General features: G+C 35.5%; 2 protein-coding genes across 13 annotated transcripts; one reads left to right on the forward strand and one right to left on the reverse strand.

The window, feature by feature from the left end:
- Positions 1–1,821: 1,821 nt before the first annotated feature.
- AP5M1 (adaptor related protein complex 5 subunit mu 1) lies at positions 1,822–53,901 on the reverse strand. Of its 12 annotated transcripts, none has more exons than XM_055304191.1 (11): positions 53,525–53,900; positions 46,777–47,422; positions 42,617–42,844; positions 41,841–41,980; positions 41,054–41,139; positions 40,844–40,962; positions 37,883–37,979; positions 33,324–35,395; positions 26,839–32,376; positions 23,993–24,141; positions 1,822–9,898 (listed from the first exon to the last, which is right to left on the reverse strand). In XM_055304191.1, the coding sequence occupies exons 1-8, from the start codon at positions 53,596–53,598 to the stop codon at positions 35,310–35,312; spliced, it is 1,476 nt and encodes a 491-aa protein (XP_055160166.1). In that variant the 5' UTR covers positions 53,599–53,900; the 3' UTR covers positions 1,822–9,898; positions 23,993–24,141; positions 26,839–32,376; positions 33,324–35,309. The 12 variants fall into 12 exon arrangements, with proteins under 12 accessions (XP_055160166.1, XP_055160162.1, XP_055160163.1 ...); XM_055304187.1 differs by having other exon boundaries at positions 1,822–3,379; positions 9,843–9,898; positions 26,839–35,395; XM_055304188.1 differs by having other exon boundaries at positions 1,822–2,765; positions 3,314–9,898; positions 26,839–35,395.
- A 159-nt stretch (positions 53,902–54,060) lies between these two features.
- On the forward strand, positions 54,061–118,599 carry EXOC5 (exocyst complex component 5). The gene is made up of 18 exons (XM_055304185.1): positions 54,061–54,300; positions 73,099–73,193; positions 73,838–73,985; positions 75,751–75,945; positions 80,571–80,635; positions 83,419–83,447; positions 84,609–84,718; positions 90,264–90,308; positions 90,416–90,556; positions 91,569–91,651; positions 92,676–92,885; positions 94,449–94,596; positions 102,638–102,746; positions 106,413–106,533; positions 107,508–107,594; positions 110,599–110,707; positions 110,906–111,121; positions 111,776–118,599. Exons 1-18 carry the CDS (start codon positions 54,274–54,276, stop codon positions 111,962–111,964), a joined length of 2,127 nt encoding a protein of 708 aa, XP_055160160.1. The 5' UTR covers positions 54,061–54,273; the 3' UTR covers positions 111,965–118,599.
- Positions 118,600–144,179: the final 25,580 nt, after the last annotated feature.

Genomic DNA, 144,179 nt, shown 5'->3' on the forward strand with positions numbered 1-144,179 from the left:
TGATACACCATGACAAGTGGCAGAAGACACTGAGAACAGTGGTCCGGGAGGATTAGTATTGCAGTAAAGGGTAAATGGATAATTGGAAGAGTGATTAGTTTGGGTTGTCAACGAGTAATGTGGGAAAACGACTAATATTAGAGGCATGTGGCTAATTCCATCTGCCTCTGGAAAAAGGGAACTGCACTGGGCTTCAGTTATTAATGAAGAAATTATTTTTAACAGTGCCTCATTTTATAGTTCATTTTTAAAAAGCTCAAGCTTAAAACTGGTGAAGCCCAAGCAGTATAATCTCCATTTGAAGGACACCTGGGTGACTCAGTGGTTGAGCGCCTGCCTTCAGCCCAGGGCCTGATCCTGGAGACCCGGGATTGAGTCCCACATCAGGCTTCCTGCATGGAGCCTGCTTCTCCCTCTGCCTGTGTCTCTGCCTTTCTCTCTTTCTGTGTCTCTCATGAATAAATAAAATCTTAAAAAAAAAACCTCCATCTGAATAAGCATTCAAACATATATAGAAACAAAGGGCTTCAATGACCAGAGTCCTGCCTTCTCAATGTGGAGAATTTTCCGGAGGTCCAGAGGAGGAGATGTGGCCACACTTCAATTGGACGCAGGTGCAGTTTCCTTCTACAGAGAAGGAAAAAATGTCTGGACTTAGCCAGCATTGGTTTGCCGTACCCCATGGCGACTGCCAGTCGTTTGCAGGCTTTTGTCTATGCTTTGTGTACTACTTGACTCAGCTTGAGCCAAAAGAATCAGCAGCTGAGGCTGGAGTCTACCTTTCTGCAGAGAGTGTAATGTTTGATGTTTCTGAACATTTTTGCAACACGTAACCCCTACCCCGAGCTCCTGCTGCCTTACAAGCTCTTCTCACATGAAAGTACAAGACTCTAAAATGGTCCCTTCCACACACTATACTCCCATTTAGGAGGCAAGCAGACAGTGTTTTCTGACAGCTGGTTGTCCATCTGGTGTTTGATGTGTGGCAGAAAAGCACGGTGGGGTAATAAGGGAGATGGATGTTTCTCTAGGTGACAACCTGGTGTTCCAGAGAGCAGACTCCCTTGGGCTCCCTGCCCTTCTGCCCTGAGTGCTGCCTCTCCCCACAGGACCACAGGCTCTGTCTTCTTGGTGCAGTGCAGCTAAGTTCTCTCTACGTACCTACCTGGCTTTTCATTGATTCGCAATATTCTGATCACAACAAACGTTTCTGTCACTTTGTTATGCTGCTGTCAGCATGAATGCATTGGTAAAGGTTTGTGACAACTTCCAGCTTTTCCCCATTTTTATTCATGCCTGAAATTCTCCTTTATTTTTATTCATTTGTGAATGTTATCTAGTCTCTGTTCTACAAAACTAGGACCAAATATAATGTTTTTAAACTTTGATAATCTTCAGTTTGCTGTGTTTGAAGTTTATAAACAGTTTGAATATCTGCATACACATTGCTATATTATGAATATCCAGTTTAAGAATTATTTGGACAGTTAAATTCTGAAACAATTACATTTTTCAAAATTATACTTGGTATCTACAAAAAATGGTTTGGACTTTTGACAGATAAATGCTTTACGAGCTATAAAATGTGAATGAAGCATGAATTATTTAAACATCAGAATCGTCTGAATTCCCTTAGTGATAGGACTATTTTGAAGACAACAAATACACACTTAGGAAAACCAATCATGTATACACTTAATTTTTTTATTTTTATTTTTTTCATGTATACACTTTAAAACATAGAAAATATTTAAATTTTATCCTCAGTCTTAGTGTTACCTTAAAATAAGCATTACTTGTAATTGATTAAAGAAAAGCATCTAAGGCTGTCACTTGAAGATTTTATTTACTTATTCATTAGAGACACAGATAGGGAGGCAGAGACACAGGCAGAGGGAGAAGCAGTCTCCATACAGGGAGTCCGATGCGGGTCTCAATCCCCAGTCTCCAGTATCGGGCCGTGGGCTGAAGGTGGCACTAAACCACTGAGCCACCCGTGCTGCCCTAAGGCTGCCACTTGAAAAGGAGCAACTCTTGTGAGCTATAATTATCAGAAAATGTACTCCACTAGGAAGAAGAGGAGCATCCCAAGGGCAGCCTTGCCTTCTCACTGGGTTTAAAGCCCCTCTTCAGGATTGATGAGCACTTTGCTGTAAAGATGATATCAACCTGCTTTTTCCCCCATCCAGCGTTATTTTCTCTGCTTTGATTCCTCCTTGTATTATTCTTTGTCCATTGGCAGTGAGAGTGAAGCCATGGTGATTAGCTGGGGCCTGGCATCTAGTCTCAGGAATCCTTTAGTTCAGCAGATGGGAGTAAACAGCCCAGGGATGGCCAGTGTCAGCCAGGCCCGCTCTGGGCCTTGCTCCCACCTCCTGTGTTGAAAAAATCAAGTCCTCCTTAATTTTTCAAGAAGACTTGAAGAAGTCTTCTGTCTCCTTGTCCTCCTCAAGGAGACAGAAGAAAACAATGGATTGAATTTTCTTGTTGGTTGTGAAGCCAAATTGGCCAGATGAGGAGTGTACCAAAAATGCAAATCTTTGCTGTGAAATTTATGGTTTCAAATAAGTGATTCAAGGAGTACTTCTGAGTGTTAGTACATAGCTGTTTGTCTTATTCAAAATGGAAGAGGAAATCTCCTGTTTTAAGCAGCACAGTTTTGGGCACCTGGGTGGCTCAGTGGTTGAGCATCTGCCTTTGGTTCAGGTCGTGATCCCGGGGTCCTTGTATCAAGTTCCGCATCAGGCTCCCTGCCTTTGACTTGACTGTAAGTGACAAAAAACCCAGAATGATGGTGGTTTAGGTGTGGCTTCTTTTATTGTTCTTCCATACATGGTGTCCATTCCCAAGGTCATTCATGGTCTCAAGTGGTTATTTTACCCCTAGCTATCACATCCACATTTCACATAGCAGAATAAAGGAAACAAGAAAGAGTAGGTAAAGGGCACGTGTCAGTTGTCTAATAAGAAAGATTCTCAGGAGTTGCCACATCACACTTCTGCTTTTATCTTATTGGTCAGAACTTATCAGGCCACAATGGGCTGCAAATGAGGGTCAGAAATGTATTCTTTAATCTGCATGTCCATGTGCCTAGCTAAACTTTTTACCACTATGGACTAAGTGAAGCATATATAGTGAGCAACAAGAACCAGTCACTGCCACATTCTTGTACCTCTCAGCCACCTCTCTTAGAAGCCACCAGCAGACTTCCCCTATGTTTTATTGGCCAGATAAGCATTGCATGCCCATGCCTAGGCCATTTTTGGCAAAGGAATGGTACCATCATAATTAGTTTGTATCAATCAAGACTCACCATCTAGATTTGGGCCTGGGATTATCCTCTCCCAACGGACATGGCTTCCAGAAAGACAGAGGACATCTGTAAGAAGTCAGAGCTCATAAGAGGCCTAGAGTGGATATGGTAGGCAAGATCACCTGCACACCTTCTGTATGGAATACAACAACATCCTGTATGGAATACAACAACTCTGATTTTAGGTGTAATTGAAATATCTATGGTGGTTCTTATTACAGTTTCATCTCTTCACAGCTCCCAAAATAAATAATGGATTTATTGTGTATTTGTATGTGGGGAAGGGTGGGAGAAGGTGAGAGGAACAGTCCAATCAGACCCAGCTCCCTCAGTATGTATTCTCTCTGTCTACTTAAGAGTTCATTTGAATAAAGTTCTGAATATTAAAATTGTTTGCATTCAGAAATTGGAATTAGACAAGCTTCCCAGGAAAAATATAACTGTTCCTTACTTAGGGTGAATGAGGAGGATCCCTGAAGAGTATAAGACAGAGAAAACAAATTGGCATTTAGAATTTAGGACATATTTTTAAAAAAGATTTTATTTATTCATGAGAGACACACACACACAGAGAGAGAGGCAGAGCCATAGGCAGAGAGAGAAGCAGGCTCCATGCAGGGAGCCTGATACGGAACTCGATCCTGGGACTCCAGGATCACACCCTGGGCTGAAGGCAGACGCTCAACAGCTGAGCCACGCAGGCATCCCAGAATTTAGGTCATATTGGTTAGTGGCATGTACTCATTTTTTTTTGCCACACATGAACTTTTTGGGGAGGAAGGAACAGACAGGTGAAAAAAGATGAAAAAAAAAAAAAAGGATGGAAGACAATGGCCATGAATGAAAGTAGATGAGAATGAAACAATAAGAGAGCACATATGTGAGGGGGAGGGATGGGGCTATGTGCTTTTGTCACTATTTTGTTGCTATGGTAACGAGGCAAAATTGGGTTGATGCTGCTCTATTGGTTTTATTTTGAATGGAGGACCAAATATGGGCAAGCAGAATGACAAATTAAGTCTTCAGTAAACCAAAGAGACAGTCTAACTGTATTTCCTCTAAAAATTCAATATAAGAATGCCTACATTCTTTTGAAACAATAAAATCTAAAGAAGATTCTGTATACTTATACAATAATATTGAAGTTTCTTCTTAGGAATTAATAGTGAATGAAAACTTCTAAATTATAAAATAGATGTTCACCATCGAAAAAAATTTAAATACATAAAAAACCAAAGAAGATTATAAAAAAAGACAGTTGATCTTATTTGTTAATGTTTCCATGCATACCTCTTCAGTGTTTTCACTTATATATTTTTGCCGATTGGGATCACATTTTATTATTGCCTGTTGAATATTTAATTCCAGTTCTTCACTGTCTTAGCTTGGGCTGCTATAACAAATTACCACAGACAGGATGGCTTAAACAAATATTTACTATTTCTTACCATGCCAGAGGTTAGAAAGTAGACAATCAAAATGTTGGCAAGATACAGTGTCTGGTGAGAGCCCTTTTCTTAAGAGCTCCATCCTCATGACCTAATCCCTCCCAAAGGCCCCACCTCCAAAAACCATTAGACTGTTTGTGGATTAGGGCTTCAACATTTGAATTTTGGAAAGACAAATATTCAGTGTGATTACAAATAAGCTTGTACACACTGTTACATATAAGATTTCAAAGAAGATGTTTTACATACCTTTTTTTTTTTTTGCCCCTCCATAAAGTACCTAGAGCAACTCTTGACACATTTTAGCCATTCAATAGATAGGAATTCCTATTTCCATTAATAACCACACATAAATTTAGTGTGGTCTAATATTATCTGTTGACTTATTAATTGGGGTTCCTCTTCAACCATTATAGAAGGTACCCTGCAGGAGTCCTGTTCAAGTGGATGGCTGGAGGGTTAGCAAGCCTCTGCCAGAGGGTCCCACAAGGTGGCCTTTACTTTCCTATGGTTCTCAAAGCTGAGATTTTGTACACATATGCAGTCAGACTTGGAGATGCCAACCCACATAACTAAACTCACAACAGAGATAGCCAAATTAATACAAAATCTCTAATTGGCAACAAGAAATATAACTGCTAGGAAGATGGTGTATTTTCATCTGCAAAACTAGTACATTGTCTTAGAGTCAAACAGCAACTACTAAAGTGAAACTCAGAGGTCACTAACACAGAATCAGGTAAAATACTAGTGTGTATGGAGCCTTGTCATTCAGAGAAGTCACTGTCTTTCCTAAACAGTCCATACACTCTATCTCTAGTACTAGTACCTTCTCCTCTCTCATCTGGAAGTCATCCTTAACATCTCCCTCTCCCTTACCCCCAAACACAAATAGTCACTAAAACTTGTTAATGCTACTTTATAAATATTTGCAAATTTCTTTTTTTTTTCTATTTCCACTGCTGCGGCCTTGGTACAATTCTTTATCACAAGCTCTTAACTGGTCTTCTTGCCACCAGTCTTAAAAACTTCCAATCTATTCCATTCTGTTCCTATGTTCACCCTCACCCTGGGGAGAATGAGCTTTTTCCTTCAGCACTTTAGAGTGTGCTCCTGCTCCCACTGCAGCAGCCCCTTCTCTGGACACCCTCCCTGCTCTCCAGCCACACTGAATAGCCTGCAGTTGCCTGAACTGTGTTCTCTTACTGTGCTAGGCTGCTCACTTTGCTTAAAATACCTTTTTTATTTCTGTCTTTCTTTTTAATGGCTAACTCCTTTTTGTGGTTTAAGGTGGGAATTGGGTGTTGCTGCTCCTTGCATCCTTTGGTGAGTTTTCATCTGTGCCTGCCTGGTTGGGATCTTCCAGACACACTCTCACAGCACCATGGTTTATGCTAGCAGAGTACTCACAGCCCTACACTGTGAAAACACATATATTTGTCTTTTTTCCCTACTAAACTTCAAATTCTTTGAGGAAAGAGATTGGATCTTGTTCAAGTTTGTATTCCATTCCCTGGTTTGGAGTCTGACACATAGTAGACCATGAATAAACACCTATTGAAGAATAAATAAATAAATAAATGGGTGAATCCAGGGAAGATGTCCCATTAACTTTAGTACTTTGGCTTTGTGAACCCACTCTCTTCTTGAACGATGATGGTTCACTGAAGCACTGCTAGATCAAGTCTTCTCTGAATACTATATTCTCATGAAAATGTATTTTGCTATCAAAGCTGGAAAATAGAGGTCATCTTTTTTCCAGATAAAGAAACTAAGGCACAGACAGATTATATGACACTCAAGGGCACACAGCAGAGCCAAGCTGGGTTAGGATCCTGGCCTCCTCTGTCCTCTCTTTATTTTTTCCCCTGCTACTAAGCTCTTTCCCTCAGGCATCTGTAATTTCAAATACTTCTGATCTTGTTTCTTTGAAGAATGTGTTGAATGCTTTTAGCCTTAGGAAATAAACACTCCCAACCTGCAGACAACTCCCAACAGATATTTAACTCCTTTCTGAAATGATTTTACTTCATATTTTAGGCAGGAGGGTTAAACAGAACACCTTCTAATTCAGCTGACCCTGGCCTCCTCCATTCACTTCAAAAATTCTGCAGAGGGAAAGTCACCTTCTCCTCTCATCTGGCTGGGAACATGAACATGGTCTCTGAGCTAGGATCCATTTGGTTGGATAATGCACTTCCCTGGTAGGTTTTTATAAAAATCATTCAAAATTTAGTCACGACACTAAAGCATTTGGTGCTGGAGGTGGTGAGGTAGGTGTTCAGAAAATAAAATGGAAAGCTGAGAGCTGTTTCCACGATCATTTTTCATAACAGTTCAGGCTTCTTTTCAAGCCAAACCTGGTTTTAGTGCCTACTTCTATTTCCTTTTCTCCCCTAGTCATTCTATGTATCTGGCCATTTCTGTTTAAATGATCTCTCTTGATTTGTCTTCAGTTTATTTCTCTGATTACTGTACTTACTGCTTATGGCATTTAAATATGTTTAGCAAGTCAGCTTGACTGAGGTGTCTTTTAGTTATACAACAAAATCCCCAGTTTAAATATTTGATTTATTAGAATTGTTAAATTCAAAAGACTGTTGGGAATTATATATTATTTTTAAAAAGAGGATGTCTTATAGATGGCTAGTCTATCAAATGATTGTTTTTATTATTTCTCAGGAGTTTTCATATTTCTTGTGATCATTACAGATGTTTACTCATCCAAAGAATAACCTTAGAAAAAAAGCCATAAACCCAAACTTAGGGGAAAGCTGATGGTGGAGGCTTACCATCCTACTGAGGCTTCTCTAGGGTTCACTTTGAGCCAGATTGCCCACAGTGTGTATATATATGCTGTGTGTATGTACATATGTACTCATATACAGATCTATTAAATATATCCACCATGCCTGCTTGTTGGAATATTAGGTCAAAGCACCCTAAGAAACACTCTCTACTAAGGACTCTCTACTAAGGAATAATTTTGAGCACTGTGGGTAAATTCCAAGGCAGATTAATTAAAATCATTGCATGAACAGCTATTTCTTTTTCATATCAAGCATTTATCAGAGTTTGACCTTTCTTTAAAAAAAAAAAGGCACTCTAAATGTTTACTAATAAAACCTTCAGAATCAAAGTCTTGCTAACTAGTAGTTGAGAAATAAAAATTCTAGGTGCTATGCCTAAGGTTCGTGATTACACAATAGAGAAGAAACAATTCTGGACTGATGATGCCCCTGAATTCCATGGCAGCCCCACCTGCTAGGTGGAGGTCTGAGCATCCTCACAGATTCCTTTCCCTGGGCCGGTCCTTCCCAGCAGCCTCCAAGAATAACTGTCCAGGCAGCCTCAAGCTTCCAGTAGGGGGTGCCGTTGTCTAATATAAGGCCTATTGTTCTCAATACAATTTGGTTATCTTTCAGATCATTTCTAACCTTTGCCCTTTCCCAGGATTAAATCTGTTTAAATTAATATGGGTTATTTGCTCTTGAGTTTAATGTGAATTTAATCTTATGTTACTGTCTAATACGTTACAGTGCTATTTTGGTGGCTGCTGCTGTACTGATTAGCATTAATTTCCCCAGAATATGTTCTGAATATCAGTGAGCCTGTTCAGTAGAATCAATGATAATTTTGTTTTAAAAACAGTGAAATATTTGATCACTTTATAAAAATGCATGGAAGTGAATTTTGAAGTGATCAGTTTGGGAATCAAATGAAGACTTTTGAGAGGAAATGAAATACTGGTCTTACTATACAGGTTCTGCCTTTAGAATTTTATTTTTCTGCTGGTGAGATGCATTATATTTGCATTTTTGAGCCTGAGTAATTTTAATTCCATTTTTATTGTACAAACCCAAGAGGAACATTTACTTTGTTTTCATTGATTAGTTATACAATTATTCTTTTCAGATACTACAAGAACCATGAACCATAATATTATATTCCTTGCTAATACATTTGGCAAAAGTATTTACATGAAAACACAATACATAAATGTAATGACTTTCTCAAATGAGTACATTGTTGCCAATCACCTTTATTTTAATACAAGTAAAATTCATTAAATTTTTCTCAATTAGCAAAGCGACTTTTCCAAATGAACTACTGAAGGAAAAACATTGCCTGTTTTATCCTAACCCAGCTGACTGGCCTTTTATTACTAGATGCATATTTAAGGAGGAGGGAAAAAAAAGGAAGGTTTTAATTTTAATACACTGGATGCAATGCTGACTTCTAGGAGATTAGGTATGCTTCTGATACACTTAGTTTCTTTTTGGTTAGTTTCAAAGTAGAAGTTAGAGTCAAAGGCAAAAGCCTGTCAAGCAAAGATTCTACCTTCAAGACTCTCATGTTGAAAGACAGAACTTGAAGGCCCAAATGAACAAATCCTCTGAATTGCAAAACTTAATTTAAACAAAAGAATATTGTATTTGTCCCCTTTCACTAAAATGCTTAAATCTCTCCATAAGTCTAATAACCAGATTAAGTCATTTGACACAGACAGTTGAGTTGAGCCTTGTATCTGTAAGTGCAAATGTAGCTTTTTGGAAAAAGAATACAATTAACTTTGAATTCACATTTATATAGTATAGATTTCAGATTAACTCTTTTTAAAGTAATTTTTTAATTCTAGTGTTGGTTATTCTTTTTATGTGTAGAGTGAAAACATCTTTTTTTCAAGTAAAGAAAAATGACACAGCTATGCACACACAATGAGTCAAGAGTATGGGATTTATAAAATCTGTTAGATATTCCTTTTTTTTTTCTGTTAGATATTCCTAATAAAAATGCAAAATACTAAGAAGTTAACTATCCTATGTATATATGGGGTTTCTGCTCTTAAAATACTTAATATCATTGAATTTAATTCTTGGAATACCTGTTTAGCATTCTTCAGATGGATTGTAAAATGTGAGTCAAATAATATTTCTAAGGATATAAGGTTAAGACTGAAAATTCCAATTTCTAATACTGTTGTTCTTCAAGGATAAGGGGCAACTAATACACTCTGTCTTGTAAGAAGCTAGAGAGTAAGGTGTTAAAATAAAGTCTACATTAGTCCCGAGGAAACTTACCGAAATCTCTTTCCTGATATTTCCAATAGCTCTTAAATTGACAGAGGGGTGGAGTCCTAAAAGAAAAAGAAAAAAGAATCACAGCATTAAATTAGGGGTATATGATATTCTCTAATAAAAAGAACCAGGCTCCTTGGGGAAATGGCTGATTATAGGGCTGAGGGAGAAAAATATTCAAGATGAACTCAGGGCATCCTGTAATGCCAGAAACTAGGGAAGTACTGAAAACACAAACAGGAAATGAGGCATAACAAAGGGAAATAGGAGCCAATCGAGAAGAGCTACCAATGGACAAACCTGGAAAATTTAAGCAACAAAATAAATAAGGTTGTAATAGCTTATAATCCAAAAATAATAAAGAACCATGAATACACAATTGAACAAATAAATTAAAAAAGGAGAAGGGAATAATTCCAAATGCTTTATATAGATACTCCCCACCCATCTTAATTCCTCACCCCTGTGTGTGGGCTAAGCTTAGTGATCTGCTTCTGAAGAATAGAGTGTGGAAAGGAGAAATAAGTAACTTTACATGGATAAATGTGGCAAATGCTATCTGGGCCAGGGCATCGTAGTTAACATCATCAGTGATGTCATTGACAATATGTACTCCAGATATGATGTGACAAAAATGACATTTCATCTCCCCGGTCTTCCTCCCAAATACCCATAATCCCTAGTTTAACCATGATAATAAACATCAGACAAACCCACACTTAGGGACATTCTACAAAATACTTTATCAACACTCTTAAATTGGCCAAAGTCATCAAAAACAAGAAAAGTCTGAAAACTGTCACAGACCAGATGAGGCTAAAGAGACATGTATGTAATATGATATCCTAGAGCATGACCCAGGAACAGGGAAAAATTAATGAAAGAACAAACTATGGAGTTTACTTTATAGTAAAGTACTGATGTTGATAATTAAAAACAAACAAAAGGTATTTAAGATCTTACTTCTGTTACATAGGTCTTGATAGGTTTGGAGGAAGTTGAGAATGGGGAAACAGGAAAATGTGACACAAGGACTAATCCTTCCTTTCAACAGCATAAATATTTTAAATTATCATATAGCAAAACTGACTTTTTTTTAAAGAAAATATGTGAAAAAAATGCTCCCATTCCACACCCCCAATGTTTCACCCTTCTGGATATTAGTGATCATAATGCAAATTGGATTTGAAGAAGGCTTACGTTTTGTATTAAGCTAATGGTTGACACAGTAGATGTGTCTGACTGGGTGAAATACAGGTTAGAATTGTGATTCTGACATAACCTACAGGAGCATTTGATAGCTTTTATCCCAAGAATCTATTTGCCTCTTGAATGTTTAGAATTCCCACTCTACTGGACTCCCAAGTTTTTAAAATTGTCTACCCTACCTTTCTTTGGGTGGAGGATCTCCTCCAGTAGTTACATGAAAAAGGATACACAGGAAACAGATTTTGAGGAACTTGAATCTCTGAATATGTCTCCTTTAAGTGATATTTTGAGCTGAGAATGCTAGAATGGAAATTATATTCCCTTATAATTTTGTAGGAAATATTCCATTTTCTTCTAACTTCTTGTGATCTCTAGAGGAGTCTTATTTGCTTCTCAATCTTGATTGTTTATATGTAATGTTTTCTTTCTCTAGAAACACTGTGAATCTTCTCATTGTCCTCTAAGTTTTGAAATCTCATATTTAGGAGCCTAGTATAAAGTCTATTTTTTATTAATTTATTGGACATTTTCAATGTGGAAATTCATGTTCTTCATTTATTTTTGGAAAATTTTTATGAACATTTTTGTTGGTGATTTCTACCTCTTCATCGTCCCTGTCACCCTATTATTCAGGTATTATATCTCCTTGTATGCCTCTAATTTTCTTAAGCCTACTCTTGTATTTTCTACTTGTATTTTAATCTGATTTCTGGGAGAGTTTCTCAATTTCTCTTCTAATCAATTTATTGAATTTCTCATTTCTGTTATCATACATTTAATTTTCAAGAACTTTTTTTCTTTTACATTTTCCTGAATGTTTCTTTTAATAGAATCTCCTGTTTTATGGATGCAATATCATCTTTTATTTCTTTTCTTTTCTTTTTTTTTTTTTTTAATTTACGATAGTCATACAGAGAGAGAGAGGCAGAGACACAGGCAGAGGGAGAAGCAGGCTCCATGCACCGGGAGCCTGACGTGGGATTCGATCCCGGGTCTCCAGGATCGCGCCCTGGGCCAAAGGCAGGCGCCAAACCGCTGCACCACCTAGGGATCCCTCATCTTTTATTTCTCTGAAGATTTTAATAATAGCTTTTTAAAAAAGTTTTCATCTCATCTCCCTCTATAGTCTTTGTTTCCTCCAAATTGCAACTTGTTTTTTTTCCTTTGGTTCATTTTGGACTTTATCTTTTATGATGGAAACTTCCTTTAGATATCTAAGAATCCTTAGCTGCTTGATAATAATTAAGAATTGATCACTTAAAAGCTCAATGAAGGTTCTCTGGTTAGCCTGAGAGGCTTGATGGCTATGGGTCTCACTAGAGAGTGATCAGGATGTTCTGTTTATGAGAACTCCCAGCCCACATCAGGTCATTTTTATTGGTGGGGTCAGATTTCCAAAGAAGAACTTTTATTAATCCTCCCTGAATTTATAAAGTGGTCTGCTTTCTGCAAGCCAAGTTGAGAGGCATGCTGGCAGTAGTTTTGACATTTAGTATGTATACGTATTTCACTTCATTCTTCTATTTTCAGTATCAGGCTAACATTATTAACTGCTTCTGGCCAACCCTCCTGCAAAGTCCAAAGACCTTTTTTCTCCTCCCTCTGTAGGAATCAGGAAGTGGTTCTCTGCCAGTAGAAGAAGGGATGGGATCTAGTTACATCCTTCTACCACTCTTCTCGTTCAGAGTTCATCTTCATATACATCTTCCTAAGGATCTGGGGCCATTAATTCCTGAGGCTTTAGAAATTTAATGTGCAAACCATGCTGGGTTTTTTTTTGTTTGTTTGTTTGTTTGTTTGTTTTTTTGCTTTTCCACCGTTGTCTTAAGACTCAACTTTCTCTGGGTTTACTAGGTGAGAAGCCTGTTGTCTTGCTTTCCAGCCTCTAACATACTGTTGCTATCATCTTCTTTCCTATTGTCTTTGAGTCTTTATAGCTTTTGAAAAAAAAAAAAAAAAACAACTCTCCTCAAAACCATCCTTATAGGGATCCCTGGGCGCGATCCTGGAGACCCCAGATCGAATCCCACGTCGGGCTCCCGGTGCATGGAGCCTGCTTCTCTCTCTGCCTGTGTCTCTGCCTCTCTCTCTCTCTCTCTCTCTCTCTCTTTCTCTCTGTGTGACTATCATAAATAAATAAAAAAAAATTAAAAAAAAAAAGAAAACCATCCTAATATAATACTTTCTGTGAGTTTTGGTAAGGGTGTCAGAGGAAATGTGTATGTTTAACCTGCTACCTTTAAATGCAAATCCTACATGTGTTTATTGGGCACCTACCTAGAACTTGGGACAGAACTTTAGTCTGTTGTTGCCTTGTGGAAATGAGCAGTTCAAGTTGTCCAGGGGGGATCCCTGGGTGGCGCAGCGGTTTGGCGCCTGCTTTTGGCCCAGGGCGCGATCCTGGAGACCCGGGATCAAATCCCACATCGGGCTCCCGGTGCATGGAGCCTGCTTCTCCCTCTGCCTGTGTCTCTGCCTCTCTCTCTCTCTGTGACTATCATAAATAAAAAAAAAAATCAAGTTGTCCAGGGAAACCAGAAATCTGTATTTAATATGAAATATTGAAATGATATATTATAAATACTAAAATGTTAATATGAAATAGCCCAATATAAAGTTTTTAAATATTACCAAGTAGTTAAAACTAAACACTGTGTGAAGAAAACATTTGTGAACCAAACTGAATTGTAGATTTCCAACCTATGCCACAGTTCTCTTTTTCCTGGGTTAATTTTTTGAGATTATTATTATTAGGGTCACTCATTCATAATTTTCATGGCACCCTAAATTTTGGTGTTAATTTCTGGGGAACAGTAAGCTTGTAAATATGTGAATAAAGATTTGGATCTACTAAGAAGGGAGCCTAGAAATTCTATATATTCTTTGCCATGAAGCAAAGAATATATAGAACATCAAAGAATATATAGAACATTATTTTCTCATATAGAGTTGACCCAACTCCTTAAAATCAACCTGATTTTCCAAGGTCCTTCTGATCAAAATGGATCCTGAAATATTAACTAGCTGCATGAAGTTTTCTATCTATTGTTAGGAAAAAGATTGAAAAGATATATTGTTAGGTAAAAAAAAAAAAAAGCAAGTTGGAGAACAATATGTCTAATATGATACTTTCTGTGGTAAAACAGAGAAAATATAGATGTATTTTTATAGTTGCTGGTACATGCATGAAGAAAACCTGTAAGGTTACATACAAAAATTAAGAATGACCATTATTAACCTGTGGGGTGGGAATGGGCAGATGAGACAATATGGAGAGGAGGCTTTTGCTTTATGCCATTTTCTTCAGGTATGATAATCACCTTTTTGGAAAAATTAAATTAAAAATCATATTTTAATGATAAGTTCATATCCATCTAACTTAAATTTGAAAAGAGTATTTTGTCAGCTTATGTACTGGGATTTCTGTCAATTCTCAGCTCCTGGATGTTGGCTGCTCTCTCTTGCAGCAAATGACTGCCTCAAATGTTCAGTAAAAATGGCCACAAGATGCATGATTATCATAGGCTTTTGTTACTCTGATAGCTTCCCAAAGAGGAAGAGAAAATTTTTTCCTTCTCTGGCAGTAAAGGCCCAAGAGCTCTGAGCCATCTTTCTTGATCCCTGAACCAATCACTGTGGTCAGGAGTTAACATACTGTATTCTGATTGGCCATGCCTAGGTCACATGGGGTTGCCCTCACTTGGACCACACAGAAAGGGGAAGAATATTCCCTCAGGCTAGGGAAGATGTGTAACAAACACTTATCTTCTATAGAGCTAAATGTGCTTAAAACAAGAACAAACTTACAGGCTCAGATCTCTATATCTAGACTTGCTGCAGAACCCAGGGAATCATGATGCTAGGGACATGGAAAATGACCACTGACTACCCAAATGTATGCTCTCCATTTATGCGAGCTGTGAAGTTGAAATGGGAATATGACATCTGTCTCTAAGACCGAACCTGGCTGAAGTTACTATTACAAACTGGGAAACACATTATGCCCCTTCTCCTCACAGACTTTATTCCCTCCTGGTATAAATAGTTTTTGAGTCTAAACTTAAATGGTGAGACAAAGGAAAATGTCTGCCAAAAGAGAGAGCAATATAAGCAGCTCTGGTTTCAGAAGTGCTGAGTTAATCTTCACCAAACTGTCAACGTTTTTAGAAAATAAAAAGCTCAGCTAGGCTCATTTAAAAAGTCATATAACCTGGGGGCACCTGGATGGTGCAGTTGGTTAGGCACCTGACTCTTGATTTCAGCTCAGGTCATGATCTCAGGGTCCTGGGACTGAGCCCTGTGTTGGGCTCTGTGCTCAACAGGGAGTTTGCTTGGGACTCTCTCTCCCTATGCCCCCACTGCTGTTCTCTCTCTCAAACAAATAAATAAATCTTAAAAAAAAAAAGTCATCTGGGGATCCCTGGGTGGCTCAGCGGTTTAGTGCCTGCCTTTGGCCCAGGGTGTGATCCTGGAGTCCCGGGATCGAGTCCCACGTCGGGTTCCCTGCATGGAGCCTGCTTCTCCCTCTGCTTGTGTCTCTGCCTCTTTCTCTCTGTGTCTCTCATGAATAAATAAATAAAATCTTTAAAAAAAAAAAAGTCCTCTAACCTGATGACTGAAGACAAAAGGGTGGATGTGCAGTTAGCGAGTTATCTAATGCATGCTATCTTGCAGCTTTTCCAGAACCTTGGGAAAACCCGTCTGCTTCAAGAGAAAACACAGTTCTACTCAAAACTAGCTATATCCCATGCATCGTGAGAGGAAGCAGGGTGAAGCCAAACCACTTGAATCTCTGCAATATCAGCTTCCTCATCTGTAAAATGGAGATGATGAGTCTGTTTTGTGAAACTGTGGAGAGTTATATAGTGTCCTATTGCTATTATAACAAATTACCACAGGTTTAGTGGTTTAAAACAACACAGACTTCTCATTTACAGTTCTGATGGTCAGAAGTCCTAAGTGGTTGTCAGGACTGCATTCTTTCTGGATCATGACCCTTAACTTAATCACACTTGCAAGGACTCTTTTGCCATAGAAGGTAAGAAAGAGACTTACAGGTTTCAGGGATTATGACACAGACATGTTTGGGAGCTATTATTCTGCACTACTATAGGAGTATAAAACTAAATCATTATCTGTGAAGATTTTTAGTATTGTGCTTGCCACATAACAGTTACCTGACCACATGCCAATTTGCAGATTTTAAGTTTTGACAGTGCTGATATTTGACTATGCATACAATCCACCACACAGTGCCCTGAATCATGGTGGTGGAGGGTAAATTTTAATGTTTTTCTCATGGCCCATTACACTCTAAGGACTTCAGTGGCCAACTAAGATTCCTCATTACTTTGAAGATGTACACTGGCCTTTGAGAGAGCCTCCCAAAAAGTTTCATGAAACTTTCTTAATAAATCTAAAGAAAAGTAAAGATGAAGAATTCATTAATTATAGTGAAAAAAGGAAACATTCTCATGATAACCAGAGGGGTCAATCTCTGCAGTGATGAAGTTTATATTTGGTATGATGGGCCATCCCTAGTACGTGTACCTTCTGGTTAATAATAGTCTTTGTTTGGTAGGCACTCTCCTAGGAGGGAATGCTAATGTAATACTCACTGAGTTTTCTGCTGCTGGCTGAGAATTATCAATAGGTCATAAATAAACTACCACCACATAGGAAAGACAATAAGATTATATATACTCCTACCACCTCCAATTACAGTAAGAGCAACAATTATAAGGTTGTACTCCTACAGCCACCCTAGGGAGAAAATGAAAGGAAAATGTTCCATTAGCTTAATGAAGAGAGCACAGCAGAGCTACAGTCAAATTTTCTCACTATTAGCACCTATGGTGTGCTCCAGCACACAAGGGAAGCTTGATACAGGGTAACAATTAAACTTTCTGACAATTAGCCCCTACAATGTACATTCCCTGAACCCAAAGGAGACATTTCAAAGAATTACATTTCTATTTTTCTCACCTCTTGATTATGAAATTTTAGTGAGTCGTTTGTGGAAAGGAGTCAGGACCAAAAGTGTATTTTATAGATGACTATGAAGTGTCACTGGCAGGCTTGCTGGAGGACACATAAACTGAATGGTAGAGTTTGTAAAAGGGAGGGTTATGAAAGATGAGAGCAGAGAAATGGTCATACCAACCTAATTTAGGGACTAGATGGACTGGATCAATGTTAGTAGTTTCAGTATTTAGAGTAACCTCACTCTTACCTGTCTAAGGAAGGAGAAAAATTGGTGGGGATGGTGCTGGAAACAGATGTAAGATCTCTTATTCCAACTGCCAAAGAATCGGGTTCACTTCCTGGAAGGCATTGTATAAAGAGAGCTCCTGACACTGGCTGCCCTGTGCCCAGATTCTGGTCTACCACTTCATCCCGCCAAACTCCAATTTCCCTCCTCTACAAAATGGAAATACCAAACTTCCATGGGTTGTTGGGAAAATTAAAAGAAAAGAAGGCCTAGGGATTAATCAACAGTAAGTGCTTAACAAATGTTAGTTATTATGATCTATGTTCAGAATTAGCCTAGAACATTATGCATTTGTATGGCATTAAGTAAATATTTGTGTGCAATGACTACTCTCAAAATTTCCTTCTAGAGACCAAGATTTAAACTTTACTTGGGTGATAGAATAAGCAGTTCACTTTGTTTCATCTCAGTTTAAGAAGTAAAAGATGTTTTTGCAATTTGGAGATGCAACCATCTGACCTCCTCTACGCATCATCCATAAATATAGGGATAAATATGGACAAATAATAGCTATGCCACCACAGGAGGCTTTTGTTTGGTTCAACTTCTTCACCCCACAAAGTGGAATACTGATACTTGATCATACCAATCCACTACTGCTATTGCCTCTTATTGCCACACGGAGTTGCTGTTGAAAAATGGGTGTTCCACTGCCCAGCAGGCCCCACCTATGGTGCAAGGAAATCTCTGCGCAGGACAGAGGAGTTCTTAGACGAAGGCCAACTCCTCTTCCCTGGAGCTAGCTTTGACCCAAGGTGCAACTCCAGTGTAAGCTTTTTCCTGTTTTATACCCCATGACCACCAGAACATCTGTTGGCCTCAGTAACTAGATCAAAACGCATTCAACCCAGAAACCTCTCTCATCACCCTTCCCTGGAGTTAACACCTCCAGGAATCAGGTAACTTCTCAGTTTAAATCTTATAATTACTGATAGAAAGCTAAAAAAGGAAAATGTAATTTCAAATAATAGATTCTATCTTACTGAGAAACAGCATTCCCTAGAATAGGATGTTTCTTTTCTTTTCTTTTTTTTTTTAGAATAGGATGTTTCAAGCATTATTATCCTTTGTGGATTTTGCTGGTATTTCAGAAGGTAGTTTGCAACTGTAGTTAGAATTTAGGTATTCTGTGAAATTGCCACAGTTGTTTTATTTTTTTTTAGGGAGGTTTTTATTTTTTATCTTATTGACTGATTGATGGAGTATGGTGGGGGGGAGGGAGGAAGGGAGAGGGAGAGAGGATCTTAAGCAGGCTCCATGGTTATTGTGGAGCCCAACGTGGGGCTTGATCTTACAACCCTGAGATCATGACCTGAGCCGAAGTTGAGTGGGATTCTTAATTGACTGAGTCACCCAGGCGCCCCACTACAGTTGTTTTAAAATCATTTAGTTTGTATGAAGATACTGATTTTAAAAAGTAAAAGTACTTCTCAATTACACCTTCACCTGTCCTTGGGACACCTGTTGTTTTCAACAAGCAAAGTCACTTCCTGAATGGTGTAGAAGCTGTTTTTCATAGCACTTGCTGTTGTCTTCCTGATTATCAGAAGGTCCACTCTTGCCCCCGCCACACTTGCCTTCAGTTTCTGTGACAATTGTACATTTAAAAATCGTACCCCACTTCCACTCCCCCAGAACTCATTCTTTTTTTTTAACTCTAATTTATCACTACTGACATACTATATATTTTTCTTAGTGATTTTGTTAACATTTGTTAAGAAGAGCCCCCGGGTGTGGGATGGTGGGCCATGGTTCAACAAAAACCACAAGGGAAAGTAAAAGGAAAGGGAGAGAGAAACCCAATCAAGAAACTTCCATAAGGGAAAGATTTTTATAACTCCACAATTTGCTTTCCTAACCATGAGTCCTGTGATCATTGTCACCACCATCACATTTTCCTATTATTAACAATTTGTCTCTTCTCTTTTCCCAAAATTATGTGCCCACAGATGATAAAATTTGGCTTATAACATTTGTTTTATATGTACAATGGAAATATAGAAGGTAATAGGGACTCTATAGATCATCTAGTCATCTTGCCTTATTCCCACATTTTTTGGATGAAGAAACTGACATAAGTGATATAGTCATGGGGTGCCTGGGTGGCTCAGTTGGTTAAGAGTCTGCCTTAGGCTCAGGTCATGATCTTGACCCAGTCTAACTCCCTGCTCAGCGAGGAGTCTGCTTCTCCCTCTGCCCCTCCCCTCTGCTAGAGCATGCTCTCTCTCTTAAGTATATAGGAAATCTTTAAAAAGAAAATAAGTGATATAGTCATGATTGTATAGTCACCAGCACTGCCTTTTGTTTTAGTTTTGGGATAGAAAAGTCTTGTGATTTTATAAAAAGATTTGAAAACTTGTCGTAATCAAGATACAAGCTCTCATAAGCTTTGAGTCCTAATGCTCCATTTGCAATCTTGAGGTAATGACATGGACTGTCTTTGTATCAGATGGACCATGTGAGTAAGATAAGCAGAGTGTGGTGGATATGGTGTGATCTGAAAGGTGGTATGAAGGCCCTAAACCCAAGATACAGAACACTCTGTCAGAAATTGCACCTTTGGTCTTTGTGCTAAGCTCTACTCACTCTGGATTCCTATTTGAAAAGCGAATCCTCTGAATGGTGGAACACACAAGGTTCCTAATACTTTAGACATATAAACTTTGGAAGCAATCCCAGAAATCTAGGATCACAGTAGCACTGAGATTCTAGGTTTGGGGAAGGAACAGAGTGGAAACCAGGAATGTGCTTAAAGATGGAGCAAACAAGCTGAGAGCCTGCTGCCAACTGAAGGCCAGCTCTGAGTTTCTTCTCCAGGTAATTGGGTTAGAAAAAAAAAAAAAAGACTTTATATAGTGTTAATGGTGGGATATGATGCAGAACTAATCATGTTGTACAATAGCCCTGGGAAGCAGTGACACACAATTATTTAACAATTGTTAATTTTACTAATTAACCCTTGGCTCTCCTCACTAAATGAATACTGATGAACATGTAAAGATTGGTGCAGAACATCTTTGCATGTTTTCTTCAGTTGATGTACCTGGCACAAAACAAAGCATGTTTTGTAGGTTGAGATGAAATGAAAGTATGCTGTCATGTGTTGAAGGCAGGGTCATCACTTCCTGATGTAGGTAGGCATTGTCTGTAAAGAAGCGTAAACACAATAATAAAACTGCCAAACATTGGACTGCTTTTTATTGCCATGTGCCAACAATCCTAAATAATGTTAGTGCAAAGCAATCCTCTCCAAAACTGTCTCTTTTTAGTCTAAATTCTAAATAATTACTGATTATTGAGTTGAAAAAAATGTAAATTTCAGATTAGTACATTTTGATAACTTATCCTTTAATAAACAATGCATCTTATATGTAAGTTAATTTGGAGGATTTCCGATTATACCATCGGCCCCCACACATGGACTTGGCTGTGTTCATTCCTTTCCACAGTAAGAGCAGTTGAGGATTGTTAAAGTCTGCTCTGAAAGCAATGTCTGCCTCCAAACTTTGTGGTACAACATAATCATGTGTTTAAAGAATATATTTGAAATTAATAATTTAGCATAGTGATTTTAAAGATTAAAAACAGAACTTGAGTCACTTTGATCCAGTCATTCTGGGAAGTTTTTATTACAACAGTGAGACAGCATGCTAAATCTGAAGTGTGAACTTTTTGTTTGAGCAGTGTAAATCTTATTTCAAACATCAAATCTTTTACTAAATTTGAATAATATTTTTTATTATTAATCATTTGTTTTAAACTAAAGAATAACTTCAGGAAATAGAATGCTACATCAGTGGTATGACTTAGCTGTTTAAATTGTACCTTTTGCAGATGTGTTGATTCTATTAAAATCATATCATTACCATAAAGCGATTATGCATTACTGTTACCACTATGTAAGTATAAATTCGCCCTTTTACAATACATTTATTTATAAGTATTAGTATTTTTTATGTGATATGTAATAAATATTTCATTTTATATATTTTTTCACTGGCATGATTATTAAGCCAGTAAAATAACTCCCAAAATATCCATAATTTTCACTATCTGCACTTCTTTTCTGGACATCATTCTCATTCCTTTCATGATTATCACTGAAAATAATTTTGTCACATGGAGGTGATAGGTATTAAAAATAATCCACTCTGGGTGTCAAATACTCTAGCATGCCACTAATATCTACACTGATTCTACACTGAGATCTTCAACCAGGATCTCTAGTAACTAGTTGCAGCTTTGCAAATAGGCTTTCCACCGTGGTTGATTTTTCCAGTGATTACTAAGCCAATGAGCCATATAAGTACAATTTGAGTTCCATTTTTAACTTCATCAGAAGAAAGGCATTCATATTATTACAATTACTTTGTCTTTACTGGTTAAATTAACATTCAACTATTGAGATTGCTGTGCAATAAACGATATTATTTTACCTACTGCGTGTTCAAAGTAGTCTTGTCACAGTAACAGCATGCTAGCTTGAAAAGCCTTATAACAAATAGGTAAATACATGTCTCTTGTGAATTAAAAGGGGGTAATTATGTCAGCCTTACTACATTTGTGGGTGAATAGCTAAAAATAATTGAAGTAAAAATGTCAGGTAATATTTAACATTAAATACAAATAATCACAAGATTGTTATAAGAATGACCGATAAAACGTAATTTTTAGTTTCTCTTGATAGCATATTCAAATTAAAATATGAAAACACATGCATAAATACTCTTTTATTTCCCCTTCATTTTAGACAGTCTCAGTCCTATACACTACAGGTTCAATTGCTGCAATTTTCCTGTCAAAATAGATCTTTGCTATAAAGACCCTCAATTATTATTTTTACTTAAAAAATTTATCTTTATGCCTTAATCAAACAAAACTCAAATACTGACATTGAAAATATTTTGGCTTCCTAGAAACATGTAAATTATGCTGTATAGGATGTGCTTATTACTGAGATGCTTTTAAAAACAAACACCCAAACTTGCAACAGAACTTCAAAGTAGTCTCTTTTGCTAACTACTTATTGCATTAAGTCTGTCATTGTACCAATCTTCCTAGAAATTCCTTTTTGTGAATGGCCTTCAAATCATGTGACATATCCTTCCAAATATTTGATTTCTTAAAAATTAAGTCCCATGAATATATAAGACAGTTGATTAAGCTAGATAAAGTGGGTTTTATTTAAAGAGAAGAGGTAATCATAAAGTTCATTTTTCTTCTGTTGCTTCTAAATTAGCTTTGAAGGCTTTTGCAAAGACAGGTCCCCTCATTATTTTTCTAGCTATGATGGATTCACTAGAATCATCTCTAGAGGAGACTAATTTGAAAGACAATACGTATTTGAATACATAAGCTGGTAGAGTTAGTGAAGTGAGTCTCATTTAAAAAAAATAGTCAAACAGATTCTAATGGCTTTTGATGTAAAGCAATGATTGGTGGCATAACTAAGTTCACTGTGTTTTAGCAAGAATGAACTGCTTAAAGTTAGAAGTCACCAGAGAACTGTAGATTAATGACACTATTTTGCATATATAATTATTCCTAACCTTATTCCAAAAATGATTTTAGGAAACCAACAATAAAGGATTTAATGACAATAAAGATCAGTTAATAAAGATCAATATAATAGGATAGGGTAGTATAACAAAATAAAAAATAGATACATAAAAACAAAGAGAAAATAGAGGATAGTAAAAGGAATACAAAGACAATAACAAAAATATATTTAAAAAGTTCTAAAAAAAGGTCAAATAAATGTCAACATTTCAGCTCTTAGTTTTTAATTACCAAAGCAGAGAGAGGAAAATTACTTGTTACAAGAATGTATGTGTGTGTGTCAGTTCATTTACTGTGTGCATATAAGGAGAAACAGTGAGGTTGGTTACCTTAACTAGATGAAAATCTACATCTGACTTTGACACTAACACAAACTTTTGATTTCTCTGTGCTGCAGTAAATGTGGGAATCTTTTTTTAATTATTTTTTTTAAATGTGGGAAATTCAATATGCTGCTTTTCTCTATTTTGCTAGTATATTACCAAAAAAAGATTGGAATAGAAATAATTGTGACCTACTTCCAGTTCAGAAGTCACGAAGAGAAACAGCTGACATTATTCAAGGGTGAGTCAAAAGGAATGAATGAACACCACTACTTTCTCTGTATATGTGCTATGTCATTTAATTCATATACCAATTTTATGAGGTTAAGACTCCTAGTTTACAAATGAGAATCTTGGGCCCAAGGTTGACTTACAGAGATGGCATTTGAACTGTGTCTGCCTAACCCAGAAGCCAGAGTATATGCTCCGCAGACTACACTGCTTATTAGCTACTCTGAGGACTTCATTGAAAAACTATCTTGAGTAGCATAATGAAGAGTTATTTCTAATTTTGATTCCCTGTCAAACTTTGATTTTCAAAATACCCCCAAATAATTTTTGTGCACTCATCTGCATTTCCACCTGTTTGCCATATACTACCTGAACTATTCTTTATTCAATCTTTCTTTATATACGTTCATTTTCAATTTATTTTTTAAATTTAATTTTAATTCCTTATAGTTAATACTGTTATATACTCATTAATTTAAATTTAAGGAGGAAACTTTATATCACTATTAAAAATGTAAAATCAGTACGTTTGGTAGAAATAGAAATATAAAGAGAAATACCTGTTAGTAGCCGTGGGTTCTTGCAGCCCCTAGGAAGCTCTCAGGCGCCACCAACTGGGCATCGCGATGGAACCCTCCTATGCAGGCCTGGGAAGTTAGCAAGGCCCTCCCTCCTTATGTGTAGGGGAGTGGTCTTCAGCAGGAGTTCCCTGAGGGCCACAAAAGCCTCGAGTTATCCTGCCATTCACTTTTCCACTTTTAGACAACAGAGAGGCTTGGCTGGCATTGTGGTTGAGACTCAGACCTGGGGAAGATGAAGGAGTATGCCCACCTGCTATTAGAACTCTGCAGCTGCAGCTTAGGGTACTTTATTCAAGAACTAATTTGGGCAAAAGGGCCAGTAAAACAAAACAAAATGTCCGTGTTTTGTAGGGGAAAGAACAAATGGGTTTCAACCCTTTTTAGCATTACTAAGATTTAAGCGCTATCGTTTTCTTTTCCAGGAAGCTAAATTTGACAACTCGGTGTTTTATCAAATCAATAAATCAAGCAATTAGACATTACAAAAATTATGTTATCAACTAACTCATTTTTTTATTATTTATAGGAAAAAGTGTTTCAAGAAAATCCCACAGATAACAGCTAGTACTTAAAGCATTTCTCTACCTTTTATATTCAAAATTCTAGGAAAGCAAGCACTTAATCTTTACATTTTTTCCTGTACTCAATGTCACATAGGTCACATTAATGTGTGTTTCAGAATATTCTGGATATATTCATTTCCTTACCAGACATCAGATTCAGGTTTAATCAGTGATTCATCTAATGAAGAAATGACTTTCACATGTAACAGTTATGAAAGGCACAGACTACATCTTGGATGACATACAGAAAAGCCTTCCAGAATTAAGCTCTATTAAAGGTTTGTGGGCTATTACTGTATTTGTTCAATGTTCCTGTGTATGGATTTTATTTTCATTCAATCTAGCTTTTGGCAGATGACTCATAATATGAATTTGAATGTCTTTCCATGAATGATGAATTATTAAACTTTAGTAACTTTTATAAACTTTACTAAAGTTTAATAATTCATCATGAATCGCTGAATTTTATTCTAGAAATCAATATTGCACTGTATGTTAACTAAAATTTAAATAAAAATAAATAACCCCCTACTCAATTCTACAGCCGTTTTAATTCCAAGGATTTAGTTAAGCAGTGGAATAGGCATTCCTGTATATGGTATAAGCTGAACATTCAAAACCCAGGCCAGTGACACCTAGCTGGCTCAGTCAGTAGAGCATGAGACTCTTAATTTTGAGGTTGTGAGCTCTAGCCCCATGTTGGGTATAGAGCTTACTTATAAAAACAAGAACAAAAAAAACTCCACCAAGGTCAAATGGACAACTCATAATTTTGATAATCTGAAGCTATAACCATCTAATTATAGGCAGAGAGAGTTGCATGAAAAGGCCATTCTTAACTTTTGATCCACAAGAGAAAGAACATTGATTGAAATACTTATGCAGGGAATTTGGTATCATTCAATACAATAATCCTATGGAGCTAGGAGGAAAGAGAAGATCACAGAAGTAATTTTTTCAGGACCACCCAGCTTATAAGTGGCAGGTTTTGAAATCAGCTGTGTAGGACTTTAAAGATTGTGTATTTCCTCTACACCACTCTGCCTTTATGGTTAATGGATATGTTCAAAATAACCACTTGGAATTCTTGGATACTAGTGACTATTTCATCAGTATATGGGAACCACTGAAAGCTATGGCTTTATGGGATGAGAGGTGTCATAGTCTATCAGGTCATATTATATTGAACAAAATCAGGATCAAATCTGGTGAATAGTGGGGAACTCACAAAGCTATCGTAGAATGAGTTCCAGAAAGGATTTCTAAGGGAGCGCCAAGTGCTTTAAGATTCACTGAAGCATAACTGCAAAGAATGTGTCCTATGATGGGCAGCAACTGCAGGCCTCAGCTGTTGCTGGTCTAACAGGCTGGGCCAAAGCTCCACATAGTAAGCTGAAGAAGTGTCACAAATAGGTGACAATTTCTCTGAATAGTGCTAAGATGGTAATCACAGGGCAGAAATCACCTGTGCTGAATGTGGACTGAACCACTGTTTGCACAATGAACATTTTATACACACATGCAAAACCATAATCACTCAAACATCATTGATTTGTTTCAGGTGGAAAGACAATCTGCTTTATTATGTATTTAACATTTTGCTACTTCACTGAATCAAGACTAAGCTTCTTTTGTTTCTGGTGGTACTGGGAATACAAAGATGGGAAGATAAATGTCATTATCCTCAAGAAGTTCAGAGTATTGACGTGGGAGGTAGGGGAAAGGTTTGTAAACTAATAGGTGAGACTAGTGCTTGAGAGCTTATATTTTTGTTTTACTTACTTATACCCGTTTATGTGTACATGTATATATACTCAAATGAAATAAGGCTAATAATATGTTCCAAAGGTAGAAGTTCTACTGTGGGTGAATTAGAGAAAACTTTAGTTCATCAACTATGTATAACATGTATTACCCCATCAAGTTACAGAAGTTCTTCACATATACTCTTTGTAATCCTACTTACACATCATTCTATTTTGTTCATTGGTCATACAGAAGCACATTTCATACTAGCACATGTGAATATGCATAAAAATTATCAAGGCAGGGGAGAAGGGGAGATAGAATGGAGGTAGATTTAGTATGCAGAAATGCTTTTATATTTGTAGGTTAGGGTGGAAGTTAAATATAGCAATAATTATTTTCCTTACAAATTTGTATTTATCTACCTATCCAAATCTCAAACATCTGGAACCAAAAAAACATTCCATGTATATACTATGTTAGATGTTCAGGTTTCTGGAATTTTGTCAGACACACCTGCACAGATATGATGTTGCCCTTGGGATGCCCTTCTGTCCTGTTTGCCTGGTGAACGTCAACCATCACTTCTTTAAACAATTTCTGTAATTAACAAATGTATAGAAGTAGTCTTCCATATTATAATGCTAATAAATTGGGTGCCTGTGTGGCTCAGTGTCTAACTTTGGCTCAGGTCATGATCCCAGCTGGGATCGAGTCCCACTTCAGGCTCCCTCCTCAGTGGGGAGCCTACTTCTTCCTCTCCTGCTTACCCTGCTTGTGCTCTCACTCCTTCTGTCAAATAAATAAATAAAGTCTTTTAAAAAACACAACAGCAATGCTAACACATTGTGAAAGTTATAAGGTACCACTTAAAATCAGATGCTACTTCTTTTTTGTCTTTGTGTCTAGTTCTAGAGTGACATATAATAAGAGTACAATACAATAAAGTTCAACATTGAGTTTTTATTGACTAAATTAAGGTCTCCATTTCAACTAGATTACTCAGCAGTTTTTATTTTCAAGTCATAACTTATGTTCAATTGTGTTTAGGCCTTTAATATAAAATAAAATGCCATGTTCTCTTGGGAATCCCTGGGTGGCTCAGTGGTTTGATGCCTGCCTTTGGCCCAGGGCGTGATCCGGAGTCCAGGATCAAGTCCCACATCGGGCTACCTGCATGGAGCCTACTTCTTCCTCTGCCTGTGTCTCTGCCTCTCTCTCCGTGTTTCTCATGAATAAATAAAACCTAAATAAATTAAAATAAATAAAACAATAAAATGGCAAGCGCTTTTACTAGGAGGAAATACATATTATGAATATGAAGCCACTGATATCTACATAAGTCAAAAAGTCCTCTTGCCACTATTAATTAAGCTATGCACATTACAAAACACTTTTCCTGGTTACTTCCTTAGCAAAAGCAGAGCTAGACATTTGGCATTTGCTGGCATTTGCTTTATTATAAAAAAAATTTTTTTTAAGATCAAAGACAAAGATAGTACTTCAGGAAAATCTTAAAATATTCACTTTAAATATAAACCTCTGTACAGTAATTCATAAGTTTTAAGTAGTTTTTATCAATTTTTCTGGACTTTAAAGTATCAAATATATAATACTCTGTAAATATATGTGTTACAGAAATGGTAAGTAATAAAATATCTAAAAGGTTCTCAACAGCCTACAGCATGGGCTAATATCCTTTGCTAATTGTGACAGATAAATTTTTAGTCTGAGATGTAGAAGACTGACAACCTACCCTTTTGGTGAAACCAAGAAAATAGTTCTTTAAAAATCAGTCCATCCGTAAGAGACTGAAGAATACTGAATTGCACTCATTAATACTTATTAAGAGACGAAGTAAAATATGGTACTTGAATCCCCGTTAAGTACTATACTTTCCCAACTTCTAAAACATAATAGTGATTAAATTGTTCATTTTAGGTGAAAACTAAAATTATTTCTGAACTTTTATTAATTTCCCATTTTACCAGTACATATAATGCTTCTTACATTTTTAAATGTCAGATTGACATGTTATCATTTGCTGTCTCAGCTGTTCTCAACTTGGTTTTATGAAGTAGTTCAAGACTGTAGCTCACACAAGTGCTCACACTGATGCTACTTCTCATGCACATATTATGTATTGTTACACACTAACTTCACAGCTATTTCATTTTTTGTTTGATTGTTTTGAGCCCATTATTCCCTACGCATTGTTGTTTCTGGGAGGAAAGTTTTATCAAGCATTTGGAAGTAATTGGAAGGTATATTCAAATAAATGAGTCTTTTCTAATGGGATATATTTCTTAGATGAAAATCTTCAAAAGAGAAAGTACTTAAGACTGATACTTAAATATTTTGAAGACAGTTCAGTTATTTTGAATATTTTGAAGATAACTGTCAGTTATCTTTCTAAAATGTACACGACTCATTTTTACTCTCATGCACTACACTAGTCCAGAGAATAGCAGGTTGAAGATGCAACAAATATTCTTTGAACACTTCAATAAACACTATGTAAACAGTCACTTTAATAATGTTGCCTTTGTTAATACAAAACTGGGTGCATTTTTTCCTTGTCTCTGGCTGAGCCATGACTAGCTGAGTAGCAACAGCAGAGTGCTGAAAGAATTTTTCAACAGCAATTTGCTTGTTCTAATTTACTTTTCAAGGTTGATGATCAGGATCATTATGTTGCTTGCAAAAAAATCTATTTCTATTAATTTGACCCAGTCATTCCCCTTGTTCTCATCATGTTTAGTTTCCCTGGCAGCTTTAAGTGAATCAGAGGTGCTACTGGCACTCCAGTTCTATAGTTTCTATACTAAATGAACTCCTATACCCTTTAGGAATAGAACTGTTGTACCTGTTGAGAAAGTATGAGTACACTGAAATGAAGGACTCAATAAAACCTCTGCTTTTTGCTCAACTAGAAATGCTATTTCTAGCTAGCAGACCTACATATCAATAACATAACCATTATCTGTTCAATTCTTTAAAGAAATTCTAAGCCTTGTTTTTTAACTTGAACACAGCATCACTTGTCAAGATCAATACATAGAACTTGTATATAAATTTAAAATTTTACATGATGCATACTGAAAAAGGCTTTATATCAAATGTATAATATCCTAAGAATGTAATGTAACTTGAAATAATCAAGTTATCTTCTATATCTCCAATATATTTCAAAATAGCTAAATGTTTTCCTGATTTCCTTTCTGTGAGAGAATATGAATTATTAGTTTCAATGTGTATAGTTCCAACATTTAAAGAGCCTGAACTAATAAGTGATTTGGAAATTTCAATGGTAATATTCTTCATACTAAACACAACTATAAAAAACTGACAAAAGGAACTCTTGCTTCAATCACTGACAAATTAACAAAGCTAACAATATAAGTAAAATAGATTACACTTAATGCAGACTATGCTTCTAAAAGGGAAAAACAACCACAGGGTTTAAATATAGTCATTAATTATCTCTTCATAGCCTGTAGAGGGCACTCAAGTCCTTTGAAAGAAAAAGTAAAAATTGTGAGAGGGATAATAATTTATTTTTCATTTTTATTATTAGTAGTATGTTAACTAAGCAGTATTGTTTTTATAGATACTATCATTTAAAAAGAAGACATGGATTTAATGTTTAATGGATTATTAAGATGTACAAATTTCCACATCTTGCTAGAAAAAACAATTCAGCAGGTGGTTTTCAACCCAGGGTACTTGTTAATCTGTAAATGCTGTGCATCATACATTAGCACCACACTGTAAACAATTACTCAGATTAGTCAGGGTCTAGAGAAATCAATCTGGACTTCAGAGTAAACTAGTAATATAAGGTATTGTCTGCTCCAAGCTATATATAGACAATAATACTATCAACTCCACTTTGAGTTGTTAATTTTCATTTTAATGAACCTCTCTACTGCTATTAATAAACATGTTTGAAGAGAAGATATTGGACTTTAAATATTCTTCCTTTGACATGATATACAAACATTTCATAGGGAAACCCAGAGATAAACATATACATTACACAAATACATGCGCATATATGTATACATACATTTTACGTAGATTCTCTGATAGCGTATTTCAAGATATATTGCAACAGTTATTAACTAAATATGGACTCCACAGAGTAATTATTAAAAATACTAGTTTCTTACCAACATTACCAAGGGAATCCTGCCCTTTTATCCTAAATCTTTTTCTGCTTCTCAGTTTTGCTTTGGTATATGTGCTACCCAAGGGAGCTCAGCACATCAATTTTGCTTTGTTTAAGTAACTTGCTATCAGAAGATATTGACAGATTGGTTACTAAATTGAAACTAGACTGGTTTGGCACCAACATGAATTAGATGTGTACAAGTCATTGTTTCAATTTAGAAATTGGATCACAGAATGTTTGAGACCCAAAAAAAGTGTGTAAATCATCCAAATATGAACTTGCATTCCAAACTGCTACTAGAAGAATGAATTATAAAGCAGTTAAAAAAACACCATCAGTAATAATAAAATTAATAATAATTTAATATTTTAAATCTTTTTTTGTTAAAAAATCATTGTTTCTTTTTTTAAGAGTCAGTCTTGAAATATATTTGAGAAATAAATCTCCAAATCTGCTATCTTGGAAGTGAATACTGATGCTGATGTTGATAGTAGTTTTAAAAAGTAAATTATTTGAGAAGCCTAGCATAACACAAATCTTAAAATTTTTTCCTTAAAATATTGTGCCAAATTCTGTAAAATATTTTGAAGTTTAAAGTTATGGAGAAGAGGTACTCAAGAAAAAGGCAGAAAAGATAGTAATCAGTACAGTGGGAAGTCATTATTTTGATAATTTAAATTGTATTATTTTTGTAATGACATCATTTATCTTTCTTTACGGAAATAAATGCCATTATCCTGAAAAAGAATGTGAGTATTCTTATGATGGCGATATAACAATCCCTTTTTCCTCAAGGAAGAACAAAGTTAACAAATAAAGCTTTGAAACCACAAATCTTAAGATGAATAATTATGTATTACAATATGTGTTCCCCGTTGGAATTCTTTACCACATAGCATGACATTTTTTAATGGGGGGAGGGCGGGGAGAAACCATGCAGTTTAATAAAATAGAAGCATTTTCTCAACCTAAGTTGTAGCCACTGCTTTGATTTTTTAGTTTATCTCAGGGCCAGTAAGTACACACTCCAGTACATGAAACAAAACGAGAAGATAAACTTAGAATGTAGTCTTTGTTTCTTCTTTCTTCAAAGCCTATGTTTCCTAAAATCATTGTTCGTCAAAGCAAAAAGAAATGTTTGTTCTATTACGTAAGAAATAAACTTCATTTGGTATTCAATTGACTTTCTAACTTAGCAGACAGGACTTTACATCTTCAAATACTGAAAATAAATTGCATTCTTGGCCCTTGCTTTAAAAGGTTAGAGAGAATAAACGCACACCCTGGTAGTGTTCTAGTGATCTCCCTAATCTCAGTTGCACTTTGTCAGAACGAGGTAACTGGTAGTTAAGTGAAATACCCTAGATCAAAGGGGGATTAATCACCAACTGAATCCTTGCTGAATAAACCTGTCATTCAAGAAAATTATTTCCACTGAACTTAGCAGAGGATTGAAGGTATTTGCATAACAGGGACCAACGTACTTCAGCCAGGTTAAAAGGTTCAGAATTCATCCCATGTTTAGCTTTTTGCCTCCTTTTCCTTTCAGCAGCCGGGTACAATGGTTTCTAATCTGATAATACAGCTAACTATCTAAATGATGTCAGAACAGGAAAGTATTGCAAAGTTTGGATGAGGGATGGATCAATTTCACTTTCAGTAACTCCTAAATCTGATTTGCTGGAATTTAAGATGTAATCCTAAAAAAGTCCCTTAAACCTGAGGACTGTTTATTAACATCCCTTTTCTGACCTTTGTCTTAGAAACAACCATTCTGCTATGGCAGCAGTCCCTGCAGAGGCTCTGGATGATAACTCGGCCTACCTACCTCTCACGGGTGGTACAGGAGTCTATGAATGTCTATAAAGCAGTATGACATACTATAATAAAAAAATAAAAGAAAAATATTAGTTGTTACTGCGTATAAAATTGTGCTTTGAAAGACCTTGAAAATCACACAATGTATAAAAACCATAATTTTAACTCAGAAATACTGAGTTCATGTGAAAAAATTGAAGTTTATGAGATAGACTATTGTTTAATGAAAGAAACTTTTTACACAAGTAATTTTCTTGAGAATTCCTGACAAGGCTATTTACTTCAAACCTGACATTCGAATCAATTATTCAAAAAGGAAAAATAAAAAGTGCCCACCACTGTAAGGGTATATTACATTATGCTATAAGAGTATTGTTAGCTTTAAAAAGTTTTAAAAATATTGTTTAGTAAAAAAATGAAGGATTTTATGAAAATCATGAACCACTTTTTTTATAGAGTACATTCTCAGAAATTTAACACTTTTTGTACCTTTTCGGTTTACTGGAGAATAATTACCCTCTATGATCGACATCAGATTTCATAATCATATTTTGGCACTAAAAGGGAATTTAGCAATTTTGCATCTAGAGTATGTCTGACACCATCCAAATCTTTAACTGGAAGTAGATGCTCATATTCACCACAAATGCAAAGCATCTTTCAAGTTAAAAAATGCAAAGAATAGTTATCAAAGAAAATGAATAAAATCCATAGTGAGATAATTTTTTAGAAAATGATTGAAGTTTTAACCCAAGAAAGGACTCTTAGAGTGTCTTATAGCTTAGAATAAGAACATGTCAATCACGATTAAGCTTCTGGAATCGGAATCCCTTTGAAATGCAGCTGTTTCTTCTTTAATTGTGGCAGCGGACTCTGAAGAAAAGAAAGGTCCAGCCTTAAAGATGAGTAAGGAATACAAAATAGCTCAGGATTAGTTGTGGAGTTCAAAGGTCGCTAATTACACTAAGGAGTTCCCAGACACAGGGAAAACATTAAACAGGTCACCTACCAAACGGGAAACAGACTTTGTCTTCAGAAATTATCCTGAAGTGACAGGTTTCTAGACAAAATCAAAAGCATCACAGTGTGACCAGCTGATCTCAACAGGATGAAAACATGAGTTGGTTTTAGTTCTGTAGCGTTATGTTAGAATGGAATGGCAACAGATGGCATCAGGTTCTCCTCCACCGTACACTTTTCCAGTACTCCCTAGATTTTCCTCAGGCTTCTAGAAATGTCAAATCAAAGATTCACTGGTTTTTCTGATTGCTTATAAAAAAAAAAAGTTTTCCCTAGGGGATTATTATACTGAGTATCTGTGTACTTATTAGATAAATGCCTCTTGCCTGCCTTCGTGTACTTTACTCAACATTTATATGATCAAGATGTCCAAATGGCTCCATTAATATTAACATAAGTTAAACGTTAAGCTTCCCTTGAATTTAAGAGAGATCAAATAACTTAAGCAAAATGGTTTTTTTCTTCTTTCAAAAGGAAAGCCTTTACTACTGATTATCTATGATTAAGCCAGAATAATAAGTTAAAGTCCTGGTCAGGCAGTTATTCTACTTTCTTTGTTACTTGGGATAATTTTGAACATAGAGCATTCTGCCATGATAATGCCTTGCAGAAAATGAGAATTTATAATGAGACTGACCTTAATTAAAAAATCATATTTCAAATCCTAAACTCATATGCAATATCCCTTCAAACTAGCATAGCTCTCTTTCAAGGAGTTAGAAGCTTTTTCTAAGCTTTTGCTTAGGAGACTCATTAAAAAATAGAAACCAAGAGATAATTTAATTGAATATTAATCTGCAATGCATATTTTTTATAACGCTTTTAATTCTGTTCTGTAAAAAGGAACCTGACATGGATGAAGTCTGGAGGATCTCAAGATTTCATCTTTTCTTGAATGGTCACTTAAAGTCCAACTGGACAAGGAACTGCTTTCAAACAGAATGACACATATAATTTGTAAAGACAGAATAAAAAATATGATTGGGTGGTTCCTAAAGAAATCAAGAGAATGCTAATAAGAAAGTAGGGGTGACAAATTTAAAGGAAATAGGCTATACAAAACTGAAAGAAGATTAAGCAATACTCTCTACCCAGAGAACAGCTTTGATATTTTTACCTGAATTCATTAAGAATTTTCATATGACAAACATGAAAATCAGTATTATACCTAAATTTATCTTTAAAAATTTGCGCTGCAGGCATTAAGTGATCAAAAAAAACTATGCTCATTTTCTGAAAGTATCCCATCCTTCTTAGTATGCTGACATCCTGAGCAAAATGTCACTGTGGCAGATTAATAAGCTTACCTGAAAAATAACTCTAGAACAGAGATAAACACCTTGAATAGAATTATGCAGATTCTTTATTAGTCAATAAGATAGTTCTGATTAAGAACAGGTTACTATTTAAACAATATTCTTTTGTTTTCATTGACTGTTTTTTTTCCTCCAAGAGATTTACAGTGGTTTCTGGTATTCCACAATAATCCATTGTACTAGGAACTTAACTACTCAGGTTTGAAAGAGCAAAGAGTTTTTATCTTGCACATCTATCTTTCTATCTACAATCTATCAGAAGTGGCTGTTTGCAGCTCCACATTGAGAAAAGAGCCTGAGCCCATATCCAGGAAGGCTCAGTGGAGAAAGAATGTTACAACTGATTAGCTATGTCTGCCGCAGGAGCAGGAAAGTTTGTATGGTAGGGTGACCCAGGACTAGTTTAAAATAAGCTTAAAGTGAATCACTACTGTTTTATGCTCTGAATCACATTTGAGTAAAATCAAAGGGTAACAAAATAGGAAACATAGTCTTTAAAATGTTCCTTCAAACTATGTCAGGCTAAAAACATTAAGCAAGAGTATTTTTATAATTAAATCAAAGACTTTTTTCATTCATAGGTTATATGCATATACATTAAAAATAAAAGACGAATGATTTAAGCACTATTATATAAATTCTATTTAAATATGAATTAATTACAGTAATAATGACCCATATGTTACTACTGGTGCAGGAGCTTTAGAATTCCAGATGTAATAGTCAGAAGAAATTAGTTTCCGGTCTATAAAAAAAAGGAAATAAATGGTAAGACTGTATTAGCTTAATAAAAATTCAATGAGTGAGCAGAGTCATATTTTAAAATGCGGAACACAATTATTTCAAGAAAGGCAATACTTTGAAATATTCATTTTAATTTCACGTCATCAAGGCATTATACTTTTTACAACTTTAAAAATATGGGTTTATTAAATATTTAAATCTATCCTTGAGCTTATTTATGCCAAACTTATGCAAATATCCCTCATTTATTCCACTTCTATCAAATTTTCTCATGGTTTCCTTTAAATTGTTTCATATGGACCATTACATCAACTAAAAAAACTTAAAAAATTTTTCATTGGTTTCCAATTCTGTGACTTCTCTTCACCATGGTCCTCATTCTGATCTTGCTGTTCTTTATCTATTCAAAGTTTTAGAGATAGAAATAAACATCCCACTTTCTGGTAATATTTTTTAAAAGTTGCTTCAATGGTTTCTTAAAGTTCTGATCAAAGTTAAGCCTTTTGTTTTAACAGCTTTGTAGCTTTGGACAAATGACAACTTCTTTGAACTAAAGTTTTCTGATATGTAAATTTGAGCTAATAATGCTCATTTGGAGCTAGACCCATGTAAATTCTGATTATTACACACATCTGTAAATACCTGTAAATATCTAATTCTGCCTTTTCTATCTTTCTTCTTCATGCTTTTCTTCATAATGAAAAAGAGGTAGGATGTATTACCTTGTTATTTATTTATTCAGTCTAAGAACCTAGTAACATTGAAAAGCAATACAGCATACTGGTTAAGTGGGCACACTCCAGAGCCAGACTGCTTGGTTTGATTCCCAGTCTTGCCATTTACTAGCTATGTGACCCTAATCCCTCTATTCCATCAGCATCCTCATCTGTAAAATGGAGATAACAATTCTCACACACGGTGCTGCGAGGATTAATAAGTTAATACACATAAAATATTTAGAATTGTGCCTGGCACAAGGTAAACAATAAATGTTACTTATTATTTAAATTAACATCAATATTGGCATTAATATTTTCAGAATTAAATTGTATATTATGAAAATAGATTGTATTGTCAAGATGATGGTAAAATAAAGATCTTAAATAGTTGCACAAAGTGGCAGTCACGTTCTGAAACTAACGGAGGAAGGAAATAAAAGACTGGCCATAATTATGCATTTAAAATGACCTCTTTTATTCAATATATTAATATTTTATATTAATTTACATTAAAATATAAACATTTTATATTTAAGAGGTAGATTACTGAAACATCCCATTCTGTATTATGCTGAGAACTGCTACAATTTGTTCAGTTAATAAGATACTCAAAATATTTTAGACATATCTAAAGAGACAATAGATCTCCCATAGACAATCTAAAATATTGGTCTGTTTGCATTCAGTATCCCATTGATAGAATCCAAAATTTTTGCATTTAGACAAAACCACTGGTTTGTCTAAATTGATATAACTATATCATGCCTTCATTAAAAAAAATGCATTATGAAGACTCTTCTATGTATATGCATTTCTTTAAAATATGACACAAAAAATGATGAAAAAAAGAAATCCTAAGGAAGAATATGACTTATTCTGATTATATTACATAGAAATTACTTTTGCCCTTCACAAGTAATTACTTAGAATTCTATAGTTCCGAGTTCTGTAATTCTTCTAAACTTTCAAGTACAAAGTCTTATCTTATTCTACCTATTCTGGGACTCTAATCCTTTTTTTTTTTATTTTTTTAGTTTTTTTTTAAAGATTTTGTTTATTTATTCATGAGAGACACACAGAGAGAGAGGCAGAGACACAGGCAGAGGGAGAAGCAGGCTCCATGCAGGGAGCCTGATGTGGGGCTTGATCCCAGGACTGCAGGATCACACCGTGGGCCTAAGGCAGGCGCTAAACCACTGAGCCACCCAGAGATCCCCCTGGGACTCTAATCCTTAAAGAAACATTTATCTAGGGGCGCCTGGGCCCCAGTCAGAAGAACATGTGACTCTTGACCTTGGGGTCATGGGTTTGAGCCCCATGTTAGGTGTAGGGATTACTTAAATCTTAAGAGTTCTGCTTATGTTTAACTAACTTAACCTCATTTTAGCTACTTTTCTGTTTTATGCTTCCATAAATATTTGATGTGAATTAAATAATTCTGAATTCATTTATAAATTGCTTTGTATCCCTGTGTTTTCATATACAGTATATATATGTTTACTTATAACCAACAAACTCACTGAAGGCTAAAAACCTTCTTTCTATTGCCCTATTTATAAAATGGAGAGAGTGCTAAATAATGCTCATTTACTGCAGCATTTGCTAAAAATATTCAAAATTTTAAATAATAATATTATGATCAGGTCAGAATTTTTATAAACTGGAATTATTCTCTGATTTCTTTCTGTTACATTTTAATTTTATCTTAGGTAATAACTGCAGAGCACCATTTTAACTACCTCAAGTTAGTTTGAATCTATACAACTTACATGTACTTATTTTTGGTTTTCCTGATGCAAAAACTTGAACTGAATGCTGATCCGCATAACAACCAGTGAGTGTATAATCTAAGATCTTAAAATGAAGCTAGAAAAAAGAAGAGAAACATACCAAATTAAGGTGATTATTTGATAAAAGTGATGGCCTAACAACCAGTGAGTGTAAAATCTAAGATCTTAAAATGAAGCTAGAAAAAAGAAGAGAAACATACCAAATTGAGGCGATTATTTGATAAGTGATGGCCACATTTTTTCCTTTGACACTTTAGGAATTTATTTCACATAGTTCACAAAATAAAAATGTCTCTATGTATACATACATACATACATACATACATACATAACACCTTTTCCCCTTTGCATTAGGACTATTTCTTTGTAGGGTTGTCATTATGAAATGCTTAACATCCACCAGATACTTCACTAATATGGACTCTAATGTATATTGCAAAGCATCCCTTATTTACAAAGGGCACTGAGGTTCAGAGATGGAACAATTAGCATCCTGAATGTAAGTAGCAGAGCTGGCATATGAACTCAAACTCAACTGACAAGAAAAGCTGGTGCCTCTTCCTCTAGGGTGTCTGGTATTCTGTATATTCTCGTCTATCTCTAAGGCTATATGATTGTGATCTATCTCAGATCATAATTCTTTTACAGTCAGAAATGTAGATACTTCCTAGCAAAACACAAGAATGCAATTATTAAAATTGAAACAGTTTGTTTCATGTTTGGGAGGAATGAGATGTTCTGCTTAATCTTCCAAAAACTGAAATTCAATTTTTATAGAACTAAGCTTAGAAATCATCCTTTGTCTCACCTGTAAAACCTTTCTAAAATGTTATTCATATTTGGGATTTAACTGATAATGTGGCATCATCAGTATAAATGCCGATTATTATATTGTGCTATTGTAGAAAGGGCCATTAGTACCTTCTCTGAAGGCAGAGTAGTGGGGTGCCTGAGTCACAATGAAATTCACATGAACAATCAAAGGTCTGTGTCTTATCGAGTGAGCTCAAGTCTCCTTTTGCTGTGGTTCTCATTTTTACTGCGAAAAGCTCCTGATTTTGCAATATCCTGCTATCTTTTCTATACTTCTTCCACTTCTCATCCCTTCAAATTTCTCCCATTTCCTAACTTTCTCCTTTTCATTGCCAAACTAACTGATCTACATACATAGGATGTAAATTTTCCAATCTTCTAAGCAATTTTTTTCCTATTGCAACTCATTTTATCTCTAATAGAAAAGGGCTTTTGCTTGCTTGTTTAGTAGAATTCTGGATTCTGGAAGTTATACCAAGATGGATTTCCACAAAACTAGATATTATAAAAAAAGTTATAATCCCTGTCTTTGTAAGACCTATGGTGTAGTAACATTTCACATTTTTTCTGAAAAAATATCTGGAAGTAGGAATCTTTATAATAATCCTTGAAAAAAAGTTTGTGGATATAGCTAAAGCCAAGATAGAAGAAATGAATATCACTAATCTACTTCTGACTTCACTACTATTTCCTCTAATTGTTTTTATATATAGATTTCAATGTCTCTGATTTCTCTACCATTCTACCTAAGTTTTCCTCCTCCTTTTCTGATCACTCCTTCAATTCCTCTCATTGGGTCTTCAAAATTATCCGCTTATTTTCACTTTTTCTGATGTTATTCATTTCTACTACCTCTACTATTTTTTCTCCACAGGTAACTTCTAAATTCTTATAAACTGTTGAATTTTCTCTTGAGAATCATGCTCTAGGTTTTTAGCTACCTACTAGACACTTACATTAGGATATGTTGCTATCACCAGCAACATCTATGATATGGAGCCCACTTCCTCCTAACTTTCTCCATATTAGTACTTTCCCTAAGTATATTCATCCATCAGCAAATATTTATGTGGTAGGTAATCAACTAGGTGTTGATGATAAAAATAATGAATGAATGACACTCATATGGTCTCTGCCCTCTTGAAACTTCAAGTCTGATTTAAGCTACTTTTTTTCCCTTAAATCTTGGACTTAAAACCATTTTTTATTTCTATATTTAATTAGTGACCAATGCTTTACTTTTATCACAACTTCTCCAACAGTCTTTCTTTTCTCTTTCTTTCTTTCTTTCTTTCTTTCTTTCTTTCTTTCTTTCTTTCTTTCTTCATCCTAAGCATCATTAACTTACTACCTTTCATTAGGAATCAAGGTTTTTGGTTTTTTTTCTACTCACTTTCTCACATTCATTCCAAATTGATCTTCATAAAGTACTATTTTCTGAAAGACCACTTCCATACTAAAAAAAACTATAACATTTTCTAACAAAGGAATATAAGTCAGAATGCAAACCCTCCAAAGCTACAATCTAGATCTAAATCACTTATCCAGTCTGATGTATTACTACTATTTCTAGCACTGGTTCCTAAGTGTGCCTGTTATCCTTCATTCTTTTAAGTCATTTATTTACCTATATAAATGTTGGTCAATCTTCAAAGTTTCATTTTCATGCTTATCTGGTCTCAGAGTTTTGCTTAAACTCCTACCTCTTACTGCAAAGGTTTCCTGGACCACATTGATCAGAAGTACTCACTATTTCCTTCAAATACCAAAAGCAACACTGATCAATTACTAACACTCATCAGTGGAAAATCTCTAGAGGGCAAGGGCTAATCTTATATTTTCTGTATACAAATCTTGAATGTAATAACTAAGAGCTGGGTAGGTAGAACTTGGTTAATTTGATGTGCTAAGGTTATAACTGTTTTATTTTAAAATTGTTAAAGTATTAAGTGAAATAGAAAGTGACTAATACTAAACAAAAAGAAATCTCACAAAAATCTAAAAAAAAGAGCACAGACAAAAAGTCCCCCCACAAAAAAACAGCTAGAAAACATCAAAAATCAATTAGATATAGGCCACTTAAAAACAAAAGATTTCTAATGTAGTGAGCCACATAAATGTATTTACCTTTAAATATGCTGTACCTCCAATGCAAATCTCATCAAATGGCTGCTTCTCATGACTCTTAGCTCCAAAAGTTACGGTTCCAGAAAGACTAATTTCCATGGATTTGGGGAACTTTTGTCCTAAAAACACAAAGGTACCAGGTAACTATTTTAAAGTAAGTAGATTTTACAACAGATGAATGAGAAAAAAAGTCAATAAATAAAAGCTCACCAATAATCCAGATCAATAAACTTTTCTCTCGAAATACTTCAAGCTGGCCAAAACTAACTTTGGATTCCACATGTGTGATGGGACCTCTTTAAAAAAGAAAAGGATACAACGGAGAGAAAAAGTGATCATAGAGGAGTTTTTAAGAGACCTAAGTTAAATCTAGCTAGTGTTATTTAATAGGACAGCATAAAAGCAAATCCGAATTCAAGTTTGCAGACTAAAGCAGAGCAAATAACGAATATTATATCTCTAAAAACACCAGAAACACACATATTTTTGGTGATATTATACATTTCATTAACTTTAAAGACAATTATAAAATCATATAGAACATATTAATTCAGTTATATGGATTGACACATTAAAATTATGATTTTACTCTATCTTTAAGCATCCTATGGAAAGAACTATGCTGCAGAACAAATTTAAAAGCACAACTGATAAGGAAGTAATCTTATGGTATCATTGGCTTAATTCACCAGGTAGCTGATAGTTGAGTTTGACTTGTATGTAGAGCACAGAGAAACTGCTAGAAATAAAGCAAACAATGAAATAATCCCTCAAAGAAGCTACATTGACTTAGGTTTATATTTACTAATAAGTTTAACTAGAAAAGGTAAAGAGAGCATTTTTATGGCTGATTTTTGGTTCAGAATCAGCATTCATTTGAATAAAACAAAATTTTTAGATCTTAAAAATAAAGTAAAAAAACAAATAATTTACTGTAGGGAGGTGGGAATGTACTAAGAAAGGGAGAAATCATGGCACCACATTATTTTATTCCTACCTATTATAGAAAGGTATATGAGCTTCACAGAATTCAAAATTATTTTTCACACTTTCATGAAGTTTTAAGTTAACTGTTATTTTTACTTTTATTTCTTCCTCTTTCATTTGATAAAAACCCAAAATTGGTGGGACTGGGACCTGGAAACAAACATAAACAAATTTTTGTACAATTCTCAGGTGATTGGGTGCAAAATACCAATAATGCTTGAGAAAAAGGCCCTGCAGTACTGTAGTCATTGTGTACAGATTACTCCACACTCTTTCGATAAAAGATGAGGGAGCCATTATCATTCTAAAGGCAAGGATTTTTCCTCCTGTTTCCAGAGATCAGAAAGATACCTGACATTTACCCTCATTTGCTCATTCAGGTTCCCCTCCTCTAGGTTGGGAGGAATGTCTGACACAGCACTTATTCAACAAACAATACCTATTAATAATATTATATAGTCGTAACCACAGTTGCCTGGGATTACGGGTATCTATGTTCATAATCCAAACCTGACTAAATTATACCAAGATCTATCCTGTGACCATGGAGTCCTTATTAGGCAACATTAAAAAATCCCATAACTTTGAAAACCATTCAATGCTGTTACTAACACCAGAGAGAAGAGGTATCCTTTTTAAGACCTAAATCTTCATCTTCATTCATTAATTATTATCTGGTAAATAATGAAAAGTTCTCATGTGGGCTAAAAGTGTGAATGATTTACTTACAATAGAATTCATAAGCATGAAGATTCACAAAGTCTCAACTTTTCCAAGGTTGTTTACCTGAGAGGTGTAGTAGCATAAGTTGAATGACTCTAAAGGAGGAGTGAATGGAAATTTGTAAGGTCCGCTAAATGCAGAATCATCCATTGCATCAATGCTACTAGAAGTCAAAATGGCAGAATCAAGAGAAGTCACACAAGGATGAACTAGAATATCCTGAAGTGGAGACCCATTGGTAGGGAGACTCAAGCTGATGGTAACATTTGGCATAATTCCTTCTAAATCACACTGCAATAGAAACAGAAACAGATATTACCAAGATCTTAGATGCAGCACTTTTCAGAAATTTCCATGGATTTCTGCTTTGAGGTTGTAACAGATAGATATGGTGATATCTCATACTTATCTGTGAATTCTGGCTTCTCCAGACTAAAAGCATTAGTGACTGTCTCTGGAAGGTGGCAGCTTAGATCAGAAACTTTGTTCTCTTAACTCCTTTTACAGTTGGTATGAGCTTCTCAGAATTCAAAATTATTTTTCACATCTTCATGAAGTTTTAAATTAACTGTTGTTTCTGGTAAGCCCTAAGTCCTATATTAAATATCTTTACTCTCTTAAACCCTGTAATGGCTTTTTCTGACCCAAATGGCTTTTCCTGACCCAACAAATTGACACTTGTCTGTTCATGGTAATCAGGTTCTTCCTTTCAACCTCAGCTCTAACCTGACATTTACCTCTATTAAAGCACCCAATTAAAACTAGCCCATTGGGCCATATAAGGCTTATTGACATATTTTGTTTGACAAAATTTGTTTGACAAATTGACACTTGTCTGTTCATGGTAATCAGGTTCTTCCTTTCTACCTCAACTCTAACTTGACCTTTACCTCTATTAAAGCACCCAATTAAAACTAGCCAATTGGGCCATATAAGGCTTATTGACATGTTTTGTTTTGTACACTTGAACAAATATTTTAAGAGTTAATAGAAACTCAGCAGGTAGGATTGGCTCCAGATGCAAGCAGCTATTTCCACTACCATGTACATGGCATGCATCACGTAATAACTGCTTACCTCCTCTATAGGTGTTTGTGCCCTGTTTGTTTCTCTCTTGAAGCTTTAAGTTCTTTGAAAGCAAGAATTGTTACATTTTTCTTATTATTTCTAGTACCTGGCACATTGCTATGCACAAGAGACATTCAAAGAAATGTTTACTGAATGGGTATCTTCTTCTTCTAATTGTGGATTCTACCTTTGTTTTCCATTCTAATGTGACGTTTTACTTTCTTATGTTTTATTTACTACTTGACATATGCGTGAATTCAAGAATATACGTTATACAACGTAAGCACTTAGAGAAAAGGCAGGCACTATGAACAATACCTGGTTTTAATACTTCATAAAGATTTTTGGGTAACAGTTACAATACTATCACATTTGAAAATATAAATGTCCTATTACCTTACCTCAAAACTTAAAAACAGCTTAGTGTTTTGAGTTTTAAACCATCACTCTCTATATGTGAACTAGCAAGAACAAAGAAACATTTTGTTTCTTGATATTTTAGGGAAATAATAAAATGAGCAAATCTTATTAGAAAATACTATTACAATGCTTATATATTCAGTTTATATTTATTAAATTAGCCTAATATTCTTAGAGGGATTGGAAAATTGCAACCAGTAAGGAAACCACCAATGAATTATCTGCTACCTAATCATTTAAAATAGCAGATCATCCGTCATTTACTATAGAATGCAGACTTTCTTTCTAGATGAGACCTGGGTACTACCCTTTAAGGCAATCTGACATATGTAAATCTGGACTTTTAACTAGAAATTATAAAAACAGAAAGGACCTAGGAACTTTCCTGATTTTAAAAATGAAAAAGACTAAAAATTTTGACTTTTCCAAAGACAAAGAATTAGCGGTAGAGTAAGGATTAGAACTTCAGTCCACTGAATTTTGGTTCACTAGGTTTTCTACTAGGAACATTAAATGAAAATAATTATTTCCATTTATAATAGGCTTTATAATAAAACTTTAAATAATAAGCCCCTGAATAAATTTTTTTAAAGATTTTATATATTTATTCATGAGAGGCACAGAGAGAGGGGCAGAGACATAGGCAGCAGGACTCGATCCTGACACTGGGATCACAACCTGAGCCAAAGGCAGACAACCAATGAGCCCCCTGAAGAACTTTTAAAAAAAATGTTTGGCTAAAAGATGTACTAGGTTTGGCTAAAAGATGTACTATTTACATGCAAGTTTAAAGAAACATTTAGGGGAACCTGGGTGGCTCAGTTGGTTAAGCATCTACCTTCAGTTCAGGTCATGATCCCAGGATCCTGGAATTGAGCCCCACTTTGAGCTCCCTGCTCAGTGAGGAGTCTGTTTCTTCCTCTCCCTCTTGCCCCACCCCACTTATGCTCTCTCAAAAATAAATAAAATCTTAAAAAAAAAATTTAGTGCATGGATTAAGGCATACTCCCCCTTTTTATTTTTAGAAGTTTTTTAAAGAAGATTCTCCATCATGATAATTTGTATAGAAACCAATCCAAAATTTCCATAAGTAATAAACTAGGGTCAGCCTATCAATGAGCTGAGATATTTAAATACCATATTAATTACTAGCAAATTATATATAACATATTCCCTATATATTGCCACAGAATAAGAAAACAAAAATGGTGAATTTTCCTTTTATTTTACAGAATTATGGGAAAGGATTCTCCTACTTTAAGATTTATAAATGACATAATCCACGTTTATGATGGATTTTAGAGCCATTTATAATAGTCCTTTTTTTTTTTTTTTTTAATTACAGAGAGGCAGAGGAGGGAGCGAGAGAATCTTAAGCAGGCTCCATGCCCAGTGTGGAGCCTGACATGGGCTTCAATCTTACAAACCTTAGATGGTGACCTAAGCCAAAATCAAGAGTCAGACGTTTAACTGATGGAGTCACCCAGTCACCCCATCATTTACAATAGTTATTTTTAATAAGTTAGTAACTGGAATGTATTTTTGATCATGATAGAAGTTAGTTTAAAACAGACACATAAACTCATAAGTTACTTTAAAGTTAAAGGGGGAAAGAAAGACCCAATTTGTCTGCCAGGACTGTTCTAATTTTCTGTTCTTAAAATCTACTTTTATCTATAGCATTTGCACACAGCCACTCAACACTACGTTTAAGAATTTTATATTCACAAGTGTAGAGAAAAAAGGATATCAGAAAAATAAAGACATCTAAGATTACTGATATAAACTTGTAGAAATTACACAGGGCTTTTTTGACTATTATTCAAAATGGCACTTATCACTTCTAATTATAGTTACTCCTATTGTCAGTTCCTATTTTCTAACCTTAAACCAGAGAAGCCTATATTGACCTACCAACTTGTTTAAATAATGTAAGAGCCCTTCAAAATAGTTTTAGATAATTAAGTCCAAGATTTGTCAATTTCACCGTTAGAGAAAATGGAAAAGGTATGACGGTTTTAAAATATTTTCACGAATTCTTGACATTACTCTTTTCATAAGGTGAAGCCTAATTCTAGTCCCCTTGAATGTGGACTGAACTTAGTGACCTGTTTCTAATGAACAAAAAGTGGTGAAAGTGATGCCATCTGATCTCAGCCAAAGTAATAAAAAGAATAATAGCTTCTACCTATACCTTCTCTTTCTCTCTCAACATTTGATCTAGAAGCTAGTCATCAAGTCGTGAGGATATTCTTGAAAAGCCTACTGAGAAGCCCACATGGAAAGGAACTGAGCCCTCCCACCAACAACCAGCACCAACTTGCTATCCATGTGAGTGAGCCACCTTGCCAGTAGATTTTCCAGCCCCAATAAAACCTTCAGGTGACTAGAACTCTAACTGTAATCTTGACTGTGATCTCATGATAGACTCTATACTAGAAGTTCCCAGTTAAACTGCTCTTGAATTCTTAACCCACAGAATACTGTAAGGATAATAAATGTTTACTTTGGGGATAGTGTAACAATTCATTATGCAGCTTTATACAACTAATACAAGTCATAAGGAATGCAAAACGGTAATGTTACAAAATTTCATATGAATCTAATGTTTAATGACTGCTGTTTATGATAAGAACCAAGAACGTCATATAACAATGTAAAATAAAGTTAGAAAATTCTACTTTTCTCCAAGGTGTTAAATGGTATGATAAAACAAGTACCAGAGAAAATCTCACCTTGCAAGTGACAGCTCCAACGACCTGCCATGTATCTGCTATATCCTGTTTATCATACTGCATGGATTTTACCTTTTCAGTGATAGAAATAGAAACTTGTGGTTTTCCTTTGTATGTTCCAACTTTCCAGGCTGGCTGTTTTTGTGGATGTGTCACAGAAGCAAAATTAATACTATCCAATGAATTCTGTAAGTTGGCATCTAACAAAGTTCCAAATGGACAAGCTTGTAGAAGCAAATCAGGCAGTTGGTTCAATTTTGTATTTATTTCAGTGTCATTTTTTTGACCCAAGTAAAGAAAATCCTGTATCCCAAAAAGAAGTTCAAAGCCTTGTGAAATTCCACTAATGCTAATTAATGGTGGGTGAGGGGATAAAGTTTGTTCAACTAGTGGAACACAAGCATATATCATGGTATTCTTCAGAAACGCAACAACTGGCCAGAGTTCTCCACCTCCTATGAGGAGTCCATAGACAGATGTTTTATTGATGTGTGAACAGCTATCACGGCTTTCTATGAAGTCCTTATCATCATCCAATAATCTAAGTTCAAAGAGTAGTGCTTTCATAAAGGGACCATCTTCAGGAATAGGCACATAACTTGCTCCATTGAAGACTTTGGCTCGTTTTTCAACAGTTGGATATCGTCTGAATTATGGAAACAAAAGTATTGTAAAGGTTCTTCCAAGGAAAATAAAAATAGAAAAATTAAAAAAAAAAAAAACAAACGAAACAAATCCAAAACACAAAGCTGACAATAACAAAACAACAAATACGTAACATACATCCACAAAAACCACAACCAAAAAAAAAATGTATTACATGTTAAATTTCTACTGTAGTAACTGTTATATACTTGGTATATTATCTCAAATTATGATGTTATTATTTATTACTGAAAATAACTAACTTTAAAAAAGTGTTTGATTTTATTTACTTGAGAAAGAGAGAAAGCACCAGGAGGGAGAATGGCAGAGGGAGAAGCAGGGAGGAAGAAGCAGGCTCCCTGCTGAGCAGGGAGCCCAATGCAGGGCTTGATCTCAGGACCCTGGGATAATGACCTGAGCAGAAGGCAGATGTTTAACCCACTAAGCCACCTAGGAGCCTGAAAATAACTCAATTTAGTTAATTTTTTAAATAAGTGGAGCACATCATTAAAATTCAAAATTCTAGTTTCTTGGCTGCTCAGGTTCCTGCTTGGTAAGCCAGGAATGTATATTTGGACACATTTTAGGCATCTAGAAGTACTTTTTTTCCCCCTGATTCCATCTTAGTAGAGCAGAATCAAAAGAAATGGTTCAATTTAACCTGCCATAATTTTGGATTCACTAGTTGAGATGATACAAATGTAAAAGAAATAATTTATTCTACTCAACTAATACTGAATAATAAATACTCTTGAGTCTTCTTGCCAACTCCCTAAAATGTAAGAACATTTTAATAATAAAACTATTTATCTCTATGGCCCTGATATTGCGAGGTTATAAAAATAATGTAATCTGAATAATCCTTTACATGTCCTAGACTGAACAGTAAATTACTAATATAACTTTTGAGAAAAAAGACTAGGAGATGCTTTTACTCAGGCACAAAATGTTAGTCACATTTTCTTAGTTTAAAATAACTTCTGTGTAAGTCATCTAACTTCCCAAGTCTGTTTTCTTACTGTAAAATAAAAGGGTATCTAAAGAATATATCAGAAATTGTCTTCAAGGATCAAAAAAACCACACCTGGCCAAAATAATTTTTTTTCATTACAACCCCTAATAAGATATTGATGTTTACTAATAATTTTTAAAAAGAAAAATAGGAATGTATTCAAAGTTATATTAGTGAACCTCACTCATATTCTGATGTACTTGCTCAGCTGAGAAAGGAAAAGAATCAGCTAGCCCTTTATTAATGACTTAGCAGCTGAATGCTATTTCTTTCTCTGGGTCTTTGGATAAAAAGAGTTAAGAACTTTGGACTAAACTCTAGCCCACTGTCTTATCCTTTGGTTATCTAGACGATAATTAAAGTCCCTCTAAAGTGTAAGAATAGGGGATCCTTGGATGGCTCAGCGGTTTGGTGCCTGCCTTTGGCCCAGGGCGCGATCCTGGAGTCCCGGGATCGAGTCCCACGTCGGGCTCCCGGCATGAAGCCTGCTTCTCCCTCTGCCTCTCTCTCTCTATCATAAATGAATAAATAAAAAATCTTTTAAAAAAATAAAGTGTAAGAATCTCAATGTTGGATGTAAGGATAAGAAGTTTACATGTGACTGTATATAATACCTTGATATATGCTCAATAAATATTGTTGGATGATTCAATGTATCATTTCAGATTTATTCTAGACCTTTTCTAAAACAGGACTCAAACCTTGGCCCTACAATTATGGGGTAAAATAACTTAAGTCATACTTCAGCTGATACTATTACTATATATCTAGACAGCAAACTTCTAAATTTTTTTTTAAATTTTTATTTATTTATGATAGTCACAGAGAGAGAGAGGCAGAGACACAGGCAGAGGGAGAAGCAGGCTCCATGCACCGGGAGCCCGATGTGGGACGCGATCCCAGGTCTCCAGGATTGTGTCCTGGGCCAAAGGCAGGCGCCAAACCGCTGCGCCACCCAGGGATCCCTAGACAGCAAACTTCTAAATCAAAATCTAGACAAAGTTTTGTTTTGGAAAATGTAGTTACATGCAGGAAAGATCATCTGCTTTTAAAAATCTTAAATGAGGGGATCCCTGGGTAGCTCAGACGTTTAGCGCCTGCCTTTGGCCCAAGGCGTGATGTGATCCTGCAGTCCCGGGATCGAGTCCCACGTCGGGCTCCCGGCATGGAGCCTGCTTCTCCCTCTGCCTGTGTCTCTGCCTATCTCTCTCTATCGCGAATAAATAAATAAAATCTTTAAAAAATAAAAATAAAATAAAAATCTTAAATGAGGGCCATTAGTCTTTGGCATATATGTGAATAATATGCCAGAGTATACATGTACTAAAGTATACTTTAGTACTTACACCAGGCCCAGGAGGTCAGAAAACGGAAAATAATAAAACATAACTAATTTCTTTAATGATTCAGAATCAGTAAGTGACAATAAGTTATCTGAACATAACTTGCTGCCTCCCAGAGATGCTGAAAAGCTCACCCAAACCTATCTGAATTCTTCTGAAATCTCCTGGGTACAATGAGAAAAAAAAAATCTGAAAACAACCCTTAGTTCTTCCAGGAACTTATTTTTTTATTTTATTTTATTAAATCTATTTATTCATGAGAGACACACAAGAGAGAGAGGCACAGACACAGGCAGAGGGAGGAGCAGGCTCCATGCAGGGAACCTGGGGACTTGATCCAGGGGCTCCAAGATCATACCCTGGGCTGAAGGCGGCGCTAAACCTCTGAGCCACCCGGGCTGCCCCCAGGAACTTATTATTATAAGTAGTAAAAGAAAATCTCATCTCCGAAAGATATTAAGGTAAGTTACAAAGCCACAGATACAAATACAGTATGGTACTGACCCAAGAACAGGCAAATAAAATCGAACTGAAACAGACCAGCATTTGTAAGAGAGACATAATCAACCATCAATAGTCCTCGAAGTCAATGAAAAAAATGCATATACTGAAAAAATGCATTAATCATACAGGAAAACTGGCCTATACTGATAACGGGAGAGCTTGGTTCTTATCTCACAGAGTAGAAGAATGAATTTCCAGACTACAGAGAGGAAGCAAAGACAAAGAAATTTATTAAGCAGAAATAACAGAGAAAGCACTCAAAAGGCAGAGGAGTCTACACAGTTGCCACTGCCCAGGGAACTTGGTAAATTTCTTGTCAATATCAGGGTGGATTTGTAAATATATATCTATATTTAGAACAAGTGTGGTGGACTTCTAACAAGATTTTTTTTGGGGGGTAAATATGAGTACAAATAAGGTGTTCCCTTCTTTCTGGTATTTCCTCCATATCTACTCTGAGATTTCTCTGATTACTTAGTAGCCATTAAAGGGGATACTCCCTAACATTTTAGAACTAGGGAGCCAGGTTTTTCTGTTTTTACTGTCTTATCTGTTTTCTTGGGATGGGTAGGAGCCACCCTGGGACCTTTCCCTTATCTTTCCTGGTCTAGTTCCAAGTGCCCCTAACTAGTTCCTACAACAATACTATAGAGAAAAATATAATGGCATGCCTTTTATGAGCACCACATCTGAAGATGGATTAAAGACCTAAACATGACAGATAAAATGATAAAGTTGGGATCCCTGGGTGGCGCAGCGGTTTGGCGCCTGCCTTTGGCCCAGGGCGCGATCCTGGAGACCCGGGATCGAATCCCACGTTGGGCTCCCGGGGCATGGAGCCTGCTTCTCCCTCTGCCTATGTCTCTGCCTCTCTCTCTCTATCTCTCTCTCTTTCTCTCTGTGACTATCATAAATAAATAAAAAAATTTAAAAAATTAAAAAAAAAGATAAAATGATAAAGTTAAAAGAAGATAAAGTAAGATAGCCTTGGGAAATAAGGGTAGAGTATGACTTCAACAAAAACCCCAAAGTACTAACTACTTTGTAGTAAAATCTGGTTTGTTTAACCAAGGTACATAAAGTTGAAAATGACAAAATAAGAGAAAATATCTGTAGTAGCTAAAAATGACAAAGGTCTAGTTTCAAGAATATACAATGAATACACAATACACAATGAATTAATTTTCAGGAGAAAATTAACATGAAAACAGACAAAAAGCAACTCTCAAAGATAAAATGGACAAGGATATGTACAAGCAATCCAAAGAGTTTACAATTATTGCTACCCAGAGAAATACAAAAGGCTAACAAGCATTGCCACAGAGAAATGCAAATGAAAATAAGATATCCTTTATAGCAATATTGACAAAAAATGGAATAAAGGTCAGGAAAGAATGGAGATATAGGAACCTTTGCTCACTGCTAAGGAGAAGAGTATCGACTGGAGAAACTATTCTCAAGAGCTAATTATTTGGCAATATTTAGTTAAAATCAGCATAGATAGGGTATCTGGTGCATCACTATTCTGAAGGCTGAGTTGGAGGCAACCTGGCGTATCATCACCAGGGTAAAAGGACAGGTAAAAACATGGAGAATGTAAACCATGGAGTACAACAGAGCAATGGCCTAGATCTGCACCGTCCAAAAAAGGAGCCACACGTGATTATTTAAACAAATTAAAATTAAACAAGATTTGAGTTCCTGTTATAATAGCCACATTTCAAAATCAAAATAGCTACATGTGGCTACTGGCTACAATTGTAAACAGCAAAGATTCGTAACATTTCTCATGTCCATCATTGCAGAAAATTCTATTGAACAGTGCTGCTCTGGATGAACACAAAGTAACATGGATGTTTCTTAAAAATAGTGCTGAGAAGTCTGGCAAATATAAGAAAAGAAAATGAAGTTTGTAGCTAGTACATACTTAATTGCATAATTCGAAAAATGCATAGACACACAAATAAAGGGACAGCAACAAAGAGTTACCTGTGAGGAGGAAAAGAAAGGCAAAAAGAAAAATACTCAAAGGACTCTATAAGTACCTTGGATAAACCAATGGGGCTCCTGAACCATACTAAAAGATAGTATTAAATTCCTTCCTTGAGCTACAATAATAACAAAGTAAGCCAGGTAAGCTGGGAGAAACGGTAAACTTTAATTCTGATAACCTCAGTAACAAAAAATGTTTAGGTTGTGAAGAGGAAATCTTCCATATCCACACTGTCAACCAGTTCCATTCAAAATCACACTCCTCTTTATCTGCCTTTATCTCAATACAGAGCTATCCCTCCTCCCTACAGAGCTTTAGTCAGGGAAGAATAAATATGTTGGCAAGAAAGAACTGTCAATAGCCACTAAGAATAAAAGGTGATACAGATTACAGAACTGCCACTTGCATTTTATAATGAGTTACCGTGTAATTCTCATCCCAGAACAATTTTGAAAGAATTTGCGGCAAATTCTAAGAGTGGAGCCAGATCAGCAGCTTACACCATTCTAAGAAAAAGTGAATACGATTTAATTTTTTGTACTTTTCTGATTTCCTTCAACAATTAGCAGTTTCAAAGTAACCCATCTGAAAGTTCCTAACAATGAAAACACAATACGAAAATGATGGGTCTTTCACTGCTCAGCAAAAATTTTCTGGAAGAATGAGCTAAAAAAGTCCTTGAATGATCTTTATTAACGAAAGTATAAAAATTTGAAGCATGTTTATTAGTGCGCAGTAAGTCTCCTTCTCTTCCTTTGGTCATCTCTACCTCAATTACTAAGCAGGTGGAGTTAATTAAAGGCACAGTAATACTGGGGCGCCTGGGTGGCTCAGTCCATTAAGGGTTTTGCCTTCCGCTCAGGTCATGATCCCAGGGTCCTGGGATCCAGACCCGCGACCTGGGGGCCTCTGCTCAGCAGAGCGCCTGATGCTCCCTCGCCCTCTGCCTGCCGCTTCCCCTGCTTGTGCTCGCGCTCTGTCAAATAAAGAAATAAAAAGCATATATTTTTTAAAAGATAGTAATACTAACACTGAAAAGCACAGGATGCTTACTTAGTATGTGTCAAACATCAACTCATTTAATTCTCACAACACTATTAAGTAGCAGTGCTAAGATCTCCGTTTAACAGATGAAAGAGGTTAGGTAACTTGCCCAAAGTGGCGGACAAAGAAAGACACCCCCCAAAACCACAGTACATCAAGCACCCATCCGCTCCATCCAATTCCCCTGAGAATTCAAACTGCATTTACCTGGAGAATCTGACGGTGCCGCCAAGTGGAGCTCCCGGCTCGTGGCTTATAAGCCACACTGCCCGCTGGGCCATGATAAGCCACTAAAGCATCAACTCCTCTCCAAGGTCGCCACGGATAAAAGGCGCAGGCCGGCTTTCTCAGACGGGCGCCTACCGGAGGATCCTGGGCTCACCCAACCTGTGCCACCTTCTGGCCCGCCACAGACAGGCTGGGCTCAGCAGAGACGCAGGCTCGTTCAGGGGAAGTGACTCAAACCTCCGAGGCCCTCCTGTCAACACATGCCACAAAAGCCCTGTGAACCCTCACCCAGAACCTCGAGAAGCATTCCTCCTCAGCAACTCCGAGCCTTTCTTCCTCTAAGGCCCACTTCCGGGACGGTGGCCCGCAAGGGTCAGGGTTCCTCGCCCGCCCCAGCCGCCAGTCTCTCTGCAGTTCGCCGGCTGCTGGATTCCCTCCGCGGCCCCTCCCGACAGCCAACAGGGCGCGCGCAGCTCCACTTCCGGCGTACGAGGCGGTGACAATGGGAGCGGCGCGGGCGGCGCCGGGAGGCAGCTGACAGGCGTCTGCGGCTTCGCTTCATGGCCGCCCTCCCGCCCCGCCTGGGCTCTGTGGGGAGTGGGGGAGCCCGCGGCGGCCCGGAGCCAGGGCTGACGAGCCGAGCGGGGACCTGTGCGCGGCGCCGCTGAGGCGCAGCATGTGAAGAGGAGACGGCTTCCAGCGCGAGGCGAGCTTCTCAGCCGGCCGGGATGGCTACGACGGCCGAGCTCTTCGAGGTGAGACCCTGCGGCTCTTCGGGGAGTGGCAGGCCGCGGGCGCGGGCAGCGAGGTGGGCGGGCGGCGGAGCGGCCGCGGCCCGGGGAGGAAAGGTGCGGCGGGCGGGGGGTGGGGTGGCGGCTCCGGTGGCGGCGCGGGCGGAGCGTGAAGTGGGGGAGGGGAGGGGAGGGGAGGGGAGGGGTGGCGGGGGGCCCTCGGGTGGGGAGGTGGGCAGGCGCCGAGGCTGGAGTCCGCAGGGAGGAGGGGGGGCCTCGGAGGTTTAGGGGTTGAAGGTGGACTCAGAATGAGAGGAGTGGGAAGGGCTGACTCAGGGCGCGGAGCGAGGAGCCGGCAGCCCCAGGTTGGGCGAGCCCCGTCTCGTCGCTTGGATCTTCGCGCAATATTCTGAGGGGGCCACCTGAGACTGGGACGACTATTGAGTAATTAAAATCATTTTCTTGGTAAACGTGACAAGTGGCACTCAGGTGCCTGCCAGTTTCCCCTTACATTCAAAAAAGCTGAAGTGGTTTTTTTTTTTTTTTAGGACAATAAAGGCCTACTTCAGTCTTCAGACTGAAGGGGGAGGTGAAACTGGTTAATTAACATTTTTGTTCGGGTCTCCGGGAATTTAAATGGATTTTAAGACCCACGTCACTGCAAGCTATAAAGAATCCTTAGCGCCTGAGACAATGAGCTTTCTAATGTGTTTTCCTTGAGCGTTTTTCACTCTCTCCAACTTAAAATTTAACTTAGCGAAATTCCATGTAAGACGAAGCTGTGGCGATTGAGATAAATAGAACAGGAAAATTCTGCTTGGACCACCAGACAATGAAATATGAAGGGTCTCTTTTTGTGAAAGAAATGAAAACAGAAAAGTGAAGAAAAAGAAAGCAAAGGCCCTTTTTGTGTGTGCTTGTGTTTCAAATTGAGTAACAAAAAGGCTAAGTAATAATTGAGAAGAGTACAGTTGACAACTGAGAATTTCTCCACGAGTGAAAATTGGGTTCTTTTTCTGCTTAAGAGTCAGCAGGTTTTTTCGCTTAAAATGTGAACGTCACAGTTTTTGCAACAATTGGGAACTTTTCATTTGTTACTGTTACTTAGATTTTGGGTTCCTGTCAGTTCTTGGGTAGATAATGCTTTTTTGGGGAGGAATTTCATATACTATCGCTATGACAACTAATACATAGTAATTTTTGAGTGAAGGATTATAATTACAAGAAAGAATTCGGAAATATTAATTGTATGTTCTCAGGTATGTTGGAGGTGTATTCTATTAACTTGCCTAATTCCAAAATTGTGCCATCTGTTTATTGATTGATGCAGGAGCAGGGAGACATTCTTTTGTTAAAAGCTGTGACTGTGTGTTCCTGAGCAAGATACTAAGTAGTTCTATAGTTCCTTGTTTTATCTTTCACATCTTATAAAGGTAGAAAACGGTTTATGAAGTTGCAATCTTTAATTTACTAAATGAAATGTGTGGCCAGCTATTAATAGAAAACTATCATTTTATTATATGGTTCCCAAGGCATTAACTTGTGACTTAATGAATCCTGCTTGACATTCCCACTTGTGTCTCCAAGAATATTATGTCTTTTTTTCTTTAATGTTTGGCCATGAGTCACCTAATTTTATTGAAAATATATATGATTTCTGCCCTCCTTACCCCTAGGATAAAAAGGAAGAGATAGAAAAATGCAAACAAATATATTTCTTGAGAAATATATATGTGTATATATATATATATATATTTGCTTTCTAGTGTTAACACTATTTAGTGAAGTAGGTGAACCATATTAGGGTTTAACCTGAGTGACTCGTTATGTATAGCTGGAAATACTCACTTAACTGATCAGTGATGGCATAGGCATACTAGTCCTGTGGCCAAAGGGTTCATAGGGCAGCCTTAAACATGCTTATAGATCCTAATTCATGTGACCTTTTTTGTAGCTTCATCAAAATTAAAAGCATATTACAATAAAAGTTACAATTAAATGTAAATAGTTACAATTAAGAAATGTAATTATCTTTTCAGCCTACAGGGGACTATTCTTGGATAAGTCTTCATCCCTAAGTGAAAAGTTGGTCTCTTTGCTTTAGAGTGAGGAGGAAAACAAAAAACATAACCTCATTCAGTCATCGCTGCCATTTCCTGTTGCTACTACCATAGGATCCAGATTGTAGGAGATGTCAGGAAGTGTCTTTTTCTCTTCCCTTTTTTAGTCACAGCTGGAGAACTGTAGGAAACAGAGGTCAGGATGTACTCAGGATATTTTGTGTTTATACATCCTGATTTTAATGCACTCCTAAGTTGAATTCTGCTTTCATTTCCACATGGAAGAAGAGGTTAACTTAATACAAAATTATGCTTTGAGTCCATGAAGTTTCATAACTGTTAAATCTGTTTCTTTAAAAATCTTATTGTTGAATCTATGAGACTTCCTTTTATAATGTAAACATCCTCATACAACAAAATCAAACTCCAAGATATTTCTTCATTTGGCAGAAATGATTTAATAACAGATGATGCAGTTATTTTAATCGTATAATATCCCGGAGATTGACCAGAATACCTTCAGAGTTTCAACCCTTGTTGGCAAATTTTCTGAAAGTTTCTATCTCCGGTGTTTCTAAATTATTATCTCAGGGTGGACATTGTAAACAGGCATTCCTGTGTGGTTTAGATTATGTTCCTTACATATAAAATTATGTTCTCTGCATATAAAAAGTGGCTGGGGTACTAAATTCTTCTGTTGTCACAGATATTTGTCTCTTTACTGCACGACTAGGGACATTATACTTCTCTTTCACTTGATATTTTTCTCTCCTGTCATTCTTGAAGTCTTCTTTTTGGGCAGGCTGCCTATATGGTAGAGTTCTTTGTTAACCAGGGTCAATTACCCATTCATTCAACAAATATTTGTTGAGTACCTATTAAGTTCAAAAGAAGGTGCCAAGATTAATGAGGCTGTGTGTCTCAAAGGCATGCCATAGAATAAGTAATCCTATGAGATGTGCTACAAAAAAACCAATATGGTTTAGAGGCTAAATAATTTTTGGAAGTGGGCATTGTTTTGTTAGAGAGTTAAAACATACTGTAGTATATTAAAGTTTCTGAAAAGTGTATTTCCCAAACTAGTTGACCATGAGTCTTCTATTTTCAACTGCTTAATTTAGTGAATTCCATGGAACATATTTTGGACAATGTTGAGTTACATATAGAACCTGCCCTTATTATTAAATATGGGGAGAGTAAAGATACATAACTGTGTACACTTGAAATAAAATTATAGCACTTTATCTTTGACACTTTATATGAGTTGAGAGGATGGAAAGATTGCGTCTAGAAGTGGGAAGGATTAGGAGGTGGTATTTGAATGATATATAAAGGATCTTAAGATTTGAGTTAGTGCAAGTGGGTGGAGGGACTTTCTAATAAAGCAGACATTAAAATCTAAGACATAAAAGGAGGGAAGTATAGATCCTTGAGGCAAGGGAAGAGTTCCACTTTGGCTGGAGTACAGCGTGCATGAAGAAGAGGAATGGCATGAAAGGTAAATTGGGGTTTAATTGTGGAGGTCCTAAATACCAGGATTAGGAATTTGAGTATTTTTTTTCCTGTAATTATAGGCACTTTGATAATTGTATTTGAGGTCAGATAATTTGACTATGGTAACAATGGGTGTTTGGCTTCCAGATTAGAATTTAAATAGCCAAGAACACATTTTTGCACACAAATATATTTATATTTCTTAGATTTTCAAACTAAGTTACGGAAGTATTTAAACAGTTACTGAAAAAAAGAGTGCTATTGTTCAATTAACTAGCTAAATATATATGAACAAAGATGAAATCTACAAGTAAGAACCATCCTTTTACTTTCTAATTGCTGAAAGGCTACGTGTTTTAGCCATATTAGCTGTTAGATAACTGTGTGTGGAACCTGGCTACCAATTAATTAATTATCATGTATTTGAGAAAATATGTTCATTCACCTAACATTTATTGAGTACTAGGATAGAAGTCACCTCGAGTACTGGAGTTAAAAGATGGATTAAGTTAAAAATCTAGTTGGAAGAACGAAAGGAAAAGAACTCTGTTCTCTCAGCACTCTACCACTAGTCTCAGTACTTCATTTCTGACACCAGGTGTGTGGGGATTTTACCTACAACATTTCAGTTAAGTTTTCCAGCAGACACTGAGTGTTCTACAATTCAATTCAATTCTGACACTGTCTATCTGGAGTTAGCATCAGATCCCACAAGTTAAGGGCTCAGTACAAGAAGTATACCCACACTTCAGATACCAGTTGCAGTCCAGGTTGTCACCTGTGCTTCTGACAAACTAGCTATAAGTTAGAGTTCTCATGATCCCTTCCTTAGGTTCAATAATTTGCTTGAACAGCTCACAAAACTCAGGCAAACAGTTTACTAATTAGATTACTGGTTTATTATAGTGGATATGACTCAGGAGCAACCAGATGGAAGAGATGTCAAGGGCAAAGTATGAGGGGAAAGAGTGTAGCACTTACAAGCCTTTCCTCAGTGCATCACCCTCCCAGCATCTTGATCTATTCAGCAACCTGGAAGCTTTCTGAACCCCATGGGGTTCAGGGAATGTTTTTTTTTTTTTAATGGAGGCTTCATCAGATAGAAATAATCAGTTATTAACTGAGTTAATCCAGGAGTAGAGGGACTTCTGATTATGCTTGATCTTTCTGGTGACCAGCCCCCATCCAGGAGCCTTGTTGCTTTAGTAGAACAAAGGACACTTTTGATACCCAGGAAATTACGATATAGGAGCTCCATGTAAAATGTTCTATCAAACCACATCACTTAGGAAATTACAAGGGTTTTAGGAGCTCTGTGTCAGGAACCAGTGTCAAAGACCAAATAGTAGAATAAAAGATGTTCCTAGTACATTTATCACTTAGGAAAAAACAAAGGTTTTAGGAGTTGAGTACAAAGACTAAAATATATTTTTCTTAAAATATACATTTCTTACTATGGTTTCATAAGGAGATATATGTCAACAGATGATACAGTGTAATACGAGTACAGAAGCTCTTCGTGGGATAATTAGGAAAGTTTTCATAAAGTAATGATGTATAAATTGATTATTGATGGATGAGTAGAAACTTTTCAAGCAGAAGGGTGTGCCAAGACAGAGACAGAAGTGACTAATTTTTAAGGTGAGGTGGTCAGGAAATACTGAGAAGAGATAGGGCCTATGTAAACATGTTGTAGGCATGTGGAGTGGTGGCTGAAAGCAAGGCATTGGGACCACAGAGGTCGTCTGGGAGAATCTTTGAGAGACTTACAGTAATGCTTATGGGGGCTGACATGACTTTTTTGGGGGGGGGAGGGAGGAGTGGAGAGGCAAATAATTTTAATGTTGCTATGATCTTCAGTGAGAGATTGTTAGTTGGGAAAATATGGGCATACCCTACCTGGCATAGTTCTTGTCATTTGGTAGGTAGTACAGAATTGTCTATTGATTGATTAATCTAGGCAGGTAAAATTCTGACCTAATTCAGTGGGAACAGAAAAGACAGGAAATTTGGGAAGACATTTTTAAGAAGGATCTAAAGAATTTGGTTACTGAGGAGTTTATTCCAAATTTATAAAGTTGGGAAAGTAGGTGGTGATTCAGTAACTATGAGAGAAAATAGGAAGGACCCTTTCAGGGGAAAGGAATAATGTTTTCACGTTTTAAAAACTATATTTTAAATTTTTAGTAAGACATCCTGGTGAGAAAGTTGAGAAGGCAGTTGGAAATATGAATTAGTAACTCAGGAAAAGACCACAGCTAAAGATAGAAATTATCATGGGAATTGTCATCCTTTGTGGGTGCAGTTTAAGACTGGGAATATGGATGACATCTCTTAAACTTTGTCCCTTACTATTTTGTAATCTTTGAGAAGTTACCTAACATTTTTGTACCTACTTTTTATCTGTAAAATGGGGATAGTAACTACCTACTTTAAAGGGTTGCTTTGAAGATTAAATGAGTGGATAAAATTAAAACTGCTTAGGAGAATGCTGTTAGAAGAGTAGTAGCTTTTTAAAGTTAATATTCATAAGTGGATTGAGAAGAGGACTAGATTGAGAATAGGTCAGGGAGAAAAAGCCTTCCAAGGAGACTAATAGGAAATAATCCTGGAGGGAGGAGAGATTACAATTGGAGAGAATTACAAAAAGGCGCTATGGAAGGTTGTGTTTTTCCAGGATGACCACAGATCTAGTATCCTCTAATGTGATACTGACACTCTTCCCATAAAGAGATAGGGTCCACGCTCCCTTCTTAAATTTAGGACTATAAATACTAAAAGTACAGCTTATGTGATTTCCAAGGTTAGGTCATAAAAGCAACATGCTTCACCTTTTGGTTCCCCCTCTTAGAATCCAGCACTATGCTCCATAGCCCATTGGAAGAATCAAGGCTTTCTGCTGACTGAACTCCCAGCCTAAGTTAACATCAACTTGTTAGCTTGAAAGTAGGTCTTTTTTGTCCAAGTTGAACTGTTTCAGCAGATGTGACATGGAACAGAGAGGAGATTTCTACACATCCAAATAGCAGATTTGTAAACAAAGTAATCATCATTGTTATTTTAATCCACTAATGTATTGGAGTGGTTGTTATATAGCAGTAGATGATTGCAACAGGGGCTGATCAACTCCTTATCTACACCAATATTTAGTTGGCTTCTACCACTCTCAGAGTGGTGCAGGTAGAGCAAGATGCTTAAAGAGTAATGGGTTTACATTTAAGTATTTTGTATTCTGAATTCTCTGGTCAAACCAACCTGGTAGTGAACTTTTGAAATGAACAAATCTTTAAGTTGAAGATTATTGACTGTGCGTGTATAATTAGTGTAAAATACTGAGTCCCTGGTGTGCTCAGGAGTTGAGTGGTATGTAGTTTAAAAGTTTATGTATATTTTAAAAATGTGTGCTAACTTTTCTGATGCTACTTTCTTTCCTTACAATTGAAATATGAAAATAGTGATAACAGAATGTAGCTAATTATATCATATATATACATCTTTGGTTATTAAGGATATAATGAATCAAAAAAGTGAATGATTCTGGGGCGCCTAGGTGGCTCTGTCAATTGAGTATCCAACTCTTGATTTCAACTTGGGGGTGGCAGGCTATGTGCTCAGCAGGGAGTCTGCTTGGGATTCTTGCCCCCCCTCCCCAAACTCATGTTCTTTCTAACATGAATAAATTTTTAATAAAAATTTTTTTAAAGTAAACGATTCCTTGGATCCATTTGCTTAATTTTATCCCAGAGGTATTTATTAGATGTGTGTAAAAAAATTTTAATGTGTAAATTTGTAAATATATTTAATTTGATTTGAAATGCTAATGTAAGATTTTGTTAGATACTTTAGGTGATAATTTTCATGATCTTTTGTATAATTTTAAGAAAGAAAAATTTCTGATTAGAATACTGGTTTAATATTTTGACAAGACTTAAATGTCATTGCTTTAGTTACGTATAAAAATGAGATGAAGGGACTAGAGTAAGTTGTTATTTAATGACCATTCTAGCTGTAAAATTTTTTTTAAGATTTTATTTTATTTATTTATTTATTTATTTATCTATCTATCTATCTATTTATTTATTTATTTATTTTTTAATTTATGATAGTCACACAGAGAGGCAGAGACACAAGGCAGAGGGATAAGCAGGCTCCATGCATCGGGAGCCCAACGTGGGATTCGATCCCGGGTCTCCAGGATCGCGCCCTGGGCCAAAGGCAGGCGCCAAACCACTTGACACCCAGGGATCCCAGATTTTATTTATTTTAGAGCGGGAAAGAGAGTGTGAGTAGGTGGAGGAGCAGAGGGAGAGGAACAAGCCGACTCTGCCAGGCTGAGCACAGAGCCTGAAGTAGAGCTTGATCCCAAGACCCTGAGATGAGTCAGACGCTTAACCTACTGAGCCACCAAGGCACCCTAGTTGCCCCTGGGCAACTTTCAAACTAATTCTGTGATTCTCTTGACTGGTATAAATATCCAGTATTTTACTGTCAAATACTACTTTACTGTCAGAAGTGAGATGTTCTAAAGAGATTTTTGCATGAGAGAATCTAAAATACTTGATAAAATTCTAAAATACCACCATTTAATCATCTTCAAAACAATCCTAATATGATTAATTGGCTAATTTTATGACAGTTTAAAGAGCTGGCATCCCCTTCAAGATTGAATGTTAAAATCGACTTTAAAAAAGTAAAACTATTCATCTCATAGTGTTGCAGGTAATTTTCAAACTTACTTTTGCAAAGTTTACCTTAGTTGTATTTAAATGTCCTAATGTGCTTTATCTTCTTACCTTTCCACTTTGCCAGCCTGACACAAAATGAATTTAAATACTCAGTAAATGTAATTCGTGTATTTAATCCCCCTTAAAACACATAGTTTCATGAAAACCAAATCAAATGAGGTTTAAAAAGGAGAGGCTAAATGTAATAAAACTCACTTAATTCCAGTGCCAAAATTGCATAAGTTTCATATTTGGTTTTCATTAAAATTTTGAATTTTCCAGAATTGAGAATGCCAGGTCTTTATTTTTGGAGACGGGGTGGTGGTGGTAGTACTCCCTTTTTGGTTTTGGATATATGGATCAAGGCTTGATTTTCAAGATCCTCTGCAGGGGATTTGGTCATGGCCCCAACTAGCAAGTGTTTGACTTCTTATTGTGGTGCTCAACATTATTTTGCTGACCACAGTTGGAAAGCAAGGGAAATGTATGACAGACACTGCCTTTGGTTTCAATTTAAGTGTGGAAAAGAGTAAAACTTAACAAAAGTTATTATAAGACAATAAATGACAATAATATATTCTGTGTTGAGATTTGAATTTTTAAGCTTTGTAGGGGATTTGTAGGGGCTTAAGAGTGAAGAAATCAGTATAGGTCATGTAGGGAAGAAACTCATCAAAGAGAAAATAGGAATTGAGCTGGGCTTTGAGTAAATATATAAAGGTGCTCAGATTGTTAAAAGAGAAAGAGTATCCTTGTGGGATGAGTTACCTGGCTATAGGTAAAGAACCAGAAGTAGCATAGATGTGAAGAGAAGAGTAGGATAGGCTGATGGTAGTGTGGCTAATCATTTTGGGAGTAAAAAAAAAAAAAAAAAAAAAAAGGGATAGGTAGTGTAAGATAAGAACCTTAAAGGATAGATGTAAGGTTATGAACTTGATAGTTTAGGAATTGCATAAGGAAGTTTCTGACTAAAGAGCAGTGTTTTAAAGATGAGTTTGGCAGTGGTATGCACAGTAAATTTAAGAAAAATACTTTAGGTAGTATTTGAACCTATGGGTTAGTTGGTTTAATAAGACACAAATACTTCTTTCTGAAATCCTCTGAGCCTTATTTTATTTTATTTTATTTTATTTTATTTTATTTTATTTTATTTATTTTATGTAGGCTAGGGGAAAGTACTAGTTTTATTGAGCTTATGGATGGTTGTAACACATTTCATTGGATCTATTTTTGGGAAAGATGCCATAAGAAAATATAAAGGTTTAGTTTTCTCAAACAGTGTTAAGTTAGGGATGTATGTTTCTGGTCAAGGGCTTAATGTCTTAACTTTTAATAGAAATGACCACAAACCCCATGTTTTCCTTACAATCAGTAGCATTTGTAAAAAAAACAAAACAAAAAACCCAAAACGAAATCAGTTTAACAGACCAATACAATAATCAATTATGTAAAATTGAACTTAATATGGTATTTTAGTCTATAGTGCGTGCATATTTCTGAGGTTTTTGTTTTGTTGGAGCAATTTTTGCTTCTGATTACTATAGTAAAATAGAAGGTTAAGGATATAACTTTGTCAGGTTTGTGAAATTCTAAGATTTGGAGTAGAATTGTTCACAGGTATCTTTGAGAATCCTTTGGGGTGGCTTGGTCATTTGGAAGTCTTAAAATCTGTTAATTTGGCTATTTTTCTTATTGTAAATGCTTTTGCAGCAAGGGTAAGTTTTAGCAAATTATTGGGATTTATTTAGTTTTATAAGCAGAAAGAGTTTTGTTTTGCTTTTTTGGAACTTTCATTCCACTGAGAGCAGTAGCTGATGCATCTTAAACTCTTTTGATAATTTGATTACCTTTGAGGGTAAAACCTGCACTTTGCTTCCAGGACACTGTTCTCTTCTGATTTTTCCTCCTCCTTCTACTGGTCCCTCCTGCTTTGCCTCTTTTGTTCAGTCCTTTTCCTCTATCTGAATGTTATTGATGTGCTCTTCTTCCTAGATGTCCTCTAGTTCTCAGATTTTAAATAACTATAAAATTATATCTAGCTCTAGTTTCTTCCCTGTAATACAAACTTATTTTTCTGATTTTATACTCTACATTTTCAGTTAACTGTGCATCTAATCTAATAGGTATTCACAACACATCATATGCAAAACAGAAATTGTTTCCTCACTCCCTCTTTCCATTTCTTTCTAGTCTTGGTAAATAACACCTCCCACCATTCACACAGTTGTTCAGGCTGCAATCTTCCATGAGTAATCATGATTTCCTTTTTAAATTTCTTCCCACATCCAATCCAGCAATTTGTGTGAATACATCCTTTAAAATGTGATGACCCTGATCATTCCTTAGCACCTCCATCAGTATCATTTTTGTCTGAGCCATTAGCATTATCTCTTGACTATTGCAGTGTTGCAGGTTGAGTTCTCTGAAAAGCAGACTTTAAGACTGAGTTTATTGTGGAGAATATTTACTAGGAGGGACCCTTGGAATGAGTATCTGTGAAGGGGCATGGTAAGGATGCATGATTGAGCCTATGGAGGAAAAGAGTTACAGTGCTGATCCATTGACAGTGTTGTTGGCCCCAGTAGGGAGTTCTGGAACAAAAATGAACTGTCAGAGTTGTCCTGCTTTGGACCAAAAATGGTTAGGTCTTTATATCCCTGTCTTAAGTATTGCTAGACCACACTGGGAAAGGTATAACATTGAGTGAGTTGGTTCTCTGCAGCTGAGATGATCCCAGAGAATACTGCCAGCTGAAGGCTCTCTGATAGGACAGCACTGCTGGGGGCTAGAACAAATCCCTTCTTGAAGGGAGGTCTGGATAATATATCACTGTGTCCACCCCAGACTACCCATGTGCCACTAGACTCCACTTTTTTCATATACATTTGGAGCAGCTCCTCTGGCATTCCAGTTGGGAGAAAAATTAGAAGGTTGGTAGGATAAACTATGGCTCCCACTGTTGTGGCTGGTTTCAGGTTACAACTGATACTATTCTATGTTTCCCTTCTCTGCTCTCCATTCCAATACCCCCTTACCTTCAGCTAATGCCTCTGCTACTCTTGGTGGCTTAACTGGTTACCATACCCTTCTTAGGCCAGGATTGCTATGCTTGTCTGTGTACTTTCAGAATTGTCAAAGGAATAGCAAGAGATCTCCATGAAGAGATCTATGTGTCACAAATATTATTCCTGCACCTATTATATAATAGCAGCCCTGCCTCCTGATGAGAATCAGTTGCCCTCTGCCAAAGATGGTCATCCTGTTCTTGCCTTTATCTGCTGGATATAAGCAGCCAAAGTGCCCAGGCAGCATTTGTAGCTATAGTTTAATAGGGCTCTTATTATATTCCCAAGTGAAGTGATTTTTTGCCTTTGGAGACCAAGACCTCTAACTCTAGACCCCAGAATTGTAGGAATAGCAAGCACAAATTGAGAGTCCTTATAAGCAGGACCACTTAGGCTTTTATGCTTTGTTCTCGGACTCATGTTTTTCTTGTGGGAATACAGCATCATATAAAGGTTTTAAATTCTGAATATATACTGCATTTTGGAGAATAGTGGTCCATCTTTATAGTTACTGTCTCTGAACTGGCACTTCAGCTGTGCCTTCAGTAGGCTGTTCCGTTGCCCTATCAGACTGCTAGCTTCTGGGTGGTGTGGTTTGCAATATGACTAGTGGAACCATGGTCACCTCCTTTGCTGTAAAATGGGTCTTTTGGTTTCAGGTGGGATCCAATGCCACAGAAACACTCCTGAGGAGAGGCATACCCAACTCAAATGTTTCTATTCCTATCAGAATGAATTACTTGTCTAGAATGGAAAGGAACTAATGTAACCAACTTACCACCACATGGTTGATTAGTCTACTTGAAGGATGTGGCTGTTTCAGGGACTTAGAGTTGGTCTCTATCATTGTTAGGCTAGATACTCAGCTTTGACAGTAAGGATCAGCTTTGGTAAGTAGGACCTCATGCTGTTGGGGCCGTGTTGTCTCTGTACTGTATTCTTTTGTTCATGTCCCCAGTATGCTAATGCTGGGCAAAGGCTGTCTGATGTCAACTGGCTGTCATTTTGTCTGCTTGGTAGTTTGATTCTTCTTCCATGGTAGATAATCCTGTTGTGGGGTTAACATATGATATAAAGATCTTCACACTCTGTGCCCGCTTAGATGTATCTCCACATGCCTCTCCGATTCCTCCATCAGTCTTCTAATATTTCTCCTCTCATAGCCAGGCCCTTTACCGTTGTCTGTAAGTCTACATATGTATCCTAACCTAAGGTCTGTTCTCTGTCCGCCTAAAATAATGACCAGGTGTATTTCCCAAAGTCTTGCCTTTTGAGGGAATTTTTTTTCTTCCCACCGAATTTCAGGGTCACATCAGTGAGGTTTTAATTGCAGCTGCTGTACATTTATATTGGTACCCACATGCCTAGCCAATTCTCCACAAGCCAGGCTCAGACTTTTTCCTTCTCCATCAGCTGATTGTAGAAGATCCCCCATAAGGTTATACATGTTAATTGAAGGAGGGATGCTAGCACAATAATGGTAGAAGACATGGGAGTTTGGGCTTCCGGCTTATGTAGTTTATTTTCTAGTTCTGTTCCTACTTAATTCGGGTTTATCAGAATCAAGCATGATTATTATTAGTTCCTCAATACACTTGACATAATAACTTGATGAGTCTATTTGAACCCACCGCATGCTATATAGTTCTGGATACATCCTCTGTCCAGTAGCACACTGGGAATTATTTCTCAAAAGATCTATAATTCTCTGCTATAGATAACATGGTCTTGCTTTATTATCCAGTGATTTGTGTTGTGATTATGCTGCTGGGGCTTGCCACAACTCTACCTGACATTGTTTCCCAGTACTGATACCTTTAATACTTTAGTAAACATTGATTCCTTTAATACTATAGGGTCTGTGAAGTTGTATGCCCCAGATAGCAGGGTTGGTTGTTTGGCCCCTCCTTGTGCAGAGCCCTTTCCTGCTTTTGTGTAATTTGTTGTATATGCCAGAGCATGTGTGCTCTGCATCCAGAACCTGGAAAGGTCTATCAGGTGGTGTGTCTTTCTTTGTGGTGGAAGATGCAAGGTACAATAATTGTCCTTTACTTTGAGTGAGATGTCCTGGCATGCCCCTGACTACCTTAAAATTTTACTGGTTCAGTGTGCCCTTGAATCTTTGTATAGTATATAAAAGTCTTTTAAGAAGATGTATCTTGCCAAGACCCCTCCAATAGTGTCAGTTACGTATGATGGGTCTGTAAGATGTTCTGCAGAATGTTCACATTGTACAGATCATGTTTAATAGAGATAGGGGAGTTCACAGAGTCTTGAAGCAAAACTGCAAATGTATATACCATCGTCAGTTCAATGTGACTGAACTGTCTGATCCTCTTATTTAGTAGGAGTAGAAAATAATGTATTTGCCAAACCATTGGCCATGTACCATAAGGCTGGGAGATACTACATCTGGCATAACAGATGTAATAGGCTACTTTTTGGTTGATTTTTGAGATAACCCCCTTCTAAGATTTGTCTGATTTCTGTAAGACCCAGACTAATGAATCAAGTGAGAAAATTATGGGAATGTCACCACAGCATTCTTTAGATAAGGGGTTGGCAACCTTATAGCCCATGAGATAGATACCTGTTTTTAAAGTTTTATTGATATACTGCTGTGCCTATTTGTTTACTTATTGTCTATGGCTGCTTGTACTATGACTACAGAGTGGAATGGTTGTAAGAAAGACTATAAGGCATATAGGCCTAAAATACTTACTCTCTGGCTCTTTAAGAAAAAAAATAGCTGATCCTTGTTTTAGAGCTTTAAGAGTTGTACTGAATTTTGTCATTCCACTTGATTTACAACATTGAGTAAGAGCAATTTCAGAACCTTCTTGAACTTCCCCACTATAAAGCTCTTATATAAAGGACCCAATTTGGAAGTTACATCAGCCATCAGATGTGTCTATTGCTACTACATGTTTGTAGATTGGGGAAGTGGCCAGTAGTTGGGCTAATGGTCCCATTGGATCTTGGCTAGCAATCTGTTTATTACTTGGTTCCCATATGTCCTCACTGTCTTGAGTCCTTGATGCTTAGAGTCAGTCAAGTATCAGTATCAGCTAGGACCTTGTGTACAACAGACCTCAAAATGTTTGCCGGTTCCCATTTCCCCAGTGTACAATTAGTTACTCAAGTATATGGTCATAGATAGCTATTTTGGGGGGAAGGAAGAGTAGAATCATTATTGCATATATTTGCTAGCATGTTGCAGTGTTCTTCCTTCCGGCCCTTTCTTCAATTAATAGCTGGAAGTATATAATGATACATCCCTACAGGACCTTGATGCAAGCTCTGGACTCTGACTACTTCTTTTGTGCCTCATCTACAACTATTCTCCCCTTTGCTCACTCTGCTTTAGTCAATTTGGACTTTTGGCATTTTCACATACTAAGTTTGTTCTCTGTACTTGGAGCATTCCTTTCCTACATGGCTTATTCCTTAACTGCATTCAGGTCTTTGTTCAACATTTATTTTCTTAGAGAGGCCTTACCTGATCACTTTTTTAAAAAATTATTTATTTATTTATGATAGTCACAGAGAGAGAGAGAGAGAGAGAGAGAGAGGCAGAGACACAGGCAGAGGGAGAAGCAGGCTCCATGCACCAGGAGCCCGACGTGGGATTTGATCCCGGGTCTCCAGGATCACGCCCTGGGCCAAAGGCAGGCGCCAAACCGCTGCGCCACCCAGGGATCCCTGCCTGATCACTTTTACCAAAATAACTAATCAATCATTCTATCCTCTTTAGTTTTCTTCATAGTTCTTATTTACCGTGAATCCGTTCATTTGTCTGTCACTCCCTTTCATGACATCCATAGGGGTAGAGATTTTTCTACTGCCTTGTTTACTGTTATTTCATATAATAGTAACATGTAGTAAATTCTTCATGAATATTTCTTGAATGAAGGAATATTGTATTTTGAGAAAATTGAAATATTTCAAATGAAAAAATGCTTATTTTTTACCATGTTAATATTTGTTGTATAAATTTTTGGACATATCATTTAGTAAAATTGGCATATTGAAATTGATGAACACTATAAATTTCAATGAAATTTAGTTGAAAATTGCAACCACTGAATAATAATGAAATTAATAACATATGAGAACTACGATTATTAAGTATGCATATGTAAAAGTTAAGGGAAAGGAACATGATTACTTAGTAAAGTTATTTAATAAGAATATTGTGGACTTTTGGAAGAGCTGACTACTTCCTAAATTAATTTAGCTTCTTTTTTTTTTTTTAAGATTTTATTTATTTATTCATGAGAGACACAAAAAGGCAGAGACACAGGCAGAGGGAGGGAGAAGCAGGCTCCCTGCAAGCCCAATGCAGGACTCGATCCTGGTTACCCAGGATCAGGCCCTGAGCCAAAGGACGACGCTCAACCACTGAGCCACCCAGGCATCCCAATTCAGTTTCTTTTAAAGAAAAAGCTCTGGATTTTACCAGAAGTGAAAATTTTGACCTCTGAAGTTAGATAAATCTGTGTGACTTTGGATTAAAGTCAGATTTAGTTAAATTTCTGAGTAGCTCATTTTCTAAAGTTCTAAGTAGCTCTAAACATAAATTCCTTTCTCTTGAGTCAAAATTCCCAATTTATATATGCAAATCAAGAATTGGTAGACATCAACTTTTGTCTTGACAGAAAGTGAGTAGAGAGAGATATGATTATCTAAATGATGATATGTTTACAAAATGAGTTAATTACATTTCAGAGGTATAAAACTTTTTTTGTGGGATATCTAATTCATTCTTAGGATTTAATTCTCAAACATGTCAGCGCATAGATAAACTGATTTTTTTTTAATAGCTAGCAATCTTGTTTGTTTACTATGCCTTCATCCTATCAGATAGCTTTCCTATAACGGAAATTTTACAAGAGAAACCAGATTAATATGACTGCTATTTTTCAGTTATTCGACCACGATAAAAGAGACTTTTATAGGTAAAATGTAGTCTTTAAGATTTTTTTAATACCTATGTATATTATTTTGTGTTCTTCTTGAGGTTTACTTTTTTTTTTAAGCAACTAGTGATATTAATAGTCATAAAGGCTACATGGTTTTCTTATATGAACAGTTTGAAAGTTGATCTTGGATCCTATGTATATAGAAAGGCATGTGACAGTGGATCAGTTGTCTGATAAAATTATTGGTTTTCATTATTGATGGGTCTTTTGATTAGAATGTTTATAAATCTAAGTAGAAGTTTTAAAAGTCATGATCAGTGATGTTCATGTACCTTCATCTGATAGTTTTCACCTTTTTAGCTTCACCTGTTATGCTTACCATCTAACTTTAGGTACAGGGAACTACTTGTAGTTTCCTATAGGTGACATTCAGTTTTACATAGCAATAGAACAGAACGATTTAAATCTCAGCTCAGCTTGTGTTATCTTGGGTAAGTAATTCTCCTAATCTTAATTTTCTCATCATAAAGTGGGGATAAAATAGGCCCTCCCTTATAGGTCTTATGAAGAGAGTAGTAAATGAGAAAATGCCTGTAAAGTGTTTATGTGAGCTGTTATATTTGTTGGTACATATTCCTATTCTTATCATGATGGTTACTCATAGTCTGACTGAAATTCATCCTCTCATTCCTTCTCTCACATGAGACTGGTGAAGCATTCTCTCAAGTATCAGTGTGATGATGAAAATAACGATAAAAAAGAATAAGGTTATTATCTATTGGCCTTAATTATCACCTCTCGTTCCTCCAGATGTGGTTCTTGTGAACCAGCCCATCTTACTTCTGAGTTTCTGTAATAGGTTAAGTTCTATCTTCTCTTTCCCTAATGGTCTAGAAAAATATTTGTTCCATTATTGCCTGGCTGATTTTTCTTCTTTCTTCTGGTCTCATAAGTGACCTAGCATAAGTGTTAGGTCCTCAGAAAGTTTGCCTGATGTAATGCCTGCTTCTTTGCAGTCTTTTATCTTTTACTGTCTTCCCATTATCTCTGTTCCTGTTGTATAGTGTTAGATCTAAGACTTTTCCTTCCCTCACATTTATTACAATTGTAACTAATGTCTGTAATTGTTTAATGTTGGCATCCTTACATAGAAGACCGTTTCTCTGAGGCCTTGCAGGAACCCTGTCTGTTGACTTGACATCTATATTCTTAGTGCCTACCACTGTGCCCAGAACATAGCAGTTGCTCAGCAAAATTTGCCGAAAAAATACCCATTTCTATTGCACAGCTACCTGTAGAGGTAACATCTTAGTAGTGTTAATATTAAAATTTGCGTAAATTCTTAATTTTACTTATCAGATACAACTGCATTCTTTATAATTTTTCCTCTGTTAAGCTGTGAGTTTCTTGAGGTTGCAGTTTTCTAGTATATCTTTTTAATCCAGAGCCTATCAGAATTTTTGGCACTGGAAATTTTATTGTTCAGTGAATGTTTATCAATGAAAATATGTTTTTAAAATATGATTAACAAATGGAAAATTTTGCAGATAATAAGAATTCAAACTGGAATCACCACCATGCTACTAGTTTAAGTAACACACTAAGTGGGAGGCAATATTTGATATCCATTTGCAGTAAAGAAGGTAGTATGAAAAATACGTAAATTAGTGTGTGTATTAGTCTAAAAAGTTCATTGTCAGCTAATGGTGAATATTTGGATATTTAGTTTCTTGATTGGGTCTTCTAATAGTCCTTTTTTCATAATTAATGCTTTTCCCTGAGAAGATTTAGAAAACTGTGTCCTGCTTTTTTCATTAGTATTATATGGGAACATTTTTTCTCATTGCATTTAATTTTTTCAGTCTGATTTTATTAGGAACATAGTTTTTCATCCTTTAAGTTTGTCATAATTTTTCAATAATGGTTTTATTGAATATATAAACTATTTTTAGTTATTATATATAATACTCAGTGAACTTTCTGCAGAAATTGTTGTATTCATATCTGCTTTGTCCTTAGAATTTTAAAAGTAGAATTACTGAGTTAAAAGGTTTGAGCATTTCTAATACTGTTGATGTTACCAAATCATTATCTGTTGCCCTCCAAAAGTATTGTATCTGTTCATTTCTAACAAAAAGGAGGGTGAAAAAAATTTCAGTTTACTCTCTCATATTGCAAAGTATAATTACTAAAACCTTTGTTAGTGTGTGAGGTTAAAAAAAAGTGATAATTTAACCTTATTTGATTACTAGTGAGGCCACATATATTTCATGTTTCTTGTATGTTTTCTATAAATTGTGTCCTTTGCTCATTTTTCCATTGAGATATTCTAACTAATCACAATATTCTAATATTTTAATATCCTAATTTTAATTAATTTGTTTATTGATTTTTTTAAATTGAAAAAGCTTTGTACAATCTAATAATATCAGTGTATTTAAATGGTAATTTAATTCCATTGTAAGCTCTCACATAATAGAACATGTTTCATTTTTGCAAGTAGCATTAAGTTATCTTCTATGAAACGTTTTAAAAGAACATTTATTTTGTAAACTAGGAGCCTTTTGTAGCAGATGAGTATATTGAACGACTTGTGTGGAGAACCCCAGGAGGAGGCTCTAGAGGGGGACCTGAAGCTTTTGATCCCAAAAGGTGAAGTAAAAAAAAAAAAAAAATTTTCCCCGTAGATCCAGTCTAGTACAAATTTGTGTTTAGAATAGAGGTGACTATTGAAATTCCTTCCAAGGTTTGTGTAAAGGGATTTTAGTTAATACTTGGCAAATAAAGACACAAGCACTGATTTATTTTCTCTTATATTTCTTTTATTTTAGAGAAGGACTTTAACTGGTGTGAGGGTAGGGATTATATATATAAGAATTTCATATTTTCTCCAATTCATAATTAGAAAAGATTCTTATATCTCTAAAATAAATTCATGTTGCATATGTTGATTTAAATGTAGTTGTAAATCAGAGGAACAGAAAGTCACTCTTCCGTGGAATGCACAATATTATTTTTATGTATTTTATAAAAATATTTTTGTACTTCATGTATATAGATATATTTTTATCTTTTTGACTATTTTCTTTAGAATTGTTTTCTATTCTGGAAGGTAGTAGAGATCCTGGGTGAGGTTTTCAATCTTGTCAAAGATAATCCCTAGGATGCTATCAAAAAAATTAACATGATCACCCCTACTTCAAGGAATGCTTATTGATACTTTTATAAGTGAACTGGCCAGTTCCTAATGATTAATCATAGATGGATTGATACATACTCTAATTTTCCTCTGTTAGGTTATTAGAAGAATTTGTAAATCATATTCAAGAACTCCAGATAATGGATGAAAGGATTCAAAGGAAAGTAGAGAAACTAGAGCAACAGTGTCAGAAAGAAGCCAAGGAATTTGCCAAGAAGGTACAAGAGCTCCAGAAAAGCAATCAGGTAAACATTTAAGCTATGAATAATATTTACAGGTTATAATACCTCTTTATTTCTTTCCACTTAATTGAGTTCTTTAAAAACTCTAGTCAAATAATAGTAACTGTTGAGGTTTCTTTCAAATGTTCCTATCCTTAGGGAAAAGCATCAGTGAATTGTTATCAAGCACTCTTAGCACTGACTTGCTGTTGATCCTTGATTTACAATCATAGTACTCCCTTCTTAGGCTAAAGTAGTATGTAGTACAGTCACAGTGCAAACTTTGAAGAATGACCCTTTAGCAGATCTGCATTTTTAGGGGTTCATGATTAGCTTGGATATTTAGGTAGTGATTTGTATTCTCATTAAGCATAAAACAAAGTAATACCAGAACACCTATTACTTCAATCTGATTTTTCCCTAGTCTGGGAAGTTTTACAGAAGTCATGGAGTATATGCCCCCATGAGAATTGTGGTATAACTAGAGGAGAGTGGATTCAGTACTCTTCTTCAATCCATTTTGGAGTAAAATCAAATTATCAGTATGGTTCTGGGGTAAGTAGGCCAAATTTCTTAGCTGTTCTTAAGTCCTAAACTGAATCTGGAACCTGTGAACCCATTTTACAGCCTGGGCCAGATCCTGGAACTTGATTGCCATTTATAAGTCTAGTTCATGGAGTGATGTTTAGCATTGCTGCCTCCCAGGGGCTGTTTTTCCTTAGTGTTAGGGATTAGCAAACTGATTTCTGCTCAAATGTTATTTGATTTCCTTCACTTAAGTATATATATGGCTGTGAGAAAATATTTAATAAAGTCAGTAATTTATGTAAGATAGAGAACGTGTTTTAAAGTAGTTAAAGTGATAGATTCCAAATACTTCAGTTTTCTCTTGGTAATAATAATAGTATTAATAGTTAATCTATCAAGTTTGGAGATAGTCTGCTCTGCCACTTACTAGCTATATAATTTCAAGCAACTTAACTTCCCTGTGTTTCAGTTTTTTTCCATCTATAAAATAGATTGTTATAAGGAATAAATAAGTAAATACGTGTAATATATGCTTAGAACACTCTGGCACAGAGAAAGTCCTTACTGTATATTTGCAGCTCCGATCTCTCACACCTCGTAAAGTTAGAACAAAAGTGCCATGCTGAATTATCAGCAATTTTGGTTTTGGCAGTTCTAAGGTATTCATTGTACATAATTTTCAAATAGCACAGGACAAAGGAGAAGAATATGTTAGGAAGTATTGTACCTTTGCCTTTAATTGAATAATTGTTATAGTTTTTATGTTTTCAAAACTGGGCAAGAACCATCTTACCTTATTTCTGATTCTAGCATCATTCTTCAAATATTTAAAATAAATTTTAAATGCTCTGTTTTTAAGTAGTGCCTTTTATTTCTTACATATTTTTGACTCCGTGTAGTAGCAAGCAAATTGTTCAGAACACTACACTGGTTCCTTTGATACTTAGTTCATTGTTTTCAGAATCAGTGCTTAGGATTAAATGGTACTGGGAATATTGTTAAACAGGATACTATTTTATTGCCCTAACAAATGTTCATGTTAAAATATTATTTTAATAGTTAAGGATATAAAAGTGTGCAAAGGATTCAGATCATGCAGTACTAATGGGCATAAATTGTTTTTGTAGTTTAGCTCACATATAACTTCTATTATCTTTAGTTACCTAAGTTAGAGATGAGATTGGTGGTCTAGTTTTGATATGAATTCACTTGTAAACTGAGTTCTCTGATTGTATTTTATGCTTATGCACATTTTTCCTAGGTTGCCTTTCAACATTTCCAAGAACTAGATGAGCACATCAGCTATGTAGCAACCAAAGTTTGTCACCTTGGAGACCAGTTGGAAGGGGTAAACACACCTAGACAACGGGCAGTTGAGGCTCAGAAATTGATGAAATACTTTAATGAATTTCTAGATGGAGAATTGAAGTCTGATGTTTTTACAAATTCTGAAAAGGTGAGCACTTTTAGAAGGATAAAAGAAAACTGCATCATTAATAACAATGTCCAAATTATGAGCTTCGTTTATTACTTTCCAATTATTACTTTCAATTCACCAAGTAGCTGACTTATTAAAATTTTTATTCAGAAATGTGTATTAGTATACTTATCTGCAGATAACTGATGAAGTATGTATATTCAGATTTTTAATTTGATAATTGGAAATTTTGTTTATGAAATTATGTGTGTTTTGAAAATGCTGAGGTAACTGTACTAGTATTTCTTTTCCGTAGTTGACTTTTAATATTAACAGAATTTAATAGTTCTATTCCATTGAGTGAGGGGGTGGCTTGACCTAAATCACTAATAGCCTGAAGTATCTTTCTGCACGAGGAATTCAGAGCTCCTAATTTCTATTATTTTAATAAAGAGCTCTTATAAAGAATTCAAGCATAGTTTGGACCAAAGAGAATTGAAAAATCTGAATTATGTTAATGCTTTTCATAGCACTTGTCACTTAATACTTGACTAAGGGTGTATGGTATTGGCTGTTCTACAGTCTTGAAAGGTTATTTAGATGACTTCCTTCCTCCAGGGATGAGGGAATCAAAATGCATGAAATAAATAGACCTTTTTTTTTTTTAAGAACTTATTTATTTATTTGACAAAGACAGAGAGCACAAGTAAGGGGGTAGCAGGAAGAGGCAGAGTGAGAAGGAGAAGCAGGCTTCTGCTGAGCAGAGAGTTTGCCATGGGTCTGGATCCCAGGATGCTGAAATCCGGACCTGAGCCAAAAGCAGACACAACCAACTGAGCCACCCAGGTGCTCCAAAAATAGACATTCTTATAGATAGTATTATATACACATGGTAACATTGTGGACTAATACATGAATACAGTCTCCCTGGTTTATTCCAAGTTTACTCCATGGACTGGTTTTGATAGTGGAATGTTAAAAGTTAAGTATTGTTGAAGTTTACTTTGAATTAAGCAACACATTTTTGTGAGTAGGAACTATATGGGCTTAGCATATTTTAAATAATGAGTTTAAGCAATTGTATTTCTAGTATAAAGTTGAATTGACAATATTAAAAACATTGTCATACTTAAAATCTTGTAAAATGGTGGCAATACCTAGCTTTTATTAGAGTTATGTGATTTTTATTATTTTATTTTTATTTTTATTATTTATTTATTTATTTATGATAGTCACAGAGAGAGAGAAAGAGAGAGAGAGAGAGGGGAGAGAGAGAAGCAGGCTCCATGCATCGGGAGCCCGACGTGGGATTCGATCCCGGGTCGCCAGGATCGCGCCCTGGGCCAAAGGCAGGCGCCATACCGCTGCGCCACCCAGGGATCCCTAGAGTTATGTGATTTTTAAGCATAAGAGTTAAATATATACATACAGACATACACCCCACTGCTTGAACAGTGAACTGTTTTTCAGGATAGTTAATGGAATGCTTTTATTTTGTGTTTACTAAATATACACATATATATTTATAATATAAAAGTATATTATGTATATTATAAATATGTTTTAAACATGAAAAATTATATATAATTTAAATTTTATAACTTGGATTACCTTGGATTATACCTCTTGCATTATGTAATTTATATATGCTGTTATAAACCAAATCCAGATATTTTATCCAATGTGAGTTGGCCTGTTTATTTGAATGCAGCTCAAAGCAGCCATTTAGGATCTAGAGAAAAAAATTATTTTAAAATTGACTGATCATACATATTTTTAATCTGATTTGTATTGCTTGTAATATTTTACATCATGAAATTAAATCCTTTACACTTTCATTTAAACATTTTAATTATCCTCAGGTAATTATATAGTTTTTGGTATTGTTACCTCTTAAATTTGGGGGTTTTTTTGTTTGTTTTTGGTTTTTATTTTTAAATGTAAATGGACCATGCACTTTATTAATTTTTTTTCAGCTTTTATTCATCTATTTGAGAGAGAGAGCACAAGCAGGGGGAGTAGCAGGCAGAGGGAGAGGGAGAAGCCGACTTGCCACTGAGCTGGCAACCCAGTGTTGGGGCTCCGTACCAGGATCCATAGATCATGACCTGAGCCAAAGGCAGATGCCTAACCACCTGAGCTACCCAGATGCCCCAAGTTTTGAGGTTTTAATTGAAAGAAAAAGTCTTAATATTGCTGGTTCATTCACTTGGTCACTTAGCTATCTATAATTTTTGAGGTATAAATATAAATTAACAGTTTAAGTGAATTCTTCTTCATCTCGTCTATATTCCATTTTCTTTCATCTTATATTCCCTTTTTTTCTTAAGATTTATTTTGAGAGAGAGAAAAAAGCATGCACACATGCAGGGAGGAGGGGCAAAGGGAGGGGGAGGGAATCTCAAGTAGATTCCCCACTGAGTGCAGAGCGAGGAGCCTAATGTGGCACTTGATGCTGGGCCCAGTCTCATGACCTGGAGATCATGATCTGAGCCAAAACCAAGTGGCTCAACTGACTGAGCCACCCAGGAGCCCTGTATTCCCTTTTTCTTATATTCTATTCCTTATTTCTCCAGTTGTCTTGTTTTTCTCTCATGTTTTCCATAAGTTTTGTGTTATTGTTTACTAATTATGAATCATTATTTTTGTCTTGGTACTATCACAGTTAACTGCCCTTAGGAACTCATATATGATAGTTGCTAATTGTCAGATAAACTTTTGGCTATCTCAATTTCTACCTTTCCAAAGGAAAGAAAAGGCAAATTAGCCACATAGTGAGGGAGGTGTGTGATAGTGGAAGGAATTGGAATGGGATAAGATATCAACACATCATCTTCCTGCTCCATAGTCATTTTTGTTTTTTAAATCTTTGCTTTTCAGAATCTTTTAATTTTCTTTCCTAGAAAAGACTGGTTTTATAGCCATAGTATATATTGCCTCTTACCTCTGTTCTTACAAAGTATGTTAGTTGTTTTTCTCCTAAAATCACAGCTTATTGTGCTTCATATAGATCATACATGATGACCCTAATTATCTTTTTTTTTTTAAGATTTTATTTATTTACTCATGAGACACACACACACACACACACACACAGAGAGAGAGAGAGAGAGAGAGAGAGAGAGAGAGAGGCAGAGACACAGGCAGAGGAAGAAGCAGGCTCCATGCAGGGAGCCCAATGTGGGACTCAATCCTGGTACTCCGCGATCACGCCCTGAGTCAAAGGCAGATGCTCAACCACTGAGCCACCCAGGCGTCCCAACTCTAATTATCTTTAACACTGTTTGCTAGCATAAGTGGTCTATCACCGCACTCTAGATATAAGCAAATTATTAGATTGTGGACTTGACAACTTCTGTACTTACTATAGTTTAACTGATAGATGACCTTAAGAACCATTCTGCTTTAAATGATTCTTACAAAATAGTTACCTATAGATATTCAATGAAATCAAGTGTTATTTGCTACTATATTCCTACTACATTGAAGCAGAATTAACAAACAGCACATCATGGGGACTTCCACCTCTTAAAAGATCAAGAACAAATTCCTGATGGAAACAGGACTGGCTGTGGACCAGGCAGGTCTTTTCTGAAGGGGGATATTGGTGAGAAGAAAAGGATGGACATTGCTAGTCCAACTAAATGGCATGGTGAAAAGTGATATTGCAGTGGTACATGTGCAGTAGGATTGAGTGAGTGTTTGATAACTGAAAATGACAGTAACATGCTGATTGGGAAAGAAGAGATAACTGAACCGAAATGCTAACTATATTCACTATTGTTTGACAACAGTGATATCCTGTCTTTGACCCTGCTGTTATCCACTGTTGCTTGCTTAGACTTCACATGATTAGAAAGATCTACATTAATGTTTTTAGCTCTTCCTTCATGTTCTTAAGGGTCTCTTTTTATTCTTTAGTGTAAAAGAAAGCAAGTGAACATAAAATCAGTTACTGAAAGTGTGCCAAAATAAAACTCAGTACTTATGTGGCATTTTAAAAAAATGAATATTATATAACTCCCCTACACATTAGTGTAAGTTCAGTCACACATTTGCATTTTAGGAACTTTAGACATTTGGCCTGAGTCCTTTAGTTCTACAGCATAAATAAGTACACACGTTTCTGTACCATGTTTCATTCAGGAGACTTCATATTAAATTTGTTTGATCTTTGCTTTTAGAACAAGTTTTATAAATTTATGTATTTATTAAATGACAGGTATTTTTGTTGTTTTATGCATTTAAAGTGAGATACATGCAGCAATATGATTTGAATTATTTTCATAAATCTTATTTGTCTTTTTTGGGTTCATAAACCAGAAGAGACAGATACTCTTGCTTTCAGCTAGCAATGATTTGAAATTTTTCCAAGTAACCTTGAACTGCAGGTTTCATTGGGAAGGGACTGAGACGTTATAAAATCACAAAATTTCAGTACCAGAAAGATAGATGTTTATGTTTTATTGACTCATTATTGGTGATATCCCAAATGTATTTCTGCTCCTCACAAGGTTTTATTTTTGTGGATTTTAAAAGAAAATTGTTGGAGGGTCTGTGTACATACATAGGGGAGTATGACTATTTTCAAATACAGAAATATTTTTGATATGCATAAGGGCTTCTTTTTTTTTAATTATTGCTTTCACTTATTTTTTGAATAGATAAAGGAGGCAGCAGACATCATTCAGAAGTTGCATTTAATCGCCCAGGAGTTACCTTTTGACAGGCAAGTTTATTTCTCAAGAGCTAATTTGGATATATGTTGTAATTCATAGATAAAGTTGTGTTTTTCCCTCTGTGGTTTTGCTTATTCAACAAGAATTTATTCAGTACCTCCTTTGTACAAGGTATAGTATATTAGAGTTGGTTGAAAAAGTATGGTCTTTTAATATCTACCTTTAATGATATACCTTGAAATACTTTGGATCCTTTGCCTTTCTTCTGAAAATAAATTGCTGAAGGAGAATCATGAAATTTACAAAAGTGATATTTTGAATTTTCATTTTTTGGACTTTGCTAACCTGAGTAGGAGAGAACAGGAAAAATTGAAACGGGGTCATTCAGCTGCTTTTTCTTATATCTAGGTGAGAATTCTTAAACTTTGGGGTTTTAAACACTATAGCTGATGAAAGTGATAAAGTTTCTTTAGATAACTCAGATACACACAGATTATTATATACATACAGATTATTATATACTTCTTGGAATTTTAGACTCTTAGCCAATCCACAGACTCCTCCTAGGGATATCAGGCTAAGGAACCCTGCCTTAGATGCAAAGCCCTAGGGCCATTAGCTAAGTCAGGTATTAATGGTTTTATTTTAAAAAGAAACTTCATGGAGAAGGAAATTTTTTCATGATTTCCTTTAGTCAGTAGAATGTCAGACTTTTTAATAAAATTTTGGTAGTAGATTTTAATAAAATCTTTCCTCATGTGAATGTTTGAAAAATTAAGTCTTTTCCTATAATAGACAATATATCTATTATTAATTAGTAGACAATATATCTATTATTAATTTTGGCAGTACTTGAGGATCCTTGGGTGCAGATAGAATATAAATGGATTGCTATACTTAAAACTAGCAGTACAAACAGAATGAGAATGAATTCCCTACCCCAAAAATATATCTTATGTTATTCCCAAATCTGAATTATCATATAGAATTAGCAGTAATGGTCATATATCACTTAGCTATTGCTAATAATCTCATGTTTTCCCGGCATTATGAGTCATGATTTTTAATGAATAGTTCTGTTTTGTTTATTAAAATATTATTATACTAGGGTTAGAAAAATTCTTATATATTTTATGAAGAAACATTAAGTCATTAAAACATAGTTAAATCGGAAAAAAATCTTTTGTTATATTGTTACAATTTATTGAAGCAATTGCCAATGTTCATTAATTTTGTTTTAAAATATATTTTGAGGGATACCTGGGTAGCTCAGTCAGTTAAGTGTCTGCCCCAGGGTCCTAGGATCGAGCCCTGTGTCAGGCTCCCTGTTCAGTGAGGAGTCTGCTTCTCCCTCTGCCCCTTCCTTGCTTGTGTATGCATGTGCTCACTCTCTCTTTCTCTCCAATAAATAAGAAATCTTTTTATATATAAATAAATAAAATCTCATATATACATAGATGAGAGAAACAAATTAGAAATGGGTTCAACCAAAACAAATATTTCAATGTATTGCTGTGTCCTCAGCAAGAATTATCATCCCCATCTCCTTTGTTTATTAATTGATTTCTAATATTTATATATTTAAATTATTTCTAAACCTAACATGGGGCTCGAACTCACAACCCAGAAATGAGAGCTGCATACTGTACTGACTGAGCCAACCGGGCACCTCATGAGTAATGATTTTTATTTATTTTATTTTATTTTATTTTATTTTATTTTATTTTATTTTATTTTATTTTATTTTATTATATTTTATTATATTATTTATTATATTATATTATATTATATTATATATATTTTTTTTTTGAGTAATGATTTTTAAAGTCACCTGCAGAAACTTCTCTTTATCTCATTTCAGAGTTGGACCATTTATTTAAGTGGGTAAAATGTGTGGCTCACAATAGGTGCTTGATAATTATTGGATAATTTCTCCATCCTGTTCTGCATATACTCATCTTCTCCAACTTCTCAGTTATATACTTATTTTGCAGTTTTGTTTTTCTCTACCAAGCCTTGGAATTGGATATATATCCTGATTAGATTTAATTTTTTTCACAAAGGTCATTATGGACTTACATCCACTCTCTTTTTCACCATGACTTTGATACATAAATTTTGTATAACTCTATAAATTTTTATTACCTTCTTTTTGTCTTTGCCATCTCTTTTGCCAGTCATTTTCCTCTCTCCAAACTGATTGTACAGGATCTCTCAACATTAATTTTCCATGTTGTACCTTCTCCCTTGATAATTAAGATTTTAAGATTTCTAGTGTATGGTAATATGTGATATTTTAGTTTTTGAATTTGCAAAGGTTGAATGGTAAGTCTGTAAGACACATTTTTAGGTCCTTTTTATGGCTTCTCTTTTATTTTTTATATACTTATTTTATCATTGTTTTTCTTTTAAATAACAATAATGGAATTTTATATGGAAAAAATCCCAACAGAAGAGGCAAATAGACAAGTATCAAGGAATTTAAAATGTTAGTGAATATAAGTCGGGACAACTCATTGCTGGAGCTGGTGGAGTTGTTAATGCCTCATTAAGAACTTCTCCCTCTTTAACAAGTTATGGTCATTCAGTGTGAATTTTGTAAATGAGAACCAGCTACCCACTCTGAATTGCCCAAATTCAGTTTTGTTACCTGGCCTGCTTACTGTCAGTATTCTTTCCCTTCTTGCTGGCCGCCAGCCTTCCTTCCTTCCAACTTTAGTACAGAGGGTTCGCTTATAGCCTCCAGGCCCTTTTCCCCCTTTTATTAACATCTTAGATTACTATGGTACGTTTGTCACTATTAATAAGCGTCATCATTGATTTTATTTTTCAGATTTTCAGAAGTAAAATCCAAAATTGCAAGTAAGTAGGGGTTCTGTTTATTTAATAGTTTTAAATAAATGATAAAGATAACTTGTGTAAAAGAAAAAAACTAAAAGGAGAGATATTGGAAACAATGTCATCTTCCCACCCCATCCCTGAGTTTGACTCTTCTTCCTTGAAACCATCATTACCAGTTTCTTGGGTATTCTTCCAGAGTATGCTATGGATATACAGGCATAGGACATAAATCATGGATGTATATGTAGAATTTAGTTTTACTGTCACTGGTTATTTTAAAATAATTGGCTAGCATACTGTACAAATAGCTTTATACCATGTGTTTTTAATTTAACAATATATCTTGGAGATTGTTTTATATCTATACACATATCTCTAAAGTAGATTATTTTTCTTAAAAGCCAAGCTCATTTGAACATTTCAGTACCTATATAACTCCTTACATGATTAATTTTATTCTTTCTAGTTTTTGAATTGTATTTTAAGTAGGTCAGTCGACATCTCTGGAAAAGCCACTATATTTGCAGGTCCCCATGGTAACCTGAGTTACATTTGGGATGCCATTACATAGAAGGTTCAAAGAGCCACCTGTTTTCCCGAAAGTGATACATCAGAATGGCATAGATAGTTGGACTTCTGGCAATGTTTTTGACTATTATAGCTTAGTCCAAAGTTCAGGTTTTCATTCAGAACATTAGTAGCCACAATCATGTAGTGAATCAGATACCATATATTATCTTAAGGTGAGATTTGATGTTGAATCCACCATTGTTCGTGGTAAAGATCTCTCTATTAAGGACTTTTATAGTCCTCTTTACCCTTTCTATAGCCTTAGAGAGGTTTAAGATTTTTTCCTTTTACTATCAGAAATGACATCCAGAGGTTTATCTCAGTCAGTTACTTCTTTAAATAACAGTGGTAAATGGTAATCAGATGGAGTTCAGCTATTTTATTGGTTGGGAAGATTTTATTGTCTTGAAAGTATAAATTTATATATCGTAGTATATTATAAGGCTGGATTCACTGCCTATAATTTCATATTGTTTTTATAATTCTTTAAAAAGAAAGCTAGATCTATACTCATTATATTTGTAAATAAATCATGTTTGTAAATAAGTTCGATATCCTTGTCTATCTCATTGTAGCTGAAGAGTTTCTTTTTTTTTTTTTTTTTTTTTTTAGGTAAATACCATGACTTAGAATGCCAGCTAATTCAAGAGTTTACCAGTGCTCAAAGAAGAGGTGAAATCTCCAGAATGAGAGAAGTAGCTGCAGTTTTGCTTCATTTTAAGGTAAATAGTAATAATAAAAAATGAAGATTAGTTTTCAAGATTGTGGAGATTGTATAAATTCGATATATTATATTCTCTGATTTTATTATAGTTGTATGAATATATCACAGTGATAATTTTTATTGTTTTGAGCAATTTGAATATATTTCACATCTCCATGTTTCGTTTTTGTTTTTTTTAAAGACTTTATTTATTCATGAGAAACACAGAGAGAGAGAGGCAGAGACACAGGCAGAGAGAGAAGCAGGCTCCATGCAGGGAGCCTGATGTGGGACTCGATCCCGGGTCTCCAGGATCAGGCCCTGGGCCGAAGGCGGTGCTAAACCACCGAGCCACCTGAGCTGCCCTCACATCTCCATGTTATATTTTATATTTTAATATTGTATATCCAATAATATTAATATTTATCTGAACTTTTATATTGATTGACATAGAAAATCATTCTTTTTGTTTTTTTATTAATTTTTTCAGTCAAACATGTTATGAAATAGGTCAAAAGCAAGAAGACTTAACCTTAAATATCTGGTGGAATGTAGGAACCAGAGAGTATGAAATGTAACTAGTAAAAGGTTTAAATTTAATCCAGAGGATCTCAGTTGGTAATATTCCTTTGAATATTGTCTTCTTGAAATTTGAATTAGGGACAGAATCCCTGTATGACAACGTATTTCTGCAAAGAAAGTGCTTAAAGAAATAGTGTTTCCTTAGTTTCAGACCACAATGCTATGAAACCAAAGTCAATCACAAGAAAAATTTTGGAAAAACCATAAATACATGGAGGTAAAAGAACATCCTACCCAGAATGAATGGGTCAACCAGGAAATCAAAGAAGAATTTAAAAAAATACATGGAAGCAAATGAAAATGAAAACATGACAGCCCAAAACCTCAGCAAAGGTGGTCCTAAGAGGGAAGCAAAACCGGCCTTCCTCAAGGAGCAAGAAAAGTCTCAAAAACACAATCTAACTTTACACCTAAAGGAGCTGGAAAAAGAGCAGCAAATAAAGCTGTTTAGCAAAAAAATCTAAAGCCAACAAGAGAAGGGAAATAATAAAGGTGAGAGCAGAAATAAATGATAATAGAAATTTTTTAAATAGAACAGATGAACAAAACTAGAAGTTGATTCTTTGAAAGAATTAACAAAATTAATAAACCCCTAGCCAGACTTGAAAAGAGAAAGATCCAAATAAATCATGAATGAAAGAGATCACAGCCAACACCACAGAAATGCAAACAATTAGAATATTATGAGCAATCATATGCCAACAAATTAGGCAGTCTGAGAGAAATGGATAAATTCCTAGAAACATATAAACTACCAAAACTAAAACGGGGAGAAATAGAAAATCTAAGCAGACCCATAACCAGCAAGGAAATTGAATCAAGTAATCAAAAATCTCCCAACCAACGAGTCCAGGTCCAGATGAATTCCCAGAGGAATTCTACCAAACGTTTAAAGAAGAATGAATACCTATCCTCTGAACTATTCCAAAAAGTAGAAGTGGAAGGAAAACTCATTCTGTGAGGCCAGTATTACCTTGATCTCAAAATCAGACAGAGATCTCCCCTAAAAAGAATTACAGACCAATATCCCTGGTGAACATGGATGCAGAAATTCTCAACAAGAATAGTATTAGCTAATCAAATCCAACAGTACATTAAGAGGATTGTTCACCACCACCAAGTGGGATTTATTCCTGCATTGCAGGGGTAAGATTCAGCATCTGCAGATCAATCAGTGTGATAGACCATATTAATTAAAGAATGATAACCATATGATCCTAATAAAAGAAATGATAGCCATATGATCCTCTCAAAAGATGCAAAAAAAGCATTTGATAAAATAAACATATTTTCTTGATAAAATACAGCATCTTTCTTGAAGAAAGTAGGGATAGATGGGACATACATAAACATAATAAAGGCCATCTATGAAAGACCCACAGCTAAAATCATCCACAGTAGGGAAAAACAGAGCTTTTTTCCTAAGGTCAAGAACATGACAGGGATGTCCACTCTTATCACTATTGTTGAACATAGTACTGGAAGTCCTAGCTTTCTCAATCAGACAACAAAAAGAAAAGGCATCCAAATCATCAAGGAAGAAGGCAAGCTTTCACTCTTCACAGACAACATGATACTTTGTAGAAAACCCAAATGACTCCACCAAAAAAACTGCTACAGTGGATACAGAAATTCAGCAGTGTTGAAGGAAATAAAATTATACTGAAGTCTGTTAAATTTCTATGTACTAATAATGAAGCTCAAAAAGAAAAATTAAGGGATCCCTGGGTGGCGCAGCGGTTTGGCGCCTGCCTTTGGCCCAGGGCGCGATCCTGGAGACCCGGGATCGAATCCCACGTTGGGCTCCTGGTGCATGGAGCCTGCTTCTCCCTCTGCCTGTGTCTCTGCCTCTCTCTCTCTCTGTGTGTGTGACTATCATAAATAAATAAAAATTTTAAAAAAATTTAAAAAAAGAAAAGAAAAATTAAGAAGTTGATTTCATTTACAATTGCACCAAGAACCACAAAATACCTAGGAATAAACCTAACCAAAGAGAGAAAGGATCTGTACTTTGAAAACTATAGAACACTTGTGAAAGAAATTGAGGAGGATACAAAGAAATAGGAAAACATTCCATATTTATGGACTGGAAGAATAAGTTTTCTTAAAATGTCTATACTACCCAAGGCAATCTGCACATCTGCACATTCATTGCAATCCCTATCAAAATAATACCAGCAGTTTTCACAGAGCTGGAGCAAACAATCCTAAAATTTGTATAGAACAGGAAGAGAATAGCCAAATAGCCAAAGTAATGTTGAAAAAGAAAGCTAAAGCTAGAGACATCACAATTGTTATTACCCAAACTATATTACAAAGCTGTAATCATTATGACAGTGTAGTATTGGCACAAAAACACACATAGATCATTGGAACAGAATAGAGAACCCAGAGGTGAACCCACAACTATATATGGTCAACTAATCTTTGACAAAGCTGGAAAGAATATCCAATGGAAAAAAAGTCTCTTCAGCAGTATTGGGAAAATTGTACAGCCACATGCAGAAGAATGAAACTAGAGTATTTTCTTACATCATACACTAAAAAACTCAAGATGAATGAAAGACCTAAATGTGAGACCAGAATGCATCAAAATCCTAGAAGAGAACACAGGTAGCAACCTCTTTGACCTCGGCCATAGCAACTTCTCACTAGACATGTCTCCAGAGGCAATGGAAACAAAAGCGAAAATGAACTATTGGGACTTCAAAATAAAAAGCTTTTGCATAGCAAAGGAAACAATCAACAAAACTAAAAGGCAATGTATGGAATGCGAGAAGATATTTGCAAATGACATATCTGATAAAGGGTGCTAGAATCCAAAATCTTTAAGACTTACCAAACTCAACACGCAAAAAAAAAAAAAAAAAAAAAAAAATTACAGTCAGAAATGGGCAGAAGACTGAAGAGGCATTTCTCTAAAAAAAATGTACAAATGGCCAACAGATATATGAAAAATGCTTAACATCATCTGGCATCACAGAAATCAAAACCACAATGAGATACCACCTCACAGAATGTCTAAAATTAACAAGTCAGGAAACAACAGATGTTGGTGAGGATGAGGAGGAAAGGGAACCTTCCACTTACACTGTTGGTGGGAATACAAACTGGAAATGGTGTATAGGTTCCTCAAAAAGTTAAAAATAGAGCTATCTTATCCAGCAATTGCATTATTAGGTATTTACCCAAAGAATACAAAAGCACTGATTCGAAGGGGTGCATGCACACTTAAGGTTGATAGCAGCAATATCCACAATAGCCAGAATATGTAAAGAACCCAGATATCATCAACTGATGAATGGATAAAGAAGATGTGTGTGTGTGTGTGTGTGTGTGTGTGTGTGTGTGTATACACAATATTACTCAGCCATCAGAAAGAATAAAGTCTTTCCATTTGCAGTGATGTGGATGGAACTAGAGTATATTATGCTAAGCAAAATAAGTCAGACAGAAAAAGACAAATGCCATATGATTTCACTCATGTAGAATTTAAGAAAGAAAACAGATGAACATAGGGGAAGAGAAGGAAAAATAAGATAAAAACAAAGGGAGGCAAACTGTAAAAAACTTTTTTTTGAAGATTTTTATTTATTTGACAGAGCAAAAGCAGGAGGAGCTGCAGAAGCAGGCTCCCCACTGAGCAGGGAGCCCAACGTGGGGCTCGATCCCAGCACCCGGGGATCATGACCTGAGCCAAAGGCAGACACTTAACTGACTGAGCCACCCAGGTGCCCCAAGAAACTCTTAACTATAGGAATCAAACAGGGTTGCTGGAGGGGAGGTGAAGGGGGATGGGGTAAATGGGTGATGGGTATTAAGGAGGGCACTTGTAATGAACACTGATGTTATTTGCAAGTGATGAAATCACTAAATTCTACCACTGAAACTAATAATATGATATATGTTAACTAACTTGAACTTAAGTAAAACTTAAAAAAGAATAAATACACACACTATATATATGTAAAAGAATACACACACACTATGTGTGTGTGTATATAAATATACATATATTTATGTATATATTTATATATATATATAAATCTCTTTTTTTATTATTTGTATCCGAGTAGGGAAATAGAAGTTATTTGTTGGACTTTTAATGTGAGTAAAATATCTGCTTAAGTATTGAGAATAGTTCTTGAGACAATAGTATACTTTGCATTACTCGTTTATATTTATGGTTTGTTAATGAACAGGAATCAGAAAGCTTACTATGACAAATTATTTTGTTTAAATACATTCTGCGAAAATAGATTGAATTTTAAAAGTAAATTTGCAGGGCAGCCCGGTGGCTCAGTGGTTTAGCCCAGGACCAGATCCTAGAAACCCGGGATTGAGTCCCAAGTCAGGCTCCCTGCATGGAGCCTGCTTCTCCCTCTGCCTGTGCCTCTCTGTGGATCTCTCATTAATAAATAAATAAAATCTTTAAAATAAATAAATAAATAAATAAATAAATAAATAAATGTAAATTTGCAGAATGCCAGTTAAATACAGCTCTGTTCAGATTCTTGCAAGAGAACTCAAATACTTTGAACCTGAGAGTAAAGAAGGAAATACATACATACCTACATGCATACATATATATATATACACATATACACACCTTTTTTTTTTTCAAGATTGTGAATCTGTGGGGGGGGAGCACATGCACGCATATACGTGTTGGAATTGAAGGATATGGCTAGGTGATCATAGGGCAAAATGACTGTACAGAACTCATACCTCAGTTTCTTCTTTCATTCTAAAGTCCTGCAAGGATATGAACCTGGTGGTCATTTTCATAGAAAGCAACTGGGAGAGGGTACTATATTATTAGTTTTCTATGATTAATTTTATTTAAGTCCAATAACTATTATATTGGTGAGTCATTATGACATAGAGCTTTATTACATAAAATAACTCTTTCATTGAGATTACTATTATGATTATTGTTGTCAAAGCAGAACTGTGATGATGTATTTCTTTCTTCTTCATAGGGTTATTCCCATTGTGTTGATGTTTATATAAAGCAGTGCCAGGAGGTAACATAACAGTACACTTTATTGGATTTTGTTTTATTTTATGCTAATTTGTGTTTTAAAAACCATTTAAAAATTATGTATTCACTATGTAAAATGCCTCTGTTTAGGGTGCTTACTTGAGAAACGATATATTTGAAGATGCAGCAATACTCTGTCAACGGGTCAACAAACAAGTTGGAGATATCTTTAGTAATCCAGAAACAGTACTGGCTAAGCTTATTCAAAATGTATTTGAAATCAAACTACAGGTAATTTTAAACAATAACTAAATAGTTCTTAAGGCAATATATGATTTTTTTTCCTCTGTGTTTTAAGAATTTTTTTAAAATGTAGTTTATTCATGTAATGCCCTTTGGAATAGTAATCTACTTATTCAGCAAAGGAGAAAGGAATGACAGTATCATGTTTTTTAAAAAAATATTGTTCATCAAAAAAAAGTATTGTTCATTCAAAAAGAAAAAAAATATTGTTCATCATAATCATTAAGCATCATCAGAATATGGTTGAAATTTATGTAGCAGCAATAGTAGTTAACACGTTGTGGAGGGGTAGCCTCAGATTTTTATTTTTATTGATTCCTCACGTTGACCAATAGATGGTATTTATGAAATTATGAAAGAATTACAAGTGCAGTCTGTAGAATTTTTGATAATGAGACACTAACATGAAAAAACAGTAATTTAATTTACAACTTTGACTACTATAGCACTATATATTAAGGCATCATTTCCTAAACTATATTTACTACTAGATTAAGCAACATTAAAGAAGTGTTTATTTTTAAAACACAATTCATAGCCTTTAAAAAAGTACTAATGCGTATTGTGATTCTGTAGAAACGGGAGTGTAAAGTACACTAAATTTTTTCCCAAATTTTAGAGTCATGCCTGTTAAAGTCTCAAAGGACACTAGTGTTACCCAGGCCGCAGTTTGGGAAATGCTGCTCTAAGGAATTGAATATATTGGTATAACTTCAGTTTTGTTTTTTTAACTGTACTTTATGAGGCAAGATAGGCCAGTTCAAAAGAAAAGATATTTTGAAATTCTTAGTATTTATTCCCGAGAGTGCTATATATAGATGAACATGTAAATATGAGAAGCATTAAAAAAGCCTGTTTTATTTTTTTATATTGGGTATTTTCTGTGCATTGCCTTTTCCATTGTATTTGAAGTCAGAACAATTCAAGGACATGGAATAATTTTGGAGAAAAACATATAATTTTGGCTTAATTGACAAAACATTGACTTTTTTTTTTCCAGAGTTTTGTGAAAGACCAGTTAGAAGAATGTAGGAAGTCTGATGCAGAGCAGTATCTCAAAAATCTCTATGATTTATATACAAGGTATTTTTTTTATTTACTAGAAAATAGGAAAATAATAACATGTCAGATTTTCTTTGCTTTTTCTTTAAAATAGAAAATGAAGTATTCAGGTATTTGAGTTTGTCAACGGTATACCTTTTAGCATGAAATGCTTGTTTGTATAGATTACTGTTCTATGAAGAACAGCATTTTTAGCACGTTAACTTAAGGGATTGGAGATTACACTTTATAGTCATGTACTTAGTGAAACTTTTTTTATGTTTAAGACTCAAGAATTTTGTTTCTGATTTTAATTGTAATCTAGTTACTATTCTTTAATTTTTTTTCTCTAAGAAGTAGTTTAATTACATTTATCTGCAGTTAAAATTGTATAAATTGAGAAAGTCACAAATTCTTAAATGACAATTTCAGCCTTAAGTCTGATATGAAAATTTGCCTTTGGCTTTTGTAAATGGAAGTGTAACATTTAGAAATATTGTTATCAAAAGCTTCTTATGGAGGTTTTTTTTTTTTTCCAGTCCTTTTGCTGTTCATGAGTATCGTCATTTTGAGAGGAGGGTTTTCAAAAGTAATCATAACCAGGAAGCCCATCCCAACATTTATTGTGAGCCTATCCTTAATAATATGAAACAGAAAAATAGAGGAAAGTCCACATGGACAAAGACAAAAGAGAATGAACAGAAAGTAGATCTCTCATTATTCTGACATGGGTACCAAATCATGAATAGCATTAGAACATATTAAAGTCATGCTGCCACTGTTGCCATTTCTAGACTGGTTGGTTGCCTCTGTTTCCTCTCATAAATCATCCCTAGGAGATTATCCCTAGTCAGTTTTCTAAACCATAGTGTTGTTTGTAATATCCAGTCTACCCTATATATAGATGTATGCAGCTGCTCTCTGTATCCTTAGTGCCTTCCTAAGGTTTAAGAAATGGTGTTTAACATAAGTTATTAAAATCACATTGTAAAAATATATATTACTTAGTATTGTTACTATATCTAAAATATACATTAATCTCTTTTTCCCCCTTTTCCATGAAAAGAACTACAAATCTTTCCAGCAAGTTGATGGAGTTTAACTTAGGTACTGATAAACAGACTTTCTTGTCTAAGCTTATCAAATCCATTTTCATTTCCTATTTGGAGAACTATATTGAGGTGGAGACTGGATACTTGAAAAGTAGAAGTGCTATGATCCTACAGCGCTATTATGACTCAAAAAACCATCAGAAGAGATCCATTGGCACAGGAGGGTGAGTGTTTTTATTAAATGTTGTAGTTAAAAGTAAAGATTTTAAGAACTGTATTATGTTCGGACAAAATTGTCAAATGTTGACAGTCATTGGAATTCTCTGTGAAGAACTCAATTAACCCAGCTTATTTACACCATTGATCAAATCCTGTCTCTTGAAACACATGTTGGAATGACCTAACATACTGCGATTAGAATTTAAAGCAGAATACCAGAACTATAAAGAGTTCCGTATAGTCTCTTTTTTTTTTCCAGACTGAGTAAATTATTCCACATTATTAACTAGGAAGCACACATTTTTTGTCGTTGCAAGTGGAAAATAGCAGTTTACAGTGTAGATATCCTGAGCTTTTTCATGACTTGACTTAAAATTATTTAATTAATTCCTTAAAATCTGTGATTATTCACATACTAAAAGAAAAGGATTTGCGGAAGAATTGGTAGCACCTGTTATCCATATCTCAGCTGTCTAGAACCATTTGATTCTAGGATGTAGCAGAACGATTTATGTGGAGCCATATGATTAGAGTCCAGAGTATACTCAAATAAATCTGTTTCTTGTTTCCCAGTTTGTCATATACTAAATAATAATCAGGGAAAGGTTATAATTAGGAATAAGAAATGCCATCTGAAAGGCAGCAGCAAGTAAGGGAAGAGAAAAACTAAAGAATAACCATGAGAATTAAAAAAATAATTTGGGATACCTGGCTAGCTCAGTCAGTGGAGCATGCAACTCTTAGTCTCAGAGTTGTAAGTTTGAACTCCACCTTGAATGTAAAGATTATTAAAAAAAAGAAAGAAAAAAAAAAAACCGCGGGATGCCTGGGTGACTTAGCAGTTGACAGGTTGAGGGTCTGCCTTTGGCTCAGGGCATGGTCCCAGTCCTGGGATCGAGTCCCACATCGGTCTCTCTGCAAGGAGCCTGTCTCTGCCTCTGTCTATGCCTCTGCCTCTCTCTCTGTGTCTTTCATGAATAAATAAATTTAAAAATCTTTTTTAAAAATTAAAAATAAAAACCTTAGAAAAGTTTAGAATAGTCTAGAGTTAGGTATTCTAGGAACAAAAGAAATCTAACCTAAAGATACCACCATATAATAAATATTCAAAGTAACTCAGTCATTAAGAATGCTAAATTATGTTTAATATATCTTGCTTAATAATAAGGAAATGTGAATTTGCTCAAATAGTTAAATGTATTTAAAAAGCATTAAATTTTTAAAGTTTATTGCAAGCAGGACTGTTTAGTTATATTAATTGACTTGTAATAATCCACTTCATAAGGAAACCAACAAGGAATTTTTGGCTGTTGAGTCAGAATTATAGTCATAATTATAAATTATTATTTTAAAGGTCATAACTCCAGATAATACTCATTTTTCAGATGAAAGTCTTCTGCTAAGAGATTGACTTGCTTTGCTTTTACAGGACTAAATTATTGGAATTAGAATGTTTGAGTTTGGCAGTTAGTCCATTTTTCTTTGTTGATGTATACTAAATTGAAGAGTACTTAAAATTGAAATCTGTGTAAAATGTTCTCTTTTCATTTGTTGTTATGATGCATTAGTATTCAGGATTTGAAAGAGAGAATTAGACAACGTACCAACTTACCTCTGGGGCCAAGTATCGATACTCATGGAGAAACTTTCCTATCTCAAGAAGTGGTGGTTAATCTTTTACAAGAAACTAAACAGGCCTTTGAAAGATGTCATAGGGTAAGAGTAATTATAAATTTATTTCATTTTTATGTAGTTGTGTATTTTAATTTTCACCTTGTTATAAATCTGCTCTCTGGTCAGGAACAACTAACCCATTACATTTTTTGTAATGAGATGGAGTTTTTGTTTTGGAGAACAGAATTATTTTAAAATTATTTATAAGTATATTTTAATATTATTTTATAAGTTGAATATTCCCAATTTTTCTTCTGTAAGTTATATTAAATCAAGATATAAAAGGGAGATTTAGAGCTATCTCATAAAGAAATAGAAATATTAGGGAAAGAAGGATGTTTTAAGAACCCAAATATCAAAGGAAAAGAATGAGAAGTTGACTCCAGTAAAATTTAGAATTTCTGTCCTACAAACACTTGAACAAAGTGAGGAGATAAGTTACAGCCTGCGAGAAGATATTTGTAACCAATATTACTAGCAGAAAATTATGTAAAACAAATAATAGTGGCAAATAATTGTATAGCACATACAATGTTCCAAAGCACTTTAGGTATACACCAACTCATATAATCATTGTAACAACCTTGAGAGATTTTGATTCCATTTTACAGAGAAGAAACTGAGATACATACATCTTAAGCAGTGGAACTGAGAGTGGAGGCAGTCTTAATTTTTTTTGTATTGATATTATTGATGGACAATAAATCCATATGAATTATACAAATAAACAATATAAATTATACATACAAATTATACATATAAATCAATAGAAAACAAAGACTAATAAATGTACATAGTAGGTTCTCATTAGATGTGGTAGCCAAGAGTGAGGGCTTTGGAGTCAGCCAGAGGTGGAACCAAAACCCATCGCTTCTGTTTACTGTGGCCAATGACCTAATGTCTATAAAACTCAGATACCTTACCTACAAAGAGGAGATAATATATGCAGGTTATTTTGGAATAAGTTATGAAAGGTTATCTTGATATACATAGACAAATACAGAAAATGTAAATTATTAATAAGATATCCAGTCTCACTAATAGGAAAATGAAACTTAAAATAGGGAAAATAATCAGTCTCATTCAGATTGCAAAAATTAAGAAGTCTGATAATAACGCAGTGTTGGTAAGGGCAATAGACATTTTCATAAGCTGCCAGTGGAAGTAAAAGTTGGTATAGTTACTTTGGATAGTAACTTGGGAATTCCTTAGAGAAACTCAGGTATACATGCAATATCTAACATAGCAACGTTGTTTATCAGAATCAAATTAAGTGTGCCTTGAAAAGAGAATTGATAAACTGACATTGTTCATACACTAGAAAACTACAACAATTTAAATGACTAAATGAGTTACATGTATCAACAATAAATCTTAAAAATACAGTGTACAGTGTCGACTTCTGGCTTGAAGTGTAGCAATCACCTCAAGAATCCCCCTGCTACATGTGGGATATTATGTAACGGGTGTTTTTTAATCTAAGAGACCCATAGATTCCAGTTTGCCCAGCTTTGGGGATCTGGAGAGTCAGTAGGGCTACAGTATATGAAGTCACAAGGAAGACTCTCATTCATCATTTTAAGGCTTAACCTGCTGTTTGCACCATAACAGATTGCCTTGTGGCATCCTGCTCACCTCTGAGAAGTTGTTTCAATTGGAGGTTCAATTTATTGAATTGTCTGAACCCTGGAGGTTCATGGTTTTTGCCTCTGATATAACCTGCTTGGATAAACTCCCAGCCTGTGCTGGAATTGAACTTTTTAAAAGTAACTAAATAGAAAACAAACTTGTAAAGCAATAATAGGTAGAGATTCCAACACCAGAAAGAAACATATCTTGAACCAGTGAAAGGGCAAAGTCAGTTACAGCTAACAAAATCAGTAGTAAGAGACATAGCAACTTTAAATGCCATTTGGGGAAAATGCCTTTGGATTTATGACTGAATTGTAGCTACCCCACTACACTTACCAAATTCGATGTACGTTCTTGTGTTGCCTTTTCTCCATAAATGTTCATTGTTTAAAATTAAAACCTCTGCAAACATTTAAAAAAAACACACACAGTTTTGAGTGAAGAAAACAAGATAGGGAAAAGATGTATTCTGTATAATACCACTATATAAAGTTTTAAAAAGTAAAACAATACCTTATATTGTTTAGAGATATGCATAAACGTGATAAATTCAGGATAGTGTTTGCCATGTGGGAAGAGCACCTAAAGGATTCTATTCATGTGTAGGACTCTCCTTCCTCCCTCCCACCCCTAAAAGAGAAAAAAATTCTAAAGTACATATTGGAAAAATGTTAAGATACCACACATCTGGGTGGATGATGGGTATATTAGGTAAATTACTATCTCTAGTTTTCTGAATGCTGGAAATATATTAAAATATTTCTAAAGGTCATTGAACCTTAAGCTGTCAACATTATGTTGTTCGAATCATAGTAACCAGCTCTATATCATGACCTTTTGTCTGGAAATTTACAAGATAGAAATTCATTTCAGCACACTCTGATCCAACATATATGTGTTTACTTTGTACCAGCTGTCTGGTTAGGCATTGATAATACAAAAAGAAGACTTGTACATAACTTTTGAATAGTGTGGGAAAATGAGGTAGACATATAAACAATCAGTGCAAAATAGGTATACCCTGCTGGGACCAAAGAAGATGCAACCAGCTCTGTCTGGTCAAAGAATTAAGGAAGAGTATTTATTTGAAAAGGTTTCAAAAAGAAGGGGACTTTTTAGGCCTGAGTCTTAAAGCTACATAGGATATTTCAAGAAGGTAATTCTTGCAGAGAGAGTAGTACATATTAACAAAAAGTAATATACAAAAATCAGCTGTGTAGCATAAAAATGCTTGAAATAAAAATGTACATGGGAGAGTAATAAGAAAGGAAGTTGAGAAGGTAGAAACTCTTTATACCATGCTTAGAAATTTAGACTCAACCTCATAGATTATGATAGAAGCTTTATTTTTTTTTATGATAGAAGCTTTAAAGGATTATTTTAAAAAGAGCACTATAATGAGCAGATTGGTGCTTTTTTCTTTCTTTAAAAAAAAACTTTGAGATACCTTTAACATTCAATAAACTGCATATATATAAACTGTACAATTTGATGAGTTTGATAAGTTTTGTCTACATTTCTGAAGCTACAACTTCAATCAAGATAATGAACAGATCTATCACCCCAAAAAGTTTCCTTTTGTCTTTTTATACTCCCCCTTTCCTCTCTCCACTTCTGTCTTCAGACAACTGCTGATCATTTTTTATGTCACTGTAGACTCCTTTCCAAAAAGAAGGAAATATTTGAAGATTGAAAGCTAAACAGGATGTCTTTAAGAGCTTCATCAATTTTTTATAAATGGTTTATAGTACGTTATAATATGTACATATGTTTCTGGCTTCTTTCACTTGGCATGATTATTTAGAAATTGATCCATGTAATTGTGTGTTACTTAGTATGCTTCTTTCTGTTGCTAGGTAGTATTTGCTTGCATGCATATACCACAGTTTATCTGTTTACCTATTGATAGACATTTAGAGTGATTCCAGTGATTGACTATTATGAATGAAGTTGCTGTGAACATTCATGTATGTGTCTTTATGCAGACATATGCTTTCATTTCTTAGGTATATACATAGTAGCAATTTGAGTCATATGGTATTACTTTTAAAGAAACTGACAAACTATTTTCCAAGGTTGTTTGATTTGACATTCCCACCAGTAATGTGTGAAAGTTTCATTTGCTCCCCATGATCTCCAGCATTTGGTATAATCAGTCTTTTTAACTTGAGACAGTCAGTATAGAGATATCTTGTTATAGTTTTAGTTTGCATTTTCCTAATGATTAATGATGTTGAGTATCTTTTCATGTGTTTATTTGCCATTAGTATATATTCTTTGATGTATTGTGTGCATTTTAAAAATGCAGTTGTTTTCTTACTATTTTTGAGAGTTCTGTATTCAAATTACAATTCATTTATCAGATATGTGATATGCAGATTTTTTCTTTCAGTCTGTGACTTGTCTTTTTAATCTCTTAACAGTATTTTCAAAGACTAGAAATTCTTAATTTTCATGAAACCCAATTTTACACTTTTCTGTTGTGGATAGCATTTTTGGTATCATATATAAGAAATCTTTACCTGACCCATGGTCACAAAAATTTCCTATTATGTTTTCTTCTAGTAGTTTCATAGTTTAAGGTTTTACATTTAAGTTCTATAAGCTGGTTTGAGTTAACTTATACATGTCCTATGATATGTGGATTAAAGTTAAGTTTTTTGCATTTATGTATCCAGTTATTTAAGCGTTATTTATTGGAAAGACTATCCTTTCTCTACTGAATTACTTTGGAACCTTTGGTGAAAACTACTTGACAGTTTATATGTGGATCCTTTTCTGGACTCTCTCATGTTCCACTGACCTGTTTGTCTTTGTGCCAATACTTCACTGTCTTCATCACTGTAACTATAAGTCATGAATCAGGGAGTATAAGTCCTCTCATATTTTCATATAAATTATTTTGCATTTTCATATATCTCATAATCAGATTGTCAGTCTCAGGGGAAAAGTTTGGGATTTTGATTTTAATTGCATTGAATCTATAGTCCTGTTTGTGGAGAAGTGACATCTTAGCAATATTGAGTTTTCAGTCTATGAATAGAGTATATCTATCTGCCCATTTATTTAGGTTTTCTTTAATTTTCCATACCAGAGTTTTGTAATTTTTAGCATACAAGATTTATCCCTGAGTATTTAGCATTTTTGTGTTAATGTACTGTAAGTGATATTTTTTAATTTATATTTTTAATACTCTGTTGTTAGTGTATAGAAAAACAGTTGATTTTTTTATATGTTGACTTTATACGTGCAACCTAATAACTAAAGTCACTTATTAGTTCTAATAGCTTTTTTGGTAGATTCCACAGGATTTTCTAAATAGACTATCATGTTGTCTGCCAATAAGTCAGTTTTACTTATTCCTTTCCAGTGTACAAATCTGTTATTTTGTTCTCTTGCCTTATTGGATTGCACAGAACCTCCAGTACAAGGTTGAATGGAAGTGGTGAGAGCCAACACCTTGTATTCCACTGAGTCTTTCACAATTAAGTATGATATTAATTGTAGATTTTTCACAGATGCTCTTTATCAGAGCATTGAAAAAATTCTTTTATTTTTAGTTTTCTGAATATTTTTATAAGATTAGGTGTTGGATTATGTTAAATGCTGTCTTTTTACTAATGTCCTGAATTACATTGATTTATAAATATTAACCTTGCATTCCTTTGACAGACCCCACTTGGTCATTATGTATTATTATCTATGTATATTTTGTTAGATTAGGTTTGCTGAACTTCTGTTAAGAATTCTTGTGTTTGTGTTCATGAGGGATATTGACTTATACATATATATTTTTTTCCACACAATGTCTTTGTCTCATTTTGGTTATCAGGGTAATACTGGCCTTATAGAATGAATTGGAAAATATTCCTTCCTCTTCAGTTTTCTGGAAGAGATTGTATAAAATTGATATTATTTCTTCCTTAAATGTTTGCTAGAATTTACCAGTGAAGTCATTAGGGCCTGCAGTTTTATTTTTGAAGGTTTTTAACTACAAATTTGACTTCTTTAATAGGTTTAGAACTATTTAAGTTACCTATTTCTTTTTAATTGAGCTTTGGTAGTTAGTGGCTTGTAAGGAAGGATTTGTGTATTTCACATAAATGTTTGAATTTATTGGTATTAAATTGTTCATGATATTTACTTGTTACCTGTTTAATATCTGACTGTAGTAATGTCACCTTTTCGTTCTTGATATCGGTAATTTGTATCTTTTTTTTTTTTTTTCCCCTGACTAGTCTGGCTAGAGGTTTATCAGGTTTCCCAAAAAATCAGCTTTTTTGATATCATTGATTTTTCTCTGTTCTTTTGTGTTTCATCAATTTCCACTATTACTTTTCTGCTACTTACTTGGATTTCACTTGCCCATCTTTGTTTAGTTTTGTAAGATGGAAACTGAGGTCATTGATTTGAGACCCTTCTTCTCTAATATAAACATTTAGTCTTATAAGGTTCCCTCTGATGTAAGCTTTAGCTGTGTACCATACATTTTGATATGTTGTATTTATTTTCATTCAGGTCAAAATACTTTTAAATTTCCCTCTTGATTTCTTTGGTCCAAAAATGATTTAGAAGTATATTATTATTTGTCAGATATTGTTTTTTTTTTTTTTAGTTCTTTCTGTTATTTATTTTTTAAGATTTTATTATTTATTCATGAGAGACAGAGAGAGAGGCAGAGACACAGGCAGAGGGAGAAGCAGGCTCCATGCAGGGAGCCTGACATGGGACTCGATCCCAGATCTCTGGGATCAGGCCCTGGGCTGAAGGCAGCACTAAACCGCTGAGCCACCCGGGCTGCCCAGTTCTTTCTGTTATTGATTCAAATTTGATCGTATTGTGGTTAGAGGACATACTTTGTAGGACATGAATCCATTTTAAATTTGTTTAGACTTACTTTCTAGCCCAGGATATGATCCATCTTTGTAAATGTTTTGTGTATACTTGAAAAGAATGTATATCCTGATGGCTTTAGATAGGGTATTTTATAAATGTCAGGTCCAGTTGATTGAAAGTATTGTTTACATCTTCTCTCTCCCTATCAATTTTCTGTCTACCTCTTCTGTTGATTATGCATGGATATAGGAGGAGGTGAAAATTTTATCTTTTATTGCTTGTTAAGGGCATCTGTTGAGCATCAGTGAGCAAAGAAGGGAGGTGAAGATTATAGTAGAGCAACTAGAGAAGAGTAAACTTTGAGATGATATTAAGAAGACCAGGAAGGGAATTGAGTAATACCAAATCAGTGTTTATAATAAGACATTTAAAGTGGATTACGCACTTCAACTGCCAGCTCTCTATATCAGATAATAAGCACTATTCTGAGAAACGTACATGAATGGAGATTACAAAGAGGCAACAATCAGTTGATAATACAGGAAGCAGTTATAAGATGTTGAAAGGGGATCCCTGGGTGGCGCAGCGGTTTGGCGCCTGCCTTTGGCCCAGGGCGCGATCCTGGAGACCCGGGATCGAATCCCACGTCAGGTTCCCGGTGCATGGAGTCTGCTTCTCCCTCTGCCTATGTCTCTGCCTCTCTCTCTCATTCTGTGTGACTATCATAAATAAATAAAAATTAAAAATAAAATAAGATGTTGAAAGGTAATTTTCCGACTTTTTAAAGAGATATTTCATTTTCTCACCATACCTACAAATAATTCTTCTGAGTGATCATCAACAAAATGAACATTTATTATTGTAAGTTTACTATGTGCCAAACACTGTGCTAAAAAATACTTTATGTGCATTTTTATATTATTCTTATCTCAGGACTAGAGTTAATATTATTCCCACTTTATAGATAAAGAAATTGAAGCCTGGTGGGGTTAAATAATATCTTAAGGGTTTACTCAGAGAGGAAGTGATGAAGCTGGGATTTGAGCCTGTCATAATATTTTATAGTGCACCTATTACCGATTTCCCCATCTCTGCTCCCCAATAGAAAAAAGAATCCTTGAGTTTTGCTAGAATAGGTTTTGTTATAGTTGGTGGCTCTGAAACTTCTTTGACCATAATCTATAAGAAATAGACTTTACATAGTCCAATGAATGTTTATGTGTATGCATGTATGATGTTTTTATATGTATTTCATAATACTATATTTGGTTTAAATATGTACATTATACTTTATTTCCTGTTGATCCTCTCATCTCTTCCCTCTTTCTTTCTTTTCACAATCCACTAATGGATTGCAATCCAGGTGAGAAAAATGTTGAGCTAGTCTAAGCCAGTAGAATTGTAGACAAATGAAGAGCATTGTAACTATATGTCTGTGTATGTGAGAGAGGCATTGGGGGTGGAGAGAAAGAGGCATAAATTACTATTTTGCTACCCGAATACTTGCTACGTCTTGTAAGAAGTTGATTGCTTAAACAAACAAACAAAAAAGCCTTTCTTTTTAAACGATAGATTTGAGGAGTAATGTATTTGTTTTGTTTTGTTTTTTTTAAAGCTCTCAGATCCTTCTGATTTACCAAGGAATGCCTTTAGAATTTTTACCATTCTTGTGGAATTTTTATGTATTGAGCATATTGATTATGCTTTGGAAACAGGACTTGCTGGTAAGTGTATGTATTTATGTTATACTTTGTGTTAAATTCCTTTGACCCTGCTTGATTAACTATATACATAATGTTTTATATATATTAAACTCTATATGTCAGATTCAGTTCAATGCAATGAATAATGCTTTTCGAACTTCTTAAATGCAAGGGTTTGTCAAGTGCAGAAAGTTACACAAAGACACACTTCTCATATTACTTACATTATGCAGGACAGGGTAAAACTACATCACTCACTGAGTGTATGGCAGAACATAGTACAATGCTGTAAATTATAAAGTGTCAAAAGAGCAGAAATGAAGGTGACAGCAGTTCTGGTTGAGGCAATTAAGTAATGTAAAGTTTAGAAAGGAAAATATATTCCAAAATAAGCCTGGAAAGGAGTGGATTCATACAAAAATTTTTCTTTTGCTTTTGGTCTTCTGGGTTTACTGGTATTAATATGATAATAATGATTTCTTGCCTAAATCCCATTCCCATTAAGACAGTTGCCTCCTTGAACTTTCTGCCTGTTCAGTGTGCATCTCAAATTTAACATATCCCTATGAAACTCTTTATCTTCCATTTAAGACTGTTTCACTCCCATTCTTCCCCATGTCTGTAAAAGGTATTACTGTACTGGTTGCTCAGGCCCCAAACATAGAATTTGCTGTAATTCTTCCTTTTCATCAAACCTGATAGCCAGTCTATCAGCAAATCCTATCAGTATACTTCCAAACCTAATTCATACTCCTCTACTTTTTTCAAGCTCTACTAATGCTGCCCTAATTTAAATACCATTATCTTTATCCACTCCTAACTGGTCTTTCTGTGTACATTCTCTCTCACCTCTCCACATTACTGACTCCACATATAGTCAGTTTGATTATCATTTCCCATTTAAGACCCATTAGGAACTTCCTATTTCTTTTAGGGGGAAAACAATAACAAACTTTATAAAAGCAAGACTTTTGATCTGTCCTCTTCTTATGTATTCATCCACTTTTCATATTGCACTTTCTCTCACTACCTCAGCTGTCAGCCACTCTGGCCTTCATTCTTTTTTCTCACTCAGACTTTCCCCCTATCCCCCAAACCCTTTTCCTTCAGCTCTTTTCATGCATGACTTTTTAATCTCTGATCACAGCTTAGATGTCACCTTCTCAAAGAGGCTTTTGTGGATCACCCTAGCTAAGGTAGCCCTCTACTCCCAGCCTTAGTTACCCATTATTTCATCACTGAATTAATATTTTTCATAGCACTTATCACAATGAAATTTTCATCTATTAATGTCTTCCTCTGCTTACCAGAATTCATTCATTAACACATACCTTCTAAGTGCCTATTCTTTCACTTATGGAGTTTTCTTAAGGATAAGATGGGCAGATGACTAAAATGCAATGAAGAAAAATAAAATTGAGTAAGAGATAGAAGTGTTGAGAGGGTGGGATGGGGAATTCAGGAGCAGAGGACTTTTTTTTAGAGGTTGGTCAGAGAATGCTTCTCTGAGGAGATGTTGAGCCAGACAGCTGAATGGAATGAAAGAGTAAATTGAGTATTTGGAGAAAGTATTTTAAGGAAACAGCATGTATGCTGTTGTGGCTAGGAATCTTATCTGTCTTAATCACCATTATTGCCTAGCACTTAGAAAGCACATAGCAGATGCTCAAAAAATGTTTATTTGAATGTATATCATGTCATTTAATAAACTTTTTAAACACTGAAACGGAATTACCCATAATTCAGTAAACTTGTGATTTATTCTTACCCATTTTTTTATTTGCTCTCCTGTAGATAAGCATTTGTATCCTTTTTTAAAACTTAATTACAGTAGACTCTTTTTTTTTTTTAAGTTTATTTATTTTCTTAAGTAATCTGTACCCAGTGTGGGGCTCAAACTCATGACCCCAAGATGGAGTTACATGCTCTTCTGACTGAGCCAGCCAGGCTCCCCAATTACAGCAGCTCTTGACTTCAAGTATTTAACATTTGCCATTTGCAAATGACTTAATGTGGAAATTTGTATTGGGATAATAATACCTCAAGGATATGATGAAGATTAAAGAAGATAATGGAAAAAGGTAACAAGAATTTGAATTCATAGGGTTATGAAGGATTTGTTATTTAGCTCATATGGAAATCTAGCATCTTCATTTTAATAGCTATGTTCACAATTAGAAAATTTACTGGTAGAATAAAAATATCCTATAACTTATATTCATAAATTTTCTTTCATGAAGGCATTCAATTAGTACTTACTGCTCTTATTTCTAATTACAGTATGTATACATGACGAAATTTTATACTATCAAGATAAATAAACTTAACTATCCCCTGTTACTAAACATACTGGATATTTTCAGCAATTTAGTAATATAAATAATGCTGCAGTGAACATTGTAGAGCTTAAAGTTATTTCCTTATTTTGAATTATTTTCTTTGTATGAAATCCCAGAGGTGAAATTAGCAGATCAAAAGGGCACTTAGCTGGCTCAGTTGGTAGAGCATGTGACTCTTCTGAGTCATGAGTTCGGGCCCCCATTTGGAGAGTAGAGTTTACTTAGAAAAAAAAAAAAAAAAAAAACAACACAAAGTGTTTTACCAGTTTAAAATTCCTATACATACAGATTTTTCCAAAAGGGTTTTTTTGCACTAATTTACACTGCTACTGGCATGTATGATTATACCAGTCTTCTACATAACATTGAATATTCTTTTAAAAACTTTAATTTAGTGGTTAAAAACATATATAAATATTACCTTAATTTTAATATCTTTCATTAATAGTAAGGACTAGTATTTTCCACATGTGTATTGACTTTATTTTTTTTTCTCTTGTAAAGTTTGTGTTGAAGCCTTTAATTAACAGTTGGTGATTTTGTTATGGGAAAACATATGGGAAAATGAAATACTTTTCATTTTTAAAGCTTTGAAAAAAAATCATCTTATAAAGAATTCTAGGTATTAATTTTATTTTCTCATATGTATTTTCCCTAGCCCATTATGCCTTTTAATTTTAGCTGGAGACATAAATATCTAAAGTTAGAGTGGAGCTTAGAGTTTATCTATTGCTCTTTTAAGAAAGGAGGAAACTGAAATTTGGAGAGGTCAGGTCTCTGTTTTGGAGTCAGCATGTTGCAGTGCATGAATACCATGCTGAAAATCAAGAATTTATTTTGTAAACAGTGGAGAGACTTTGAATATTTTTGAGGAAATAATAGAGAGCAAGATGTGTGTAAATGTGTAAGTTTAAGTACATTACTCTGGCAACAATACATAGCAGAAAAGATAAAGTTATTTGAACCTAGAAAACTAATAAAAAATTACTTTAACTCTTATAAGAGATAATGAGACCTTGTTATAAGAAAAATGGTGGAAGTATATGCATGGCTCATGTGGAACAGAGAAAGGAAAGGAGAAGATACAGTCCAAGATGATTCATTTATTGAGTTATTTTTGGTTTATCTCAGCAAATAGTGAAGACTAAGTAGATAATGAAAATTTACATGTAGAAACTTTGTATTAATTTTATTAAGTTAAACTTAATTTTCTCTTCTGTCCACAAAAATCATTATTGATTTATTAAAATAGCAGTTACCTTTATTCATGATACCGCATTCTTTTTTCTATTGCCAAGGTGAAATTCTTCAAGTATGATTCTAATATACACATGCCTTCCAATTTTAGGAATTCCTTCTTCAGATTCTAGGAATGCAAATCTCTATTTTTTGGACGTTGTACAACAGGCCAATACTATTTTTCATCTTTTTGACAAGCAGTTTAATGATCACCTTATGCCACTAATAAGGTTAGTCAAATTGGTTTTTGTTGGTATTTCAATGAATATTATACTGCTTTACATATAAAGATACACAACAAAAATTTTATAAGATTAATAGGACAGATTTTAATAAGGCATTCAATAAGGCTTGTTTATATCTTTCTATCAATTTATGTGAACTTTTAAAGCATGTGAGGATTAAATAAGGTAGAGATTATATGAACATGCCTTATAAAGTTGTGTGTGTACTATTACTAAAGAGGGAAAATTTTTTAAAAGAGGAAAAATATATAAAAGATAAAATTTTAAACATTTTATTGTATACATTGATATGCCAAGAAATTAGTCCAGAAACAGTCTCCAAGATAAAGATGACTTATGATCCCTGAATTACACTTAAGAGCTGTAATGCCACATAGCAAAGAGTTCACATAACTTTAGAGTTGCATATTTTTTAATATTTTAGGTGTTTTTGACATTTAAATGGCATTCAGAAGGCAAATATGATTATCAGTTTTTTTTTTTTTTTAAATGTAGGAAACCTAAATACAACTGGATTGGCTATTCTCCAAATTTTAATTAGTGTAATTTGCTATGTATTCTAAAGACTCTGGTGATATCATATGGGGTTTTTTTGTTTGTTTTTGTTTTACTGTTAATCCAGATATTTAATTAAAAAGGAAACCAAATAATCCCAAAATTTCAAAATCACATATATTTATATTCTTAAGAAATTTGTCTCTGAGATGAAAGTAACAAATCTAAATCTTCCTTTTCCTTCTCATTTAACTGGTTAATTTTTCCTAGTGTGGCTATTAGGCATAGTAACACCACATAATTTCCTAGTATTGAATTGGACATAGTAATTACTTCTTATGTGCTTCTTCATTTGTAAGCAAATTAAAATATGTGTATTTATAAATGTATAACAATACACATGTGCACATGGAAAACTTTTATAAGGCTACTAATGTGATTTTCCCCCTTTAAACATTGAATAGCTCTTCTCCTAAGTTATCTGAATGCCTTCAGAAGAAAAAAGAAATAATTGAACAAATGGAGATGAAATTGGATACTGGCATTGATAGGCAAGTTATCAGTTTTACCTTTTCTCTTATATTTATGTTTATTTGTTTTTTAAAGATTTTTTTTTAAAGATGTATTTAGGTATTTTAGAGAGAAAGAAAGCAGGAGTGGGGGGAAGAGGTCAAAGGAAGATGGAGGGAGAGAGAGAATCTCAAGCAGATTCCACATTCAGTGGGGAGCTGGATGCAGGGCTCAATCATGATTCTAAGATCATGACCTGAGCTGAAATCAAAAGTCAGATGCTTAACTGAAGAGCCACCTAGGCACCCCTTTAAAGATTTTATTTTAAAATCCACACCCAGGGGATCCCTAGGTGGCTCAGTGGTTTAGCACCTGCCTTCGACCCAGGGCGTGATCCTGGAGTCCTGGGATCGAGTCCCATGTCGGGCTCCCTGCATGGAGCCTGCTTCTTCCTCTGCCTGTGTCTCTGCCTCTGTCTCTCTCTCTCTCTCTCATAAATAAATAATTTTAAAAAAATAAAATAAAATAATAAAAATAAAATCCACACCCAACATGAGGCTCGAACTCACAATTCTTGAGACCAAGAGTTACGTAGTCTGCTGACTGAGCCAGCCAAGCACCTCCCCTTCTCTTCTATTTTTTAAATCGTAAAAACACCATTATAAATGCAACATGAAAATGGTTTTCAGTATGTTTAGGTATACTTTTAAACTAGTTTCATTTGAAAACCATTTTTGTAAGCCACCACTTTCTCCTTCTTTATTTCTCTTTCTCTTTCTCTCTCTCTCTCTCTCTCTCTCTCTCTCTCTCTCTCTCTCTCTCTCTCTCCAAACTCCTTAAAAATGGTATGTAGCATAGAGGATTTTATTTTCATTTAGAATTTTCAGGCCTATATCTGAAATGGTTTAAATAAATATACTAGTTTTTTGTAAGTAAATTTCATTAATTGAATCCAAACTCTGCATTCAAAAATTTTTGTTTACTTTTTCTGTAATTACCTGTTAATAGCATAGAGCAATGGGTCTTTTATCCTTTCTTGAGATGACATAGTGGGCATATATTGATGATGATGGTGATAGTTACCACTTACCAAGCATTTGCTGTGTGCCAGACACAGTGCAAGGACCTTCACATGTATTATTCTATTAGATAGGAAATGCTATCTTTCTTTTACACATGAGGAAATGGAGGCTTAAAGAAATTAAGTAATTTGCTCAAGATCATACAGTTAATGGTGGTAGAGTTGGAACTCAAATTCAAAGCCCATGCTACTAGATTTGGGCATATCTTTTTTACTTACTATAATTCTGTTTCTTTCTCTTCTATTTAGGAAAGCATATTTGAGTGCAAGTTAGTTTCAGTGCTGTTATAAGGATAGCCTGGAATCCACTGTATTTAATGAAAATAAATAATTTTTACTTTATCAGTAGTATCAAACTTTCAGCTCACCTCCCAAATTATCCTCTTAGTAAGATCAAGAAGTACCATACAACATATAATAATGAGGGAAAGAAAAATAAAATTGAAAAATAAAACTAGGAAAAATAAGGATGTTATAAAATTAATTACTGAGATTAATTTACTGAATTATATGCTTAGAATAATCCTAAAACTGGTCTCTCCCTTTTTTTTTAGTTAGAACCATATGAGATTATATATATATACACAGAACTTTATTTAATATAATGTTTATGATTATTACATATATTATAATCATCACTTCAAGAAGTATTTATTTTCCTAACCCAACTCCCTCATATTAACTTAATTTGTTTCTTCTTGCTTTGCCTCAGAATACCTGAAAAATTATATTTGGGACATAGGGAGGTTGATTACATTAAGCTTTCAAAGGTATAGGAAAAATGTATTTCCTTGGAGTCTTCTTAACATCTTTCTGTATAAGCCTTAGTCTCGGTCTTTGCACTTGTTGACTAATTGAAGGCACAGTATTCTGTAGTAGTCTCATGAATATGAACCTCTGATTTTTTTACCCATGTACCATGGGGCCAGGAGGTAATCCCTTCTGATATTTTCAGACCAGTATCCATCTATAGGTGTTATGTCAGAACCTCTTTGCCTTTAGAACTCACAGCATCTTCTCTTACTGCTATTGTCTCTCAATCATTTATGTTAGTGTCCTACATTTTTTGAGGATTTGGGCATCTGGCTCACAATTTTCCTTTTAACTTTAAATCGTAAGTTATTTCCCCTACCATATGTTTGACCCATTTATATTCTTGATCGTCTTCATTTTAGTTACCTACACTCATATCCTGCAGCCCTCATTATCAGTGGTAGCAAAAACCTCAAACTTGAATATCCCACTCATTGCTCATAACCTCCTGTTCTTCCAACTCCATAACCTGCTTTCTGACCTCAGTGGGAATTTTGCCAATCTACTATATCATTTTCTTTATTCATTATTATACTTAGGTTGCTTGATCCATCTCTTAAATTAGTCCCTTGTAATTACCCTAAAAACTATTTCCATTATCCTTAACTATCTTACAGATCCAAAGTTTTGGACCAGTGCTGTCTTTTATTCCTGTAACTGGGTAGCTGATTGCTGTTGGATGATATCATGTAACTTGAGCATTATCAATACACTGCTATAAACCCATGTTCTCATTTCTCAACTGAGTCTTTAGTACCACTTGTTTAGCCTCCTGCTTGTCCTTAGAATGTGTGACTCTCCTGTTCTTACCAGTTCTTCCAAACGTTGTTGGCTATTTGTCTTAAACCCTCTGTTTTCCCCCTCATACTAACCATTCTCTATATATGGTTGCTAAGGAAATAAGTTAGTGACAAGTTTCTAAGATCTTTAAGATTATCTTAAATAAAGTATTGGGCAAGAGCAGGAAGCTAATAAAACCAAGAGAGTTCATTGCTAGCAAGACCTAGAATTTATTTTTTCTAAAATCTGAAGTCTACCAATAGTAAATAATTTTATGGTGCTCTGAAATGAAATAATTTCAATTTAGTATAAATAATATAAATTAAATATAAAATAAGTGGGTCAAATATATGGTGTTCTCAATTCTCCAGGACATTAAATTGTATGATTGGACAGATGAAGCATATCTTGGCTGCAGAACAAAAGAAAACAGATTTTAAGCCAGAGGATGAAAACAATGTTTTGATTCAATATACTAATGTAAGTAAAACGATTCAATATGCTAGTAAGAATATCTGCTATGCTTAATACTTTCATTAACATTTTCTTTGGTGTATCTTACTGTGCTCTAAGTTTTTTTTCTTTTATACTTAGAAATTAATGAGACACTATATGTATTTTCTCCTTAGCTAAGCTGATACACATTTCTATGTAATAAGTGTAGAAAACGTTTTACAGGCCTGTGTTAAAGTCTGTGCTTATGTAAGAAAGCAAGTGGAAAAGATTAAAAATTCCATGGATGGGAAGAATGTGGATACAGTTTTGATGGAACTTGGAGTACGTTTTCATCGACTTATTTATGAGCATCTTCAACAATACTCCTACAGTTGTATGGGTGGCATGTTAGCAATTTGTGATGTAGCTGAATATAGGAAGTGTGCCAAAGACTTCAAGGTATGTATTCACAAATATAAAATTTGTAAATAGGCTCAAGATCGTAAGTCAGGCCATTAAAAACACATGCTGACTTCTGTAGTGATTACTACAGAAAAGTTTACAACTTGTTGATACCATAGTGAGACAGATCTAATATATCCTAACTGAATAAGTCTTGTTCTAATCATATTTTCTGTCTTAACACATTTTTGCTGTGTACTTTATTTTAGATGAGGACATATTTCAGTTCCACAGTCCAAATGACATTGTTCACTTTCATAACTAATGCTGTCTATATCACACATAAGGAAAATATTTTCTTTTTTCTCATACATGTCTCTGAAACCAGTTTACCTTAAGGTTTAAATTATTTAAGAAGAGTACTAAATTGATGGTAACTAATTCTAATCCACAAAAATATAAATGATTGTTACTATTGAAGAAAATTGACGTATATCTTTTCAAAAAAATTATACCAAGTTTATATACTCTCTGAAATATTTGAGTTTTAACACTTTCAGGAGCTTTTATAATTTTTAGTATTGAAGTTTACTACATTAGTCAGTCCTAAGAGTATATAAATGAGAAGAATTTATAAACTAATTGTAAAACTAGAAATTGTTTTATTTCAATGTTTTGTTTTGTTTTTTTTCTTCTCTTATTTCAATTCAGATTCCACTGGTATTACAGCTTTTTGATACTCTGCATGCACTTTGCAATCTTCTGGTAGTTGCTCCAGATAATTTAAAGCAAGTCTGCTCAGGAGAACAACTTGCTAATCTGGACAAGAACATTCTTCACTCCTTCGTACAACTTCGTGCTGACTATAGATCTGCCCGTCTTGCTCGACATTTCAGCTGAGGTTGAATTTATAAGGGAAACATGTTGTACTTCAGCAGGCCTTTGGTTGATAGAAAGCACAGGAGATTTCTTATGACAAAGCCAACATTTTATGGAAAAATGACTGTTTGGAGAAACAGCAGCCATACTTACCCTTGAGATTTTATTTGAAATTTGAACACTACCAGCCATATTTTGCTTTTTCACCTGAAGTTGAATTTTAATTCCATTCTTGAACATATAAATTTCTAATTCTAAATTTTAAATTCTGTGAAACTACATGTCACTGTTTTCATCCTGGAAAATGTTGGTGTCAGAAGACAAATGAGATGTTATCAGTGTTCCAGTTGACATTCTTTTACATATTCTATTGGGAAATTTCACCATCCTATTTTGCATTAATGGTAAAATACAGCAAAACTGCATTTATTATTTACCAATTTTTAATGACCTTTTCAGCACTTGGTAATTGTTAGTCAAGTTACTTTAGGTTTTCCTAGAGAACTTTTGCCTCTTTCAAAAGGTTAACAATTGAGCATAATTTCTGTAGTTGGTTAATTGGATTTTTTTCCTGAGGTACAATAGTAATATTCCAAGAAAAATGTTATAAACTAAACTAAAATGATGAGATGTTTTATGTAGATATTAGGAATGGATCAGAATACATCTGCTTTCTGGGTAAAAAAAAAAGTTTACTATTTCTTATTTCGTAAACAGATTTTAAGCCAATGCTAGCAAGAAGTTAATAAGTCTACCTTATTTTATATTTCACTTAAGATAAGGTGGAGGACTTTAAAGGACCATATTTATTCATTATTTTAATATTACAAGGGAAGTAAAGTGAGGTATAGTCTAAATGGTAAATATAAGAAATATTGACAGTGTTTAGCAACAATGCAGTCTTTTAAGATTTCTTTCTTAATGCTAAACTGGAATAAGATGGGATGGCTAACCATAGGTAGTCTATTTTAAGGGGAATCAGGAATTGATAGTGTTATATATTCTAAGTCTAGAGATGAGCTTTGTAAAAACTGGTTGCTTTTCAAATCTATAGTTTCTGTCATCTTTTTCAAGGCATTTCTGAAGCAGTTCTTACTGATTGGAGTTAATTGAATTGGCTTAATATGGTGACATAATAAATCACTTATAAAATTTTAAACATCAAGTGGAAATTTAGAAAGGCTATTATTACTCTACAATTTCTATAAATTTGGTCTGCAAGAATTCATTCTTATCTGTATAGTGTTTCACCTTCCTTTGTGTTGTTCATAATCTTCTAAGAACAGATAAACTTTAATGTTCAGCTCATTCTTGGCATTTTTTTTTCCTTTAATGTATGCTTCTTTGCCTAATTTTGGCAAACTACTTTTCTTTTAAGACTATGTTTCTGAATGGTCATCGATTTTACCAAAACTTCCAGGTCCAGTGCTAGCTACTGTTCACGTTACTATTGACTGAATTTTCTTCATTTTCTGTTTAGCCCAGTGTTATCAAGGTCAGAAGGAGAAATGAAGTATGCCAACTTTTATCAAAGCATTTTAGGAAATCATGGCAGCTTTAGAAAGCTGTCTGGTTTTCTATTCCTTAGCCAAGGGAGAGCCAGAGCAGATTTTGGATACTAGAGAAAGTCATATGCTTGTACTATTGCCATTTTAGAAAGCTCTGATGTGAATTCAAATTATACCTCTGTTACTTAAAGCCAACAATTTTAAAGCAGTAGTTTTATTGGCCATTTGAACTCTTTGTATAGTGTCAATTTGTAAAAAAAAAAACAAAAACAAAAAAAAAACAAAAAACCAATAAAACATGAGAACATTTTAAGACTTCCAAATCAGAGAAGTGCTTCAAATTATTTTGTTTGGATTAATTTTTAAAATGTAAAGCATATACATGTTGCTTAGATATTTTGTTAATTATTATTTCCATGCTTGAGTTTTGTGCAATATTTTCCATTATGTCCATTGACCAGGCAGTGACAAAGAAAACTCATAAGTGAATACTTAGAAGTGTTAACATTAATGCTTAATAAACAAATTCCCTGCAATTGTTTTTTTATTTCACTCCATTTTTACATCTTTAGGATATCTGTACTTAATTTTATAAATTATTTCTATTTAAGTTTCCAAAATGTTCCTTATTTTTATAGCATAGGTCTTCTCACTTCCTTTTTTTAGCAGAAAAATACTTTGTAACTAAGATTTGAAATTTAACCTAAGCTGATTATTTTTCTCTAAGAAACTTTTTGTTGTATAAACCCTTATGCATTCCTTGCATTCTTTGTATTCCAGTTTTTAAAGCATTTTTTATATTTGTGGCCACTATAAAATTTTTCCCACAATATACGACTCAAAAGAGATCAATAAGTAAGATGTTTTTCACGTGCACATGGTAAAATTTTAAGCAGCAATAATGGAACTTTGTATATTAATAACGTTAGCCTACGTTTGAATAAGGAGAATCATTAGTTTTCTGCAGTTCTGCATGAGCTAACAGGCAATATTTAGGTAACGTTTTGAAGTTGAAAATATGCTCCAAAACACTGCAGGTTATTTTTCTGCAACTTGAGTATATTATATTTGCCTAAAATGGTACAGAAAGTGAAATACACAACACAAATTTAAGAAGGAAGTCTAGCGTCTATAAGTTATGACAGAGTAGATGAATAGTCCTTATGAAGAATTATTAACTCTTGGATGGATCTTTAGATAGTAGATATCTGACTATTTCAAGACAAGTATTAGCCTCATTTTGAGCATCACCATGGTTGCAAGTCCCTGGCACTTTCCCCTTTTTTAAAAAAAGCTGCTAAGTATGTTAACTTATGATATATTTAAATGATTTTCTTTCCACTTTCACTTTAAATATTTCACTGACTATCAGCCTTCTGGCTTATAGTGAAATAATTTAATTCTCAGATTGTTTCAAAGTAGAGAATTGACTGCTTCCTTAAAATGCCTTTTTTAAATCTATGATGGAGAATATTTACAAGTCTCCAGATAAAGAAATTTTGGTTCTGAAAAGCCACAAAACCTTTTGAGTGGTCGTGTTTATAAGGGTAGTGCCCAAGGCATGCTTGAACAACTAAGCAAGTTTCATCAGTGCATAATTTGTCATTGACTAAAAAGCTTATATCTGGGAATTTATTTTTTTAAATACAGAAATAGGCTGCATATTACCCATATATATTTATTACTCGTTGACTTAGAAATGTGAGATGTTTCCTAGAAGTGAACTGAATTCTCCTGATTTCTGTTGGACAATTTGACATAGAAAGCACTTTATGCTTTTATCCCAATTAGTTTAATTATATTCAATTTCAGTAGTACTTCCCTCTGCTTGAGAAATTCAGTCCTGAAATACATTGTATACTTTGGAGAAAAAAACCAGTCCATGTTATTAGAGTAAATAATCCTACATAAAGTAAAAACAGCAATTTTTAACTTGTAATGCATAATAAAAACAGAGCTACATTTATCTCCTCAAGTCCCATGCACTGTGGTGACCATTTGTATACATGATCTTATTAGATTCCAAAGCAGTCTTGGAAGTTGGGTACTATTATCTCAATTTGACAGATGAAACATCTAAGCCACAAAAAGGTTAAGTAGACCTACTCAGGGTCTATAGCTAATAAAAGGCTCAGATTGAAACCTAAGCCTTTCTCACTCATTCTTTATGTTCTGTACACTCTTCTTGTTTAACATTTAAATAGGTCCTTTATTTTGATAGGCTCACTAATTTTGCTTAATCTAATTCTCTTCTCATCCAATGTCTGGTTCTCACAATAATGTTTAGGCTATGAAGTTGATACACAGGGTCAGTGTCTAACTTACTGTTGGATTTTTTAAATGTCTCCAATGTGTGATCATACTTTTTAAATTTAGTTTTTAAAATTTTATAAGTGGTCATGAAATTTTAATTTAATATTAAGTTTGTATTCAATAGAAATCTTTCTATTAAAAAGTTCTCTTTAGTGAGTATTATTTTACATAATTATAGTACTATGTCTGCTTAATAATCTTTACAGAAGAAAGAGTCCAGGTATTTTGTATCATATTTTATAACACAGGAATAAATGACAACTGTACCTTGGAAAATAGGAGGAAATCAGTATTTCTACCTTCAAAAACAGACTATTTTAATGTCATAAGTTTGTCAATTGTGTTAACTATTCAATGCAGTCGGTAGTTTTTAAATGAATGCTAGAGTGAAAATACAGGGAAAATGTACTCAGTGAATTAGCAATGGGTAGTCATCTTCATGTAATCAAAAATAACATGTTTAATCTTTTAAGAATTGCCTTAACTCCTAACTTTTATTCTTAACATGGATCAATCCTCTCTCTTTCCAAATTTAGGGGAGAAACCTGACACATTAGATTGTAAGAATTTTAATTGGTGATTTGGAGCAGTTAGGCTGATAACTCTGGGCTTAACAAGTTTGGTATTTTTAAACTCAGCCCTGTATACTTTAACACTGTTATTTGGGTGGTAACAGTAAACTTCAGTTCTTGTGATAAGTAGGACCTCTAGGGGGAGGGAAAAGTAATTAACCATACTTGTTCATTTTCTAAGTGTTTTAGATGGTTGCAGTCTGCCTCACCATACAAAGCCAATTTAAATATGAATATATCACATCATACTCCAAACAGCAAACAACCTCAGAGGAAAGTCATTTATTCAGAAGGCATAGATTTGTGCTAGACAGCAGTGATGCATTACAAATATATAATTATTTGCACTAATATTTGAGCAGGTGGAATGGATTAGAACATGGTCAACATTATGCTGCTGATAACATGTATTTTTCTATATTAATATGTACTGTGCAACATGTATTAAAATTGTCAATAATTCATTTTAGCCAAGATACTAATATTTATATTACTATGTTGAAGAAACAGTATCCAACTGAGCCACTTTTAATTTAAAAGTCTGAAACTGGAATTAAGTTTACTTTGAAAAACCACTTAAATTACTTTATAATCACGGGAAGGTCAGTAAAACATAGAATTATCAGTGACTGGTGACTTAATAGGAAGAAGTGTGGAGAGTTAGGAATAGGGCTAGGATTCTGCAATGAGTAAATTAAGTTTCATTTATTTATAGCTCCGATTTTATTTTCGCAATTAGCAATCTTAAATGAAGGAAAATGTCTTATTCCTTCCAGTGTATCTTTATACTAATACTCTAAGTCTGAAGATTGGATGGAACCAACTCCAAGGAATTAATCTCCAATGGTGGACTTTCAGATTTTCTAGATTAAACTTTAAGAGGTAGAAAGCCTTCTTGATGCCCCTGTAATCTTAAATAGGCAGGTGCCTTTAAGTGAGACCATCCCTTTTTACCTATCATTTTAATTTTTTATACTGTGGGTAAATTTAGTTCCTTTGAACTCTGGTATTTTGTTGTGGCAGTTCTCTCAAATCTGCAGCTTTTTGCTATAGAGAATATTGTCTAAACAGAACCTGGACAATGCTGACCTTAAAGAGACCTGTGAAACTACCTCTAAGTATATTTTTTGCAAATACTTCGTGCTATTTAGAGGATTCACTTGAAATTCTGTGAAAATACTTTATAAGGAGTAATACTAAGTGCCTCTATATTAGGATGCTCCAGTAAAATGTACTTTCATTTTTTGCCACAAGGGGGGAGGCTATTTTTATAGTAATACCTGCATTTTTGTTCGATTTTAAAAATAGAACTCAGATAGTTTCTCTCTACTGAACAGCATCTTTGAACATATCACTATCGTAACCAGTAGGAAGAATGTGTGATTGTGTGTGTATGTGAGTTTAAAGAAGATTCTGAAAGTCATATGAAGAATTTCTGGACCAATTAATGACATAAAACTAAGGTAGTTTTGAAGAACCTGTGTGTGCACAGTGGACACAGGAATTGGACAAAGTTCATCCTAATTAAAATTATGTTTTTGGAGTTCTAGCTCATTGAATTACTTTATCAGCTCTTTAAGAATAATCTATTGATTAGTTTTCTGCATTCTGCTTTTTAAGGAAAAAATTTTGAAACCATCTCAAACTCACAGAAAGGTTGTAAATACTGTACAAATAAAATTTTTCCGCTTTGAGAGTAAGTTGCTGTCATGATGCCCTATCACCCTCCAGTACTTTTGTATTTCCAAAAAGAAAGAATTTTCCCATATAACCATAATACAACCACCAAAATTAGAAATTAACACATATTACTCCCTCAGACCGATCCAATTTTCATTCATTGTCCCAATAATGTTGTATATACAGTTCAAAATCACATGTTTCCTTAGGTTGCAATATCTCTTGTTTCTTCCACTGTGGAACAGTTCATCAGTCTTTGCTTGACTTCTGCTACCCTCGACTTTTGTAAGTGGATAGCCCAGTTGTTTTATAAACTGTCCTTAGATTTGGATTTACCTGTTTCCTTATGATTAGATTCTAACTGCTTCTATAGTAGGGATATTAACAGATGCAGTTCTGTGTTCTCATTGCATTCTGTTAGTGCACAATTTCATTTTGCCCCATTTCTGATGATGTCCATTTTGATCATTTGCTTACCATCAGGCTTCTCCACTGTAAAGTTACTGTTTTTTTCTTTGTATTTTTTGGGGGGAAGTAGTTGAAGCCATTATATATCCTGTTAATTAAATTTTCTATTTATTGATATCAGTTTGAATTAATGATTTGCTAGTCAATGGATTATAATCTGTTACTAATTTTGAATTATAATCTGTTATTTATTGAATCTCAAATTGTGCCACATTAGCCAGCACAAACCCCTTCACATTGGCTCCTTTGCCCTTTTGATACGTTGTCATCGTTTTTTTTAAAGTACTTTCTTTTAGGCACACAGGATTCCGAAACTCACCTTGCCTTGCCTTGCCTTGCCCCAGCCCCAGAATCAGTCATTTCTCTACCATTTAGTAGGAATTGGTATTTAGAAGTCATCATTTGTGCGTGAGATGTGCTTATCATGACCAAGATGTCACTGTCTACTCCCTCTCAGTAGACAGTGCTAAGGGGTTTTATGTGTGTATGTATACACACACACACACACATATTTTTAAAATTTATACACACACTCCCTCTCCCATGTGATGCCCTTTTCACTCCACTTGAGCTCCAACACCCCCTGTATTAGGTTTCTCTCCTCTCCTACTCTGGAGGGTTTCCTCACCCCATTCAACCACCAAAGCTTTGTCTTTAGGACAAAGGGAAGATGAAATGGTCATTACAGAAAACATGTAAGGATTCCAAATAAAAATTACTCAATTTCATCACTCAATTATATTTTGGTGTGTTTTCTTTTATTGTAGTGAGCAAATTAGTAAAGTCAAAATTGAGAAGGTTAAATAAAGTGTGCCCAAACACAGCACTTTCATTTTGAAAGAATCAAATTTGAAGTGTATGTCATATGTTTCTCTATATCTTTTTCCAGCTATGAGTAGTTGCTAATTAATGATAAAAGTATATCAGAGAAACTGTGTAAATGCAAACTTGATGATTGAATACCAATAGGGTATTTTTACTAATAAAGTTCAGAGGAAAAATGATTATACAGTTGTCATTTTGTAGGCCAAAAATAAAAGTATATTTAAGATTGACTTTATATGAGAAAAGGGTCAATATCTAAGATGAATTTAATACATGTTACAATGAACTTAATGTGAAATAGTCTGTGCATGGACAAACTACTCAACTCTCAATTTCCTTGTTAGGTCTCTATGATTACTAAAATTCTGTAATTCTAAATACAAAAAGATGCAGGCATTCTATTAAGAGTGCTTTATTGTGATGTCAGAAATAGATTAGCTCAAGAAGTCACCTCTGAGCTGAACTGAGAATATGTGAGATCCAACTCCTCCCCTAATGTTACCAGCATGCAATGACTATATACCATTGTGATTAAGAGCTAAGGCTCCTGATCAGATAATAGTAGATGTGCATCTTGGCTTTGTCACTTACTAATTCTGTGACCTTGTGCAAATATTGTAAAGTGGGAAGAAGAGGTATTTGTGATTGTTTTTATTCTCACCAATTTCTATGAGCTTTTGAAAGGATTTCCAATCCTCTGGAGGATCACCTCATTTGTTCATTCTTCATTTGATAAACATTGAAATTCTGTTTTTGCCAGGTACTGCATAAGAAGTTAAGGATATTAAAATAAATAAAAAGATCCTGCCCTCAAGAGTCTAGCCTAGTGAAAGAATGGATGCAACCAATCATAGTGCTCTGTGTTAAGTACTGTAATAGTATGGAACCAGGTGCTACAAAAGCTCAGAGAAACTTTTTACATTTGTGGGCTGGTAGGGAGTGAGGCAGGTAATTAAAGCTACTCAAATTACCATGTATTAAATACCTACTAAGTCAAGCACTTTGCTAAAGTTTTTTTTAGCATGTTTTTTCGCTTAATTCTCACACTGCAAGATAGGTACTGTTACTATCGCCATTTTACAAATGAGAGAACGGAGGCACAGAGAAGTTTGATAACTTGATGAAGGCTACATATCTAAAAGGTAAATAGAGTCAGTATTCAAACTACAGACAATCTTCCAGAACCAATGGTTGAACCACTTTGTTTTATTACCTTTAAAAAGATTTCACAAAAGAAGGTTACATTTCAATTGGGCTTTAAAAGGCAAGGAACATTTCAGAGGATGGGGAATTCCAGATATAAGTGGCTCACACTTGCAAGGGTATAGCACACCACTTACATTCATCAAATGGGAAGGCTCCTGTGAATAGAATTCTGGGTGTGTTGTCTATCAAAAAAGGCAAGTAAAGGTCGAGTACTTAGAGTGGGATAGCTTATTAAGAATCTTAAATGTTACGCTAATTGTTTAGGCTTTATCATGAAGATGACAGAACCAATCTTTGATGATTAAGTAGGTAAACGATATGAACAATTCTAAAAAGATGACTAATAAGGAATGTAAGCACTGAATGAGACGGGAGAAGAGAACAGAGTGAGGTTAATCTGGAAGGCGAAAGCCTAAACTAGGGAGAAGCACAGGAATGAAGAGGAGGTGATGGATTCAGGAAACCCTTGAAAGATTAAGCCAATAGGACCTATCTATTTTTGCTATTGGGTGTGGAGGGCAAGGAAGAGAAGGAATCAAGATGATTCCAAGATTCTTAGCTTTCCTATCCTGGTGAATGCTGATTATCAATACACACAATAATGTATGATATGTACATTAGCAAAAGTAGGGAAAGTCAAAGAGTGCTGTAAGAATATCTACTCTTTCCCCAGGAGAACTTGGTTAAGGTCATACAAAAAATTTAAACTAATCTGCATTTTTTTTCCAGAAATACTAGAAGTTGTAGCAGAATAAATTCCATTGGCTTTGAAATGTAGGGGAATGATTTTGAAATTTGAATAATATTTTTTGATGATTGTATAGTTTTTTGTCTTTTACTTTAGGAAAAAAAAAAAAGCTTAGCATTTAGTGTATAGCTGTATTGGGTAGATTCAAATGGAATGACACCTGTCCCCCTCCTTCCCTGTCAAAGTCCTTTGAAAAGCTTAAATTGGGAAGTATATAGATGACTTCCTATGGTTGGGTCATTTACATGTACAGTAATTAACATCATCTGACCTCAAAAGATAAGGCTTACCATAGTATTTCCTTTGTAGGTTGGTTAAGACCTGTGTATGTGTAATATTTTTTCTCTTTTCTCATTTCTAAAATTATGTACTGTAAATACTCCAGACATTACAGAAATATACAATGTAGTATAACCAGAAATAGTGTAGTGTGCTACTTCTCTGGCTTGGTCTATAGAAGATCAATTTTTAAAAATACTGAAATTCAATTTAAAAAAAAGGGGGGGGATCCCTGGGTGGCGCAGCGGTTTAGCGCCTGCCTTTGGCCCAGGGCGCGATCGTGGAGACCCGGGATCGAATCCCACATCGGGCTCCCGGTGCATGGAGCCTGCTTCTCCCTCTGCCTATGTCTCTGCCTCTCTCTCTCTCACTGTGTGCCTATCATAAATAAATAAAATTTAAAAAAAATACTGAAATTCTTGTAGTGTTAATTCAAACCTAAAGTTGTAGTGTTAATAAAGCTTTACTGCATGCATGGGGGATAACCAAAGAACAGTTCCAAAAGTGATTTACTCTGCCATTGGCAGTGATTTTTCTCAGGTATGAGCCCCAATTTCAATATCAGGGACCCTGTGGAGTTTCTATCAGGCTCCCAGATGTTGAGGCCAATTTAATGCCCATCAAAAAACTCTCCCAAGAACTTTCATGCTCCAAATCCAAATCCAAAGTTCTTTCTGTCCCCCTCCCACACTCCTAATTCCAAGGCCCCTTCATTTTTCTGCTTTAAAATGATTGAGAGAGGGACTAGAAGGTCAGCTATAGTAGAGGGGATTTCTCAAAGCCCAAGTCAGTTCATTTTAATAACACCATACAGGAGCACTGAGAGTCCTCTATCTAAATCTACATATAGGAAAGCAATTCTCCAATGTTTCAGGAGCCCACCACAGCCAATACCAACCACATTCAGTTACTAAACAGAATTAATGATGATAGTTCTCATAGAGAATTTACTTTGTGCCAGATGTTATTTTAATGATTTTACATTCAATCTACACAAAAGCAATGTGAATAAATACTAATATTGTCATCATTTTATAGATGAAAGAGTCAAGGCATGAAGAAACCTGGTGCAAATTTACCAAGGTAGGGGAAGGTAAGAGCAGGAATTGAACATAGGCAGTGAGACATTGGTGCCTATAACTCTTTAACTCTACCATGTTACATTTCTTCAAGATCAACTGGAGAAGAGTTTACCCTGGATAATTTTCCTCAAAGTGTACATCTCAGTTTATATTGGACATACCTACTACCAGAATCCAAACTATTCAGCAAACCCCAAAAGCTAGATCATTTCCAAAGCAAATGAACCAGAACATTGAAAAAGTGAAAAATCCCAATAATCCTGCTCAGAGTTCAACTCTGTTAATAATTTTTATTGGCGTAACTTTTCAAACTTGTTCTTAACCTTAAAGAAGTCCATATTTTTTCACATTTCGATGTGCAGATTGAACATTAATGTGGCCCTTCACAGCATAAGAAGGTAGAAAAACCTAAATCAACATGAAGAGAGTGAGCCTTTTTTTTTTTTAAGATTTTATTTATTTATTCATGACACACACGAGAGAGAGAGAGGCAGAGACACAGGCAGAGTGAGAAGCCTGCAAGGAACCCAACGTGGGACTCAATCTCGGGGTCTCCAGATGACACCCCAGGCCGAAGGCGGCGCTAAACCGCTGAGCCACCAGGGCTGCCCGAGCCTTTCTTATTTAGAGCCAGTGGATAAGAGTTCATTGGCCAGTTGATAATGCTCCTTAAATGTTATGCTAGGCTAGACTCAAAGCTTGGTCCATGGTCCAGATTCCAAGATAGGAAGCACAACTTGGACCTATTCAAAAAAAATTTTTTTAAGATTTTATTTATTAATGAGAAGCACAGAGAGAGAGAGGCAGAGAGAGAGGCAGAGGAGAAGCAGGCTCCATTCAGGGAGCCTGATGTGGGACTTGATCCTGGTTCTCCAGGATCATACCCTGAGCCAAAGGCAGACTTTCAACCACTGAGCCACCCAGGCATTCCAACTTGGGCCCATTTTACAGATACTTTTACCCAATAAGCAAATCTGCAAATGAGCAGCAATACAAGTATGTGAGTAGAGAGGTCCCAGTGTCTCCTTCACTCTTTGTTGAAGGGTGCCCCAAATTCAGAAGTTTAACAAAGCACGTTTCTGGTGAGGAATTATCACGAAACTCTACCTCATAGTTTTATTAGCCTAAGATAGAGGCCCTATTAGTGCTTGAGGATGTATTTTATCATTCATGCAAGTCAATAAATATTTACTGAACACCTACTCTACACACTGTTCTAGACACATGTGATATATCAGTGAACAAAACCCTATATGTTGTTGAGCTTACATTCTCTAGCAGAAGAAGCCAATCAAATTTTTTCCATCAATATAATTAGTACATTCTAAAATACATTAGAAGCTGGTAAGTGCTATGGGGAGAAAATAGATCAGGGTATAGAGAAAAAGAAGACTTGACAGGGTAGAGTTTCCATTTTAAATTTGGAGGTCAGGATGGCAGGATTAGCTTTCTGTCTGCAATCTGCAGTTGCATGTGGCCCATGCTCAGAAGGGACTGCCCTCGGTTTGATGTTCTGCTGACATCTTGAAATTCTTGATTTTATCTTTGAACTTTTGCTTTTTAAGTGAAGTCTGATGGGACAAGGGAGTTTGTATATAAGCAGAGGAGATACAATTTTTACGTCTGTTGAGATTCTACTTGAAACTGCAGTATACTGGCATATTAATTTGGGGAGAATTGGTATTTTTAAAATGTTAAGATCTTTCAAGAAAATGATATGCTTTTCTATCTGGTTTTATGTCCTTCAGTAATATTACATAAGTATTTTCTATTTAGGTTCAGCACATTTCTTTTTTAATTTATTTAAATTGTATTTGAATTTATTCCTAGGACTTTTCTGGGAGAACAGTTTCAATGCAAAAAACATATTTTTCATATTAAAAATCTAGCATTTGGGGGCACCTGACTGGCTCGGTTGGGGGAGCATGCAACTCTTGATCTCAGGGTTGTGAGTTCAAGCCCCATATTGAGTGTAGAGATTACTTAAATAAGTAAATAATTTTTAAAAAAAATCTAGTATTTTGTCCTTTTACTTATAATCATAGGAGAAGGGAGAAAATTTTGGTGAAACATACAGCTAAAAACATGTTTGCTGGCATGTTGTATTCCTAGCTGTCCTTTGTTTGCCAGTTTATTCTAAAAGTAATTGAAATTAGATACATAATCCCTTTCAGGAGAAACCAGATCAGTGAGTCTGAAAGAGTAGTAGTGGACAAGACAAGGTCTGTATTGGCCATGAGAATTGACTGCTCTGTGGTTACTTGTTGGGATTGCTATGGTTGTCAGTAAGACCAAAGAGAAGTAGCCAAAAATGTCAATAACCCCATGGCTTCTTGGGTGGTGTCTACATGTGTCATTGACACCAATGGCCAATGAAGACTGAATGCAAAGAGCAGCACAAGCAGGAATCACAGTGGCTGATGTGATATGTGGTCCAGGCTTGATTCATGCAAACAGGGTAAATGGAACTCATCCCAGATCAAAAAGGCTATATATCTTATTGTAAACCACAACAGACACATTTAATCAGCAGAACTATCTTCACCAGCAGTGTAGGACGTGCAAAAATTCGGAAATGGAGCAGCTAAATAAAAAATAAGAGCAAAATCTGAAAAATAACAGCATCATGCAGAAAGAGGTGGACATTCTAGACTAAAATTAAGTGTACATAGAGGTATTTGACAGACTACTACCGACCAGCAGCATCCTGCTGGAGACTGTGATTCAGAGAAGGCAAATCAGCCCAGCTGGGAAAAGCATGGATTCAAAAGGAGATGAAGCAGAGAGAGGAGGTTCAAGACTAGGTCTGACACTGCTTCTTTCTACTTGGGCTGTAGGAAAATACCTAGCCTTAGAGAAATCATATGAAATATAGCGAATTAGTTGTGCTCAAGTCAACCACTTTAGTGGACCCATAAGCCACTTACTCATATAGGTATAGTTTCCCACCAATTCATATTCCTTTGTTTACAATGGCTAAGGAGATCTTCATTCAGGTGTTCGAATAGAAACAAAGAATCTTCTACACCCCGATAAATTTGAAGCCATGATAGTGGTTTCTACCAGAACACTTAATTGTTAGGCCCCAATTTCATAGATTGCTGCAATTTTGCAATTATGGGAAGGTAGAATGGGAGGCTGTTGTTTGGACCCAAAATGGCAACCCCACTCTCAGCATTCATTTTTCAGCTGAGCACTGTATGAACCCCAGGCAGGATAAGAGTTAAGTATGTCAAACTGCATGCACAAAATAAGAAAGAGGGAGAAAGAAATGTTACCAGCATATTTTTAAACAAAAGATATGAAAATGGAAGCTCTTTCGGGTATGAAAAAAATTTTCCTTTTCATACATATTGACAGCCAGAGGGGGTTATTATTGAGAATATGGGTAAAGTTACTGCCAGTTTCTGCTGGTACTCATGTTTAAAAAGAAACTATGGAAACCAGGAGAAGGAATATTAATTAAGTTCAAATTTGGAATGTCTTTGCCAGGAGTAGATGAATGAATTCAATGAAGCAACCTGTTGGGTTGTAATTCACTGTTTGGTTAGCAATTTAATAGAATGCTGAACTTTTCATAAATTAACATTTTGTTTTAATAATCTTATTAAAAGGTTATTTTTTGATAAGATTAGTCCTGGAATGATTTTGTTTTATACTTAAAGAACCAGGTTATATTTTTTTCTTTTTTCATCATTTAAAAAAACCACATTCTTGGTTATTAATTTAAAAATGTTTAACACATTTACATGTTAAAATAAAAAGTGTAAAATAATAGAGAGAAGTAAATATCTTTCCCACTGCAGACTCTCAGTCTTTCCCCACCCTGACTGAAAAAAATTGTTATTGGTTTCTTGTGTATTTCTTTAGAGATATTATTTGCCCATCTGTTTCATACAAATTTACAGAATCCGTTGTTTCTTTAGTCCTCTTATAATTCTTTTTAAAGTTTCCCTAATATATATATATGTAATATATTATATACATATATATTATATAACATATATGTTTAAGACCCTTTGATGATAACATTCTGGGTATTATTTATTAAGAATACCTGCCTTTTAAAAGAATATTTTCTAAGTTGAAAGTAATATGAGTGTCTGGAGCGGGTAATGCTAATGAGAAAATACAAAATGGGAAAATTATTCACCTGAATAAACCTGGAGAGTTTACAAGTAAAGCTTCACTGGCCACGGCAGGTTTTAAAGTTTCCACTTTACAATGTAAATATGTTGTGGTCGTCTTAGTTCTGAGACTAATTTGCTTCTTTCTGTTGGGGAGGATAGCAACGTTGAGAAAACTGACTAAACCGAAAATCAGCTCCATTTAAATGTGAAGCTGTATTCTAAACACCAGCATCGTCTGCTGAAGGGCTCTGAACATTAAGCTGCGTGCCTTGCTGAGTTTTATTCCAAACAGACAACAGCAGATGGTAACAATGCACTTCTCATAGATGGTAGGAGGGAGGCAGTCTTGTTTCAAGTAATACTATTTCTGGGCGATAATCCAAAATGTGCAGTAGGCAGAAGTTAAAAGGAAGCGCTTGCTTTTAGGTTTTTAAAATATATCCCTTAATCCTGGGTGATGATTGACAATCATGATTTAGAGTATGAGGGGCCTCTCTTTAATCTGGCAAGTTTGATGTTATTTGCCTATCTAGTAGGGCTTTTATTCAACTAAAACTAAGTGGAAGCCTGTGCAATTGATGCCGCATTTCAGAATTGATTTCTGGCCTGGTACTCTATTTACAGATTAGTAAGTACACAGGATCCGTCCTCCTCATCATCTTTTTGAAATTTAAAGGCTCTAAAAGGCACATTTACAATTAAAATGTTTCTTGCTGTGTAAGACTATGACCAGGAGATGACGTTTTTCCCTTAAAATTTAATTTCTTGAGAAAAGAAGCAGTCTGTAAGATTACATTAATCCTGATTCGATTCTTAAAATATAATATTAGCCATCCATATTTACAAATGGTCGAAATGTTGTCATTATTGCTTCATGCAATTTGCTTTTAAGTTCTTGGGAGAAATTTTAGGAATTATCTCCAAGCCTCCTCCTATTTAAAAGTTTCTAGCAAAGCCTTTGTAAGAAATACATCAGTGTTCTGCTATTGAATTCCTATTGTTTTATCAGTTGTGATAATAAATTGATTAAAAAGTACACATTATTAAAAAATAATTAGTTAAATGATAAACTCCAAACCAAAATATAACTAAGAAAAGAAAATGCACAAGGATGCAAGTTAGGTGAATTTTACAGTATTAATTACAGAGCAATTTTCATCAAGGCATTTAAGTCCTGGTGTTAATGTCTCTGTCACAGTTGCCTTAAACAAAGCAAAATGGGCTTGTAAGAAGTGAGAGAGAAGTAAGTATATGTGAAGCCCAAGTGATTGAGTGTTTAACCTATGCTCTCATTATGATATTTTAAATTATGACTTGGGGGTGGATTTTTAAGAAATAAACCCACTTATTACCAAAAAAATTGGAAGGTACAGAAAATTGTATAAAAAATAAATATTGCCTTAAATCCCGTTTTCAGAGACAGTCACTCTAATGTACAGTCATCATTTTTTTTTCCTCATCGTGTTGCAAAGATCCAGATAAGGGCTAGACTATACTTCCCGGATGACATCCTGGCTGCTGGGAGCGTGCAGAATTCAGAAAGCATGCCTTGCAACCTCTGGAATGGGGATGAATGACACAAAGTACTACAGGTTTGGTCTGTGTTTTATAGCTGCATCAGCAGAGCTTTCTTCCCATAGAAACCTCAGTGATGGGATCCTTTGTGTTTAGAATATATTCTAACCTAATAAGTGAATGTTGATAATACCTCTTTTTGTTAACATTTCAAAAGCCTGTTTTTGCTGCAGAATCCTGTGTTTGATATTTAAAGGCTAATAAAAATAAATCCAAGTGATAGAAAAATTGTATGAAAATCATATTGGAATATCCATTGCAAACAGTTATTAAACCCAAATTTCCTTTTTGCCCTTGGTCTTGCAGTTCCTTGCCAGTAAGTGATTGAGCGATTGCAAAAAATTTTCTGAAAACACTACTTGCCTACAGCTTTGCTCAGTTTATTCATAAGAGTTGCGTAGGTAACTCATCAAATCTTAATAAGGATTTTCTGAGAAGTATAGTAGGTAAACCTGAGTCTACGGGCTCAAAAATTAAATCCTAACCCCTCAGAATGCCAAATCCAGGGAAAAGTCAAGGACCTTTCTTTCTGGTCAGCGATCGATGGCTGTCATCCCAGAAACCTATCTTGTCACATGGCTTTCCTTCTGCCTGGCATCCTCTTCGCCTCCCTACCTCCCACCCTCACATTACTGGCTGCACATTTCCTATGAGATGCTGCTCCGATATCTCCTGCACCATGAAACCTATGCCTGCTGCCCTCAGCAAGGTCGCTGGCCCCTCCCTTGGCATTGCCAGCACGCCTCACACACACACCTCTGCCTCAGCTCTCATCACTGTTTATTTATTGTCTGTTTCCTTTCCTGTGAGCTCCTACAGCCTAGCACAGCATTAAAGAATGATTTGTTGACTGATTGAATTACTAAATAGACGAATAAACAAATGGATGGGTAAACTTGCTCATGAGATAAGGGTGTCTAGCACCCAGTCTAGCAGCACAGTGCAGACCCATAGTAGCAACAATAACAGTCTCCGATGCCTTTTACTCTTACTGAAGAGCTATCAGACACTGCATTCAATATTTTAATGGGTTACTCATTTATGGTGACATTATCCTTTATTGCACATAGGAGGAAACTCTGATTGGAAGTTGCAAATCACTTGCCCAAAGGCGTACGATCAGCAGCTAACAGGGCAGGGACTGAAGTTCAAGCTGTGTCATTCCAAAGCCTGTGTACTTACCATTATCAGATACTGCCTTTTTCTGCAACAGGCAGTCAATACTTGTTGAGTGAATGAATAAATGAATGAATGGGTACTCTCCCTGTATGGACAGTTTTAGTAAGAAGTTAGAAGTTACAGTAAGACTTAGCACCATTAGTGTAGTAAGTGCTCAATAAATGGCTTTGCTATTGGCTTTGCTGTTTTATCATACAGTCTATGTGGAAACAACCAACGCAAATAGCATCGGTGAAAATCTCACATGAAATTAGGGCTGGATTGACATATGTGAGCACTGTGGGTGCCAAAAATACTTGTTCAACATTTGTTTAGTGATGTGGATCAATACTGGCAAGAATGATTTTTTCCTATTCCTTTTTCTCTTCTCTCTTCTCTTCTCTTCTCTTCTCTTCTCTTCTCTCCTCTCCTCTCCTCTCCTCTCCTTTTTCTTTCTTTTAATTTCTTCTGGAAGGTCATCTACTTCAGTAGAAATGGAACCATGTTACATTTTGCCCTATGTGTTAGAAGGTATGTATAGAGACCTGAGTTCACTGGAAATATATTCTGTGGTATTTTTGACACTTCTGATATATTGCTATACAGGTATTTTGTTGGGCCCACCCATAATCTGTTTTATATAAAGATTAATATTGTGACAAGTGCCAAAATATCTAGGTGATCTATGTGGCTCAGTGATTCTCTCAACCTTGGTTTTGAATCAGCTCATTTGGGGAGTTTGAAAAATCTTCAAATTTCCAGCACCTAATCCCAGAGTTTGTGCTTAAGGAGACCTGGGGAGGGCTGTGGTTGACATATGCATTTTTAGGAAGCTCAGCCCTATGGATTAGAATGTGCAGCTTGCAATAGGAACTAAAGAGACAACATATGTAAAGGCCTCTCCAGTGTCTGCCATATAAATATAATTTTTCCTTATCCTGAACTCTCTTAAACAGGATGGCAGACAGAAAAAGGAAGTAGTGAGTTACTTCCAAACTTATCTAAGGAGGGAGAGAATCTGACTATGGATATGCCAATTGGTTTAACCCAGTTCAGTGGTTCACAGACTTGGCTTTTCTGAGGGAGCTTTTAAAAAATCACCAGAGTTCACTAGAAACAGATTTCAATAGTATATCTAGAATCCCTAATATGTTGGTGTCCTGGGCTCCCACCTCTACAGATACTGATCTGATTGGTCTAGAACGTGGCTTAGGTATCAGAATTTTTTAAGACTCCCAAGTGATTCTAATATGCAGAAGACTTTGAGAACCACTGGGGTGGTTGGAGAGATTATATTAGATGTCGAGTAACTGATTCTCTTTGGCATTATCCCTCAACAAAGGTATCTTCTTGTACTGATCCTTCTGCCACTCCTGAAGTCTGACTTTCAGAAAGCAAGTTTCTATTTCAAAGACAAAGAAAAAGAGGTAGTGCCTATGGCTAAAATGTTTTCTAGGATTTCCAAGTGGAACCTCAGGAAGTATTTTGTGGAGTACTGCTTTACTATGTACTTCTGCTCTAACTTTATTCTCACTAATAAAGCCCTTGACCTTAATTAAATTTCCTAAGCTAAGGCACAGCCTGGACAATAGGAGTAGTCCATTTAGCAATCAAATATCTCAAATATGAGTCCATTAGGATTATGACTTGTGTGGTAAATTAGTATGAGCCACCTCTTGAAGGCTTGTTCACTCTCAGGTGCAATAATAAAACCGTGGCTCAACACCCACAAAGCTGAGAGCCAGATCCTACTTTCTCAATGATTCTACCAAATTGCCACCCCATGAGATTTGTCCAAAAAGTGACAGCCAGCTTTCATTTTTCTCTTTACAGAAAGACCTGAGGACCGTTGCTGCAGCATTTACCATGTTAAATAAATTGGGGCCCCTTACTCTAGCTGAACACTAGAAATCATGGGCAGATATTTGAATCAAGCCTACAAAAGAAAATAATCTGACAGCATGGAGGAAAAACAAGATAAATGAAGGGTCTCTGAGTGCAAACAACATGAACACCAGTCAAAGGGTGGTGTGTTTGCAAGGCAAACCATATGATGGAATGAACCTAAGCCAGATACACATTTAAAGGACCCTCCAACAACCAGTCCCACAAAACTCACTTGTGAGATGACAATCATGGGATACATGGAATACATTCAACACCAGGGTCTCCTCTTCTCCCTCTAATTCTCCTTCTACTCTGCATTAATCTTATGGGCTCCCTGAAAATACCACTGCTAAGGCTGTGTTTCAATATAAAATACAAATCTCCAGAAAGACTTATATAAGAAACCTTTCCATTTATGTACATATAGTGATTCTCAACCCTGGCTATATAGAATCAGTTGGAGATGATTTTTTTTTTTTTAGATACTGAAGCCAGGGTTCCATGTCAAAAATTCTGATTCAATTAGTCCAGGGTAGTGCCCATGCATTAGTATATGCACACACACACACACACACACACGCACACACACGTAAGTATGTGTGTGTGTATATACTTATGTACTATATATATACTATACTATATACTTATATATATAGTATATACTATATACTTCTATATATATATATACACACACACATATATATATCAGAGGCATTAGTATATGCACACACACACATACACATATAAGTATGTGTGTGTGTATATATATATATACTTAGATACTATATATATACTATACTATATACTTATATATATACACACACATATATATATATTTATATATCAGATACCAATGTATGTGTGTATATATATATATTTATATTATTTTTTAAAGGTGATTTAAAAATGATTTTAAAATGTTCACACTTGGACTAGAGTGTGAACATTTTGATCATATCCTTTCTGGAGGGAAGATTTTGATTGGGAAGGAAAGAAAACTGAGTTCGGGGTTAAGGGATGTAGGAAGAAGTACCTGGGGTTTTTATAGGAAGATAGGGAGAGTGGAGATTAGGAATGAGGAGGTAGTGCAGGAAATAAACTTCTATTTGTCAGTTTTGCCCCGGGCTGGCTCTGACCCAGGACATAAGAGAGATAAGAAGAGAGGAGGAGAATGAGCTTATGAGAGAAGTGCATCTTCATGAATACATATTTAAAAACTGTCTCAATAAGCATTCTCAACATCACTGGTTCTCAGAGATTGACCACTTCCAAAAGCAGTTTTAGTTCCTGTAATACTGAGTCTTCCTGAAAAAATCCTAAAATAAAAACCATCACGAAATTGAGCATTAAATAAGTCTATGGTAGTAATGATGAATGAGAGATCTGCTTAAGGATCCCTTAGGATAGTACATGTAGGAAGCTGAAGTGTGCCCTTGGAGAATTGTCTTACTTTGTTATGGTGAAATTGCTCTGTAATTTTTTTAATCCAATTTTATTTGACTTTTGTTTGCTTCTCCATTATTTGCTGACCAAACAGCTTGCCCCTTGTCTCATTCACTTCTCACTTTGTTTGGCATGAAGAATTTTAAGTATTTTTGTTGGTTGTCCTCCTGACTTTTGTTTAGAACATTTTCCAGTGCTGCTGCTGTACATCTTGGCCTCTGAGAGGCAGTGTGGCATCATGCATCGAGCTTGTGTGGCCTGGGTTTGAATCTCAAGTCTTTGAACTTGGGCAGACCTTACTGATTGCCATTTCCTCATCTGTAAAATGGGAACAATGGCAGTACCCTTGCAGAATTATGAAAATTGAATGACAATATATGTGAAAATTGCTTTGTAAACTATGACATGCTGTGCAAGGGATTTTCTCCCCTTTCCCTGGCTCATCCTACAGGAAAGGCCTGTTAAACTCTTCAGCATAGTATTAAAGGGTGATGGATTATTTGGGGATATTTTTAATGCATCTGTTCTTGGTCTATGGATCATTTCAGAACAAATGTGCTGAGATGATCTTCTCGTCTGCCTGAGGCCACAACTGGAGAGTCATTATCAGCAGCCTTTGGGTATATCACTCAGTGAGTGCTCTGCCCTAGAATCTGGCACCAGAAAGATTTGTATGGATTCCTGGGTTTGTGGATCTGGCCTTGTGTAGGGCTCCAAATCAAGCCACTATGTTTGTGATAATCAGAGTGAGCCATAGAGCTTTGATGATATAGGACCAGTTTCTTCTCAAGCCATCTTAGTGGTTTTGGGTCCACCTATCTCTCAACCTTTAAAGGGCCCATTTGTTCATCTATAATTCCCTGGGGATGTGAGAGTCTCCTGAAACATCGATCCAAGGCAACCTCAGAGCTAGAACCTCATTAGTAGGACTTGTGGTTGTTCATCAATATTGTATGATAGAATCTGCTATACAAATACAATTCAATAGGAAATGTAAAGTCTGTGTTTTATTTTTTTATTTTTATTTTTATTTTTTTTAAATTTATGATAGTCACAGAGAGAGAGAGAGAGGCAGAGACATAGGCAGAAGGAGAAGCAGGCCCCATGCACCGGGAGCCCGATGTGGGATTCGATCCCGGGTCTCCAGGATCACGCCCTGGGCCAAAGGCAGGCGCCAAACCACTGCGCCACCCAGGGATCCCTAAAGTCTGTGTTTTAATAAGCAGCCCACCTCCCATCCCCTTGAACTTCCCCAAACCCCAATGATTCTCATACTCACTGAAGTTTGAGAACAACTGATCTAGAAGTCAGCTACCTAGGAAGCTGTGACACCTGTGTTCTCCCTGGGTACATTAGAAGTAGAAATGATTATCTTCAGGGGTTTCTCTTAGGTCCCCTCATGGTAGTCACCCAGAAAAGAAGTCATTATCAATGGTCCTGTGCTCTGAAAGCAGTTTGGCTGCCATCAGGCTCTCCATCCTGCTGCTGCACTTCTCAGATCTTCACCTCATCAACTTCCTAGATTCAGCTGCTTTTACTTTCAGTCCTAACAATTTTGAGAAGAAAGGCCTATGATTTCTCTGCCTGGGTAAATGTGCATTTTGTTATCTGACCTCAAGAAATAGCATGAAATTAACTTATTTCCCCTACCCTTGGTTAAAAGAAACGTAATTTTGTTCTGTGGCTCTTCACACGTTTGGTAATATCTGACCATAAATAGTTTTAGGACTAGAGAGGGTCAAGCAAATAAAACACCCTTGCCCATAGGCTGGGGGGAAAAATTCCACCCAACAAATTTAAATTGCCTCTCCTTTGATCATAACACATATTGTGGCCTGAAGGGGGATAGTACCAGTGTGCTGAAGGCTAAAATTTCCATTTCTATCACTTTTTCTTTACCTACTGGAGTGGCTATCTGAGGCTGTTGGTCATACTCTCTAAGTAGGGTTCTGTGACAGTTTCTGCTTTCAAAATGTGCTGAAAATCAGTGTAAAATGGCACTTTTTACCAAAGTCAGTAATGGATATTTTCTTGTTTTGCATATGATTGCCATTATCTGAGAAGTCACATTTGGAAGACATGGAAAAAATATTTTTCTTGCCTTGTTATTGGTCTTGAGCTCTAAAAGGTTGTTTCTCAGTTCTAACTGATAAAGAGACATTCAGGAAAATTATAAATTCAAATGCGGTTTCTGACTGCTCTTCAACTCTAAGATTCAATGAGAGAGGTCCCATACTAAACAAGATCCCCTCTTCATTTGGTCATGAACTCAGGATCCTACTGTGTAGCAATGAGCTCTTCACCAAAGCTTTTTCATTTTCTTGCCACCAAATACTTCAGAAGAGAGCTAGTGATCTTTGTCATTACTATTCATCATAATGTGATGAGTGGGGGCTGAAAAAATAAATTGGCTGAAATATGAATGGCAGTATTACAAGGAAATGGCCAGGGCAGTCATGTTCAACTGGCTGCTGGATACTGGGTAAAAATGAACAGTTGAAATCTATCCTTTGTCCAACTTTGATTGGCACCACCTGTGGCTGCTTTTCACCCTGGCTTATATTTCAGTGGGGGTAATTCTAGGTCTTGGAGCTGTCTGGAACTGACAAGACAATGACAGCAGTTCCAAAAAGCTCCCAGATAATTACATCTGCTTGCATTGGTCTTAGAGTGGGGGATTGGGCAGGGAAGATATGGGATTATGGGGCCCCATGCTCTGCTGCTCTGCTTCCTCATGTTTTCCCTAAAGCTTCACACCCTCCTCACAGCAGCTTAGAATTTGAGGATGAAGGCTGGAGGAAGACAGAAGTCAATTGCTAATCTTGGTACATCCAAACTAATTAGGGTTTTCTGTATTAAGACTATCAGCATACTCAAGGTAAGAAAATATTCAATTTATGTTTGATAAATTGAGTTAAAAGTACATCCAACATATCCCTGGGAGAAAATGCTAATTTTTATTAAAACTTTAACTTTCAAAGAATTATTCCTTATCTTCTACTCACTTTATTCCTGCAGCTTTACATTCTGGTAGATTGGGGGCCTCTTTCATGATCTACATTTTTCAAATAAGGAATCTAGGCACAGGATAGGCAAATGTCTTGTCTGAGATCACACAACTAGAGAGCCGTGGAGATGAGACCCAAATCACTGCTTGTGATTTCCAGCCCAAATCCTTTTCCACCTCTACCTTAAAGCAATGTCAGTTATATATCAGAGATGCTGCAAACTTTATTCCCCTTTCCCTCAACCAAAAGGGTAATCCAAACCGTAGTCTTGCATCAACAAAACAGAGGCATTTTTGGAAAAGGTAGTAGAATGAACGAAATAAGAATTGGATTCAAAGAGGACAAATTTTTATGCATGTGCCCAAGGGTTTGGCGACAGTTTTATTCAGTCATGAGCCCAGCACTTGCTTCATTAATTGCCCACACTCTGCTTTCTTCAACATCAGTACAATATGGGCCTGGGGAGCCCCCAATTTTTCATCCTCCTTAAGTTCATAGGTTAAAAAAAGTGTTTCACTTTGTTCATTATGAATGTTTGAGAGTTATTTTCTCTGGCTAGGAGAGATTTTAGAGGGACAGAAACCACCAACTTACAGACCTATCTTATTATTACGCAGTCAAGTGTTATTTAAATGAATAATTATTTAAGTTAGTTGGAAGCAGTATTTTTTTTCCTCTAAGGAGAAATAAAATTTTATCACTATTTCTTTCCCCAACTCTTCTCTTTACCTCTAAATTTTATATGAACCCTCTGAGTTGCTCTTTTCCAGTTATTCTTCATTATTTAAATCAATCAGGCAAGTACGTACTCGTGCTAGTCTGAGACTATGTGAATAAAGAACAATGTTATTTATAATTTAAGACCCCCTGGAGAAAGTAACTGGCAAAAATGTCTTAGTGTTTGAGTTCAGGTTCAGTTTTTCAATGATTTTTTTTTTGAAGAGAGAGAAAAAGGGGCACAAGTTTTATTTCAACAAATTATATAACTTCTCTAATGTGAGGAAGGATGCAGACAATGAAACCAAGAGCACAGAGAACTCCCACTAAATTCAACAAAAGCCGACATCACCAAGGCACATCAGAGTCAAAATCACAGAATCCATAGACAAGGAAAGAATCCTGAAAGCAGCAGGGCAGCGAGAGTCCTTAACCTACAAGAAGACGAAGCCAGTTCACAGCAGATCTGTCCACAAAAACTTGGCAGGACAGAAAGTTCTGGAAGGAAATATTCAATATACTAAATGGGAAAAGTATGCAGCCAGAATTCTTTTTTTTCCACTTCTATAATTTCATCTTTATTTTTTTAATAAATTTATTTTTTATTGGTGTTCAATTTGCCAACATATAGCATAACACCCAGTGTTCATCCCATCAAGTGCTCCCCTCAGTGCCCATCACCCAGTCACCCCCACCCCCACCCACCTCCCCTTCCACCACCCCTAGTTCGTTTCCCAGAGTTAGGAGTCTTCATGTTCTGTCTCCCTCCCTGATATTTCCCACTCATTTTTCTCCTTTCCCCTTTATTCCCTTTCACTATTATTTATATTTCCCAAATGATTGAGACCAAATAATGTTTGTCCTTCTCCGATTGACTTACTTCACTCAGCATAATACCCTCCAGTTCCATCCAAGCCGAAGCAAATGGTGGGTATTTGTCATTTCTAATGGCTGAGTAATATTCCATTGTATACATAAACCTTCTTTATCCATTCATCTTTCGATGGAGACCAAAGCTCCTTCCACAGTTTGGCTATTGTGGACATTGCTGCTATAAACAGTTTTTCAATGATTTGACTGTAAAGTGTATAAATTTAAAAATCAGCTATTTGGAACAGTCTGTTCTGAATTCTGGACATCAGGTGTAGTGTTTTTATTAGTCTAAGCATAGACATACCAAAAGGCTTCTTTTTGGCGGTAAAATCTATGTTGTAAGCTAGTCATATAAACTGCCCCATATTATTCATCTAGGACAGGGAGTCAGCAAACTTCCTGTAAAAGGCCAGGCTGTTAAATTTCTCAGGTCTTGCATATGTGGTGTAATAATCTTTGTCCAGGTTGCTGGCACAGAGCTCCCAAAACCTTTGTCATTTCCTGAATGATGGGGTGCTAGGGAGCATCTTTTGTTCTAATATTTGGTCTTTGACTTGGGTTCCTGATACAAGTGCTTCTAGGACCTTTGGAATTCCTGGAGTGGTAAGAGGGTCTTTTGGTAGGCTAATGAGAGGACTGGTGGCTGGTGTCCCCCAGATAGCTTCAGGATGGGTGCTGATCACCAGAAAGACCAATCATGTTTAGAAGCTTGGAACTTTCAGCGACTCCACCACCCTATCTTCTGGGGCTGCAGACCAAGTTAATAATTCATCATGCCTACATGATGAAACCTCCATAAAAATCTCTAAACTACAGGGTTTGGAGAGCTTCTGGGCTGGTGAACACATCCACATACTGAGAGGGCAGTGCACGCCAATTCCATGAGGACAGATACTCCTTTGCTTGGGACACTTCCAGACCTTGCTCTATCTACCTCTCCATCTGGCTGTTCACCTGTATCCTTTATAATGGACTAATAAAACCTAATTGTTTCCTTGAGTTCTGTGAGCCATTCTAGCAAATTATTGAACCCGAGGAGATTATAACTCATTGGTCAAGAACACAGGTAACAATCTGGGACTTGTGACCGGCAGCTCAAGAAGGAGAAGCTTCTTGAAAGCTAAGGAAGCTAAGCCCCTAACTTGGAGGTCTGCACTAATCTGAGTAGTTAGTATCAGAATTGAATTGTGAGACACCCAGGTGGTATCTGGAGAGTTGGAGAATTAGTTGGTGTAGGGAAAAATATCCACACATTTAGTGTCAGAAGTGTTATGAGTAGAAAAGGAAACAGTTTTTTCCTTTAGTGAGTCATACTACCTCTATTGCAAGTACTCAATTCAACCATTGTAGTGTGAAAGTAGTGTAGACAGTCTGTAAGCAAAGGAGTGTGGCTATGTCCCAATAAAAGTTTATTCACAAATACATACAGTGGGCTAGATCTTGGCCTAGGGGCTGTGGTTTGATGGCCTCTGATCTAGAAACTTCTTGGAATGAATTTGTTCTTCTGAACTGTAGGAAATCATATCAGATAAATATTAAAAAGTCAGTCAATTATAGCAAGAAGCTTTATGGGTCTGACTCCTATGATTTAGGCTCCAGAACTATACGTTTAAAAGAGGGACTTTTTGTCCTCTCATCAGGAATTTACAAAATTTAAGTGCTTCATTTTAAAATACAACTATTAAGTGAAGTATATTCCTCAGGAAAATATATATGTACATTTTTGCATATATATTCATATATATATTGTATCTAGGTATCTAATATATTCATACTTATATCTAGTATGCTGTGAAACCCTACAACAACTTTTTCAAACTTTATTTTTAGTAGCTACTTTTGCAAAGAATAAGACTGGATCCCTCCTTGACCTCTGGACTCCAACTGAAACAATCACCCCAGATCCCCCAAATGTCTGTTAGTGATTCCAGGGTTGGTCTATCCCAGGTAAGAGCTGTCCATGGGAGCAGTGCTTGAGTATCTGTGGCTCTAAGGCTGCCCTCTGCCAAAATGATTGTTTGCCACGTTGTTTGATCAAAGGGGGATGGTAAAAGGATTGGTAATCACACCCCAGGTCATGAAGACAAAGGCTGGAATTGACAGATGAGGTAGATGGATAGGAGAGGCTTAGCATGCTAAAAGGTGTTGTAAAATTGTCAAGAGGATGGTTTGGAGGCAAATTCTATGAATCCTGGGCATCTGTTGGGACATCCCTTCTCAAGGGCAGCCTGGCCCTTTGCTGGTTGGAGGCCAGTTTCTGCAGTGAATGAAACTGCCAGATTACTTAGTGACCCATTGTAGGAATAGGTAGGGTCCTGAAGGATCAAATTACCTTGGATCTCACAGCATGAAGTTGGACTGGCCAGAATGAAGGGCAGTAAAACTGTCATCAAACCAACACAAAATTTCCTTTAATTGTTTGTTAGTAGCGTGGCCTAGGGCTTTAGCTGTCCTAGAAGGCAATCAAGTTTAAAACCAAGGGCTCTGAAGTTCATCAGGGTTCAAAAATCAACTCCACTGCTTATTAGCCATGTAATCGTACTGTTTAAAATAACCTAATATGTCTAAAATTGTTGACTCTGTAAAATAATCTATTCATCTTTCTAAAATAGCATATGCTCCTGCCTGCCTTCTCTGCTGCCCCACCACCCCACATATTTTTCTCTGGCAGCCACAAATTGCTGGATGGAACCATATGAATTCTAAATTACTTTTAAAAATTGACATTACTTTGCTGTAAGCCAACTACTTCATAAATTGTGTCAGCTAAAGGTCTCCCCACCAGTTAGTCTGAAGAAGTTTTTGCTGTCATATCTGTCCTGTTAATTTAAGCAGAAACTGTAATTAGATGTAAGTGGTCCTGTTCCCACAGAAATGAATGGCAGCATCTGTAGAGAGACAACCGTTCCAAACCCTTTTGGCTACCAGTGCTCTACAAGTTAGCAGTATGGAGCAAGGCCCAGATCCAGACTTCTGTCGGCCTAATTTTATATCTGTGGATGCACAACACTAAATCCAATATTTCTAATGCCTTGCTGTGATGGGTGCAAAGCCAAGCACATTCCAGACTTTTGTGCTGGTGACTCCTCCTGAGAAGGACACACTGTGTGTTTGTGTGTGTGTTTTTTCTATTTTCCTCAATCACTTAGCATAGATAGGAAAAATAGAGGTTTTATAAGTAGCTATGTGTGAAACCAGAAAATCAGAAAAATAAGTAAGTTGTGTTTATAACGGAGCAATGGAATCACAAAGATATTTTGAATAAAGATGTTTTGCTCCTTTGTTTACCTCTCTGATAAAGGAATGAATTGCTTGTGATCTGAAAGGCTGGCCAATTGCACAGCCAAATGCCAGAACCTCCTGTGCATGTGGGAATGTATTTGGGGTTGGAGTATCTGTGGCAGACAGTTTTCTATCCAGGCAGTTAAAGAAATCTATACTGAGATAATTCATACTCTACGAAAGTTTCAATAGTGCAATAAAACTGGTAGTTGTTGAGTATTTACCCTTTATCCAAAGCACACTGGACACTGTGAGGTATATAAGAACTACAGAATACATGATTTCTCTTCTTAGTGAACCTGGAATTTGGCTGGGAGTTGAAACATCAAAGCTCAATAGTAACACTACATAAAACTGAATATAATAGTAAGTAGAGTAAAACCCTAGCCATGAAGAGAGATGTATGGCCCCCAAAATTCACTTGCTTAAAACCTGGCATCATATTGCAAAATTAATGAAATGACCATAGTAAGGCTGCCCAACTAGCCATCTGGGACTTCCAGGGGCCTGTGCCATCCAAATCCATCCCCCCGTCCTGGCCACAGTTTGGTGCCACCTGGTGGCAGTTGTCCACTCCATCTCGAATATACATGGAATGGTTCTGGGCCTTGTGCTTGATGGGACTTCCAGAAAAGAGGCAGTATTCCAGGAATCTCCCAGATAATTGGCACCCATCTCATCAGCTCAATCCAGGGAAATTGGGGACATGGAGACCACCCTTAGTTTCCCTGCTTCCTGATGGGGGTACCTGCATAAGTTCCTTTTTGCCTTCCCAGCAGCCTGCCTTCCCACTCACCAGCATCCTTGAGGACAATGCTGGCCAGGCAATTGCAGCCAATCATTACTCCTATCATATTCAAATTTGTCTTTCAGTGTTTAAAAAAATGGTTATTCTCTTATTTTACGAACTTGGAGAGGAGTTATTGCAGTGTAGGTCATAGCAGCAAGGGTTTCCTGGAAGAAGTTCAGCTTATACCTTAACAAAAATGTGAAATGTAGCTGTCCCAGGTGATATGAAGACATTTCAGGAAAGATAAGCTTTACAATATCAAGTGAAGAATATCTCCTAGCTGACTTTGTGGTTTCCTAGAAAGTGTTTGCCTGATTTAGTGTGTATTTGACCAATGAGATACATTTGGGGGAACCCTGGAATCTCTTTGAGTGGAAATAAGGGACAAATGTGTATATCGTACCTGGTCATAGTCTCTGGTTTCAAACTATTTGATGGCCTTAAGCACTTTTGTCGGTAGGGGAAAAAGCTTCTTTTCACACAGATGGATACTTAGTATTGCACAACTTAAAAACACCCTCAATTGTGACACGTTTGAATGTGAGGATCAATACGTGACACAGAGAGAAGGAGACAGGGAGACAGAGACAGACAGGGAGAGAGAGAGAGAGAGAGAGAGAGAGAGAGAGAGAAGTGCCCCAATGCTCACCTAAGAATTAAGTTACCTTGAATGTTTCTAATTTTAAAAATGGACTTATCCATTATAGAAACACAGCAGCTTTGCCTTGAAATTTGATTTTAGTTAAGTCTGAATCAGGCAAACTACAGATACTCCAGGGATCAAGGCAGGACATTTAAGTTTATATCAATTGTGTAGCTCATTTTTAGTGATGGCTTTCCTTCTCGTTGATTCACTTGTTATTACCTCTTCCCTGGGTGATTTTCCTGTTCCTCCCTATGGTTAATGCTTTTCTTCTTCTTTTTTTTTATATAGTGCATTTTAATCTTTAAAGTGCCATGCCAGCAAGAATTAATCTCTGGTGGAATTTTTCCATTTTGTCGATGGAGGAGATAGCAGAGGAGATGTAGATAGATTGTCTGGGACTCCAAAGTGGAATATTTTCAGAGCTGGGATTTGTTTGGCAAGCAGTCCAAGCCCCAGAAATCCTGAGGCAGCATTAACATATCTATTTGCTCCTGGATTGTAGATCCTCTTGAACCACACTTATGAATATATGTGTCTGTATGTTGTCAGGGGAAGAGGATGAGAAGTGGCCAATGGATAGAGTTAAATAATATATTTTCAGTTGGCTCAATTGTAAAAAACCTACACTCAAACAAGAAAACCATTGATGTCCTCAGATACAATAGACAAAGCTCTGAGCAAATATACTTTATTTATCCTTTCGGGGTGCAGTACCTTTACTTATAAGAACTTAAACAAAGAAAAAAGTTTTTCCTGAGTAGCTATGCATTACCATACATGCCTCATACCGAGTTAGGTGCATTCACAGTGGTCACTGAATTTCCCTAAGTCCAGTATCTTAGCAAAAGGAGACCCAGAGAGATGCCATGACTTCCTCATGATTTGTCATAGTTCATTTAACTATGAACAGAAATAGTCTAGTCATGAGACCTAGATCCAGTGGTCTTTCTGTCACATTATTGTTGCCTCAAAAGCAAGGGCAAGGCTAGTTGATCTTGGAGGTCGTGAAGGGCTCCAGCGTAACATGGCCCCATGATGACTGAGTGAATACAATTCAGTGTGTCTGAGTGGGAAATGAGAAATGAGTAATGAGCTAATCCTCATGGGGATGGCTCACTGAGTCTAGAGCAGAGGTTCTCAATCTTGACTTTGCATCAGCATCATTTCTTGAGCTTATAAATCAATGAATAACTCTAATACTTAGATCTATCTCAAGACACATTAAGTTATGGGGGAGGGGTCGAGACGTGAGTCTTCAAATCATCCCCAGTGATTTCAATGGCCAAGGTGGAGTACAACTACTTCGGACTCAGGAATTCATACCAATGAACCTCCTTTTTTGATGCTGACATACTCTTTTCCCCTTCTCTTACATCTTACCTCCTTTTGCTCTTACAAGCCAATGGGGAAGACAGCACATTCAGCTTTCTTGCTTCTTCTCCTTACCATTTACCACAGAGCATGATTGCTATAGGGGAGGGGAAGAGAGAAAATTAATAACAACAGGCATGAACAACAAACATTGGCAACAGGTCTGTTCCTGACAAAGACTTAGCAGTGCATAATCATGACATGCCAAAACATTAGCAAGGAAACTACTCACGCGTGACTTGCTCGGGTGGCTTTGCCAGCAGATATCAACGGGCTCTTGGGAGTAGCCTCCACCCAGCTCTTCAGATACAGGGTGTTGTGGCTTTCCTTTAGGGGAGAAACAAAAGTGATATACAATGTCAAAGTATTCCCATGTTCAAAATGACCCAACACCATATGGGATTCTATGAGGTAGAAAATAGTTGATTAAAATTTCAACCCTCTTCACAGACCAAAAGGGATTTTATCCCCAAATCTGGCATAAACTGTGGCTGCTTCTAGAGTTGGATTATATCCTCATGAAAATGGATCTTAACAATTTCCATGGGTTCTTATTCAGAGCTAGGCTCCCTGTTTTGGAATCTGATTTCAAACTCTGACAGATGGAAATCCACACTTCTTGACAATAAACATGGCAGAGTTATAAGCAAATATCTAGATCACCTTATTAAGTTT

Source organism: Nyctereutes procyonoides, unplaced genomic scaffold (assembly GCF_905146905.1).
Source record: "Nyctereutes procyonoides isolate TBG_1078 unplaced genomic scaffold, NYPRO_anot_genome, whole genome shotgun sequence".
Classification (NCBI taxonomy): Eukaryota; Metazoa; Chordata; class Mammalia; order Carnivora; family Canidae; genus Nyctereutes; species Nyctereutes procyonoides.

Bases quoted from the DNA above. Each gene is read 5' to 3' on its own strand.
- AP5M1 (XM_055304194.1), bottom strand. From the start codon at position 53,598: ATGGCCCAGCGGGCAGTGTGGCTTATAAGCCACGAGCCGGGAGCTCCA. The intron at 47,423-53,524 runs GTAAATGCAGTT...TCCATAATTCAG, and splicing joins GGCACCGTCAGATTCTCCAG to ACGATATCCAACTGTTGAAA. The intron at 41,981-42,616 runs GTAAACAACCTT...GTTTGTTTCCAG, and splicing joins TATGCTACTACACCTCTCAG to GTCCCAGTCCCACCAATTTT.
- EXOC5 (XM_055304185.1), top strand. From the start codon at position 54,274: ATGGCTACGACGGCCGAGCTCTTCGAG. The intron at 80,636-83,418 runs GCAAGTTTATTT...TTTATTTTTCAG, and splicing joins CAGGAGTTACCTTTTGACAG to ATTTTCAGAAGTAAAATCCA. The intron at 102,747-106,412 runs GTAAGTGTATGT...TTCCAATTTTAG, and splicing joins TTTGGAAACAGGACTTGCTG to GAATTCCTTCTTCAGATTCT.